The sequence below is a fragment of the Haemorhous mexicanus genome, chromosome 1 (assembly GCF_027477595.1).
Source record: "Haemorhous mexicanus isolate bHaeMex1 chromosome 1, bHaeMex1.pri, whole genome shotgun sequence".
Lineage (NCBI taxonomy): Eukaryota > Metazoa > Chordata > Aves > Passeriformes > Fringillidae > Haemorhous > Haemorhous mexicanus.
The window spans coordinates 118469119-118587184 of NC_082341.1; the positions used below are offsets into that span (position 1 = coordinate 118469119).

Below are 118066 nucleotides of genomic sequence, written 5' to 3' on the forward strand. Positions count from 1 at the left end.
CTCTAAAGGGTCAGCTTCCAAAATAGTTTAGGTGTTTAGGATCATTATAATGAATGCACATTTGTTTAGTCTCAGAACATAATGCCAAGAGATTTTTACATGACTGTTTTATTTTTCCCAAGATAAATTATCATCAGCTTTTTTCCCCTCTTTTTTTTTTTTTTTCCTCCTTCAAAACCTTTCTTCAAGTATCAGATGTGCAGGATAATTTTTAAGAACATATGGAGCAAATTTAAAATTCTTTTTCAGAGAAAAGAATAGATTTTTTTTTTAATTTTTGAAAAACCAAACATTAAATCAGGTAAAACAGATAGACAGCTTTAATAAAATTCCAAAAGGCAGCCCTCCTCACCAAGAGTATTTTTATTTTGGTGCATCTATTTCTTTGTAGGAGGTTGTTGATTCCCTCATTATTTTAAAGATGTTGGAGAAAGGTTGCTGCACCATTTTTCTGACCAAGCTGCATGATCTTGCAACATCTCCCATGCTGTGTTTAATATCCATTATTGCTTGAATTCTTGCAGAACACTCCATATCAGCTAACAGTCAACTTTATCCATGGCATTACAGATGTTAGAGCAGTCAAAGGTTCATCTCAGCAAGACACTAATAGAAACCATTCTTACTGAAGATAAGGCTTCCCATGAATAATGAAAAAAAGAAACCAAAGTCAATTTAATCAGTTGTCTTTTGGCCCATATTTCCTGTCACAGGCAACTTTTTCCTAATTTGGAAAACAGTATTTCAAAGCAACAGCACTTTTTTATTAGTTTTATAACTTCATGGGAATTTCCCACTATTGTGGTTGTGATATTCAGACCTATAAAGCATCAAAAAAACCTAGTTTTTCTCACAGATGCCTGTCCAGTTGTGACTGCTTTCCCAAAGAACAATCTCTACCCCTTTCTCCCACTAATAAAGAAACAGTTGTGTAACCTTACCAATACCTACTATAGGCAAAAAGAGACAAAAAAAGAAAAAAAAAAAAGAAAATAAATCCATGCCTCCTAAAAACTGACAAAAAAACATTCCAAACTCTGGATTGTTAGGATGGTTCTTCTAAATTCAGTTTATAGGTGATGTTTTGCTGTTGCCTAGATTTGTGGGGTTTTCTTTAAATAGCACTGCTCTGCCATCAGGAGACATTGCATTAATTTAATTTGGCATCACTGGGGCTCAAAGCAAGAGAGATGCTTTCCTTCAGCAGGATAGAAAGATCTGGCATTTTTAATTCACTTTCTTGTGTGTCTTGAAGTAATTTAATTCTCTATTTGCCCTTCTCAGAAGATAATCTTGTAAGAAAATGAAGGTAACTTATTTGTAAACACTGTTATCAGAAAGCACCACCTTTCTCTCTGCATCCCTCATGCTACTGCCACAGTAGCATTTTTATTCTGGGTTATTCCTTTAACAAATCAGAAAATGGCAAAAAAAAACCCACTTGAGGGTACAGATCCTACATCTTTGAATGCTACGGAAATTTTCTTCCCTCCCATTGCTGTGGGATGAGGAATCCCAAAGGAATCATGTATCTAAGCCTGAACTTCTCTGCAAAGTCCTGCACTTCATGCTCAAACTGTGACTCACTGCAAACATTAGACTATTCTTCATCTGAAGTCCTTGTGAAGTTTTTCTGTAGTAGGTAACATTGCACCAAAGCCTAAACAAGGGTAATGGTGCAAGAACTCAAGGGTCAAAGCGTAAGGCAAGGGCCTATTTTTCCTCACAAACCAGTCAGCATAACATTGAGCTTTCCTAAGCCACCAGCCTGGGGTTTTCTTGCTTGTCTTGACCTTTATTTTTACCATGTACAGCAGAACCTTGAGCATTTCTTCAGGATTTCTAGCCAAAGCTGTATTTGGAGAGGGCTCCTCAAACCTCTGAAATGGTCGGAGACTTCCACATAGTGTTTTAATGTGTCTTTCTGTAACCTGTGAGGAAATGTCACTCTGCTCTGTAAACACTGCCCCATGCAGGATCAGATGTCTTTATTAACTACTCCACATATTTGTATCTTAGGAACAGGAAGGATTATGGGAACCTTCTTCCATCCCAGAAAACCAGAGACACTGGGAAAATGATAACCTGTTGGAATATAGAGTAAAGCACCTGGGAGCCTTCAGAAAAAACTTCCTTCCTCCTTGGAAGTGGAAAGCTATTTCTGTCACAGAAATATCTAATCTGTGAAATTCCAGGAACATTCTAGAATCTGTATCACATTGCTAATGTTTACCTCAAACCTGAACAGCATCCTTTCCTTTCTGGTATTCCATACAAATACTGCAGCTTTTCCAAGTAACTAATGCCACGAATAATCAATTTTCACTTTTACTCTGAAGACAACAAATTTTTTTCTTGCCTCTTCATAGCTTCAAAACCTTCCTGAAATGCAAGCAGGGCTTTTCTCCTTTAATTTGCCATCAAAGAGTCACTCAAAGTGTGTAGTCTTCAGGTCAGAAGCAAACCATCAGCAAGATGACCTTAGCTGCCTGCCAGGGCACTGCTTGTTTTTCTTCTTTCACAGTTCAGATCTTCAGGGCAGCAAGTGATACAATTCTTCAAGGCAAAAAAAAATCAATATATATTCTCTCACAGAATCAAATAATAGAGATTAGAAATCAGGAGACAAGGGAAACAAATGAAGGCTAAGAAGGTGGAAAAAATCTCAAACTGGAGAATAGGAAAAATATGCCAAGCAGTTGCAGACTTGTAAAGCCTGGTTTATATGAAACAGGGACCTGGAGAAGCAACTCAACTGAGACCCTTATTTCCACCTACCAAAAAGTGATACAGAGAAGTGACTGGAATTATGAGTAACAGCTCTTAAGAAGTGAAACTACAGTATAGTAAACCAGTGTTACTTATCCTTCAGAAAGTATCCTCTAAGTATAGTGAAATATTGTTACTTACTCTTAGGAGAGTATTTTCTAGTCCATAGTCAACAGTTACTATCTCCATTATCTGTAGCTCTCCCCTTGGGATTTGCTCCAAAACTCATATTTCTCAAAAAGCTGTGGGTTTTGCTTCTTACAAAGCACAAAGATTGTGTAGACCCATTCTTACCCTATAATTCTTGTCATGAAACTTTTTAAGTAGAATATATTTTCACTCACAAGTCAAAATTAGAACTTGGTGGAAAGAGAGGAAACAGAGGCTAAGCTAATTCCTTGCAGGAAATTTTTCTTTTTTCATGTCCATCTTCAACACATGCAACTTTTAAAAGCAGGCCTAGAAGAAAGGACTAAACTCAAGTCAGACACAGACAAAGGGAATTATCACTTTACATTAAGCACATTCAAAATATCATGGAGTAACACAGCTGTTCGTCAGTATCACAGAGTAGCAGCAATGCTGTTTTCATGCTGGACAACCTATAGAGAAACATATGTTGGAGGCACAGCTCAGGCATCTTGCCTCAGTCAAAGGATGAAGCACAGAAGGAAGAAGACATTGAATTCCATTGAAGGGGTTTCCACATTTGTTCTCTACTTTAACTGATCAAAAAAAAAAAAAAAACAGAAATTGTCTCCAACCCACAAAATAACTGCTTAACTACCCTGCATACATAATTAAAATAAAAGAGAATTTTATTTTTTAAATCTGGTTTTCAAATAAGAAAGCACCTAATTCTATATATTTTAAAATAAATTTAAACATTACTTCTGTCAAAGAATTGCATGAGGATAATAGTGTGCCTTTTTTTTTTTTTTGCTTTTAATTGAAGTAACCCACAGATTTTGTGTTATAAAAAGACTTCTGGATTCTTGAGACACATTTAAAATAGTAACTTACCACAATTCATTTTATGCATTTAAAAATTTAATAACAGACCATCCCTGAGTTGGAATTTCCTTTTTTTTTTTTTTTTTCCCCACATCTAGAAAGGTTTTCAAAGGAAAATACCTACTAAATCAACTCCTTCCACTTTCATGTGGAAGCATAGTCACATGCTTGTTTAAAAAGGAGTAACTAAGCATGCAGAACTGGAAGTGCTACTATTGCTCCGTCATTTATCTAATAACTGTGCTCATAGACTTAAAAAAAATATTCTCTTGCAAAGAATTCAGAGGTTGTGCAACAGTGACAGACATCATCCTGTTGAAACTAGCCATCTATTTTAGGAAGGTTAAAATGTGGAGACTGAACATTCTGGAGGTATGTTAAGGATGGAAATGCCACAACTACAAGTCATTGGAACTGAATATTTGTGATCAGGAAACGTCAGAGCTTGTAGAGCAGCCAACTGCATTTTTGAGGGAGCTCATAAATCTCTACCTCTTGCACCATCACACTATATAAAAAGGGGATGAGCCTTAAACAGTGTCCTGGGTTTACTTTCTTTCAGAATAACATGTGCAAAACCTCTTTACCAGTGATCCTGCAGAGGACATGCTTCAGGGTTAAACTACAAGAACAGTTTCAGAAATTACTTTTAGTTCCCCTGGCCAAGGCTCCAAAACCTGTGCTAAAATGACTTTTCTATCTTGCTACCAGTTTATGAGATTAATGTTGAGGAATCACAGGAAGGCTCTGGCACAGCTATTTCAACCCCCTCCTCTTCCTGATGTCATCTTCCCCACCCCTACCTCCAGGGTCAGAAAAGCCACAGAAGCCTGGATCAATGCAAGAAAAGACCTGCAGCAAATCAGCCTCCTGCCTGCGACCCTGTGCTCTGAGTATGATCACAGGCCACTGCCAGCATCAGAGCTCTGAACCCACTGAGGCCCACAGCTCCTGAGCACACATCCAACATCCACTCCCTCCACTGTGCCACATTTAATGAACATGCAAAGTGCAGCCATAAAGCAAAACAACATCCCATTGCAAAACAGCTCAAGTTCCTCCAGAAATCTCACAAGGAAAAAAGAAATTAAAATCCCACCAAACCAAGGAAAGAATTTAACAAGTTAAACATAACAAATTTGGAGCAACTGAGAACATGAAGGGCAGGTGAGGAGTATTTATGTGAGATAATCTAAATTCTGTGGCAAGGAGAAGGCAAAATGTCCCCAGTGAAGATGGGTATTTTAAACTCTTAAGAATATTCTTCTCTCACTGGTCAACATGCAAAGTTTGGCAAATGAGAAATGTAGCTATCAGCACAATAACAGCAGATTGACATTTTTCTCACCTAAATCAAGTGTCCAAGAACATCTACTGGGCAATGACTAAACATTATATTTCCTTCTTATTTATATTAATGTATCCTTAGAAGTACAAGACATACTTTGCAGATTTATTTTCCTTACAATAAAAATAATAATTCCTAGTATAATTTGGGTTCTCTATAGCAATATTGAGGATGCTTGAACAAAAATTTCTATATTTAGGAAAAAAGATCAAGTTATGCACTGAACACCTGAATAGGTTTATGACTTCATCCTCTATAGCTCATAAGAAGCAAGAAGGGAATAGACATTGCCATCTTTAAAATGCTGGGTTTTGTCTCAAAATTTGATTGCCAGTGAAATTACAGAATTATCTAAGCTAGGCTGAGAGTCTGTGACATCCCAAGATGTTCCTGCAGAATAAACTGTTATAGCCTGCTGCTTAAAACAGTAGATGAGATAACAGACGTATTGATTTCAGTTGCTTGAGAAACACAAAAACCAATAAATAAGTCACTGCCTGATGGGTAAAGGAACATAACATAACAAAATAAGTTGGTAAAAAAGTTTAAAATACACTTTTTTTTTTAATAGTTACAGAAAATAAAACCATTTTACCATCTCCCCTTCTCATAGTTTATTAACGTATCCATTAGAATACTTGATTTTAAGAATGTTTTGTAGTCAGGAGACTGGTGCTACCAATGCCTACTAAACAGCTATTCCTCTTTAAAGAAAGCATTGCACTTCTGATGCTTAACTCTTGCAATTAAGGAGGAAAAAAACAAAGAAACCCAACCAAAGCCTGAACACTAAGCCTCCTTGGAGAAAGCTGTTTAATCAGTGGCCCAGCAGTCAGAAGTGATGTCACATGGCCTCTTTCATGCCAGACCACACTGTGGCATCTCTGCTCACAGCAGCTTCCATATACATCCATGGAACTTTTCAAGATCCTAAGAGTTCAGATTTTCCAACAAAGAACTTCGTACTACACCCTAACCAACCAGCTCCAGTACATCAAAGCTTCTGCCCAACTTTTTTTTTGTCACCAGTGAGTAGGTTAAATTACCTGTGTGCAATGGAAAATGTGATTCATCTACACAATAAGACAAACACATTTGCTTCAGTCAAACATACAGGGAATGGACTTGAGCTGTCAATGTTAAGTTCCTCAATCTGAACTTACTAAAGAGCTGGGAAGAGGACATGTGACACTAAAAAGGGATAAGAAGAAAGATTAAAATAGACAGTCGAAAGGCACCATGTAAGAATCATGGCTCATCCTGTTTCCTGTGCAGTACTGGGTCATAATTTAAACAAAATTTCTCAAGATGATTTCTAGGTGACTATAGGAATAAAAAGTCTGAAAGTTCAAGATGACACTTGTAGCTTTGACAAAGAAATAATTTGGCAGATGGAGAAGCGCCAAGATTGATTTTTTTCTTTTCCTTCCTTTTTTTGAATACATTAAGGAAGTCTAATGTAAAGCTAAAAAATGCTGAAGATCTAGACAGAAATCAAAACCTATAGAAGTCCACTGAAAATAAATTAACATTTTCAGGTAAAAAATGGTAAAAAACTGATTTTTTTGTGTATTAGGTCTCTGTCAAAGAAAACCACTATGTGATTTAACACACATGCCACATTACAACAGTGCATCTTGTATTATGATGGAAAACTGGTTTACAGAGTAAGAACTGACCAACATGGATACCAACACACAGTTTCCAGAGGTGCCTAAGAATCACCAGTATCAAACAGGGCAGAGAAGCAAGGCTGTAAGTTTTACTTGAAGCATCACATGCCTTTGAACACACTGCTTTACCTTCTTGCTTACATAATGGAGAGAACAAAATGGTGAGAGCACAGGATTTGAAGATATAAAACTGCTATGGTATGAAAGAGAAGCACAAGTATCTCAAATTGGTCACCATGGTTGTCAGGTACCAAAAATAAGTAAATTATCTGGAGAAACTCGGGTCTTACGTAAGAGATACATAGCAAGCATTCTGCTCAGAAATTGCCACCATAAAAAGGACAAGAATGTAATCATATGTTCAAGGCAAGGTTCTTATGCATAACTGAGAACAGATGTGGAAGCACAAGCACAGGAAAAGAGCACCTAATTAGCTAATTGAAAAGTGCATCTTCAGGCATATAAAATCCAAGTTTGACAAGCAGTCATAAGCTGACATTTCTCAATTTTTCAGCGCTTTAAAACTGCCAAAATAGAAGCATACGCCATCACAGTATATAAACACATTCTGTAATCATACACAGAATTGTGGAATATTCTGGATTGGCAGGGCCTTTCTAAAGAATGTCTAGTCCAACTCCCACTAATGTGAATGGACATCTTCAACTAGATCAAGTTGCTCAGAGCCCCATCCAGTGGGACACTGAATTTTTCCAGGGATTAGGCACACACCACCTCCCTGGGCAACCTGTCCCAGTGCTCCACCAACCTCATTCAAAAAAAAAAGTTTTTATCTGGTTTGAATTTACCCTCTTTTTGTTTAAAACCATTACCAGTCACCCTGTCCTATACCTACGTTCAAAAGATCTACTGAAACTCTCGTGTTCCAGAGTAGCAACAACACTGTATACATACTTACATTCTACTGGTAATTTGGAAATTTTTTTCAAACTCTACAATGTACTGTTAGAAGGTCAACAGAAGCATATTTAACTGCATGTATCATATCTGGGGCAAATTATTTGAGCTTCCAAAAATTCACTTATAAGTAAGAGCTACAAACATAAGGAATAGAAATGTTATTAGTATTACATGGTCTAAAATTCAAATAAAATATTTTACTTCTTAGCTGTTTTGTTGATTTTTAAAAAATACAATCTCTGAAAAATTATGGCAGCCTAATTCAAGAAATCTTAGTATATACCAAAAAAGGCTACTTCTAGTTTACAGCCTTTTAAAAGCACATAGTTGGTTTTAGTCAGCTGATTTCAACTGAAAATAAATACCTGGTTTTCTTCTGTATAGTTACATAAAATAAATGCCTCTTCTGAAGCTTAAAAAGCCATCAATTGTCTACAAAATTATCACTTGTTATTTACAGTATTCTGTAGTGCATTCAATATAAGCATAACCTTTTTCTACCATTTCAATCATTGTTAAATCATTGCTAAAAATACACCTCACCATTCACAAGAGACATGGCAGACAATTAATGCTGACCAGAACCCTACAAGAAGCATAGCTTAGCAGTCTCCTTGTGAGCACTTTGATTATATTAGACATTAAGAGCTGACATTTCAACTGCTTAAATTAACTGGCTAAGAGATGGACTGGTACTTAAAACTGACTGCTACTCCTTAAGGATCCAGGATCTTCAGGCCTTTTTTCTGGTCCCTCCTTGATAACCGACATATAAACATTATAATGTCCTTGATAACAACTATACAATGTGTAAACTCATAACTGCAAAATTCCCACACAGCAGAGTGTTTTGGTTATATGAAACTCATAGCTCTGTACCAAATCTTAATTAAAAAAATAAACATGAGGCATTACTTATCAATTTTCTCTGCACCTTTAATGCTCCCAGCACAGGAGCTTGTGTTGTGTGCACAAGCATGCATCCCTGTGTTCAGAACAGGAGGATCTCATGTAGAGATCAGGGGCAGAAACAGGACTATTAATCTGAGCGTGGTGAAAAAAGTTCTTCATTAACATCCTTTTGCAAATAGTACAAATTTTTGACTAGGAGGTAAGAAAACAGCTCTCTCTCTGCAGAAAAAAAATCTGCTACTTACTAAATAATTTTGCCTAAAAAGTCAAACCCTCAGTAAATTTTAGTCCAAAGAAGCAAAACTGAGGAAAAGCAAAGCAAGATGCCAGCCATGATTAATTTCAGAAAATTGAGCCAGAAATAAGGGAGAATTTAAAAATTACTCAAATTACAATAGCAGTTTCAATCCAGGCTTCAAAACAAAGGACTAGATTGAATGTTGAAAACATTAAATTGCCAAATCAGTTGCAAACCGAGGACCTTTATTAAAAACATCACAGGATTCCTGCCCCAGCAGAGTTGGGCAAGACAACCTCAGGAGGTTCCTTTACAACCTCAACTGTTCTCTAAATCTGATGCTGCTTGAGAGCACCAACATTGAACTCAGTTCTTACTCAGTATTTGGAATATTTGGAGTCTGGGGACTAGAATTTCCCATGCTCCTCAGTATTTTACGTGGATGTTGTAAATATGAGTGAGTGTTAATAGAGCGAGTGCTAAAGGAAGTAACTGTTTACCCTTTCTCATTTATCATCACTTCTTCAAGACTGCAGAATGGCTTGTAAAGTGAGATAAAGAAATCAGTGACCTTAAAATGCAGCACTGAGATAGATCACTGAAGTTTAAAAGGCTTGAGAAGGAAAAGGAGTTCTTATATGGAGAATGCTCAATTTCTGAATTATTAATTTGGCACTAAGCAGTAACTGCCTGCACTTATTAATTTTAAAATATTTATTAATATTGTTATATTAATTTATTTTATCAATAAAAATTACCATAATAATTAATTATAATATAATTAAATTGATAATTAAATAACCATTTATTAATTAAAAAATTATAGGAATGAAATAGCACTCCAAACTACTAATCAATTTTTGCTGTAGCTGCTCACAGCCAATCTGCCTTCCAGCTAAACTCCAGAAAATAAGGCTGCAATGCAGGTCACAAAGAAAACTAGCGCTGCAAAAAGGCAGAATAATTCTGCAGAAGGCAGACTTCCAGTTCTACTATACAACACAGGTAACTTAGGGAAAAGTGCATACTTCACTGTAAAAATGGTCCTACTCAGACCATCTTAAGATTCAAATGCAACACAGCTGAATTCTAAACAGCACAAGCTCCTGACAAGAGACTGACTGCAGAGCAGTACAAAAACTATACGCCTTTCAGAGTATTGAAATGGATATAGCTTTCCAAGAACACTGGAAAAAATCCCTTTTAAATTATCACATCCCTTCTGTGTTAAGTCTGCAGGACAGCATTTGCTTTCAATCAACATTTTCTACCATTCATTTTCCTCTCTGCCGTCTGGAAAAATAAATTTCCTCTTTCTCAAGCCAGACTTTGGAATAAACATGCATTAGCAGTAGCATAAGAGGCTTTTATTTTTAGTATTTGCTATGTTTCCAACATGCTGCTCCACAAAAGAATTAGGGAAACTTGAGATCATCAAATTTATCCTCTAACTTCTCCCCCATCCCTCCTGACCATGCTCCTCATCCAAATTATACAGCTACACACTAAGTTTTATTATGGAGCAAGATGAAGCACATAGGTGGTACATAACAAACATACTTTCAAGAACTAGTAAGGCTGTGACATACAAAAAATATGTAAACTACATTTTTCTCAATGACTGTTCAGAATCATTACTGAATACGTTAGAAGTTTGTTTGACAGAATTTCCATTTTAAATATACATAAAGATTATAAAATGAAACACATGACAAATATTCCTAAAACTCAAAGGCACTGCTGTTTATTTATATTTTTAAAATATTATGTCATGTAACAATAACAGATACATCCTGGCATTCTATTAAGTGGCAGATATCAGCAGGGAAGAAGTTTTTCTTCCCTCATAGTTTGCATTACAGCAATTTATTTTAATCAATTTATTTAGGTGCTTCCCAAGTTCACTTTCATATATTGTTCATGTGTTTTTAAGTTATATAAACCTCAGTCATGTCTTTTTATCTTAAACTAGAAATCAAGCCAACTTTCATAGTATCAAATCATCACTGCTACTGTCCATATATAAGCTTAAACGTATGTTATTTTTAATCTAGGCAACAATAAAACGAGACTAGAAAGTTTAGATGCTTTTATAGACAAAGATAAGGAATTTCTGAGGTTTTTTGGATTTTTTGGCAAGGAAGTTAATTCTCAGCACAAGTTCTCACCTCACTTCAGCACTCAGGGCACCATCTCAGAGCCTACAACAAATGAACTTCATGGTATGTCATCAACACAAAGCAGAAAGACACACAAATCTTAGTGATTCATGATTCACAGGGTAAGAAAAATATGTATTTTTGTATGCCCTAAAAGGAGTGCCACTTGTAGGTACTCTGTCATGTAGGGCCATCATCAAATTAGCAGTTTTATCCAACTTGGAAGAACTTGATTGACAACACATCGTTTCCTCCATGGAGAAAATTCTAGGCAACATTTTATTTGTCTTTGAAATAGATTACTCAATAAGAAAAGAGCGGGGTCTTATGTTATAGCACTGGATTGCCCCTTGCTACACAGATTGATTGCTGCTACTCAAGGAGTAACTGCCCTCCCAGAACTGGAAGGAGATTCAGTACCTCGTAGCAAAGCCTGATGGCTTCCAACTAATCCCTGCAAGACTTATAATATTTACAGCAGTAGTATTGGAGGCTGGGAAAATTCTGTCAATGGTTAAAAGACATCAAGGCTTCTAAACATTTGGCATAATAAGAGAAATGAGTTACACTATGTGTGAAACTTCTTAAACCACTTGTGACTAAGGTGACTTAAGGAACAAGACCACCAAATTGCAGACAGAACTGAATTCCCATTTAGCCGAAGGTGAAAAATTCAGTGATCAAAAAAAACATTGCATCATGGGTTGTTTCTCTGCATTTAACCTGTCCTATAGATCTACATTATTTACATGTTTGACACTGGGCAGTACTCAACTATGGTAATACTATTCTTGAAGAGTAAGGCACATTAGAAAACTAATTTTAAAAAGCCAGTACATAAACTAGTAAATTTAACAACTAGGTAAGAATGCAACTTGACGAAATGACATTCTGTTTTCCACAGATCAATTGTCTTAGATTTATTTAAGATATGATACAGTTACAAGCCCATGCATTTCATAAAAATTGAACTTAAATTTTTTATGGAACAAAATTTTAAATAAAGCATATACAGATGTTTCTGGGTATTCAACTGGACTGGTTAGTCTAGAGAAATATAATTTGAAATATATGAGCAGAAGCATTGAGATTTTCATGTGGTCGTTTCTTTATCTCTTCCTCTTCCACTCCACACCTAAAGATAAATCACAGCTGAATAATTTTATGAATTGAATCTTAGGCATAAGCTCATAGCTGAACTCATAAATTCACCTCCCATTGGTTACATATTTATAGTACATCCCTTTTATACTGTTATTGAAAATAAAATAAATAAGACTACATGTTAAAAATGTAGGCAGTATAACTACTAAAAAAAAAGTCTTTTATGCATTTAATATGCTGACAAAATTAAAACTTCTGTCTACTTAAATTCATTTTTATAATTAGAAGGTAATTCTTGTAATTCCCAAATACTTCTGAAAATTACTACCTCTCGCAGAAAATTTGGTTATTTCCATGTAATGAAACTGCTGGTGGAATCCTAAAGATGCAACAGATTAACATGAAATAAATATCAGAGATAGCATTTAAAAGGCACACAAATACTTCAAACACATACAGTTTCAAATCTTTATTGTTTTAAAATTCTACATGTCTTTTACAATTACAATAATTTGTTACTTAAATGACTCTTGTATGGTTAATGTACAATGAGTTTTTTCCTGAAACTCAACCATGAAATACAATTTCATCAATATGATTTTTTCTAAATAGATTAATACAAGACTTCTGTTTTGTTGGGAAGAACAAGTGCTTCATCTTGAATAAACAGCACAGATGTCTTCCCTTCAGAATCTGTGTGATCAATCCATCGAAAGTGCTTTTGAAGATTGCAGATCTAACTGTGACTGATTTTCAAAATCAGTCCATCAAATTACAAGGGTTTTTTAACATTAAAGAGCATTTTCATGTAATGAAACAAGCTGCAGTAGTTATTTTTATTCATCTACTGAGGCAAACTCATGTTGAAGAAAAATTATATGATTATCTGCATGCAATGAACACCCTCTTTAAATAGTTGATGAATTTTACACATATAAAGAATCTGTTAAAGAGTGCAAGTACTTTGATAATGATTTCACAAAAGGACATATGCTGGTAATAATGGTAACTAACATTTAACATCTAAATACAAGCTAATGTATATTTAACAGGCAATTAACATGGCAAACAAACCATGTTTCATGTGGTTGCCCTTAGAGAAAATGAACTCATTTGGTCCACACTCTTAAAGTTATCTGGGTAAAAAAATCGAAGCAGTTAGGGCCAGAGTTTTTGATGAATTTCTAAAATGTCACCTGTTAAAAAGTAAAAGCAGTACATCAATGACGTATCTTGTCACACGACCTCAGTATAAAAAGATGGCCTGGTATTTGGAGCGATGAACGAGCACTGAAGGACAAGTCAAAAAAGAATGGAGACAGAATGAACTAAAACTTTGTTGTGTTATACTTTCTTGTTCCATGGTACTGCTTTCACTCTGTAGAATTTTGTACCCAAAGGAACTTTGAATCTGTTTTGTGCCTACAAAAAAAGAATAAAAAAAAAATAAAGTGTGGAATTATTCTACTGATTTTTGTCCTTTTAAGCTCAAACTGATTCCCACTACTCAATATTCAGGAGACCCTTAGGAGTCTGGCAGGGCTCTAGACAGTGTGGATGAAAATACCCAACCCACTGCTTGCTCAACCCTTCTGGTTCCCCTGCTCTTGCAATTCACTGACTCAAAAGAAAAGCAGGAATAGCAGAACTTAGGATAATTTTCATCTAACTTCTTATGCAGAGAGAATTTGTCATAACTGTTAAAAATACTAAAATAAACTTCTTTCTCTATTAATCACAGATGATTTCTCATTACTATTTTCTTACCTTTTTTGCCTGGCAATACTCCTTTTCCATCACTTTTCCTAGCACCCACGGTCTCCGAGATGCACCTGATGCTAAAGAGAAAAATGTAACATTTTAGATCAGCAACTACACATACCAGGATATTACAGTATATTTTCATTAAAAGCAGGGTTTTTTTTTTTTAACAGTTTAAACTAAACAAACAAACATTAAGTAAGGTCAGATTTAAATGCAATATTTTGGTGGCCCTTAGAACAATAATTTGCAGTACCTAGGTCAACACTAATTTTAACCTATCAAAAATACAACTAATGTTCAGAATTTCACTTTCCCCACTTCCCTGATGCAGGAATAGAATCAAGGCAAGAATAGAATCAAGACATAGTTTCTGAAGCAGTGAGACAGAGACAAATGTGTCCCTCAGGCAGTTGTTAAGTCTTGATATTTGTTTTATCTGCAGTTTTCTTAGACTTGAGAGGAACTCTATTCAGTAATTGGTAAGGACCAGAGCAAGATAAGTTTACTTAAAAACAGGTCAGTGAATTAAGTACTCACAGTAACATACAAACTGACATGGCTTTTACCTCATGTATGTCAAAAATCAGTAAGAAAAGTCTACCATATTTCACACAGCTATGTATGCACTACTAATGCCATAGGTCAGAATATATTACATCTGGAAGTAAGACAGCCATTGTCCCCTCAGATTTCACAGATGACACATGGCACAGATCCTTCAGCAAACCCACAATCCAGTTAGGGCTTAGTGGTCTTCTAGAGAATACACAGTTATTCAAGATCTAACATCTTTCATCATAACTGCAATCTACAGTGAGTCTGCTCAGGGAAATTATTTGACAGCTTGTGACATGCAGTAACACAGAAACTTTCACTGCTAAGTTAGAATTAATATAAATTTTCTTTTGATGCATATTCTTAGATGTTTTTACAAAGTTGGGCATACAGGTGGGTTTGCAAAACACCACGATAATTTAAAGACATTTACATTAATTCACTTCATGAAGAGCCCATGGTTTAGTGCAAAGCATTGTTATTTTTCCTCATTTAAAATATTTCAATTTTGCTAAGTTTAGATAGCTTCCCAAAAAAAGCCAACAAAAAGCCTTGAAAATTATGGGAGGAAAAAAAAGTAAATGTGTCATCAACTTGAACATAAACAAAGAAATACAGGAAGTCTTCTCTGAAAATTTATAATAAATACCATTTTAATTTGGTGGAAAAACTATGAGCAAAAATATTGCTTGCAAACTCCCATATACTGTTGTCAACATTCTTTTATTTATTATTTATGCTGAGTAGTTAAAGCAGCCTGATGGGAATGTTAACATACTCTGTGTGTGTACCAAATAGGCATATTCCCCCTCTTTTTTTTTTTTTTTTTTTTACAGCTTACTTTGAAGATGCAGATATTTTTCCCCAGTTTTCCAAGATACTAAGATCTATATAAATTTTTAATTAAAAATGTTCTGCTGTGAAAAATATTTTGCACTAAAACAAGTAGCAAAAACTACAAAGATAGCTGACAACTATTACGTGCTTCTTGTATTCATCACATACATACTTATAAATAACTTAGTGTTGGAAAGTTAAGACTGTTAGTTGTAAGAGGAGAAAATAATTAGAAAAAAATCTGACACTTACCACACTCACCTGGTTTGAGATCCAGTGCAGCAAGGGACTCTGAGTGCAAGAAATACAAGGTTGGACTAACAGTAAACAACACGTAGTTGTCATGCCTTTCATCCAAGATAATGAGTACCAAATCGCCAACTTGAAAACTAGGGAAAAAAAAATAAAATCACAGAACTTAACTAAAAAAAAAATCACAGAAGCTTAAAGCTACATTAATTACACTACATTTTTCCCCCATGTATTGCATGAGACAGACTAAGTTGAAGAGCAGCAGACATTTCCACATGCTATGCCAACTCATATACATTTCCTATTTTATGAAGGCAACACAAAGCAGGCTACCTCTTTAAAAAGTGGTTTTGAAACGCTCTACACCCACCAGCTCAATTTTTTTTTTCTCAAAAGAACTGTCATTTTTTCTTTAAAACATAATCAGAAATACCTAACTAAATGCTAGTATTTCAATTTTGTATTATTTTTATTCACTGGTACTTAAGGTAACCGTCAATGTAGTGGTGTTTACAAACTTTTTTTGTTGTTTTAAACTGAAGCAAAATTGAACACAAAAATACAGCAAGAACATTTATGCAGCTTCCAATCTTAAAATTTTAAGCGCACAAGACAAAGAAGGGATGAAGTGTTTATCTTTGATCAAATGATGAAAAGCCAAAGAAACACTGTGGCAACTGTACATAAAACATTTTAAAACTCTACTTTTCTGACACCAGAGTAACACAAAAAACCAAGTGCTCATGCAAAGTTTCAACTACAGAATTCAGAGAGCAACTTCAGTCTCCAAACTTGTTGTTCCATGGTGTAAAGTGTTGCGAGTAAATTATTTACCCATTAATGAAATCAAGTCTAAATTAGCTACAAATTAAGCATTAGATCACAGGGGAGCTGCAGCAATAAATATTAATACTCCTCTGGGGACGACGGAGGAAGTGCAAAGAAAGTGAAAAACTTCTCCATAGAAGGAAACTACAGATACACAGACAGTCAATTGAGTATATCTAGAGACATTTAGGTCATCATCTTTAAAGTTCATTTTTGGATTAAATAAACAATACTCCAGACTCTTCTGCCTGGACTTACTATGAAGACAGGCTATATTAACTTAAAAACATCTCTAGCGGACAGATGAATTCTTTCATATCGTTTTCCTCCTCAAAAATTACCAAGACACTTGTGACAATTTTCAGATGCTAGAGGGAAAAAAATTATTCTCCACATCCTGATCTTGTTACAGCAAAAATGAAAACTGGTGTAATTCAGAAAACATTAATAGAAAAACCTGTGCAGGCTTTCTTTCTCCAAAGATTTTTTATATTATTCAAGTAATATATAAGCCTAATACTAATTAAGAAGTTGTCTGTAGCTTTTACATTTTACAAGAATAATTCTTTTTCCAGCAATAATTCTACATGCAGCTGCTAACAGATTGATAATACCTAACAAAATGTTTCAGTTAGTTTTATTTCATTCAGTAAGACTTCTCTTGAAATATAATACAGCACTATGCATATTCAGGATGAATAGATTTCCTTAGACTTCAAGGTTTCAGGCAAATAAAAAAAGTTATCTAAAAAAAGCCTGAAGAATTCTAGAAATCCTATGAAGTATGGAATTCAACAGAGTCACTGACAGAGAATTCAAAAAGGCCATTTCATTGTTTATAAAAAGGTTTTATAAAATTTGATTTATGCTCAGCTGGGACTGTTCAAAGCTGATGGCTAAATTATAGTGATCTATGCATCCTTTCACCACAGAGCAAGAACAGAAGAATTACAACATGAACGATACACTTATTTTATTGCAAGCATATCCATCTGTTTATGTGAAAATTAACATGTACTTACTCTCTAATTGCTATTTTTTCAGAATGTCTCGAGGATACTGATGACATGCTTTGGGACATCTATAAAAAGAGAAAAGCTTTAAAGTACTGGCAAGCCATGATGAAATGTACATTGCAGGCAAGAGTATGGCAAGATGATTTTTCATTGACTTCAAACAGTGCCTAGTCTTGCAGATTTTATACTCAATCAGAAAACCCACCATACTTTTGTGATCCTGTTCTGTAGTGGGTTTGACTGCTTGTGGTTCGGTTTTGGTTTTTATTATTGTACTTTTTTTTTTTTAATAGCTACCTTTGATTATAAAAGTTCCTGCATAACTAACTTCTCCCTCATTATTTAAAACTGGAAAGGGCTTTTCATATCAGTGCCAGTGCAGATTTACTCTGGGCATACACAAGACTCCTGATAAAACTGTTCATTCTAATAGAGAAGTCACTGGCACCAGAAAAGGCTGATGATAGAACACCAGAGATTCAACATGTTTACTACAACTAAACTCTAGATGTTGAGCTCAAGATAGTCTCTCAGTTTTTCTACAGTCACAAAATCTCAAGTTTATTGTAATCAACAGAGCAGCACTCCCTGGAACAAAACTGGAGTCAGATTTACTAAGACCAAACAAAGACTCGATTCTGTAAGGTTTTGGACATAATAATTATATCCTATATGTATATTTGCTTTTAATTCTGTTTAAATTAATAAAATACTGGCACATCTAACAACCTCAATAGGACAAACTAGATCTAAAAATAAACATAAGTTCTCACAAAGTTTCTACAAGAACTGTGATAAGAAATGACAATGGGTAATTAATGCTACTTCTATCTCCAAAGGAACACCTATCCCACGGGCAGGTGACTAGCTGGGGAAGCTGTTTGGATATAAATGCATCAGTTCCGTTACCCTCTGGTAACCTCCTTACAACAGGCTATTCATAATTGCTCCACAGAAACTCTGACTACAAGTCCTGCAGTTTTTCCATCCATTCCTACTTCCTGGACCATTTATACCTGCTATTCAAATCTAGATTACTCACACTTGAAGATCAGCATGTGATTTTTCAGCTGTAACTCAGATATTGTTCCCTAGAGCAAATTTCCTTCCTATTGTCAATCTTGCCCCCTGCCTTCCCCAGAGGCAGTACCAGCCTGTTTTCCTATGAGCCTGAAGCCTATTCACAGCTCATTTTCTTCATTTCTTCAAAGAATGGGTCCAAATTGAATGCAGTGCATCACAGAATGCTCTCAAATTCTGATGACACCTTCAGCAGTTTTCCTTAGAGGATCCAACTTCAGAATTTTGGTTTTTTTATTTTTTATTATTTTAAAAAATTATTTAGAGGCTACCTTTCTTTCTTGAAAGCCACAGCTAGCATGAAATTTGTCAAATTTGTTTAGACTGTTCACAGAAGTGTTTGAGAGTTCTCTTCAGATATAAAGACCAGAGATTTTCTAGCTATTTTTCAAACTGGAATAAGTGTTAAATGAAAACACAAAACAGCTTGATTTCTCTCGCTTTCCTTAACTTCTAACTTCAAGAAAAACAGAACTAGAATGTTGAGAATAATTACATTAAAACCTAGTAAGTAATGTTTTATTAATACAATTGTAATAGCCTTTATACAGAAAAAATTGTTCCCTTTTCCAGTAACTCATTTACTGTAACAAAAATCCTGTAATAAGATTCCAAGTATTAAAAGGAGCTCCTTTTAGCTCCTTGTAGAAGTAACCCACAGGTTCTTCTCCAAAAGCCAACGACCTATGAAGATTTTCTTTTTCACACATAATGCCTTCTGAGCTCCTTATCTGAAGAACCTCAATAGAAATAAACACAGGTATTGAAGTGTTGATATATATCTCAATTTTAAGATTTGAAAGGAAGGGGAGGGAAAGAAAGATGAAGAGACAAATAATACTCATTTTATAAGTAAGGAATTGAAAAGATAAATAATACTCATTTTATAAGTAAGGAATTGAAAAGATATGAAGTTCCATTTAGAAATCAAATTTGAATCGCTTTAGAGACCAAAGAACCACCAATTTCTCCTACATGGCTTTGTATTAATCATAACAAGAATAATCCTCCATTTGCCTCATACACAGTGTTTCTTCCATTTTATTTTACTCCCATATGACAAGAGACCAAGGGTTTGATTCAGGAAATCTACAGAGAGGTTTAGAAAACTGTCTAGGTGTATTCTGAGTTTTATTGTAAAAACTACACTTAAATAAATTCTGTGTATTTCACTGACATTCTCAATTAAAAATAATCCTTGAAAATTATACTTTTAGATGTCTTGCAATCCTTCCTTACACCCCGAAGTCTAAATTCCCACTACAGAGGTATCAGTTCCTACCAAACTTTTAGGTATCACCTGACACTTAAAAAAGTGTGATCTCCATGGCCAGTCCAACCAAAGGATGTGCCTGTTTCCTATACACACAGGAATTTTTTTAAGACTTAAAATTAAGACCTGCTAGCAGGGACAAAGAGGGAATAAATAAAAGGAGAAGAATTTATACTACAGGAATCAAGGGCACTTTGTCACTAAAATATTTTTCCTTCCATAGACATTTACTGTAGCATTTCATATGGTGGCTGCCTGCCTGCATTTCCAGCTACTAGGCAGAATTACAACAGGCAGGCACAGCTCTCTCAAAGCAATCTGTAAGTTATTGTTAAAACTCTCAATTATGCTTAAAGTGCAGGCATATTTATATTCTTTTAAACTGGCCTTCCATCTACTGCTGCTGAAAACTGAGTCACCTGGATGGTCTGTAGTTTTTGGGAAGAAGTCACTCTCCAGTCCTGTGAACCCTTTTCTATGAGAAGACCAAGATCATGTACATCTGGAAGGTTATCAGACTACCTATTCACCACTTCCCTTAACACTTAAATATTTTTTAAATTATTAAAAAAAGCATTCTTAGATTTTAACAAACTTAACATTTTTAAGCTTTTCTTATTTTTTCATGAGGCTGAAAAAATTGATTGCACAAATACTTACCAATCTTTGATTTAATCTCTTATTTTCCTCTTCTTTCAACTGCAAAGTCTAAAAGAAAATCTTAATCTGATTAACTAGATATTATACTTCATACAGTACAAATTTTATTTTTTTAAGTTCTGATATGACTAGAGCCCAACTACTTGTACAATACTACATCCTTAAGTTCTAAAATACTTATCAAAACATCTTTTGAACAAAGACATGCAAAAAACCGCTTGGTGTCTAGGAATTATCCTAGTGCTATAAACCCTCATGCCAAGATTGTACCTGCATAGTCATACTTCTCTTTCAGTTAGAAAAACATGTAAATGATAGAACAGCAAACGAAATGTAATATATACTATGTTATAGCTTCTACCCATGACAAATCCTTTGTAATCAAATGACAGAAAAAAAGCATGTATGTGCTCATAGTCAGAAAGACCCAGGCAGTTGCTTCATACACTATCCATTAACAAAAAGCATTCCTGTTCTTTACTTGGTTCCAGATTTTAGTTCAAGTGATCCTAGCTAATGACACCTTTTTTTTTTTTTAAAAAAAAAAGAGGTCAACTTCAAAAAGACAACTGAGATGAAGTTAGATAAGACTGGCCAGTTAAAAATTACTAGAATATGAAATACTCCAGTGTAACTACTAGAGGTTAATCTCACATTTTACCAAGAATACAGCCTATGAGGAAAAATTACCCATTTTTATGAGAAACTGGCAAATCAATCTTAAATCCTGTCCAGCTGTTTTGTATTTCTTAATTAGAAAAAGAAGTTGTAACCTTTTTCCTATATAAATTCTCTGTATCAATGATCTGTCACTCCTAAAAAGAAGGACAGAATAGTCACTTGTACTAAAGCCCATATAAATATAACAAATATAGGCCAGGAGTAATATTTTAATAGTTATCTTGAATTACTTCAGTGAATTACAGTGATCCAAAAGTACAATGAAAAAGATTCTCTGAAATCATATTTATAATCCCTGTAGACACTTCGTTGGATCAGAGCATATAAGTGACACCAGCACAACTTCACATGTACATACTTTCAAGTACTTAGTCATTAAGTACTTAGCCTCACAAACAAACAATCTACTCACTCTTTCTAGCAACATTATCCTCTGCTTTTCTTCAGACATATGAACATTTTCGCTAAAAGAGAAAGAAAATGAACAGATTGAAAACTAGCATTTTTTTAATAATCAAAAATTGTCTTTTCCACACCCACCTGTTATCTTCACTCAGTGAAGAGTGTTATATATTTGCTAGCACAGAAGAAACAGCACAGAAAGACACTTAGGAATCAGCATTGATATTTCTGACTGGGGTTTTAGATATTTTTTCCTTTTCTTTAAACCAAGGAGGTTCTTTCTTATAACGAGCCAGTGAATTTTCAGCTATTGATTAGTTTATCAAGATACATCAGGGCATTTCTTGATATTTTGCATTGTTTTCAAGACACCAGGATGAAAGATACAGCCCCACATGCTTTCACAGTTAATCCCCGATACTGCAATTCAGCTTTATAATGCCCCATTTTCCTGGTCTGTAGTTCAAAGGCTACTGGGGAGTATTCTGAAGTGCCTTGGTACTCTCTGGTAGAGACACTAATGTGAACTTGCTACTTGTTGCCATTCATCTGTGGGATAAACTGAGTACTGGGGCATGATAAAACAAATGCTACCATCCTGAGTAATTGCTTAAGAACATAAACAGCAATTCCTAAAACAGTTACATAATATACTTTAAAAGCAGTTTAAATAGGGAAGAAATAGTGATTTTCTAGTCCAAACTGATTTGGTTGAAAAAACAGGCAAGTTTTGGGATGAAACATGCTATAAATCCAATCAAAATAATCAGAAAAGCTAACAGATTATAAATAAACCATAATAATCATTACTGCATTTCAGTTAAAAGGCTGTTTAGCTCTCATGTAATAGGAAGCAGTCAACAGAAACCTGTGAAAGTTTCTGTCTTATCATACATTGGGTCATAATTTTTTGTTCAGAAGCTCACCTTATTTTTTTTTTGTACCTCTGTTTTGCGAGTGCAGGATTAGAATGATTACTATAAGAAACAGCTCTTTCTTAAAGATGGGGTACTTCCTTGTTTTATTATCAGTGCAAGTTTAGCTTGGGAAGGACAAACTGTTTTTCATCTTCACCTCCACAAAGCTGTTAAGTACTCTGGGTATGTGATTCTGGGTTAGGCAGCATTGGTTGTGATGTACACCGACTAAAGTCAATGTAAGTACATCTAACAATTTTGCTCTCGTTCTTCTGATAAAAACCTTGCTCCTCTTGTGTGGCTGCCAGTCAGGTTTCTTACTTCTGTGAAAGGTATGGAGAGAAGCCTGAGGTTCATTAAAATGCTAGTGGCATCAAAGTGAGACACTGTTCAAAAGATGTGTCAGTAACATGTAGCCTCCCAGTTCATTCACCATTACAATTTTCCTTCTGTTTGACTTAAGTTTTGTATACTTAGGTATATTCTTTTACATCATGATTGTGGGGCCAAGTTTCACCTTGAAAATCATCAAACCCACACATTCCTAATGATTGTGACACCACAACTGTATGTACATGTATGTTTAAAAGAATATTTTCAGGAAGAGCATCAAAGGCAGGATGAGAGTTAAACACACTCATCTGTACTTCACACTGCCCAAGAGCACACATTTCCAGAACAAGAGCATGCTTTGTTTCTACTCTAATGCTCCATACTTACTGCACAGCCATCATACTGGTTTCCATCGTGGAATCCATTCTCCCCTCAGCCCCAAAGTCAGCAAGCAATCTCTCTGTGTCTGTGGGCACATCAGCTGCACAGGCTCCGCAAGCTTCTGACGCTGCTGCCAAGTACGTTGATGGACAAAAATTACTACTTCTCAGTTTATTAACTTCTTCTTCAAGTTTCTTCTTCTCTTCAAGTAAGCGAGCTCTATCTTCAGAAAGTGTTTCAATCAAATCTATGACATAAACAGAATTTCTTTTAATTACAACAACACTAAGGATCAAAACCCATCTGCAAAGAATGGAATGGACCTCTTAGAAGAGATGAATACTTCTTCAGAACTTTGCTTACCCTTATCTTTTTCTTGCTGTTGTGTAAGCACTTTTAATTTGTCACTAAGATCATTAATTATGTTTTCTTTTTTCATTTTCTCTCTTGCTAGAACAGTGTTAAAGTTCGTCTGAAAACACAAAGGACGTATTACTGAAACAAGGAATGTACTGTAAAAATGTAAAGCAAAACAGTACAAAAGACAGCATGCATTTCAGTTTTCTACAACAAAATTAAAGAAGAAATTATAACATTTTTACTTATTGCTTTGGTGAAGAGATAAAATGCCAGTACACTTTATGTTTGTCTTTAAAATTTTTTTGTAATTAATTTTATTTTTAACCCTCTCATTCCCTCCAGCCTGATATATACAAGTATTACAATAAGAAATAATGTTAAAAAACCTAAAGTTCTTGATATTTCTTTAAAGTTAACGTAAACCAGTTGAACATTCTATATTTAAAACAGTTACTTTAAGGGTTCAAATTATTAAGATAAAGCTGAGCAGCATCCAGACATATTGCATAAAATGAAAACGAAAAATACAATACCACTATAAACTGAATTAAAAATACATTTCAAGTCATGCATTAATTCTTCAGTGAACAATTAATTATTGCAAAAGATACACAGGAATACTGGTTAAGAGCTTGAATAGCTGAACATAAAAAGCAGCCAGCATAGCCTTCAGCACCAGTCTAACAAATCTTTCCACTTCTTTAATCCTTCTACTGATCACTGTGCCCTTTAACTCTTAGGGTGCTGCTGAAGAGATAGACAAAACGTACTAACAACCATCTATTAATGACTTTTAATTTTTCTGTGACTTTGAAGATTGTCTTGATATATGCCTATCAACTCTGAAAATGCAAACTATTTGGTGGGTGACAAAACTTACATAGGGCACAGCAGCCTTTGTTATGTCTGCATAACAAAACTCTGTTATATACATATATATAACATATATACATATATATAACTTTGTTATGTCTGCATAACAAAAGCATAAGTGACACCTCTAAGGAAACTTCACAGAGGAAAAAAAACAAAACCCAAAAAAGACAAAGGCAAGACTAGATAGCCAAAATATTCAGTAATCAGCACAGTCAGTGAAGTAAACTGTCAGCACTGACTGATACACCCTTTTTCTGGGTTTGGGGTATTTGTTTGCTTTGGTTGGGGTATTTTTTTGGGTTGTTCATTGCTGTTTTTTAAAAGAGTTCCAGCTTTCCCTGGAATTTGCCGTCAATGGCTCAGAATCCTCCCTTCTACACTCTGCTGCAGAAATGAAGAATACTATTAGATGATGGAGAAAATGGAATACTAAGGAATATTGAAAAAAAAAATCAAATTATTACCAATCTAGGAAAAAAAATTCCTATTAGATTTACTATGTAAGGCTAACTTCAGTATTAATGCTTCAGCCCAATTGCAGTAATACTCCTTTCTTTATAGGCATCTGCAATTTTGTGTTCTCTACTCCCTGCATCAAGTGATTCACAGCATTCATTCACCAAGCTGGCTGATCACCACCCTTGTCTCTTTGTCCTTATTTGATCCTATGACAGCTACAGTAAGGAGAAGTGCTTAAAACAGAAAATCCTTTCTCAGTGTTTAAATGCAACAAAGCTGCAGATAATAGTTGTTACTAACAGATTTAATTTAAGAACTCGAGACTCATCTATAGAAACTAAGAGGCTCAAGATGTTTTGAAAGGAAAAAAATGTGTGCATATAGACGTGAAATAATAATCCAGTGCAACGTGACTTCTCATTAAGATAAGGACTACACAGTGGCTTTAAGTTTATTATATAAAATACAACATACATTGTTTGAACCTCAAAATACAATATGCTTATGCTTTGAATCTCAAAACACCACCTGTCTGTGGTAATAAACTTTAAAAGCCAGTGAAATACTAATTGATTCCAAATCAATTAGTATTGCAAATAATTAATTTAGTGTCGTCCACAAATTTTTTAATAGCTGATATCTTTCTGCAGTTAAAGAGATGAATGAATATAGATTCCAAGCACTTAAGCAAAAGAAATCACAAAAATTCAATATGGATCACCAATTGTTTGGTAATTGGTTTCGTCTTTTGGGGTTTTTTTCCAGTGGAGATTTTTTATTTGTTTCTTTGTTGTGTTTTTTTCTTAATGCTTAAATGTTTGATTACATTAACACATCATATCCTGACTTCAGATAATCACACAAGTTTAGAATGTGGAAGTGTTACAGAGCAAAAGAGAAAACCATACTCTAACTTTAAAGCAGTGAAAGAACACAATTGTCCTGGGAGCAAAAATAATTTTTTAAAAAATCAGCTTTACCTGCTGCTCTGCAGTGAGCGATGTTCTGATGTTCTGCATTTCTTCATTCTTTCTTTTCTCTTGTTCTTCAAGCTGCTCTAAGAACTTCATTTTTTCTTCCTGAAGCTTCTCCTGAAGTTCAGCAACTAAGTTTGATTCAGCAGATGATTCAGCAGGAGGACTTAAAAGAAAATGTTCAGGCTTTAAATGTGCAGCATATACCAAGCCCCACAATACATGAAATTGTGAAAAGCACACAAAAAGTCAGATGTTCATTTTGAGACATTATTTCTGAAATACTTAATATACTATATTACAATTAAGCCACTACTAACTCCAATTCTACATTTTAATCATGAGCATCTCACCAATTCTTACTCGGGCTTTCTGTGTTTTTGGCATAGCATGCTGGCTCTAATTTTGAAGTTTTGTTGTGGGGGAGGACTTTTGTTTATACTTTTACTAATTGACAGAAAGTAAGGAAAGTGGTAAAAAGAAACTATCAACTTCACAAAGATACTAAGTATGTCAAAATGCAAAGCCTTCAGAAATATCACATACAGAAAATAATTCAGCAGAAATCTGATGCTAAGGAATCCAGATGTGAAATTCAAAACTCCAGATTGCAGAATGTGGAGGACAGCAGTGATGATCATAAAGGAAGGAAACCATCAACAGTCACAAAAGCAGGATGACCTTAAATGGCTTTTGAAACAATGTTACATAAGCCAAGTATTTTTCACCACTGAAGCAAAAACTAACTACAGTCTTGAGTGTTTTGGCTTGAGTTATCAAGAACACACCTGAAGAATGTTAGAATAGAGAAACCCCATTGTTTGGCAACAATTGTGAAAAACTGTATTATTTTAAATTTCTATTATTCGTCTGCACCAGAATCATATTTAAACCATATTGATATTGCAACTAATCATATTTAAACCCAAAGCTCTTAGCTGAACTAAACCAAAGCAGGAATCATCTGCCTCTCAGATGGATTGCCAGGACTACTGCTTGCAAATGACAGCCAAGTAAAGGATATTGCTGCTCTGCAAAGGATGCTAGCACATTACCAGTTTTTATACCTCATCACTGTACTAGGCAATAGATTTAAATATTTAATCTGAAAAGGTATTGTCAACTACAGCAACAGTGACAATGCTTAACTTTATTATTTTCAAGATACCAAAAGCACATATCTTCAGATTGGGGTTTCTTTGCAAGCAAACACTTGCACTGCTCTAAGATGACAAAGGATGTACTTAACAACACTGCTACTGTTCTACCACATGGGCATATACTGAATATACAAACTATTATGCAGCAGCTAAGCACTCAAAAAGCCCATAAGAAGCTCTAAATAAAAGAGCTCTGAAAGCCAGCTGAAGTTGTCAGAGTGGCTAAACAGCCTCTGACATTCTAGAAGTTGGAAGTAAAATAAGGAGAGAAAAGAAAATCATGAAACACTCAGAAAATTTTTTTTGTGCCACCAAGTAAACATTTTCGTGCTTGATTAAATTTCAATTTATTTCTAAATGAAGCCTAGCTAGGAGAGAGAGAGGACATGCACTCTGCAAAGCTCCACTACATGTGGTGGTCTGACAAAAGCGGCTGGGCAATATGAAGATGGCAAGATTCCAAAGCAGTAATTACATCTTTAAAGCAGTTGGGACTCCTATTCTACTTTTAACATTCTTTAGAAGATTATAGATATTTTAACTAAACAGAAAACTGTTTCAAAATGGTTAACAAGTCATTAAAGATATTGTGGTTTTCTCTACTGTTTTACACTACTACATAGTGCAGAAAGAGTAAATGAAACTACAAATGCCTTGCAGTTTTATTATCTTTCCTAATTAAAATGACTTGATTTTCAGACACACCTAACCATGTTAATTTTTATACTGCGGTAATGCATGGATAGCAAACATTTCTTTGTTGCCTCTTAATATTTTTGCTAGTTTTCACAGAAGTTCAAAACCTAAATTCCTGACACTAGTTTAATACTCAGGTCAAATGTAACAATCCCTCTCTCCGTCTGTACCTTCTGGATGGCTTATGTAACATTACTCTTCCAGAAAACAACAAACATATAGTCACATGTTAAACAGAAGTTGTTTTCTACCATTACAACTGCTAAACAATGAGTGAGAATAACAAATCAACCTGAGTTATTGACATAGCTTGGGGCTTTAGGAATTCAAAAACCAAACAAGTAAATTGTGACTTCAAAATCTTAGGACAGATTTACTCAATATATAAGCCCTTTGGAGATAAAAACATAGTATATCTAGATTCCTAGGGGAAAAAAATTAACAGCAGAAAAAAGGCATAAAAAGAAGCCTGAGGAGGCAAAAAATATTTCAATGTCACACTAAAAATTAAATTACTTTACAGAACTTGCTAAAAAATGAACAGCACTTCTTTCGATTGAAGCAGATAATATTTCTTTGAAATACATTGTCTGGTTTATCCAGTTTGGATAAGAATACACACAGCTGTAATCACAAGTTCAAAGTAAAGTGTAGGATTTTTAAAAAGTCTGATGACACAGCTACACCTTTTTCCTGTTGAGTCAAATTTCTACAGTGCATAAATACACAGAAAAGGAAAAGAATGTAGAATTTATCATTTTTCTTCTCATCACACCATATTTCATTAAGAGAATATTTTCTTCAATTAAGAAGGGCTGTTCTTAAATTTCATTATATCCCAATCTTAATTTAAAGAAACAATATTATCTTGATGCATTTCTTTATACACTGACGAGCAAACATAGGCACTAACACAGCATCACATAATGATGGATTTGCTCACATGAGAAAATCCTGAGGTAGCAGACAATTCCAGTGAAGTAGATATTCCCATTTCCCTTGGACTATGCTGTTGGACTGTGCATGACCTCCCCTCTCCTACCTTTTTTTTTAACAGTACATTGATACTAAAAATTTAAAAGCTAACTTAAGTCTGTACTCATTTTTTGCGGTATTCTTGCTTTCATGTCAATTTTGTCAATTTTATTGATCTTTTCCCATTTCACATACTTGGTATAGCCTAATACCTGGGAAAAAATTTCTCTATAAAGATGTTTTACAAACAAGATCTATCTGCTGCATTGATTCACATCAGAAGAACATAAATGATAAATGCTAGAATTTAAAAAAAATTACTGTTGCTAAGCCCAAGTCACATGGAAAAATTCTACTATTTCCATTCTATAACAACATAATGCAGGCTGTAGGCAGGCATTACAACCTCATAAGTATGAAAGATATGATAGAAAGAATAATTCTATGCATTCTTGGCTAGGGAAAAATATTTTTAAAATAGAAAAATCTCAGCAGAAACTAACAAAGAAAAATGGTGATGTTAGGATGTTCTTTAAGATTATGTTGCACCTTAGTGTTTCATTATGAAGCTCAAACTGAAGACCCTGAAATAGGTAAGTGGGGCAGCAAAAGTCAATGGAAGTTCATGTGGCCATGGGACAGCTCTCCTCAATCCTGTATAAATTCCCACACAAGTTTTCATGCCCCATTATCACCAACTTGGCATACAATTAGCCAATAAAGAAAGTTATCAGGCTACCTAAAAGCCAGCCAATGCATGCTCCCACAGCCCTAGCAGAGCAAGGATAGGAAAAGAGAGAGGGGCTAAGACCATCAAAATTGCAATTTGCTACTGTGGAAACACTCCTTCAACATGACTGAAATATAGAATCTTCATCGCTGTCTTGAAATAATCTTGTGTAAAATATTTTACAATTCTTGAGATTAACTACGGAAATGGGAACACCACTACCTATAAACATTTTGAAATGTGAATACAGAAACCAATACAGAAAAACACTATTACAAATACAACAATCTTAGTTACTGCACAGTATGTCAGGAATATACCATATTGATTAAAATACTAGGAAGACACAGTAACTTAATTCTTACAGTACCTCTGATTCACTTGCATCTCAAGTTGCAGTATTTTTTCCAAAAGCCCTTTTTCAGCTGCTTCCCTCTGTAATTCCAACTCTTTACAAGCACTTTGTACTGCATCCTCTTTTTCACAATTGAGCTTCTGAATGAGCAACTGCCTGTCTTGTTCTTGGTTAGATATTAACAGTTCTTTTTCTTCCTTTAGCTTATGGATGATAGCTTCATATTTTTCCTGCTGCTCACAGAGAGACAGTTTTTCTGTTTTTTCCTTCTCTAGGGCAGTCATTTCCAACTCTAACTTACTTTGCAGTTCTGTTATTTGCTCTGAAAGTCTTTTTTCTGCCTCAGCAGTTTTTTGATGAAGAAGTGTTACTTTATTTAATTCAGTTCTAAGCAAATTTGTTTCTTCTTCATACCTATTTACTAGCTCAGAAATACACTGATCTTTCTCAATTGTCATCAGAGTTCTTAGTTCTGATAAGCCCACTTGATGTTCATCACTGCTGACTTGTATTTTATTGTTTAATTTATCTATCTCCTTTCTTAAGCTTTCAGTTTCCTTGTCAACCTGAGATCTTAAGGTCTCTTGTTGCTGGTTTCTGCTTTCTTCCAAAAGAAGCTTCATTTCATCAGTTTCTGCCTCTTTCAGGGCAAGTTCAACTTCTAGTTTGCACCTCAAATCAGACAGATCTGAAACCTTCAGTTGTAACTCTTCTACTTGTTGTTGCTTCTCTTTGATAACTACCTCATGAGATTCCTGCATTTGTTCAAGTCTGTGCTCATTCTCTTTTTTTAATTTATCCAAACAGTCCTTGTGCTCAGCTAGGACCTTCTCAAATTCCTGTAAATGCCTGGCTTGTAAGTTGCTTTCCAGTTCTTTTAAATGGCTTTGCTCTAAACTCTCAAGTTCTGCCCTCAGGAGTTGTAGTTTCTCATTGTTTTCAACATGAAGTTTTTTCAAGTCTTCAAGTACAATTTCACGCGACTGCCTCAGTTCCTTGATTTCAAAATTTTGGGTCTCCATTTGACATTCCAATTCAAGTAATTTCTGGTCTTTTTCATTCTGAAGGCAAACTACAGCTTCTTTCTCATTCTTTACCATTGCAAATTCATCATTCTTATTCTGAAGAACTTCCTCAAGACCTAACAAGTCACCTTTTAACTTTTTGATTTTCTTTTTATTTTCTTCACCATCCTCCAATAATTTATTAATTTTAGTTTCATACTCACTTTTCAAAGACTGTAATTCATTTTGATGTTTATCATTTAGCGTTTTTTCAAGTGAAAGCTTTACCTTTTCAATTGTATTTACTATTTCTAAGGAAGTACATTTTAAGGAATTAGAAAAGTCACACTGTTCTCTTTGTACAAGTGTTCTGAAATGGCAAAGATCTTCTTTTATGCCTCTTAGATGTACCTTTGAGTCTTGAGCAATAACCCTACACTTCTCCACACAAACACTGAGAGAAGCATTTTCTACTGAAACATCCTTTACACAAGAACTTGTATCTTGCATACGCCTACTGTCTATTGCATTGATAACTGAAGAATAAAGTGATTCCACCATCATTTCTGGGCTTTGTGGGTCACTTATGACATTAGGAGACACTGGATTTTCTTCTATTACAAATTCATTAACTGCTGACATAAAGTCAGATTCTGGACTCTCTGCCAATGAATCCAAGTCTAACGATCCTTGCTTAAGAGCTTGCTCCAAGTTTGGATGGGCAATAGTTTCAAAATCAAACGTGTGAGCATCAATGCTGTCTGGAGACAATTCTTCCAATGGAGCTGGGGGACACACAGGAGGACACAGAGGACCCTGAAGACTGAGTGATGGAGGAGTTCTTGAAGAGGTAGCAATTGTGGTTCCTGGAGTACTTTCCATCCTTGGTGTGGTAGCAGATTGTGGCGAAGCTTGACTGTTGGAGGCCTACAAGTTATAAAGCAAGAAATGAACACAAAGTGATAAGCAGCACTGTTAATATTAAAAATTAATTCAAAACCACCAGGCAAAAGAAGAACTTTAAAAAATCAGCCTTATTATTTGTAACAATCCAAAATATGTACTACTAAAACTTAAGCAAAAATTGCAGAAAATCAAGGAGATCTTCCCTTAAGTTTCAGAAAAGCATCATTTGTAAAGAAATAAATACTAAATGCTCACCTAGCCGAAAGTCCTATGTAGAGCATAGCCAACTGTATCTTACCAGTCAAAAATAGGCACTGGTTCTTTACAGCCTACTTATTTCTGTTTTCCTAATAATTTCATTACTAAAATTTTTTATTCTATTATTGCCAATATTGTAATTAAAAACTCCTTTAGTACCTTATGCTATTAACTATCATACACAACAGGGACTATGGAAGCCCTAATGCCAACAATACATCTATAGATTCTTAAGACAAAAATATAAACCTTAAGCTTCAGCAAGTGCAGAACACATTCCAATGTAAGCCAAAAAGCAATGTACAGCCTCAGTATCCACCAAGGACGCATTCCTGAAAAAGTTTGTAATAGGATGGATAGCAAAGCAATTTTTCCTAGGAAAATTACAGTGAAACACATACAGTTAAAATACGTAAGGCAAGTAGCTGTGACACACAATTAAGGGGCTTGCACAGGATCATCAGGATTACAAACTGGAAGAGATGCAAAGTTTTCTGAATATATCAGAGCTCTGAAAGATCCCAGATGCATTCTCTATAACAACATAGCTCACCTATTACCTTGGTCTTCCATCCTTCATCACTAAGAACTTTTTGATTTTATTCATATAAGAAATGTGACCACCTTGAAAAGAAATAGTTCCTGAAGAAAAACTCATTGGAATTTTTCTAGCAGAAAATTCCCATAAAATGTTCAGTCTCAAAGTGCTGGAAATCTGGGGGTGATCTTCAAAAATCTAACACTGCCTCCCAGCTGATAATTCTGTGATCTTGCTCATGCCTCTTTCCCACACCATCCACACTGCCTCAATGCAACTAGAATGCATGTCTGGTTTTCTTTACTATGTTAGCTATTATTGAAGAAACCTCTGCCATCCATTGAATTCAGCTACTTGACTAGCAACAGTTAGTGGAGCTTGGCAATAAATGCTCAGCAACAGCAAAAATCCCAGAAGTGACAGACATTGATCTGCTGTCATATAAATAGCCATTTTTTGCTGTCTCCATCTTGTACAAATGATTGTTACTCAAAAAGGGACCTTACCCTCCTCTGCACCAAGGAAATATTCCTTAAAGGAGATATGGCGTCTTTAACATTTCTCAGCTGTGATTTAAGAAGAATCTATTTCCAGTTCCAACGTTCATCTATTTAGCTAAATACATTGTTAAAAAAATCTTGTGGTCATTGCATACAGAATATTGTATTTACAAAAAGTGAACAGGACACGAGACAAAAAAATGAAAAGGAAATGCTCCTTTTTGAAGGATTCTATTAGCCCAGGTTTAAGCATTTCCCTTGGACTTCATTTCAGCTTGTTGTTTATCTAAGAAAACTTACAAAAATAGATGTTGAAGGGTACTGTGTATGCTGATACATGCCTAAGCTCAAAGCATGCTGTAAGTGACAAACATCTACCATTAATACACCAGAAACAGTAACAAAAACTATCATCACAGATATCAACCGCACACTAAAAAAAGCAATTCAAAGACTTTGAATATGGGAAAGTCCTACAGAAACCCACATGCAAAGGAATGATACTATCTACTTTTGGCAACCCTGCAGAATCATCCTAGAAGATAAAGAGTAAGGATTTAGCATAAAGAAGAAAAAAAAAAAAAATAGTCACTCCGTGGAACAACAATGAACTTTGTTTCCTCATGACCTGGGGCTGTAGCACACTACATGCCTCAGCAGTGGCTTTGGTGAGTTGGGAGTCTAATGAGAGCACCAGATTACTGCTTAGAGGTGAGTTAAACCTCACATTTTGAGTCTTTGAAACTATACGAAGACTTTGTTTACTGAGAAGCCTGTGCCTGCCATCTAGTCTGTTTACAATCTACAGGCAGCAATGCATGCACATATCATACACTGATTTTTGTAATGACAAAGGAAAAGGAGTCAAGAGCAAACAATAAAAAAATAGAGACATAAAACCGGAATTAATTTCCAAGTTCTCAGGTATTGCAAGACTATGTGCCTTGCTCTAATTATGTTACTACAAAAAACAATAATAAATTCTCAGGAAGATTTTAAGCAGTGTTTCAATTCCAAACAAAACTAGAAGAAATGGAAGATTTATGATCTGATTTGAAAAGCCAGCTTCCCTTATAACAAAAACTTTTAATACCAAAGGATTGCATATGGAAATTGCCTACTAACCATGAAGAAGACACCTTAATCATCTTACCCATGGGCACCTTAGCTTTTCCTGGACATCTTTAACCCAATTGCTGACCAGCTTAAACTCTGTATTATGGAAATACAGCAATATCTTTGAGGCTATTAAATTACAAAGAATAAGCAGAAGGTTTTAAAAATGAAAATAGATTTCAAAGTATTAACAAACTAAACAAATATCCACAAAAATGTCCTTGAATCACTCCAATGTAATACTAAAGTAAAAAATTATCATTAATGTTCTATGAACTTGAAAGCTGAAATAATAAGAGTTAAATATAAATACTCTCAACACCTCCAGTAAGTAATTCAATCTCCTCTGACTTGCTCTTTACTCCCTTGTCTGCAGTCACAACTTTTCCCTCCTGCCTAAAGCAACTATCAAAGGCCAGTTGCTGTGGCTGATGCAGTAGGATGAACTTCCACTTGACTCAGACAGAATTCAACTGCTGCACTACCAACAATCCAAGGAAACTATCCCAGTCAAATGTGAAGAACAAAGCTTCTGCTGACACTAGTATGGAAAGGGAAATGCCAGGGTTGAATGTGTCTCTTTTGTAGAGTATGAGAATAATAATATGGGACACACTCAACACCTGCACAGCCAACTCTGCACTAAGCTGGGACAGTTCACCACCAGAAAAAGTGGATGTATGAAGATGTAGGTATCTTCATGACAATTATTAAATGTTTATTCATTCTTCTAATTATTTATTGTGAAATCCCAATATTGAAGATACAAAAAGGAGCATTTTAAAAATTACTTCAGTAATTCAACACAGGCAAAAGTAGTATAATTTATAAAAACACATCTATATTAGCTGCAGAGCAAAACAAGACAGAGAATGACCTTGCAAATAGTAAAAAGAACATTGCCTTTGAAAAATAAAAAATCTGACAAATCTGTTTGCTTCATTTCTAAAAGAGTTCAAATGAATCACTGAAATGACACACAGAGATGGGCATTTTCAAGATGACATCATGAATGGCCCAGCTCTGATTGTGCAATGCAATTTGCTCTAAGGAAAGAGACAATTATCCAAATCTGTCTAAGCACCTGACATTTCTGGGTGAGTGAAGAATCCAAATTAGTCCAACAAAAGCAAAAGAAAAGAGTGTATTTTCCTGACTTGGCAAACATCTTTTTCAGTACAGCCAGATACTTATAAAATATTTTCAGATATAGATGTCTGAAGAAAAGAGGGGAAATTACACACTTCACAAATTCAGGTATATTTCCTGCTTATCTTTCTACTGTTATTATGCATACTTTGAATTAAAACCTAAATTCCATATTCTTCTGACACGGCAAGCCTTCATGAAAAAATTGATTTATTAGAACAACTGTCACAATCTTAATTTCTTACAAGATAAATTTCAGGATTTGGGACTCCATATTGGGAGTGAATATCTATATTTTAGAGCAAGGTCTGTTGTAAGGGCATGTCAGAAAAGACCAAAATTTCACAGAATTTCACTTCCAGCAATTTCAATGGCTGTTACAGTGTTCAGGCCCTAATATTCTTATTCTTAATGGCTGCTCATTTGAAAAACAATCTTCAATCTTCATAAAGAGAGAAAATAGCTGGGAAATAATAGTTAAGTAAGACACCTTTTCTATATTACAGAACAAAGACCAGCCCAGACTTCATATTTAACACAAATTAAAGATTTTCAATAAATCTGTTCAAATCCCAGAGAAATCAAAAGACAGAGAACTTCATGTCATTTGGTTTAAGCAGGAAATTGCCATTCAAAATTAAACATGCCCATAGCTTTATCTGTTATGTAAGATGCTTCCCACTCAGCCAAGTGCGTACAACAATTTACACTGCAGACAATAATACAGTCCCTGAGAAAACCTACTGATTTTCTACAGCAAAAGAAACCCAGTTTGAAGCAGTCAACTTCACAAAAAATCTTAAGCATTGCAAAATTCACCCAGTGTTTCCCCAAGAAAGGCCACAGACAGAAGCTAAAAGGACCCTATTGGGTGTATTATGGAATTTAGAGGCTGCATGCACAGAAGCAAAAGTGATTGGCAGAAACAGTTTCTAGGGGAAAGAATCTGTTTGACAGGCAGAGTGAAACTAGGAAGGGATCTTTTTACCATCTGTTCCTTCTGTACTCAAAGAGAAAAATTGCACAACAGCCAACCAAAGCCCTAAAATCTCCTTAACTGCTTGTGCCAAAAGGACCTAAGAAACAACGCAGAAATCCAGAGAAGTTACAAATTCATTGAATACACACTAAAGCAATGAAGGCAGAATGCATGCGTTCTGAAGACAGAAGATTTGAAAGTGACAGAAAACAAATATAAACAGTGCAACTCTACTTCTACAACTTCTGTGGAATATAAACATCAATTAAATATTCTCAGAATATTTACTAGGTCATGATTAGAAAGAAAATTTTCGCAGTTAATCTTCATATCAGGAAAAACAAATGCATTTCAAGTTTTTGATGAAACAATGTTATGAAAATATTCTACTGTTTTAAATATAATATTCTCTTTTTTTATTGATAAAGAAAAGCAAAAATACCTTTTGCTCATTCAGCAGGTCTGTAATAGTTTGTGACATTTCATCCAAACTCTGTGCTGCCTTGACCAGGTTATGCAGAGCACGTACATGCTGGTGAAGAGGTTCAAAGTCACAAAGTATGGGAACCCTTAAAAACAGTACAGGATTACTTTTTTCCACACTGTTAGTTTAACACTCCAATCTATTAAATTATTATGTATACGTTTCAACAACACTAAGCTTGCCTCTGTATAAGGTCCATATACTCTTAATTTCATCTTTTTTAAATGGGAAAAAAGCCTACAAAGACTCCCTGGTATTTTTGTTTAAAATTAAAAACTTGGGCACTTTTAAGGAGTCCATAACAATTAACACAGTAATGAGCAAGTAATTCCAGCCTTTCCTCCTAAGGAAAGCTTTTGCCAGTAGTACCTAGAGTTCCAATGACAGTAACAGAAGTGATTAGATCTCTAATTGAAGCACTTGTGTTTGCAAATGACTATAATTTTGTCTCCAGTTGGATTCTCTCCAATCCAGCTCTTCCTCTGAAGAAGCAATTAATTCTCTACTGTTTTATTTTCATGATAGGTAACCTAAATTAAACAACTGATTAATGCATCCTGATCACATTTCAAGTGTGGCAAGATAAACTGATAACATGGAGCAAGAGTTCATCTACACTAACAATATAGTAAAAGCAGATGACACTTCAATGTATGCTCCATTCTCTATTCAATATCTAGGGCAAGTGTATTTTTGCAGAATTAAGATTTCAATCATTGCTCAAACATGATTTCAGAAGACGGAAGCACTGTAAGTAAATTAAAACATCATTTTAATTATGCAGCTGAGAGGTTCAGTGTTGACAGAAAAGGACTTTGTGCTGGGTCTCAGTTTTGCTTATTGCTTGCTCTTTACATGTTAAATGAAAACACCAAAGAAAGTACTGCTCTCAAGTTTCTTCTTAAGATCAGCACCTACCCAAGGTGTGTGATGGCTTTTGCCCACACAAGTTGCAAGTTCACCACTATCCTCTGTATTTTTCACCAAATGTAGCCCTGAGCCCAGAATCCAGGAGGTATGACATAATCCCACCTCTATTGCCATCAAGTGGAAAGCTATGTCACTACAATTCAAACTAAATAAAACATCTTAAGTCAGTGATTGGTTTTCTGACAATAGCAGGGCAAAATTCTTCCTGAACTCAGTATAAACTTCCAGGAAGATTGTAAAATTCTCAAATTAAACAAAATAGGCATGCATTAGGAATAAGATCCCATAATTGCACTTTTTTCCCCACAAAATTGATGAGGAGCAACCCAAGGAGCAGAACAAGAGAAATTAAAAAGGTACATCAGCTATAAAATTACCTACGGCAAATCCACTGTGATGCTGACTAAGCTCACTACACTTGTTAACTCCACCAATGCTACCATAAAGATAGCCAGAAATTCTGAATCAAAAAGAATGTCAGTCCAAAACACAGGTTAACAAAAGCAGTGAATCCAGCTCCTGCCTTATGCACCAGTAACAGGTATTAGATTTACTCTGATGGTGGACCTGACAGAAGACAGTAAAGCATCCTAGTCTGGCATTTTCCTTTATAAATGCAATCCCAACTTTGTGGGACTGTGGCCTCGGAGCTAAAAAAAACACCCAAAAAATGAACAAACAAAAAAGAAACCCAAAAAACCAAAAAAGAGGAATCACAGCAAATCTCAAATCTCTAATTGCAGATCTCTTTTAGGAGGAGGATGATGATCTGAATGTGGTCATACTGATAGATCTCCTCCTAGGCAGAACCTTACATACAACTTGCTACTACCCATTTCTGGCCCATTTGGTTGGCATTTTTCCACCTTGACCGCTCTGAGTTTGGAAGCTCACACTAACAGTCATCTTTTTCACTAAGATATCTTCAAGTTCTAGATAAGGAACTAATCCCATAAATTGCTTGTGAGACAAACCAGTAGCTTTCCTGTCTACATATGCATGTCTGCCTTGCTGTTGGGAAGTAAGAAACATAGAAATAGAGCTTCTATTCAAAACGATGGATTTCCATTGACAGCAGAGGCAATAAGAGAATGCACTTTTTAGCAAATTCAGTTTAATAAAATTGGAGAAAAAGTAGTAATTGAATAGAGATCTCTGATCTCATGCTGAGCTAAAGACATTTATTTTATTTCCTACAGAATACCACACAACAAAGAGCAAAAGAAAAAAGTATCAAATCTCATTCTGATCTGACAAAACATAGTTATGGGTTTATTTCAGTTTAAAACTGATGGCAATTTTTTTTTGCTTTTTAGCTCTGAGGCAGATCAAAGGAACACCCTGAAATCCTTTACACCTCAACACAGAATAGGTATGTTCAAACCATCAGAGCTTGATACATATGTATCTGCATTTAGTCAGTGAAAATCATTGCTTAAGAATGGTAATTAGATCAGAAAATATCCTTGCTTGTTTTTTATGGAAACTGACCCAAGAGGGTGAAAAACTGATGGGGATGGGACCCCCTGGGAAGCTATTTCTGTACAACACAAAGTGTAAAGAGGTGCCTTACCTGAGTAATGGCTGTACTTCTGAAGGACAGAAAGACTGCAAAAACTGCAAGTCACTCAACGAGATATCTGGAAGCTCACTGTCAAATCTGCGAGGTTTTCGTGTCTGTAAAGAAGATATTAATTTACATATTGCTGTAAAGCATCAGGTGACTAAAGAAGGATCAAGAAGAGTTTAATAACTAACATGGAAAACTTAGCAGTAAACTGATCTCTTACACAAAAGATTTTTACCTTTTAAGAGACCATGTCTGGTCCTTTGCCCCTAAAAAACACTCCTTACACTTGTAATGATTAACTATCCATAGTACTTGGGCAGCAGTAGAATAGAGTATTCCAGTTGGAAGGGAACTACAATGAGCATATAGTCCAAATTCCTCCATATTACCAAGCTTCATAAACATTATGGATGTGTTTAGAAGTTAAGGGATATGAGATGGCACTGAAGCTTTGATTATTGTGCTGCTACAAATATTAATTCAGTTCAGTATTTGAGACATTGAAGTGAGTAGCATTCTTATTTTCCAAGTATCCTTTAAATAAAAAAAAGGCTGAAAAGGAAAAGCTGAAAAGGTTAAAAAGGCAAAGTGAGATGGTAACATTAGAAGCAGGGAGTTAGCTTACTTCAATTAACCAAGCTGTATGAAATCAAAGCTAACAGGAAATGCTTAATTACAATGCCCTCATGTTATCAGCCAATTAAGAGGCAAAAATGCTTTTCTACTCATCCAGTTATTACACAGAAAACTTTTACTTGCTTTTACCATCCAATTAATTTTATTGCTCTATTATTCACAAGACAATTAGATGATCAAATTATTCCTCCTGGCTTCTTTTTTCTGATCATTAAGATTAATTATTTTTCAATACCACAGACTAAAAAAGGACTGCACTACTAAAAAGGAGAGCTGACATTTCCTCTCCCACCGCACTGTAAGTTACAAACCAATGTTAATATAGGTCACTTGAAATGGCAGAGAACACTAGCTCCCAGCTTCTTCATGTGTCACAGCAATGCAAAGGGCACATAGCTTCAATGAGTAAAGCCCAGGTTTTTAATTTATAAAACTATATAGAAATTAAATAAACCCAAAGATATGAGTACATACACAAAAGGATGGAGGCCAGGAGTCAAGTCCTCTAAACAAACGATTCCTTAGAAAAGACTTCCCTGAAGAAAAAACCCAAACAAACAACTTAAAGGAAGAAATGCAACATCTCAAGAGAAAATCAACTGAAGTTACTGCAGCTTCATAGATGAACTACATTTGGAAGCAATACTACTTATATTCATGTCTACATAAAATTGCAAATGACCACAGACATTACATAAAACCCATAATTCAAGCAGAGCTCCCTCACAGAAGTCTCTCTTGCGTAATGTACACACAGGCAGAAGCCTCAACTTATTCTGAAATTTTCACTGTAATCTTCCTCATCTTTCCAAAAAAATTTGATAAACTTTCACTCAATTTTCTTATTTGACCTGTCCATTCAGAACACAAGTGGCAGACTTTGCAGAAAAAGTAATCAAAATTCTTCTAATAGAATCTTTATTTTTAATTATGTTTTTAAAACTTCTGGTGAAGTTAGACATGGGTCTTAGTTCTTGGATTTTTCTGGAGTAGTACAGAGGAAGTCACAGCAGTACCCAAATATTCAGTAACAGTTTTAGAATTGTTATTTAAAAGAACAATAAAGATTACAAGACATATTTTAAGCACAAACTGCATTTAAGTGTGATAGTGAGAAACCAGATCTTTTACAATCATTCCACAGCTTTCACATTACTTTGGATAATCTATATGAAATAGTTAATTGATTTGATCAATGGAAAAATATTTTCTTTGTAATAGGACCAGTATGCAATTCCTATTTAAGTAAAAGAAAATTTTCAGGTCTTGAAATTAGAATATGATGAAAATTATTGTTCTACTACTAACTACAAAGACAAGAGACATACTTTAACACAATTCAACTTTACAGAAGAGAAAGTACTTACTAAAGAGTTTACCAAAAGATTCCCTTTTTGCCTTTTCAGCTTCATATAGATGTTTCCCATCTTTTATTAAAGCACCTGCCCACTGTGAAAGGGGAAAATACATAGTCACTTGTTTATTTATACACTGAAACAAAGGTTTGGTCTCAAAGTTTTATTTACTTACCTCCCTGTAGTGTTTTATGAACATTTTTCTCCTCACAACTTCAACAACAGCTAAACAGTACATCTGAGGAACAGTGCTGAGAGCCTCTACAACTTTGACCCTTTCTAGGAGCTCTGTTACAAGACGAAGCAGTGCTTGTAGTTTCTCTCCATCTTGGTCAGCATGAAGCATTACAAAACAACACCACCTACAAAAGTAGATTACACTTTAGAAGATCACATCTTGGCAATTTATTTTTTTTTCATTTAAATTAGATTAGCAACATGTCTGGATGAAATGAACAATGACATCATTTCACATGGGACAACAACAGGCTAACTGAAAGTACCGAGCTGTTCAGCATTCAGTAATCACCTTGCAGTTTCCTATTAGTTTCTCACAACAGAATACCCATATCAGTGATCAAAAATGGACCACCATTTGAATTAAGTCATTGGTTTTGAATGTCTTGGTAAGACATTCAAGTTATTAGCATAAATAACCTCAGGAGTAGTACTAATGCAACTTTCTCCAGTAGAATTAAAAAAAGCTGATACATCCTGAGCAAAAAAAACCAAAAAAAACCACAACTACTTTTTGTTTATAGATCTTAAAAATACTTGTTGAAAAGCTTTAGCAAGAGGTATTAAAGGTTAGAATGCTGTTAAAGAAATAAGAACACAACACTGTTTGAGAAGTCCACACTATGTACTCACGAACTACAGGCAACAGCCACTGTAACAAATTCTCTCATCTTGTAACCACATCTTCAATTCCCTTAATCATACAATCAATAGAAAAATTTCAAGCACAGACACCACCATAATTAAACCACAGGATAACTATTGGGATGATCAGCTGGTGTGCTTGAGGAGAAACATTACAGCAACTTCACCACCAGAAAAGACTTAAGGTGGAGGTATATCCCACAAGTAATAAAAAACATACAAAATTTTTACTGACAGAACTGAAGCAAAAGTGAAACAAATACAAACAAGTCAACATCAAACAATCAGGAGTATATACTAACAGAGACACTGCAATATTTACACTCTTGACCTTTTCATAGTAATCATTTCCTTCAGACACACATTCCTTAAATAGCCTTGCTGCAAGGGGAAGTACTATAAAGTTGTGAAGTGTTAACTTACTTCAGTCTGACTTGCAGATTATTTGCAAGCTCCTGTTTGGCAGTGGTACACTTCTGTTTAATATCTAACAGTTTTCTGTGATTAGTTAACATAATCATCAGCTGATTTGCATGACTCAAACACAAATCAGGCAGCACAGAAGGATCTTTCAAGTTCTCAGCTCTCTTCTGATTAGCCAAAAATCCCTAGAGGAAGAGACACATTTGTTACACAAGCTTTGGGACAATCAAAAAGCGTGAAAGTGATACATTTTCTCTAAGAATGTAAGAATTTTAACAAACTTACTGTAACCACTGAGAAGTATAACAGAATGATACATGGAGAAAGCAAGTGTCAGAGTTGCTTTCTTTCAATTCTATAGTCCAGTCCAAATCAATTTTGTTCCATATTTCCCTACCAAATAGCTACCAACACAACCCTAACAGAACTTCACACAACTAACCAACACCAGTGAAAGACCACAAAACTTAATCAGCAGAAACATAGCTACTAGGATGGAGTGGATCAGCCATCATTCTAACTTTTGCTAACAACCTTCTTCCCAACTTCTGGCATTTGAAAGAATAAAGATCACCTAGAGCATGTTCAATACTACTGTGGGCTAAAGAATTTCTATTTCTTGCCTAAAGAAATTTCCACATGAAACTAATTCTTCTTAAGTGGCAAGATGAAGAGCCACACATGTTATTTGCATGCAAACTGTACACTTACATCATAAGCAAAGAAATAGACAATTTATAAAAGGAAATGGTAAGGAAGAAGATTTGAAAGCTGAAGTCTCTGCCAAGTCTTAAAAGGTACAAATTCTAAATTTACAGTAGCATTTAAAAAAGGTGACAAAGTCTCTTTTCAGCTGACTGTAATGCTTCTTACTCCAAAATGGGATTCACAAACTCGAGGTAGGCTCTTCATCCAAGTGAAGAAAGAAAAAATAGCTAAAAGCACTACTCACAATAGAGGGCAACCAAGCATAGGGATGGGAAGACTAGCTCAGCCATCAAGCTAATTCACTTGAGTTTAACACTGGCCTACAATATAAACATCACGAGACTGAGATTTAGCATCTGCTTCTAAACTTATTCATTGAACCTATCTGGAGACAGGCTCCACTTTTAAACAATGCTGCCAAAAGTACTGGTTGTATCCACCTTCACATGTCAAACCAAAGAGCCAACAGGGAGCATTGTCCCACACAACTTTCAGCCCAGCACTGCCCTCCTCAAAAGGGGCCTCTAACTTCCCTCAAAATAGGGAGGCAAGATTGTTCATTTATCCCTACTAATAATATATCAGTGTGTAAGCAGGAGTAAGAAACTCATGCCTTTAGAGTCACAACTCCAAGGTCATGGTGAAAATCTGAACATCATCATGTATTGCCAAATAGACTTTTTTTTCCTTTCAGTAGCAAACAAGACATTAAAGGACAATACTAATTATCAAGTTAACTGAAGCTCTTTACAGAAACTGTATTTAATAAAATACCATTAATATGATACTGAAGTGTTTGTTAAAAATAGGAGCTATATATTTTATACTTAAAATAATCTTTACCTAAATTTCTTATCACTTAAAATGACACTGTCCAGTGAAGGCATACTACTTTTTCTCCTTACTACAATACTGATGATCAACCATTAACCTATTCCCTGACCCTGTATCACTGAGCGATAAATTACCGAAGATTCAGTATCTCCCTTCAAAATTAAAATTGACCTACTTAACTCATATTAACTATCTCTAAAGTTCTGATTTCCTAGCTGCAGCTTTAAACTACATGAAATCATGACAAGATGTAAAAATTGCTAACATTAAAATGTCAAATTATTATGAAATAGCACCATATTGACTAATCCCTGTGTGACACGTTGAAAACTATCGTGCATAAAGACATGCAATTGGTTCATTGTAACTTTAACAGCATACATATAAAAAAAGCCTATCATCTTTCCATGTTGCACACACAACTGTGTATTACCTGAGCAAGTTCTTTTTGTTCATTCACCAGTCTGCTGCAGCTTGCTATCATCTGGTCCAATGCATAGAGTCTATCCTCAAGACCTTTAATAGCCTTCATGTTCTGATTATCTAGTTTGGCGATAGTTTGGCGACATTCTGCCAGAAAGGGTTGGATGATCCTTGGATCAAGCTAAAAAAAATAATTTATTAGTAGTTGACACACTGAAAGGTGGTTTAAGTTAGCTAAATGAGGGTTTTTAACCTTTTTTTTAATCTAGTGTATGACTACATCTATCATCTGTTTCAGAATTCTGAGTAAATGAATATGTGGATTCTATATCACAGCATGAATTTTTCTGAAGTATTCCAACCAAACCATCAGAGAAAGGTGGATCTTTATAAAGAGAAGGAACACTGGGACAAGGTGAGGTGCAGGAGGAAGAAGCACTTTGTAGCTAATGGACAGTCTGACCTGTGACGGAGTCCATACAGTTACAATCAAAACCAATCATGAATGTGGCTCAATGGAAAGTGCAGAAGGGAGGGCATTCAGAAAAAGCTGCAAGAACTGCAAATCTTTTCCCACTAAATGAGTGTCTACCTAAAAAAGTAGATAATTTCTAAGCAACTGGAAAAGACCCCATGAAAAATAGCCTATGTGTCATGCTTTTAGCAAGAGGCTTTTTTCCTAACAGAAACACATTCTTGAAGTTGTTTCATAATATCTGAGAAAAAAAGAAGTATTTGAAATATTAAGAGTCTAAAAATGTCCACAGATATTAAGGGTGACTCTTCACACTTCACTGTAAGAGTAGTGAATTAAAATAACAGTTCTAGAAACAACACAGGCAATTGCTACTTCTTATGAAGGTCAGAGTTTAGTGTAAATGTGAAATGCATTAGTTAAGAACATAGTAAAAATCATTAGGTGATAGCAAAGGATGAACAAATTTGCCCAAATTTATCCAAAATGGATATGGTATGCCATTTCTTACAGGAGAATCCAGTGAAAAGGATGCTATTTGTGAGGTCACACTGGCTGTCACAGCACCGGCTTCTTTCATCAACATGCAGAGTTTATGCCACTTACAGAGCATACAAATCAACTCCACCCTCAAAAAAAAGCAATTATTTGACTCAACAGTAGCATAAGTAAAAGTGTATTTCCCCCTCAATCTACTATTTAACTAAGCTTTCACACACAGCACTTCATCCTGGAAACAACCTTCTGGGGGGCCTAGAGAGGAGAAACATTAAAAATTAAGGAGCAACTATAAAGAAGAGATCTTCCATTCACTTCAAACAAACAAAATCTAAAAAAAAAAACTTCAAAAAAACGTAAAAAACCAACAAAACCAGCCTACCAAGAACTTAATGGGAAAGTACCAAAACCTAGTAATAGCCCAGAACTCCTCAGAATAAACAATGCTGTTATGAATTTGACAAAATACATCCAAACTCTCTGAAAACAAAGGTTAATTTTTCATATGTGATGTCTTCTGAATCTTGGTCTTTTCTCAAGTCACTTGTCCATCTTCAAGAAACAGTAACAGAAGTATTTAACCAAATTGATTTTACAGGATCATCTCCACTGCCATACTATTCAGGATTACTCCCTAAGACATCCTGAATTAGTCCACTGCAGCATCCAGAAGAGTTTATTAAAAAACAAAATACTAAATAACAATATGGTGGGTTTTTTTCCTTTTTATGTTCTTAAACTAATGCTGTTGTATCTCTTTTTCCAAAGAATGGCTATTCCTTTCATTCTTTTCTTACCTATTTCCTCCATCCACTCTTTTTATCCCATCTTTACCCTAACTGCATCTGTAGGATCCATCTCTACTTTCACTGGTAAGTACTGTTCTTTTCATCTTTTAAAAGTAGCTTCCATTTCTAGCCTCTTATTTAAGTGGCTACAACAGCACTTAACAAAAACATCTGGTTAGCTCCTACTTACCTAGTGCTTTTACTGCAGCCAAGAAGTAGAAGTGCCATTTTGTAGGAACATCTAGAGGCTAGAACCATCAGAAACTTAGCACTCTGTGCAACACACCAATTATGTCAAGACTACCAGTAGCAAATGGATAAACCTCTTACTATTGTGCTTAAAGCTTTCAGGAAAATCTTACCTGAATTCAGTTTTTGAAATAAGAATTGCAATCACAAACCATTTGTATCACTCGTATTTCTAAGAAGAAAAGAGCATGGAAAAAATGCAGGCAAAACAATTTTTAAAATTTAGTGCCATTTTATTCTATTGTTCCAATTTGCTTATATTAAAGTGTCACCTCAAATGAATATTAAAAGAAAACTTATGTTGCAAGATATTTATTTAGGATTTTCTTTTCCTTTTCAGCTGCAAGCCACTTCTGTTTTCAACTAATTCTAAACCAATGCTAAGCAAAGATTCAATGCTTTGTCTGCTTTTGCTGCTATCAAAACAGAGTAAAATAATGTTTTCCTATGGAGAATAGGAACACATAATTTCAAAGCTCTGGGAGTTTTCTGTGAACCAAAATGGATCAGGACTGATCAATCACAACTGCTCTGGTGATGGCCAGAATACCCTGACTGAAGTACCTTCCCTACCTGCCAATTTTACTTATGCCATGAATACAAAAAGAAACTGCATTTTTTGCAGGTTCAATCACAACTTTTTCCCCATAAAAACTGTAGTTACAAAACAATTACAATAGTCGAAATAAAGGATTTCTGCCTAATCTTAGATAAGACAAGGACAGAAAAGACAAGTACAAGACAGTGCCTCTAAAACACATTATATGTGTCAGATAAGACTACAAGCTGATCAAAAAAGGTAGAGTATGTACTTAACCAAAGTATTCTTAGCATTTTTGTGTCATTTGGAATGCCATACTTTATTTGGAAGCAATTGCCTAATATCCATCTCTTCAAATACTGATCTTTAAAACTTTTAGAACACATTTGTGTTCTGTTAGTATTATGTAGAAATGGAATTTATTGTCTCACAACCCATCTAGCAGGTTCTGTTACTCTTGTTTCGTAATAGTAGAAAGCACCTTATAGCGCTACTGAACAAAGAGGATGGAGAACCGTCTCAGGCTTCAGCCAATATGAAGTTTTTAGCACACAAAATTAATACTTGTTTTTGCTAAAGAAAAAACCAAACTTGTTATGTCCAATCTTTTCCTTAGCCTTTTCTGCACTACTAAAATCATAGACAGTCCTTAAAATTAAGCCAAATTCTCCAATTAATTTTAAGACAGAATCAAAATATCAATGTACAGAACTGACCATACCATGATGTTCCCTACAACAGTTGGGTTTTAGAACTCACTGATTCAGTCTTCTAATCCTACCTTACAGAGGGAATAAAGTGTCAAAGACAACAGAAATTGTTTTCGTTGTTCAAGGTATGTTGTGTTATAATAGTATATTATACCTATGCAAACAAGGCTAGACAACGTAAGAAATATCAGCTACAGTAAAAGCAAAGAGAGAAGGACAATTATAGGCAAAAGAAATTTAAAAGGTTGTAATGCTCACTGATTAAAATATTAATTTTGAAAGTAAAGTGAGCTGTTGTATTCTTCCAGCAGCAGAAATACAAACTGACTGACTGGGTCCTTCTGAGCACCTCTGCATAATAAAGCTAATAAAGAAGTTTGAAATATAAATTATAAATTTATCCCAATCAACCATATTTTTAAAATATATTTTAATAGAGGTTTAACTATTTTGGACTCAACATTAATTTTCATCCAGGAAAATGTTTTTATTATAAATGTAGCTTCTATGAAAAAGGCAAAGAAATAATAGTAGTGTCACTTTGCTTATACACTACAAGAAGCTTTTGGCTTTCCAAAAGAAATGGCTATTTGAAAAAGCAAGATAATAAGCATTCATAAAATTAGACATCTTCCTAAAGATCAAATTCTTAACATTCAAACTCATAAAACACTTTCCCCACACTTATCCTTCCCCAGTCTCTGCTTTGGCTTTCATTCAGAAAGTTATCCGAGAAACAAGCCACAAAAGAGTTGAGTCAGTCACTTCAAAAGCACCTGCATGTGGAAAAAAAAGCTGCAGCCTTCAATGCAATGCAATTTGATTTAAAAAAAAATCATGAACTTACCCGGCTCATGGAATCAAAACATTTTCTGACCAGGGATTCAACATCATTAGGTCTATCTTGAACATTAATCCAGTCTAACAAAGACACATTGAAGGAAGGCTGATCATCATCTTTCAATTCTACTGACATTTCATTGTCCTGGACAGCAGCACCTTGACCAGACTCCTTATCATCTTTTACATTTCCAGGATCTGTGCCTTCCAAAGCTGAACGTTCAACTGACTTGCAAAATGATGCTAACATTGATTTACTGTTCACTTTAGATACATCAGGATAAAGCACCAATTCAGGAGATTTCCCATCCTCAGTTTCTTCACTTTCTGCTCCTCCATGTTCAGGTGAAGACTCCAGTCTTCCTAAACACTCTCTGTAACTATGTCTTGTTAGGCACTCCAGCAGCGGTATCTTGGCCATGATAGAAACAGCAGAACCCAAGCTTTTTTAAAAAAGTGAAAAGAAAAAACCCATCAGTATCCAGAAGCCAACATGATACGAAATCTTAGATAAAAATCACCCACAATATGAACTGCTATTAATTTTAGAATTGAAGTAGATTTTGAAATTATTTTGCTACTACCCTTTAAAACTTCTGAGCTGAATATCATTATCATGGAAGGACAGCTAAAGAAGTCAAAGGTTTTGCTCTCTTCCACGGCTGAATATGGTATCTTCTGCATATCCAAGCTTATATTGAATGAAAAAAAGTGATAAACAGAGACACCCACTTACTTCTTTGTTTAAATGCACAACTGGGACTTATGTTTCCTGTCTGCATGGATATCAACACTTCTTATTAGAGCTTTGAGTGCCCTCTGTCTGACTACTTCTGCAGAGTTCAAATAGTTTCTATTCGGTAAAAGCTATGAAGCTAAACTTTTCTTTTTTTTTTTTTTAAGACAAAGCATATTTATGGTTTATTTTTTTAAGAATCCAATATCCATTTATATTCTATTAAGCAAAGCACTCATAGAACTACCATAATACTACAGTGGCTACAAAGACAGAAGAGATTTTCTTTGAAGTAACACCCAGAGTTTGCAGGACACAAGTACAGAGACATACACACACACTAGATATATATCTACATACATGCCCCCCATCCCTTCCAAAAGTATACACATTTGCTAAAAGTTTATGTTATCCCTTCATACTTTCAACACAGATTGTAATTCTAAGTATCAGTTCAAGTTGTTAAAAACCAATTAATTCAAAAGTGTAAACAGGTATTTAAAAATGTTAATGTCTAAATTTGTTATCCAGCTTTTTGTAGTGCACATTTGGAATAACTCCAGTTCTTAAGCAGCTGTTCATTAACGAGCTTATCTTCCACATAATTCAATACAGGTTTCTTTGTGCTGACAAATACATGGAAAAATGTCAGTTTAAAAAAGTCACTAGCATAGAACAAAAAGAATGTTCTCCATGACACATAATCAAACAACTACATGCTTGATTAATCAGAATAAGCAGCAGACATAAAACACTTCAAAAAAGTAAGTTTAAACTTGAGTAGATTTGGAGATTGAGAATGAATTTAACAGCAAACCTACTGTGTAAGTTTCAATTTGATATCATCTATGGACTGCAAATAGCTTGAATACACATTTTCAAACTTGTAAAGCAGCTTTTGGTAAGAGTATGTACAATCTTCCAAGTTAGCCATTATAGCAGCCCAGCCTTGATGCTGAAGATGTTCATCATGTACAAGACCTTCACAAAAGGAGCAAAGCTTCTTGGCAACCTCATACATTTCCTGAAAAAATAATCAGCAAAATACTAATCAGGCTGTTGTTGTAACTTTATTTAAGATATTAATATAAAATCATGAAATTTATACAGCTAGAAAATGGTACACTTAAAACTTCATAAAAGTAACATTTAAAAAAAATTAGGAATAAAGGAAGTTAATTAGATGACAAAAAATTATGTACTATTTACTGAGAAGAAAACTCTTCATAACAGAGAGGTGAAAACTGTAGTTCTAAAACCATCTCATAAAATTAATCAAATGCTGATACTGTAAAATATTCAGGGTACACACACATGAATAATAACCCTCATACTAATAATATGATAGAAAAAGCTGGCAATCAAGGTCCAATAAGGAGTACATTTTTGAAGAGCCAAGCAGAAGCTCAGAACAAGACAATAAAATGCACAATCAGTCAGCAAAAAGCACAGGTGGATCAGGTGCAAGAAGGGATGCATGAGGAAACAGCAGGACAAATAATTTAAGTCTTTCATTGATTAATAAACCAGATGCAACATGACAGGCAGAAGCACAGTGTCCACAAAACTCTAAAACATACCCTGAAACTTGGCATCTGCAACCCAATGTGGAAATTAAGTTTTCCGTTAAAGTACTGGATGACAGAGACGTTTTACTGCCATAATAAGGTGAGAATTTACTGCCCCACTTGGCAAAGTTAAAACAGAGGTCTATATATGGCAATTACCAGATCTTAATAAAAGTGTACTAACAGCAATGCCCATTATAATCAATACCAAAGTTTCAACTAGTAAGAAGAGAAACTACTTTAAATTTAGCAACTTTAAAAAAAGGCTGTTCCCCTCAAAGAGCCTATCAAAACATCAAAACGTAATAAAAAAGGCATACAATAAATCCTTCAGCTCAAAACATTACCAGTTGGAGACTCCTCGGAAAATACTTTCTTGTGCACAACTATACTTTAGGTTTTAGTATCTATCTAACCTACAAGAAAAAAGTCTTCTCACTTTTTGCAGTTTGAGCATGCTGTTAAACCAGGACTGAACATAACTCCCTCCCCTGTGCCATCATACATGTGAGAAAATCATGCATGGAAAAACAACTTATACAAAATACAGTGAGAAAGCAGTGTTAAAAACCTAACACATCCATGTATTTCAGAATGCATTTGCTGCTGAACACATGGTTAGCAGCACATATGCACACTCAAAAAAATTTAGGGGCCAACAACACTTCCGTTCTGAAAGCACAAAACTGCATGGCATTTTAAACAAACATTGCACAATACATACTGTAAGTTATGATCATTCTTCCTGTTTCAGAAGTCCAAGCCTTGTTTCATGCAGCATGACAAAATTCTACTGTCCTTCAAATTACTGATAGCTAAGCTATCAGCAGATGAATGATGAATATTCAAAATAGCCATATATGCAACTGCAACAAAATCCTAGGTTGCTAATACGAATTCTTATCACTTTGTTGTAAAGGTGCTATTTCTCTTCTTGTTTTCTGAACTTTAGCAGCTTCCTGCGCATGTGAGAATGATGATTCCCCGTTTGAAGAGAATTGTTATTTTAATTGCTCCAGGAACTCTTGCTTCCTTAGTCAAAAATCAGCCAATAACACAACTGGGATGGTACCCAGACAATGCCAAAATCTGTAAGTAATTTTCTTCAGACTATCCCATGTCTGGCTGTACAATTTAAATGTATATAAGTTGATTAAAGCAATATTGACTTGAACATTTGAATATTGTTTTACTGTCTTAAATTGACTTTGTATACAAGTACAAAGGCAAATTGAACTGCATATAAAAAAAAGCCGAATTACTGCTTCCTTAGTTATTATATTAAGAACCAAAAGAACAGGCTGTTTTAACCTAAGATATACCAAAAAAAGTATACCAATAATATAAAGCTGAAAAGGTAACTGAGTGTCTGCTGCATTCTAATGTACATCCTGGAAATGTACACAAACATTTTACTTTAAACTCACAAAGATTATTCTCTCTCAAAGTCAACCTTCTGCCAAATGACGAGCCATACCACTCCAAACCACTATGAGCCATAGTTCCAGAAGTGAGAGAATATACAAAAACACACATTAGTTTCAAACAGTTTAAAACAACATAAGCCACCTACAAAATCAAATCTAATCATAAAGTCTTTTTATGCAATTCCTCCAAATTAGTATCAACCAGACAAAGTAAAGACTGGACTCTGCTGTTTCTTTAAACACCCTGAGTAGAGGTTTTTGCCAGTTCTAGTTTCCTTTGGACAAGCTCACTTAGCACAGCACAGCTCATGTGTTTAACACATTAAAGTATGTACTAGGCTTCATATGACCCCACTTTCCACCCTGAGTCATATTCTTAACTAGCGGGCAATGTTTGCTCTTTTAGCTAGATCCATTTATTGTGTTCACAATAGAAGTCAAAAGTTACAAGTTAGAGCTGCCCTATGAAGATTTATTATATGTCATTTTTGATACTCGTTTCAGAACCTAAGTGTTGCCAATTTAAGATTTTAGTTTTAACAAGCTTGTTTCCCCAGCAAAACGCTTTCAAACACAAAACAGAAGTTACAAGCAGAAAAAAAAAAAATCCTCACAACTTTGTACGCAACTGAAAACCAGCATTGACACTTTGTATCTAAACCTAACCTGTGGGAGTCCAACTCAAAGTTAACTCAAACAGGAGCTCCTATCCCAGCAGTCTGGTTCCTAAAAAAGGAAGGGTGAAAAGTATTTCCCAGAGTAGAAAATTAATACTTGTTAATTTTTCAGAAACCGTCTAACAGAAGAACATTCTACTAAGGGTCAGAATCTCTCATATAAACAGATTCATGCCAAAAGGCACTATTATATAAAATACCCCAAGGCCATCTAAGTATGCAGCCAGGTATTCATTGTCAGATGAGCTGCAGCTTCTTAATGTATACATAGGAGACGTGGACATTAAAATTAAAATCCTCTTATGAAAGCCATCATTAATATTGCTCATAAATCATCTCAATCATAAGCACTGAGACATAATATGTCTCTCAGAGATAAAAGATTTTTTTTTCTGAGCTAACGGAGATCAAAATCCATCCGCAAAGTTTCTTTCAAGTAACATGTTTTAAAAGTTATCCATATGCTAATAGACTACAAATCAGATTGTACAAATGAACAGACATGTTTCAGGGCACATATGCAAGGTATTACAACAGCATCTCATATTATCATCGTCTCAAAGTTATTTTTACATATGCCAAAGAAATTCTGTCTAGGTGGTAGGAGGCAAACAGGAGAATTATGTCAGCATGGTATGCAATCAGAGTCCACAGAAACACAGTAGTGCTTTTGATGCTGGTTTCTTAACCCATATCATGAAATAAACTCATTAAATAGTAAAGAATATTACTCTCAATTCAGGAGGTTCCAAATAGATGGTTCTAATGAAGGTCAAACCACATGGAGTAACTCTTTGTCCACATGCCAGTACTGTTTCAGACTTAGACTATACTAAGCAGATACTAGTGCATACAAGAACAACACTATGTTAAACTAATATTTCATTTGTCTTGCTTAAGGCATCCTGCTTTCAAAATGTGAAAGCACACAGCAAGAAAACACAGCAGAGAAGTTGCTCTGCATCCTTTGGAGTATCTATCCAACTTAACTTTTAACTATTTTCTTTAAAGTTATGAAATTAAAAGCTACACAAATGTACCTTTCTTATCCTGCCATCACTTCTGAAATAAACCTTCAGGTGATGTGGCTTGTTCTTCCTACATGCTGTATACCTCCATAGACAATATTTTTGTGAGAGATCTCAAGCTACTTTAGAAGGAACAAGACCAATTTATTTTATATAACTGTATGGCTCTACACAAGAAAGAATTAAGCAGCTCTCTGCTAAATGAAGTCTAAAAACTGAATTATATCAAGCACAGAAGCAAAGGCCTGCAATCCAACATATGTTTTAATGCTTCTCAGTAAGGTTGCCAGCTCCAGCACAGAAAAGGAAGCCTGCCTAACAACAGGCTTGCTTTTGTCATTGACTATTCACAGACACACTCAAGTCTTACTGGCAGACACCCAATGATGCACAGAGCACAAAAGTTAACTTCAGTTGCCTTGTAGGGCTACATTCATCCTACAGAGGTACAGCAGCATATCTAGAACAGCAACTGCCTCACTGCGCCACTGGAATGAAGACCTAAAAGAGCACCACTACCACAACATGAACACCAAGACCCAGATTAATCGCCACGTGCCATTATGTTGAATAGTAAATAATGATGTCTTCACAACCCAATTTTTCAAGAAATCCACAGGGCAACCAGAATGCATTTAATCTTTGGCTGGGTGTTGTAACAGACTGTGTAGTTGAATTATTTCCTTTGAGAAGCACAACTTAAATTTAGGTGATTCTTCTGATGAAGAATCTTCTTATAATGAATTCTTTTTTCTTGGTTTCAACCAAAACTCAGTAGAAGCAGCAAAGTATGTTTTATTTAGAGCAGAAATTAACTGGTGAAGTGTTTAGGATTATTTTCAAGACTATCTCTGCATCCTAGTGTCATAGTTTTGCTCATCTGAATGAGCAAAATCTGACAAAGGTCTGTTGATCTTAAGTGGTCTTCGGACTTACCTCTAAAGAACAAAAGTTCTCAGGAAATGCAGGGTTCTTTCCATTCTCTAAAACCCTGTGGTAGAAGGAAATAAGTCAAAGTCCTCTATTGCCGTGTGTCTAAAACCCTGTAAAAGGGACTCCTTACAGGTTTCAATCACCATAAAAATCAACCTCAGACCAATAAAAATGATCCTTGAAAGTAAAATTCCACGAACTTACACACTGCAACAGCAGATAAATGCTTTCACAACAAGGAACTGCTACCTTGTTTACCAAAATTAGTAACCAAGACCATTGTCTCTAATACATACACAGCTATAACATAAACCTACTAAATTGAGATACACTTCATCATTTAAGTTTCTAAAACCTGTAATTGGAGCAGTTAACTTCACTGTGAGGGAGACTGATATTTCATGGCAACTTCTTTCAGTAGACAGCTGTTTATTCCATTCTCCTTTAATATTGGTTATTTTTGGTGACTGTGTCCTTTGGACATTTGTCCACACAGTTCACTAGTTCTCTCTGATATTACGAGCAGGTTTGGAGAAGTCAAGTGACAGAACTTCCCATCAAAAAACAAACTGAGAAATGACAAAAACCACCACATTGGGGAGTCAAACCATGGTATAAGGTAAGTGTTTCCACTAGCTTGATTCCAAGTCACCCAACTTCTTTCGTTCTGGTCAACTTTTTAAAAGCTTGATCTACAGTTTTGATTACAAAGGTTAAAAAAAAAAAAAAAAAAAAAACAAAAAAAACAAAAACAAAAAACTAGAGTAGCATTTAGAAAGATCTACTACCTTGGAGTAAATCTTTCACTATACCTTGGAATAAACTAAAACCCATTTTACCTTACTCTGCTCAATTACTTTAAAAGATTGAGACTGATCTGAGTTACAGAGAAATCCAGACTTCTTAGGAGGAGTCACAAGTGTGCCTATTAGATGAATAATTTAGCCAAAATTAATTTGACCACAATTATTTCAAACACTACACACCACATAGAACACTAATATTTTTAAATAAATCTTTCCAGAGAGTTTCAAAGCAACTTTCTAGTACAAAAGAGCATTTCTCTAAATAGTAGATCCACAGCTTTCAGGAAGCATGACTATACTTCTTGGCTTAAATATCTGAAGTGTTTGAAACTAAACTAAGAATGATCTATGACTATGTACTATGACTACAGTTGCGGTTTTACACAACCAAATGAAATGACCACACAGTTTCTCATCCTCATTTCCACTTCTCAAAGAAGAACTGACAGGAATTGACAGTTTGATGATGACAGCAGCAGGATCCCATGAAGTGTGAAACATACCCGCTCCCAAAAAGTTCAATATCCTTCCCAGACAAAGGACATGGGAACGTCAGTTAGATCACATGGGAAAAAAAAATAAATCCTTTCCTAAAGGCTAAGCTACCAGAAATTATTTTAAGTAGTGGTGTTAAAAGAGCATGAGATTGACACAAGACAGCCTCTTGCACAACATACTGTGTAGAGAACAGCTTGTTTTCTCAGCTGGTGTGCACGTAACTTTTTGCAAACACTGTGTGTGCACTTCATTGTCCACATACTGTAGCTCACTGCATGAACTGCTCAACTGCAAGTAAGGTGGGAGACCAGGCTAGTTGCAAAAAAGGCAACGTGGAACCCTTCAGGCAGGGACATTTCAAATGTAAAGTTCTTACCTAGGAGAAACCAGAATGCCAAGACATAAAATGAAAACAGGCTTAGAGAGTTGACTTAACTGAGCTTTAAAAAAAAAAAAATATATGAACAAAGGCAAATGACAAAATGACAAAACCTGTGGCAAGAATTTCAGTTTAAATGGTAAAGGAATAAGTTAAGGGAACAGATGTAGCTTCTTTAAAGCTACCTAATCTTTATGCTGGGAATTTTACATAATGAGATCATGGGTGGTGAACAGGAACTTAAGAAAATCCGTGAGACGCTAAAATCATGAAAACAGAAAGAAACAGAAAATGGATGTATGACAAACACAGTACCACGGATAACCAAATGCAAGATACGTTCCACACAGGAATAATTGTTGGTTAGGAGTTATGAAATCTAAAAAAAGATTGTAACTTTTTTGATGCAACTTTTTAAACTTTTTATGTAACTCAAAGAAATTAGTGTTTAAAGGCAGGGGGGCGGGTTGGTATGGCTGCTTTTACGTACAGTTATATCCTACAAATATATATGCAACAGGCCATAAGAATGCTAGGACCTCCACTATGAACTAAAATATGACTTCCATACCTGAGTAGTAACAACAGATTATGGAAAAAAAAATAAAAGCAGAAAGCAAAAGCATAATTTAATTCAATAACAGACAAAGAAAAATTACAGACATGGTTAATGACAGACATAGAAAAATGATGGAGAGGCCATAATGCAGAGATTTATAAAAATACTTGTTAAAGGAGATCCTAGAACTACTTTTACTGAGAGGAAAAAAAACTAGAGGCCATACATCACTGTATGTTTGCAACTTCCTATCAAGTCTGATTTTAAAGATCATATCCTATAGTCTCTGAGCAGAGCAGACACCAGATTAAATAGAAACAAGTAGCTATCAAATATTCTTCCCTTCTTTTAATATTTACACATCACTGCTTCTTGTTGACAAGAACAGGTAGGACTTTTTCATGAGCAATAATTTAGAATGCAACCTTTATTTTCCTACTACATATTACATTATCATATAATACCACTTGTATTAGTAGTAAATATTAATTAATCAAATTTAATTAATTAAAATGCTCTAAATAATTACAACAGGCAAAAACCTCTCCATCATCAAGTACTGCCATTCTGCTTTTCTGGTAAAGCAGGTTACCATTTCTCTAGAATTAATAAAAATACAAAGCTTGGACTATTTTGCAGGAACTCTTCCATACAGTATTCTCAGTGCGGCTTTGGGTGCATCAATCACACAACCACAAAGTTTCAGCGCCTTTCTAGCTCTCCCCAGATCTTAATCAATTTTGAGAAGGATAAATAGCCCATGTTCCTTCTTCCTTCCAGGCAAGAGGCTTATGGTGAACCTTGGAGAAGATTAATGCTCTAACCACATTCCCAGTCCTCCCTCAGTTTCTTGTGAATTACTGTTCAATATTCTTCAAGCAGGCATCATGAAAAACTACTTTAGTAAGATACTGCAATACTTCTTTATACAGTTTTCACACCTTGGTACATCTAAAAATCACAACAGACTACTTACTAATCTTCTATTACATATTATGGGTTAATCAGTCCCCTGACATCCCAGAGAAATATTCAATTCATTTTCACAGCCTAACACAGAGCCTATAGCTTTAGAACATTTAAAATCTTGGATAAAATTAAATGTTGATGTAAAGGTGAATCATATTTAAGAATATTACAACCTATTTATACTTTAAATAAAATTCCAAGTTTTTCATAAGAAAACAAATACCATCACTATAACCATTCTATAAGCAGGGAAGAACTGTCAAAAGTGGGGAACAAACAATAATCTTCCTGAAAATAAATCTGCAAGCTAAAAATAACACCTTCATTCTACCTGGATCAATGTTTAAAGACAATTTCTGCCCCTGCTTCCCCCAGTCTTGCAATACTACTAATAGGTGACACTAAGTATGGAAAGATTTATTTTCTCCTTGCAAATCAACTCATGATCACTCTCTCTATATAAAGTTTCCAGTCTGTAGCTAAATATTAATAGTATTATAGACCTGCACCCAGAATGTAGAAACAACTACAAATATGTTATTTAGATCTTTAGAAAGATCTAACTAACATATTTAAAAGGCATAAACACTGAAATGAGCTTGCATGCACTGCCTATTAATACAATCTTCAGACTCAAAGGGGGAAGATTAGGCAGCACCAACAATTCTTTTCAAGTCTAACTAGGAGTATTTTTTATAAAACCTTGGAATAAAAAAAAAGCTTACTCCAGAGGAACTAAATATGTTCCCTGTTGCACAGTAATTTTACCAAACTGAAAGCCAAATTAAGAATCTAAGAGCGGAAAACAGGGCACAGAACAGAGAAACCAGATCAAACAGTGAGAAACATGAGACTGAGTATCATTACCTTTCACTTCCATTATCCTCAACAAAACACAAAGACTGTAGCAATTACTACAGCCCCCCTTCACATCGAATCAGTGTTAAGTGTTTAGAAGCTATCAGACTTCCTTACTTTTACAACCTACTCTTAATACTTCACAAAGAATGGTTTTAAAGCACTTTCAGCTGGTAAAACCAGAACCCTCACTCTTCACAGAGCACAACTGAAAACCTCCTACTCCTTAGCTGAACTCACATTGATATCCACTCTTGCATATGACAGTCATATGACTCACAGACACCTAATAACTCAAGGTCCTATTTACAAAGTCAGCTCTGTCAACAGGTGGGGGAGAGAGAAAGAGAGTCTACTGGACTCAATCCTTGCCTTAAATCAAACAGTATGTCAAGGTCACATTATTTCACATTATTCAGGAGAACCTTCCCTCTGCTGACAGGCCAGGATGCCAAGGGGGAAACCAAAATCCCTGTCCTAGAGCGGATTCTACAACTGTTCTACAACAGTTAACACTTTTCTCTAAATTATGCTGTGTAGTATTAAACCCCAGCCACTTCAAGTGCTACATGTTCTTCTCAACTGCATTAAAATTGTCACTGAAACTAAGAAACTTTATAACCAAGAGAAAAAACATATCACTATTCATTTTGTGTGAAGTGCTCCATACAACTATTCTCCTGCTGCCAACCACTGGAATAATCTTTAAGGATATGAAAAATACTTAATCCTTTTAAATGCAAAATTTGTAAATAAAGTGAAATCAGTTTTTAATACAGAAACATCATTTGTAAAAATAAAACATAACTACTGAAGGCACTGTGTCAGTGTCTTGAGCATGCAGCTGGTTTTCACTGCATGGACACTTGGTATTTAACTGACCACGTTGCAGCAAACAACTTTTCCCTATCAAAGCAACACAGAAACAATCAAATTGGACTTCTGACCAGTTTGCAAGTAAATATATGCAATAATCAAATAAGAGACAGTACTCAATAATAAGCAACCTGAATTTTGGGAAAAAGCTTTATTCATTCCTCACCAGTTGTTTAGACATAAAACATCAGCATAAAACAGAAGCTTGGCAAGACACTTTTAAAAATTAGTGTTAATTTTCTACTTGAGTTAACATTGTTTCCAAAGTTACTTTTCTCATTTCAGGTTGAGGAGGACTGAGGACACTGAAAATAAGGCAGTGCATTAAGGCACGGTCTAAAACAATCTGATTGCTTTTGTTTTGTAAATACTGCAAACGTACACATCCAAAAGGTGCCTTACACTACAGTTTTGAAAGAAACTCTGAACATGCTGAAGAAACAAGCACATCTCTCAAAACTTACCTTGAAACTCCGAGACAAAGACTCTGAAGAGTACATCATCACTAATACAGCATTTTTACTGCCTTTTGAAGAAACTATTTCATATTTTACATCAAGCTTTCCCTCTGACATATTTTCCTTTGGTGTGCAAATCCAGTAACGATCAACTTACCACAGCAAGCTGTGTTCGTGATGCTACTGTATGAAACACTGCAGGCATCATAAGAGATTCTTCTACTTTCAATTCCATCTCATTCTCTGCTGAAAACGTGGTTTTGGGGATAGCTGGTGGACGTTCACACAAGATCATTTCTTTGTTGAATAAAAAAATTGGGTTGGTGTCCTACACTCAAAAAGGAAACAAAACCAAACACTGAGTAAAGGCAACTTCCTGTTGAATTATCAATTATTTCCTTATGTGGGTAACATGTCTTGAGAACAAGTTAAAATCTACACTTAGAAGCTGAATACACAAACACCTGTTTCTCAAACAAAAGAAATCCAGCAAACTATGGGAAAAAAATTAAAATCCCTTACTAATTCATCTTTTTCTTCCCCTATAAATGAAAGTTTAGGCTAAGAATGCAGCATGCACTTACTGTTCCAGCACTGTAACTACACACTCTTCTGTCTGGCGCCATGCACTCTCCTCCATTGACAACCAGTACTTGGTGCTGTATGGCAATCTTATACTTTGTTTGAATTGCATGTTTCAGATCAGCCACACTGAAAAAAAAATGGGAAAAGAAGGTGATACTACCAGATAACTTATGTCTCAAATTTTACGTATTTCTGTAAGAGACACGGGTGACTTGTCTGAGTCTAAGCAGAACATTTTTAAAAGAAGTATTTTTATTTTATACAATTACATGCTTCTAAATTTTGTAAGTGCCGTGATGTGTTGCATTCTGGAGATCTAATTAATACACTATCAGCTAAAAGAAAACAATCTCTGCATTGCTGATAAATCACCAGCAAAATTTTTCCGAAGATCTGTCAGTATGCTGAAATTCTGGATTAAGTCACACCAAGCATTTAGGATACAAATGTAAAAGTCATGTTGTGTTCCTTGAATTTATACTTTGTGACCAAACAGCTGACTTGCTAAGGCCCTAGAATTCAAGACTATCAACACTTCATTATTCACAACATAACCAGAATTCCACCTAATAAACTCTGACTGACTTACTTTACATGAAGTACCATAAAGCACTTAACAATAACAGGAAATTCAACAATAGATACAACAAATTAATATAAACATTATGGAATACAACACAGAAACAGTATATCTATCAATAGACCATTTCTGGTTTTAATTCACCAGCCTCACACATTTAATTCTAGCTGATGGCATCTTAACATTACTGCACATTTTAGTCAGTTCTAGACTTTGTCATTAAGACACTTGTAAACAGCAAAGTAAACAAGAATTCACTAATCTGATACAGTTACTGACCCCAGCTAACATAACACACTGTGGCAGCACCTGTGCAAAGGTATAAAAAAGCTTCAGAAAACAAAGTGAATAATATAAGCATCAATAGTTTTGATATAACTGGCAGGAAACATAACACTGCTACAGTTACTTGAAATAGATCATAAAGATCTTTTATTTAAAACAACCATGATTCAGCATGACATCACAAATTCATTACAAGCCTCTCATGGGTGCAAGCTTGTACTTGCTAGCTGTGTTACAGTAACCATTCACCTATCACCTCCATGGGCTTTAGAAAGATAATTTGGCCTGTCCATGTACAAGGAGACAGGCGAAGAACCCAATAAAGTCAGTCTTACTAGAGAATGCAAGTCTATACATGCAGATATACAGAATAAGCAGTTACACTGCTCAACTGAAGTGTCTTTGATTTAGCATGGTTCAGTTGTTGGAAAGCTTTCTCAAAGAACAATCCAACTGAGCAAAAAGTGGGCCCATTGCAAATTATTGGGAGCCTGGCATGGCAGCTTAGATGCTGCACATCACTTACCTTGATTTAAAAATGTCTAAATGTATCAGACAGCTTACAGGGGCGTGAGCACATGTGTAAATGACCGGGCAGAAACACAATGGCTGAAACACTATTTCATGCTCAGTAATAGCCTGCCTGTCAGTTGGCTTTAGAGAAGAGCACACAAAAACAGTCTAGACAGTCTTTTTTCAGTCATGAAAATTACAAATAGGAATTCAGGAGAATGGAAACAATGAATTATTAAAAAAAAAGACATGGTAGAAATCTTTCTTATCCAATTACTTGCAACACATTCATCACTATCAAACCATGAAGACAGCAGATGAGCTTGGCTCTTGCTACCCCCAAATTGTCTTGCACATGAGAACAATGAAAAATAATGCAATACAAACCTCTCTAAAAAGCATCTATACATTTCCAAGATGCTTTTAGCATGCAGTGAAAAAAATAGAAACACTAAATTTGTTGGGACTTAACTGTGATTCTCTAATACTGATCATGCTTCAGACAGCTGTGCATTCAGAAGTACATGGTTTACACATAAAATCATGTAAAATAGTTTGGAGCCTTACAGCTTAGCACAAAACCAACTTTTACCCATCTAGCTATGAGACAAAAACCTTCATGCCAATTCTTAAACATCCAAAAACATTCCAGAGCACACCTTTTCCTCAGCGTGAGTGTACTGACAAGAGAAAGAACAACCTGCAGAACTCCCTCTATGATGGCAGACAGTAAAAAATAAGCCTTTTCTAGAGAAATCCCAAATAAAAATAGTATTCAAAAAAAGTCACAAAAGATCAGAAGTCATTCTGACAGTTTTTTCAAAAACCACCAAACACAACACCACACTCAGTGAGGAGCCTCTGCCACTGTCCCAGAAAGTAAATAACTTCTCTACCCTTCCATGGAATCACACACACAATCACCTGGCAAGGCAATGAAAATGCTAATCATTAAAAACACATGAAGGAAAAAAGCCACCAAAATTCACTCAAATACCAGAAAACCCAGAGGAAAATGACAATGACATAAAAAAAACCCCTAATCTTCATCTGTCAAATACTTAGTATATAAAAGTATATACACTTTTTAATTTAAAACAAACAATACACAATTAATTTACTCTCTTACTTTTGTACAGCAAGTTCAGTATCAAATGTAAGGGTAGTTCCAGTGTTGACCAAAAATACATATAGCTTCATGATGATTTCTTTAGGTCTCTGAAGTTTGTAACTTCCACTGCTAAAATCATTTAGAAACTGAAACAAAAATGTTAAGTGTTAGTTTCACAGGAGTTATGAAAAAAGATGTATGATTTCCAAAACACTTTTTCAGATATATAGTGTATTAATACATCAGTGATCACATTCCACAGCTCTTTATTCATTACCAAAGCCAGAGATGTTGTTCCTCTACCCAGAAACAGAGGCAAGGTAAGTCTCTGCATATACAGTTAGGAGTACACATAAGAATATACACTAAGAAGAATAAAAGAAATTAAATTAGAAAAGAAAAAAGAAAATATGACTTCCAGTTGCAGAAGCCATAATCCCAGATCACTACCTGGCTTTTCTCAATTATGAAATACCTTCTTAGAGCCCCAGATAGTAATTTCCAGAAATCTTTTTTAGATTTTACAAACAGCAGCACAATCTAAAAATTCCTCTAACTTACAGCAAATAAGTCTATCTGCTCATTGCTATCCCTACCCATACTTTTTCCCTCAGAAATTGAAGCACTGGCAAAAAAAAGGAATGAAAAAGAAAAAAAGGCAAAATTCTTTTTTGTATTTGTCTACAATAAGTAATAGCTTTAAAAAATATTTTCTTCTATTCTCAGCATTAGCTAAATCTGTAGCTTCTTTCTTTGTTACTGATAGCAAACATGAAGTATTCAAGCAAGAAGGTCAACACACATTTTCAGTCCTTTGCCGTACAAGAACCTGGATGAGTAACTCTGTGCATGTGTTTTTCCAGTGTATGTGACAGATGAAAAACTTTAACCTGCCTCATAAAACACTGAACTTCAATTTGAGATTCTATCACTGAAGTAATTCACACTCCTGAGCTTTTTTCTCTTCTCCTTAGGAGCTAGGAAGCTTATAAGTAATTTCCACCACACTTCCAAAGCAAATACAAGCACTGCAGTCACTAATGACCTGAGATTTTTATGTGGAAGGAATTACAGAAAGTTAAGCTGTAAGTTTTAGCCACTAAGCAATATTTTTATATCATTATAAAAATGACTTTTTGAATTAAATTACTACACAGGCAATATAAGTCATCCCTTTTGCCTTGAAATATTGCAGCTAATACTCAAAAATTAGTCTGAATGTGTATTTATCTCTTTGTCAACACATAGAAAAATTGACAAACCATAGAGAAAAATAATAAACGTGCCACTAATACGAGGAGGGGGGAGAGATTTTATGATAATATTTATTCCATAAAGTCGCAAGAGTTTGCTTACAAGAGAGCAGCTATCCTCATGCTTTTCAAACTTTAACTATAGACCTAGTTTAAATATGAATTCTTATAAAAAGGTTTCAGAAACAGAAGCACATCAAATAAAAAAGGACCAGTTATATAATTTGATCTGAAGAGAATTTTGTTGTCCTTACACCTGAACTCTACTGTACTCAGTGGCACCAGCTTCATTTTCAATCAGAAAAACAAGAACATACTCTATAAGCTAAGTTATTAGACAGGTAAAAACTGCTGAACACCAAGAATAAGGTAAAAGTTCTTTATTTTATTAATAAATTCTTTAGACCATGTTTCAGAATTGATCAGTCTCATGCACATACTCTTCTATTCCCAAAGGGTATTCGTGACTGTGATCCAGGTAGAATTAGAAACAAGGATTAGATAATACAATGTTCCAAGCACAGACCACATGACAAAAAAAAAAAAAAAAACACCTCTGAAATTCTTTTCCATCTAAGCACAGTAAAAGGCAAAGGCTTGTAGGCTTGTATAGTACCTAGTTTTCATATGAACACTACTACCCAAGCTAAAGCAATATTTAAGAGAGAATGTGTCCAAGACACACACAAAGCAAAATTTTAATCAAACATTTACCCATCCATACCACAACACTAAACCTAACTAAAACACAGAAAGAAGAAACATTATTAAGATCAACACTATTTATGACAGCCATACATCAGGAATCTCTAACTTTTTAACTTCTGACAAAGAAAGAATTACCTTCAGGCATTAAACAGAGCTACTGCCTTCTTCAAATTCAAGCGCACATTCACTTTACTTGATTTTTGGCAACAGAGTAGCATGGCTGTTCAAAGTCAGAGAAGATCTGCAAAGAAAAGATTCAGAATGCAATTATTACTAAAATGTCAGGATTTTATGATCATAATTGCATTTAATACAGAAATCAGTGTATGTTAATGCCAGAAGAATAATTATGTGGTAGTTGTTTGGGGTTTTGTTAATTAACAATGCTCTCCAGTCCCAAGTCTGCCCAGATCTGCTACATGTCTGAATACTTCTGCTCATCATTTTTGTTTAAAATAACTGTTAATCATACTTTTGAGTATTTACAAGGAGAGAAAATTAGTTCACTACAAAAAACTACTTGCTTCTTCATTAACTGAAATTATTTTTCAGCACTCATGCAGAATGCTGGTACAGTGATGCGTGAGAGCAATAGAGAAAGTCTTAGCAATGCAATTTATCTAAGAAAATCCAGCATTAAAAGGTATACATGCTACTGCTGTTGAATGAACAGTCTTATCCAGCAGCTGCCTCCCACAGATTGCTTCAGGAATCAGTATCACCTTCCTCACATGAAAGGTAATCTATTTTGCTAAGCCATTCACCTACTTTCAAAGCATTTGTTAGATTTATTTAACCTATTTTTTAAAATAAACTGAAGATGCTACCACTCCCAGACTGTCACTACACCTTGGCCAGGGGCTTCCTCTCCCAGAACTGCTTCTTAAACTACAAAATGAGCCTGATCAGCAAAGGTGATGCTTTTTAGGCTACCCTAGTTCATTTTAACTGTGTTCAGTTAAGTAGCAGCGCCAAAGGAGAAGGAGCCTTGGCAAAGAACATGTGGACAACCTGTTGGGCTCAGGGCAGTGAAACAAGTGCACAAATTCCAGACTGCAAACAAACATTTTTTTCTATCATGTTAATGCCCTAGCAAGCTTTCTGAGAAGATGATCAGGCACTATAAAGGGTGATAATCCATTACTAAAAATAGGCTTGCTGAAGCCTGAAAACCATTAGAACATGTAAATGATTTTATACAACCTGTGCTACTATAGATAAATCAAAAAAACTTACCCTACATTCTAAAACCTTAATAAATGAAAAAAAATATTTTATTGTCACAGAACAGAAGAATTATCTTCCTCCCATTTGTCCACTCCCTCATCAAACCCATGTAAAATACACACAGGACATTTTATCAGAAGCAAAGGTACAATAAAAGGGAAACAACCAGTGTGCTTAAGTGCTACCATTTAAAAAAATTGTAATTGAACTGTCCTCCTCCTCTTTAGCTATCAGCATCCAGTAGCTGTACTTGAGCAAAATGAATTTCTGAATACTTGCCTTAGGTCAAAGTAATGCACATTAACACAAAACTGCTGAAATACCTCTACCACAAACCAGGAACAAAATGCAATGATCTCCTGCCTTTATAATTGCTTTGCAACCACTAAGACAAAAAAAAAAAAAAAAAAAGGTGCTGTGCTGTTTCTTCACCCAACATCTCATCAAATGATGCTGGGGGAAAAGAACTACACTAATGCAGGTAGGACAAATTTGTATTAAATTACTCTTAAAATAAATTTTAAAAAAAGATAGAATTCACAAAATTCCAATAAATTTACCTACTCTCAAGGATGTTACAAATTTCAGTGAACACTTCAGGAAGAGGGGAATGATGTAAAGCAAGGTTCCAGGGAATATATGCCTTAAGCAACAACCTCTCCTGCAGATTCACTGATGTCCAACAAACACATGCTGCAGCATGTCCTTCCTCCCTTCAGCAGGAACTATGTCAACTGCCTCTCTCCAGCTGCCTGTCTTCACAGATTTGGAAGAAAAATAATTTTGAGAGCTCTCCCTAGTCTTGCATCTCTGGACAACATCTGCCTGTGTTCAAAGTTACAGGGGGTATGCATGAACCTATCACAGTTGCCTAAGCTTCTTTTCTTTCAAAGGTCAGGTTATTGCTGACTGTTACAGGCAAGGTCAGCTACGTATCACAAATTAGCCTTTAAGTTTGTTCCAAATATTCCATAATATTGTCATCATCCAGCAGTAACACAACTTCTTAACATAATCTTGGAGTGAAAGTCACACCATCAAGATTCAACAGAATATATCCATACACACTTTGTTCTTCTTCTGTTTGTATTACCACAATAGGCCATTAGGAGAGTATCAGGCTTTATTTATTCATTTTTAGCTTTAAACTCTTTAGGCAGCGTTACAAGTTTCAAGGCTTTTATAATGTTACATTGCTGAAACTAATTTCATTTGTTTTAATAGAGGTTCAACAACTACACAATTTGACAGCTACTGAAGACAGACCTGCTACCTATGTAATCAAACAAAACCACTAACAACTAATCCACATAGATTATTTGTTTAAACTGTGTGACTCGCAGCATTAAATTCATGCTATCATATAAACTAGATCCTTCACACTATGGCATAGAAGTCTGTATGACCAACTGTCATGAATTATCAGTAATACCATAAAAAAAAATAGCTGAACATTTGAAATTTTCTTTAACATCTGCCAGATCAGACAGAATATGGCAGGCATAAATAAAAGAAAATAAATGAGATGACAAGAATGTAAGAATGGCACAAAGTATAAAAAGTTTCCATTATTAATTGAAAATATGTATTGTGTCACATTGGGTAATAAAACACCAAAACCAGCCATGAATACATTGTGCTGGTTGTAACATATTTCACTGCTCTACACTCTACATTGCAATGCAATTACTGCAATCTTTTCTTGTATAATATAAACTCTTCCATGACCAACTACTTCTGAAGTCAGTGTTGATCAATACTTTCAACACGTGCTGTTTACAAGTATTCAAATGTATCGCAGTTCGGAACTCGCCCATTGTTACATCTCTAAAAGGAAATTAATGTCTGTTTACAGACTTTTTGCCATTACAGCACAGGCATCACAGTTTCACACCACCCTACATATAATCCTATGACTATATTAACCATCCATTTCTGCCCTTAAATACAGAATCCCTACTTCTAATTTCCTAATGCTGACTGTTCCATTGTTTCATGGTACAATTCTTTCCCACTTCACAAACTCAAACACTGAATCATGGCATTCAGAGCAGGACAAAGACAGAAATCAACATTTATGCTGTTTGGGTTTAATGGGACATTAATCAACTTCACTTTGGTCATTAAATTCCCTGTATTATCTTAATTGTTCACGCTCATGCTTCTGACATCTCATTTCCCATACGTCTTTTATAATCTGGATTACAAATTAAACTTGAGCAAACAGAGATACTGATAAATTTTTCTTTAATGCCATAAAATTTAAACTGAACTATGCCAAAGTAATGGCTTTCCTTTAAACCCAGTGGTGTAAAATTCCATCCACAACAGCAACACACAAGCAGTACATGGCATCTTGCTTTTTGTTCCCAGGGAAGAGCAGGGAAGTGCAGCTCCACATCTGGATGCTAAGTGTTGTACTCATCAATGCTTCTATGCCAGGTCAGATAGAACCAAGAGGCCCAAATTCTTTCCTCCTTGCGTGTATCTCCCGGTCAAAATGGGCTCAAGCCTGAAAGCAGACAGAACTAGCTGAATTACCTGATCAAGGCAAGGCTGTTCACTCAGTGCCTGCATTTCCACACTGCTACTAGACATTCACATATTTCTGTGTGATCACCATCTGTGGGCTGCTGATAAAGAAGTTTCACTTCCCTTACTGCAGAAGCACTGAGACTACACTACAGGTAACAGTGTCTCCTATAAGAGTCATAAATGTTACCTCCCAATTACCAGGGTCAGGAGTCTCACAGGACACAGAATTTCTGCCTGTTGAAAGGGCAATTCATCTGAGGCAAAGGCTGACAAGTCTGTGACATGCTTAAAAAGATTCAAGTGTTATTCATCATTCAGTAAATATCTTATCTGGGTAACATCTCCCCGCAAGGCCCATATACCTTTATTACCTCTCAAGATGGAGTCAACTTAGGAGCACATTAGCACATTATTAAATTGTGTTTCACTTCCATACCTCAAATCTTAAGGTTTGCCTCTCAGATGCTACAGTTCCTGTGATTTCACCTTTCAGAGCAGAATTTCCTGCTTCACCTCAACTTAAGCAACGCTATAATAGACAAAGGTACAAGACCAGTGCAGAATATTCCTTACAATTCATTTTGTGTTCTTCTATAAACCTGCCTTCTACCTCCACTTCCTTTGTTTTTTTCAAGTGTCCTTCTCAAAAAATGCTCTCTTGCTTCAACTTGCAGACCCCAGCAGCACAGTATTTTATAGCACATAAATCCGAGGAAAATGAAACTAGAAACTGAAGCTAAATTTAATGCAGCTAACACCTTTCTTAATGTCAGTTGTAAGATCCTCTCTAAATGTAGGCTTCAAGGACCTTTCTTCAATACTTCAATGCAACCTAAAGCATCTAACAAAAAATATCTTAATTTTACAGAACATTACTACTACCACAAAGAAGAAATAGAAAGAATAGAAAGTATGACCTCATTGTGAGGGCACATATTCTTTAGTAATGCTTTATGCAACAGAAATGGCTATGTTTCTAAAATACAGCGCAAATGCATATAATTTTCTGGATAGCCAACTGTTGAAAGGAAATGTGCTTTAAAAAGCACTAAAAAAACTTAAAAGAAAAATGAAAAAATAAAAAAAAAACCCTAAGATGTGTGATGAATAAGTAGCAGGGCTCCTCCTGACCCAGGTGCAGAGAATAATTTTGTTCTCCTACTCCTTCAAAATAAATTTAATGAGAAGACCACATTTAATCATAAGATACATATTACTGAAGATGGAGATCTTATCTCCCACCGCCACCTTGTATCAAAGCCTATAAACCTCATGTTCAAGGCACACTGTAGTCTTAAAGAAAGGCTGTCAATCCCTGACATCTGTAAGGTTGCAGCCATCTGGAGCTCTATTTATATGTTGAGATGTGCATCAGGCACAGAGGCGGTTACTTAATTACAGCATCTCCAACAGTCTCTGTGTTCTTAACAGCTCTCAAACTCAGCTGCTGGTCAGCAGAGTAAGTCTCTTCCACTCAACCCAAGAGCCAAGCTGCAAACCTGCAGAGCAGCCAAGACACATCCCTAAACCCCTACTTCCCAATTCACTAAAGAGGAATTTCAAAAGTCAGTAATTCAGTATTTCATAGTCTGAGAGGCTTCTTCCTTCCTTCCTTCCCCTCCTTTAAGATGAATCATTTTATATATTACTAACCTATTACTTCAGTTACATATGGGCCATCATATGCAGAGTTGCTCCTAAAACTCCAAATTACATGGAAGCTCCTCATTCAGCCAAGTAGGTGCTGCAGTGCCTTCAGAGGTCTGCAGCAACATCAAGGGTGAAAGAGCAGATCAAAAGCAAATCTGGGCAGGTAAGAAAACACCGTGCATTAAAGAGTGCTTTGAAATCAGCGTGGGCCAAAACAACGCAGCTTCCCACAAGTTCAGACAAAACTTACACTGTGAATTTCAGGAACGCGTTAGTTTCAAACATGTTCATAAAACAACAAGCACATGATCAGGCACTGGGTCATGATTACATATGGATGTGATTATAAAGCTTCAAATATGATGGTTAGCATCTATTCACGCTGCTGTTTTCACTGATCTGAGGAGCTGCCAAAACACAGTCCATATAACAGACCAGACAAAAGCTCTTATTTTCCAATACTAAATACAATTTTACCCCATTTTTCAAAACCTCACATCTCTTACATGATAAAAAGTGAAACTTCTGTGCGTCAGTTAACAGGTACAAGCCAGAAAACAAACCTAGGATTTCTGACAATCTTATTGCTAGGAAATAGCCCACAGCCTGCAGAAGTATCCCTTTTCTTTCTTTCCTTTTTTTCTTTTTAATTGATGGAAACAAGTCTTTCCACAGCTGTCTGCACCTTACTTTTGACAAAGTTAACTGAAGATTTTGTCAGATTTTTCTTTTTTAAATGTATAATTTTGCCATTTCAAAGCACTTGTGGAGTACAAGCCTCCCTTGAATTACAGAGATTAATACATTCTCTTTGCAAAGATTGGTACTCTCAGGTACATGGAGCTTCAGGTGTTTTTATTCAAGTTACTGACTGACTCCATAGTGGTGGGAAGGTTCTTCCTGTAGGTACATACTTTTTAAAATAATTAGCATGTAAAATCTTCCAGTGTTTGCAAACAATTCTGCAAGAAACAGACAACAAAAATTTCATTCTTTCTTATACCTAACTCAGACAAGTAAGCACCAGCACTTCCTCCACTAACACTCTCTCTGATCAACCAAGAACACAAACAAAAAGAGCACCAGACTTATTCCCTTTCCTCAGCCAGTTCTTCTTCTGCTCCTTTCCGTGCATCAACTTTCAGTGGTGCAACTACCTGTATAACTGTGGAATAAACTGGATGACTTTACTCTAGTAAGTTAGAAAAACCATACTTCTCCAGGATACTGATAGGTCAAATTGGTTCCATGATCTGGTTCATTACATAACTCCACAAACTACACTCAACTAAGGCTGGGAAAAAGCCAATGAATACAGAGGTTACTCAACATCAGAACCATCATTCAAGAAGACAAGTGAAAATTTTCAGAAGGCATCATTCATATTTCTAACTGCTCTTGCCATCCTCAGCTACTAATAGATCACTTCTTAGAAACCTAGTAAAAAAGCCCAAACCAGTACCCTCTTAAAAAGCAGGCTAAGATAACTTAAAAATCTGCAATTACTACAGATACAACCAAGGACAGTTTCTCAAAATTTAGTCTAGGAGGCCATTTCCCTGGTTCTTCCCTCTTCAGATACAATATCCTAATGCTACAACTTTTGTTGTTGTTGTTGTTTTCTTTTATATGGAAAAGAGAAAAATCTTGGCCAGAACTATTTATAAGATGAAAATACAGAACATAGGACGGATTAAATGGCATTTACTTCACAGGAATGAAAACACTACAGATGGAAAATTAAGTCAAAGATTGACAATAATGAAATGTAAGGCAAGTAAAGATCCTTGTGATTTAGTCTGACTGCCTACATAAGTCACAGGTTCTTCCTTAACTGCTGTTCATAAGCAATCAGATTTAAAAACAAACATTAAAGTTTTCTAGTAATAAGGAAATCCTCTACCATCTTGGTAAACTGTTTAATTGCTTTGCAACTTTCAAACTTGTTTCAAATTTTTCTTATCCTACATTAATTATAAAATCAGTATCTGGACTTTCAAGAGCTAAAGATAAAAAAGAGAAATTTGATAAATTCTAAGTTACTTATAATTCATATGTCATCTACCAACCTCCTCATATTCAACCTTCTTTTATTTTCAGTGGTATCTGAAAGCAAATGACCATCAGCAAGATGCAGAGCTGATATAAGTCCCAGTCTCCCTAGGTATACATATTCAGAAATGTCTAGATTCTTCTCAGATCAATTTATTAACTCTTTTTGGATATCACACATTTACAAATCACCTTCATATCTCTATTGGCAACAGTGCAAAAGAATATACCAGCAATGTGCTGAGAAATGAGAAAAACTGCAGGATAGCTTGCAGAATGTTAAATTGCCTCTAGTCTCAAGAAGGCGCTTTCTAATCTTCATCTGCCCTTCTTTATCTTCCTGGAATATAAATCTTTGGTAGCTTATAACACCTAACAATGTGCACCACTAAATTACTCTATGTAGTTTTACCAGCATAAGAACTATTCAATCACCAAAGAAACCCCAGAGAAAAACACAATTTACAATGACTGAGGTATTACAACCATATTCCTGCCTTATTGAACCCTGGTTGTGCTGTTTAGAGCTACAACATGCATGTGAAAATGTTGTTACAATACATTCGCTTTTTGAAATCTATAGGTATTTTACCACCAAGCCTTTCATTTAAAAAGGAAAGTTTACACACTACCCCTCCCCCCCTTCATTCAGAAAGAACTGAGAATTTTGAGTCATATTTTCAAACCATTCACTGGGTGAGAATCAAGTTTCTTTCAATCAGTAGACTACACAAGTACTTGTGAAGAATATTTTTAAATAGAGAAGTCATCATGAATTTACTAGTAGAACACTTACAACATAGCATAAGCACAGCGTATTAGAAGACAGCTTCTAGTCCTGTTACACAATATATTCTTATGTAAGAATCTTCCCTTCATCTGAATTTAATAAAAATACACACTCTGGAGGATGGAAGAATAACTGTATAAACAAAAGCACAATTTTTTCAGTATGACCTGTTTATCCTAAGCCAACTACAATAAATAAAGGTCAAATTTTCACACTTTTGATGTACCAAGACAGGTAGTTGGCCTCTACAAACTCAAAGTTCAAGACAAACCACTGACATTGAAAGTCCCTGCAGTATCAGGAAAAAAAAAAAACACTATTCAAATGATAAAGAGCAAAAAGTACTGCAGCTATAGCTACAAGACAAAAGAGCATAGCATGTTCAACCATAGAACTAAATCAAAATATAAGTTGGGAACTTAAAAACAGCTACCTCAAACATTCAAAAATCAGACCTCAGCAAAGTGCAATTCTTACAGAATTTATATTTTTGCTTTGGTAAGGGTGGTATGATTTTTTGAATCTATGATGTAAGTAAAACTCTCCCAATAATTAGTTCTTCAATACTGCATTCTACCTCTAAAATACATATCGTTTTCAATCTGTTCAAAACGAAAACAGCATACTGGTCTGTCAAATACATCTTCAAGAAAAATAATGAAGATTGATGTATCATACAGATACTAATTCCACCTAATCCCTCCAAATGAAAGTAACAGGCAATCAAAATACTGAACACACTATTTCACTATCACCACCACAGCTTTCCTACTCTCCTGAAAAGCAAAAATTCTGTTTCAAAAGAGTCTTAAGAGGAAAGAAAACATGAGTTATTTCATAAAGAGAAAATACATCCATGTTCTGAAGTCCATTAAAAAACCCTTAGAACATGACTTAGGCAGAGCTGCTCTCAAATATTCACACACCATTCTTCTCATTGATCCTACAGCATTACACAGCAAGACAGATGCAGGACACTTGGAACCCAACTAGTCAAGAAAACAGTTTCACATTTTACTTTCTAATTAACACAGGTCAGAAATTCATACAGCACTCAAACAAGCCTCTTTTGTACTTATTTGTACTAACTCATAGAAAACAGTCCACCACATTCTACCACAGCTTATTTTCTAGATGCTCAAACTACAGAGCTTTATATATAGCACAGCCTAAGTGTTTCACCTTGATGCGATAAAGACAGCAGGCCCAGCTAAAAATCTCTTTCCAAAAGAAACTGTCAACATCTTGGATGGACATAAAAAGCCACACTGAGCTGTTGCTCGAGCTCAGAACCCTTCTGAACCATGGACCACAAATCTGAACAACAAAAGGAAAAAACATACTTAGAGACGGACAAAAGACTAGCTAGAACTGCCCTGACAGCCCTGGTGTTTCTCCTGACCAGCCCTGTCTCAATCTAGATACTTCTACTGACAACTTCCAATAACTAGTATTGAAAAATTATTCATGTATTATCAGCAATATAGTTATGCTTGAATCCTATTAAAAAACACAAAGCATACCCACTTCCAACCCTGCTCGCAAATAGAAAAAATAGAAAGAGCTGGTACGTGGCCATGTCGTCTTCCAACCAGTCTTTCAACTGAACTACATTAAAAATACTAAAATTTAAATTAAAACTAAACAAAGAGTGGATCTGCACTACGAATTAACTCATAAATAGAAAAGTGACTGTCTCAGTAACCACAAAATGTTAATTAGCTAACAAAAATAATTGCTAACAATTTCTTTATCACCATTAATCATGCTATAGGCTTTCACAACACACAATTCATGTGAGGATTTTTCAAATTGTTCACCAAAAACATTAGTCTGGCAAATCAGCTAGAAAACAGACACTGTAATTCTTGCAATTGGATTAGTAATTTACATATTAATGATTTTTTTGTGTGTGTGTTTGGTATCACTGCATTTAATCACATCCTGCAGTATAATACAATATTATTATGTAAGCTGGCATCTTGTAATCAAGTGTTTGCTACTCAGTAATACTGATTAGCAACTTTGTACCAGAATGCTACCTATTAATAGGCTACTTGAAAGTAGTAAGGTATTAATTGTTTTTTCCCCTCCTCATCTTCAGAAACCGTTCATATAATGTCATTGAGCTGTGGACCAAAAATCAGGAGCACAACTTTCTTGAGCAATATTGCAAATACAGAAGGAGACACATGACTGCTTGGGCACTATCCAAATGACTGAAGTAGCTCGTGTAACAACTGGGTACACACACTAGAGTTTTTAATTTTAACTTCTTTCCACTTTACTTCAACATGCTAATGAACCCATCCTGTGCAATTTAAGTCTCAAGACCCTCACACCACTCTTTCACAGAAAGTAACTGCTAGATTACAAGCAAATAAAGACTTAAGGACACACTGATAACACACAGAAAAATTCTTTCCAGTGATTCCACTGTAACTGCCACTCTTATCAAAAACAAATCAACTTGTGCTACTCTCTTATCCCCAACATACACTCAGTCCCTTATAAACTAACTGAAGTTCCCTTCAGAAATTGTTTTTCACCTTAGATTCTGCAAGGCTATGTAACAGCTGCGTTCAGACAACATGCAGGGACACACTGTTTTTTAAACAGACACCACAAAAGACCTCAAAATAACCCTTGCCCTCTTCTCCAGGCGGAGCACAAGTATGCTGCATACACTTCTAATTATAAATATAGTAACCTGACATGGGGAGAGAGACAGCCCCTTGGACACGATCTCAGAAACTACTAACCCAAATCTGTGCTGAGCACAAACCTAGAGCAACACAACTGTGGCTAAGACAGATTGCTATTTTACAATCTACAAAAGACGCAGCTACTTGTACAGAGTGGACAACAAAAATGGAATTCCAAAGCACAATTAAGTCTATCTTACAATAATCCACTATCCCAACAGATCCCGTTTGCATTTCCAGCTCTAAAATTGGCATAGCTGAAGTCCCTTACTATGTGTTCTTCAGCAAGTCATTTTCTTTACTACTTTCAACATAATAAAATAAAACCATTTTAAGTTCCAGGCAGCATTTAGAGTAAGTACAAATACATCCTCTGCATACTTTAAGCTAAACTTAACAATGCTAGAATACCTAAATCCTTGCTTATTAATACTTGCTTCTTGGCACAAAAGTTTATCTTAGACCATGAGATAAGAGTAAGGTAATTTCTTTATGTGCTTCATCTTCTAAAAATTTCCCAAGGTACTACATACTAAATATTCTTAAAATTCACAATTTAAATATACCATAATAGTGCACATTTTCATTATCACTGTTATTATGTAGTACTTCCATGATGTATGGAGATGAACTTTTTAGAAGGGTATGTATGGGAGAAGACAAGGAGCAATAGCTTTAAACTGAAAAGAGTATAATTTTAGATTGGATATAAGGAAGAAATTCCTTACTGTGAAGATGGTGAGACACTACAACAGGCTGCCCAGAGAAGCTGTAGATGTCCCATGCCTGGAAGTCTTCAGGGACAGGTTGGATGGGGTTTTGAGCAACCAGGTCTAGCAGAGGGTGTCCCTGCCCGTGGCAGGGAGGCTGGAACTATATGATCTTTAAGGCACCTTCCAACCCAGGCCATTCTATAATTCTGATTCTATTTATAGTGTTATTCCTCACAGTACTTCTCAGCTGTATAAAATTCAACTGTCTGAAACATGTTTTTCTATTCTTGTCATTTTTCCAGCATTGCTGAGGTACCTTTTACAATATAAATAAACACACACCTCCAGAAGTGTAAGTCCTTCTATAAACCCAACAGCACAAACTACTCCTGACACACATATATGTGAATACAAGGAAAAAGAACCAAACCTCAACCTCCTCATTTTTTCCCATAAAGAAGTAAAGGTGAAAGCTTAAAATACAAGCCACAAGAAATGGCTCATGGCTGGGACATGCCATGTAATTACGTAAGATAAAAACAAATGACACAAGAGAAAAAAAAGCTTTGGTAGTATGAGGCCTAAACTAACATTTCTGTGTTTCTCAGGATCAGACATGACTTTTTATTTTATGTCTCAATGATGTTCAGTAAGAAACACGAACATTACAAAGGTCAGCTCATTTAATTCTCCCAGCATTTCTACTAGTATTTCTACCTCTGGATCACTGGCAGCCTGTACTTTTGGGGGTCAGCAAGAAAGAAAAGCAAGCACTGAGCCAAAGAACATCCTGAAAGCCTACTAAAGAGCCGTAAGAAAAAAACGGGGAAGGGAAAATTCATTACAGGACACATGCTTCCTCGGGAGCAGGACCAAGTAAACAACAGAGGGAGAGGCAGAACAAGGTTTGTAAACACTCAACGCTTCTGCACAGTGCTCGCCCGACCGCCGCTGACGGCGAGCACGGAGGCGCTGCCAGGCTGAGTCATTCCTTGTAGTAACTTCACCGCGAATCCCTCGCCCTGGCAGCGGAGCCCTGGGCAGGCAGGGATCACCCCGGCCCGCCCGGTGCTGCTCCCCTCTGACGCCTGGCAGCCACCGCCCCCACCACAGCAGCTGCACTGGGGTCACTCTGCCGCCCCGGGACCGACTCCGGCCGCGGGATCCCGGTCCTCCTCGACCCCCGCTCCGCCGCCTCCCAGTTCTTTGTCGCCCGCCCCACGGGTACAGCCCTGCGCCCAGCGCCGGGACCGCCGCCCCTCGCCAAGGCCGCCCTCCCGGTACCGGAGTCCCCGCCTTCCCCGCGGCTGGGAGGGGCTGAGCGGGGCGGCGGGGGGAGCCCGCACGTCCCCGGGCAGCGGTCGGCACTCACCCCCGGGTCCCGCGCGGGCAGCGCCGCTCATCCTGCGCCGGTGGCGGCGCGTCCCCCCCCGCGCCGCGCGGCCGGGCCCGGCGGCTCCGCGGGGGCGCGCAGAGCCTCGGCGAGGCCCGCGGCCGAGCGGGGAGAGACGGCGAGCGGGGAGAGGAGGCTCAGCGGGGCAGGCTGGGAGCCGCGGGGAGCGAGGGAGCCCTGCCTGGGGCGGCCGCCGCCGCCGGTGTTTGTTGTTGTCGTCAGCCGCTTCCGGCGCGAGGGCTGCCGGGAGGGGGCGGCGCGCGGGAGGGACCGCGCGGCGGAAGCGGCGGCGGCGGAGCGCGGGCCTGGCCGGACGCAATCCGGCAGTGGTCGGGGGTGGAAGGGCCTGGGAGCACTCCGGTTCCAGCGCCTCTACCCACGGCAATCCGGGAGTGGTCGGGGGTGGAAGGGCCTGGGAGCACTCCGGTTCCAGCGCGTCTGCCCGCGGCAGGGACGCCGTCCGCTAGACCAGGTTGCTCAGAGCTCGATCCACCCCGGCCCTGAATACTTCCAGGGATGTGTTCAAGATCTTCCCACCTTACCTCTGAGCAACCAGTTCCATTTCTTCACCAGCGTCACGCTAAAGAATTTTCTCCTAGTGTCTAATCTAAACCTACTCTTTTTTCTATTTAAACACATCCACCCTGTCCCTGTATGGCCTTGTAAACAGTCTTGACCCGTGTTTCCTCCCTTCTTTCCTTTTAGATACTGGGAGTCCACAATCAGGTCACCTCAGAGCCTTCTCTTTTCTAGGCTGAACAATCCCAGTTCTTTCAGCCTTTCCTCACAGGAGCAGAGCTCCATCCCGCTGATCAATTTTGACGGCCTCCTCTGGACTCACAACCAGGTCCATGTCCTTCCTTTGTTGGGACCCTGGAGCTGGATGCAGCACTGCAGGTGGGGTCTCACCAGAGCAGAGCAGAAGGACAGAACCCCCTCCCTTGCCCTGCTGGCTCCACTGCTTTTGGTCGAACCTAGGACATAACTGGCATTTGGAAGTCAGGCCCATGGCCTTACCCGAGTGGGAGGTTTATTCAATTTCATTTTAATCTGAGATGACAAGAGATCAAAAGGAAGTCTACAGAAAGGTTTAAATATCTGTCCTGTATGTTTTGAGTTTTGTTGTAAATAACTGAAATAACTCACGTGCTTCACTGACATTTGGAATTATAAAAAGAAATCTTAAAAAAGAGATGGTTTTAGATGACACTTTCTTATGCTCTGCACAAACAGAAAAATGTCAGCTTGTACTAGAGAAACTTATCAAACAGTTTTGCTATTAAATGTAATCTAAAACTACAGGGATACCAGTTTCTACCAAACTTCTAGGTATCACCTGTCACTTAAAGAAAGTGACATCACCATGGCCAGTCCAACCAAAGGATGTGTCTATTTCCCAAACACACAGGAATTTTTTTAAGACTAGATGTTGAGACCTGCTTGCAAGGATAAGCTGGAAAGAAGTAAAAAGAAGGATTCATAGCATGTGAATCAAGGGCTCTTTGTCACTACATTCTTTTTCCTGCCATAGGCATTGACTATTATTTCAGCATTTAAGATGGTTGCTGCTTGCATTTCCAGATGCTGGGCAGAATTTAGCAAATGTTCAGTTCATCCCTGTGCCAGCAAGTGAGGGTGCCCCCCAGTGTACTCACTGTCCAGGCCAGACTCCCATTCCCCAGGGATGGGCTCTCAGAGAGCTTTTGACATAAAGAAGCCCTGGAGCTGAAGGATGGGAACTGACTCTTATTCCTGTTAAGAAAACAAAAGTAAACCTCACAAACATCACTTTTGATTTCTGTTTTATTACAAGTTTCTTTAGAGGTTTAGCACACAGAACTTTTCTTTGGGATGAAGACATTTCCACATAAATTAAAGAGTGAATTTGAGAGGAATACAAGCAAGAGGCTTCTTTGACTCAGAGATGCAGGAGAGGATCACAATGCTTTCATTAAGGACATCCTCCAGCCAAGATCCCTTGGGAATACCATACAGCTGGATTGTACTTTCTCTTCTGCCTACCTTCACTTCTCCTTCCATAACATACATCACAGGCAGCAGGTCATGGCAAAGCATAATGTTGCCAGGGTATATTCAGATATAGAATATACTCTACACATAAGAGTAGGATTGCAAAAACAAGTGCAAGCATGTCATAGTCCCAAGCACAAGAAGGACATCAACATGCTGGAAAGAGTCCAAGAGGACGCCACCAGGTTTAGTAGAGGGATGGAGGATCTCTCCTATGAGGAAAAGCTGTGAGAATTTGCTTTGTCCATCCCGGAAAAGAAGAGGCTTCGGAGTGACCTAATTGTGGCCTTCCATACCTTAAGGTACTTCTCACAAGCTGGACCAAGCTTATGGTTTTCACAGTTAACTTGTGAGGTAGCCACCTCTATGTTGCAGAGTTTCCTGCCTGTTTGACACATTAAAGACTATGTTGAATAGTCACAGCCTGTCCAAACAGGAATTTCTTGGCCTTTTAAAAAAAGCCCCCAGTTGCCACCTTGTGGCATCCCATAAACAAGTACTCCCCAACTCTGAATCTTGTTGGGAGATGCATCCAAATTCTAAAAGACACCTGTGGCACTTCAGACTAAAACAATAATCGGATCAGGGAAGACAGCAGTACTCAAACAGATGTAGTGTAATGGGAAGCATAATACAGAACAAGTGGCATTCATGCTATTGTCTGAAGTCAAGAAAAAAAAAAAAAACTTTGAGGTCTAGTAAGCCTGAAGCACAAATTGTTAAAATTCTCTTGAGGAGAAACTACTGAGAGTGACCTCCTGAAGTTTGAGAAGCTGAGACATTGGCAAAAGAGGCAGCAGCATCTCTTCAAACACAGAAACAGCAGTGCTGACAGGGCTTGTAGTTTTCTGGCAAAGCAGCTGTGCCAGTCAGGCTTTCAACAATTGCATAAAGTGAGGCTTCAGGCACTTGAGCATGGTTCTGGTTTTTACAGCACGTGCTGGACAACTGTTGATTGATTTGAGAGGCAGCTCAGGCAGGACTGAAGCAGGAACTTCAGTTCTGGGGAGCAAGCAAAGTGCTGCTAGCAGAGCAGGTTGTTCTGGCTTGTTCTTGTAACATTTCATTATGTTGCTTCCTCTCAAAGTGTTCCAGAGCCACTTCATGCCAAACAACTAATTACAGGTTTTTTTCATGAGCCTGTCTGAACAAAACCTAAAATGTAGCATTATATTCTATCCTAAAAAAAAAAGCAGCATTTTATGAAGAAGTCTTTGCTCTAGGATACACGAAAAGAAAGCATTGAATCGGGGTTACTGAGAATTCTTCACATTTTCAAAGTGCTGTATAAAATGTAGGCTATTATTCTTTCAAGATACTCTTTAGTATCTACCTATACTTTTTTTCACATTCATAAAATAGCCAAGAAGGTTGAAGGGGTTTTTCACTATGTGCTTTTAATTTTGGGTGCTAAATTTGGCATACCAAAGAATGTGTCTCTTAAACTACATATTTGTGCAGCTGTAGTCAGAGAGCAAAAAGAACAGGCTGCTCTTTAAGGGTAAGCAAACTGGAAGCCAAGGCTGGCAGCAAGGGGCACTGTCATGGACAAGGGGTGCAGTTTCACAGTATCAGTGAGGTCTGGTGACTGTTTTTCTGTACAATTGTTGTGTGCATGCCGGTAAAGGGACCAATACTGTCAGTATTTATTTAGTTCCAAATGTACTTCAAAACCCACATCTTCCTATTTTCTTTAGCTCTTCTTGCCAGAAATTTGCCCTGTGTACTTCTGCTTTCCGCACTGTTGTGTCTTAGTTTAACCCCAGCCAGCCACCAAGTACCACAAAGCTGCTTGCTCACACAGTTCCCCTCTCTGTGGTGAGATGTGGAGAAGAAGCAGGAAATAATTGTAAAACACGTGAGTTGAGATAGAAACAGTTTAATAATTCAAATAAATATAATAATAATAATTATAGAGACAACAAAAAGAGAAATGAATAAAACCTGAAAGAGACAAGCGATGCCTTGCTCAGTTGCTCACCACCCACTGACCAATGCCCAGCCCTGCCTTGAGCAGTGATCGGCCCCTCCCAGCCTCAACTCCCCTCAGTTTATATTCAGGTCGGCTGTCCCAGCCATTCTCCCTCCTGGCTTCTTGTGCACCTGCTCACTGCCAGAGCATGGGAAATTGCAGAGTCCTTGACTTGGGATAAGCCCTGCTTAGCAACAACTAAACCATCAGTGTGTTATCAACATTTTTCTCACACTGAATTAAAAAACCACAGCACTGTACCAGATACTAAGAGGAAAATTAACTCTGCCTCAGTCAAAACCAAACACATTGCTATCTTCATCAATTTCCCTTTATTTTTGTTTTGTTGGGTTTTTGGGGGTTTTTTTTTGTTTACTTGCTTTTTCTTTTTTCCCCTTTTCAAGTTCTGAAAACAGCTATATTCATTCCTCTGCTAGGTCAGGCTAATGCTTTAACCCCAAGTTCCTTCCTTCTCTGTTGATGCTTTGTAGCATCTTGAAAAGTAATCTTCAGCAAGTGTTTGTCTTCAATTTAAGTCTTCCTCCAACTAAACAACCACTTCAGAAACCAATATTTTTTAAAGGACAAAGTACTGTTCTGACCTGGAATGCGTAAAGTGAACAGCAGTATCCAACAACACCAGTGCTCCTGTGTCTTTTGAGTGACTTCAAGAACTTCTATTATCCTTTCATGTAGCCTGGCAGTCCATGGCAAGCACCAAGTCCTACCTCATTTCTTGTTTCTTTTTGAGAGCACTGACTGGTCTAAAAGCAATCACTAATTTGTTTTTGACTGGTCAGTGACTCAAGAGCAGCTGATGCCATTTTGAAAGCATGCCACTCCCTCTGACCTCGTTATGGATCATTCCTAACCAGTGATTTTAACATTGTGTGGCTTCCCAATGTTTCAGTAGTTCTGACTACACAAGTTTTGAATTCATAAGAGATTTTTTTTCTCATTTGCTGTGAGAGCTCCTTGCAGGAAGGTAATAGTTAGGTTCAATTTAACATCTAGGTCATGAGATCAGTTCTTGGTCAGAAATATTTCTTGTGCAGAAATATGCAAGGGGCATTTAAATCTCAGATTAAAAAGTCAGAAGGAACATACCCTCAGAAGTGGTTAAGGACAAAAGCTCTCAAGGGAGAACATGCAGCCTGAATAGTCCTGTAAAAATTCCTTGTTGTGCATTTTCATTTAAGAGGCTCCATTTGTGTAAGGAACCTTCCAATACCACCACTTCTCCTCAGCACTCAGATGATAATGAGTACAACAAGGTCAAATAAGCATTGCAGTACAGACTACGTAGAACAGTAATATTGTTAGTAATATTTATAGAAAGTTATAGCTGTGCAAGCATTACTGAATATTTAGTGTTACTGAGAATAGAATTCCCATTCTTTACTGTCTATCAGCTTTGTTTTTTATATTAAAGCACTGAAGTCATGTTCATAGAATCATAGAATGATTTGGATTGGAAGGTGTCTACCAACTCCTGTTGTGGGTAGGGACACCTTCAACCTGACCAGGTTACACAGAGCTCCATCCAACCTGGCCTTGAATGTTTTCAGGCATGGGGCGTCCACCACCTCTCAGGAAGGCTCTTCCATCATTTTAAAACCTTTGTTTAAAAAAACTTCTTTCTTATATCTTAGAGCTTTAATAAGGATTGTAGTTGGGGAGACACTAGCTAGCAAATTGATATTAGTCATAGGCCTGTATTCCATTTTTCCTCTTTTCAAGGGATTTGCTCCCTCTTTCTGAGTTAGTGGGAACTTCACTGAACTGCCATAACTTCTCAAATATAATGGAAAGTAGCTCAGCTGCCTTCTGTGCTACTTCCCTCAAGACTCATGGATGCAACTTATCAGGTCCCATGGACTTGTGTACCTTCAGGTCCCTTAAATGGTCTCAGACCTGTTGTTCTGCTACAGCTGGCAGTTCTTCGTTCTTCCAGTCCCTGCCTTTACCTTCTGCAACTCAGGTGGTGTGGCTGGAGCACTTGCCAGTGAAGACTGAGGCAAAAAAAGCCACTCAGCCTTCTCCATATTCTGGGTAACCAGCTCCCCCATTCCCTTCTGGAGAGGACCCACATTTTCCCTAGTCTTCCTTTTACTACTTAGGTACCTATAGAAGCTTTTACTGTTGTCCTTGAGATCCCTAGGCAGGTTTAATTCTTTCAGGGTTTTAATTGTACTAACCTTATCCCTGGTTGCTGGGACATTTTGCCAGTATTCCTCTCAGGTTCCTCACTTCCATCCTCTGTCAGCTTCCCTTTTCTGTTTTTGTCCAGGAACTCCTTGTTAATCCATGCAGGTCTCCTTGTTCACATATAAAATCACACTTTTAAAATTTAAGTTTAATTCCTGCTAACAAAAAATTATTACATATGCAGATATTTCAGTTGAAGAAGCTATACCAGGAATTTGTTTGGCCTGTACTACTAGAAACTTGATGTATTTTTCTTTTTACAATCCTGAAAAAAAAATATACCGTCCCCATTTACAAAATAGCATTCTAATGATCATTCTGTTCACAGAGGACATGCTCTGGTCCTTTCATCATTGACATCACTCACTCTTCTGGTTTGGTAACCATAAAGACAGAATGTCTAAACCAAGGGATAGAAGCTTCAGCTTCTCCCTTAGCCCTGCATTTAGCCCTGCATGCCAGCGGACTTGTCTCTCACTATAACCTCTGGATCAGTAAGGGAATCCAGATCCAAATGGCAGTGCTGGGCCAGGAGCAGGGGTTTTAGGCATCTCCAGCTGAAACCACAGGCCACAAGCCAGCCAGCATCACAGCAGCTGGCCTGGAAATGTACCTCATCAGGCACTTCAGAGAGTTAAACTCAAATGCTTCTAGACTATGTCCACTCCTTCTATATTTGGCTTTTAATGTGCAGTCTATTTTTAGAGGCTAGAAAAGTATGGTTATATTTAATCTGAGTCACTAATTTAGATATTTGGACACTTTTGCATTTTATTAATAAGTACTAATTGCCTTTTTTACATAAGCATCTAAATTCTCCCTCCTTCCCAACCGTTCTAGTAATACAAACTAGAAATTCATGATACCAAAACTTTTTGTTTAATATGTTTTATTAACATATTTAAATAAACTACAAAGAGCCTTAAACCAAATAAATAAAACCCACTGTGTACTTACATAAAGATGAATTGCTAACTGAAAATATAATTGTTAACATGTTGAATACTATTTGTCCTTTGTTCTGCTGACTTGTACTATTCAGTCCTTTTTCTTTCACTTTTATTTCTGAATGGAATAGAAACAAAACCACCTTGCTTTTTTTTGCAGTTCCCAGGGTCTCAATTTACAGCATTAGTCACTGACCTCAATTAACAAAGTAAACTGAAATGATGAACTAAGTACACTGAAATGGTGATTCTTTGCATTCCCAGAAGAGACTATACCTTTCAAATATTCCTAAATACCTAGCTACATTATTTTAAAAGATACTGTAGGAGTAGACTAATTTAAACTAGGTTTTAAATCATTTTCAAAAAAAAAAGAAAAAAGAAAACTGAGTATTCTGAGTGCACTTACATTCATTACTCATTCTTAGGAGCTTTTTTATATTCATTGATGAGCTCAGGCGTGGGTGCTGGTAGAGTCCTCTTTCAGAGCTTTGCAGCTTTGGAATCTGCTCTTCACTTGGGCTTTCCAATACAGCAGCTCAGATGGCTTCTGCTTTGATTGCACCATTTATGTTTCCTATGCATTTTAAAAACATGTATAGATTGTTTAAATCTGTGTAGACAGGGAATTCTTTAGATAGATGGAGATTGTGGTAAGCTCTTTTGCAGTTAGAAATACCAAGGCTCTTAAATTAATGTCTTTCTAAAATAAATTTCTAAAATTATCTCATTTAGTACATTTTTATGCCAGTGTATGAAGGACAACCAAATATAAACTGACACATGCAAATCTCTAGTAATTACAAATTACTCTCTACTACTGAAATAAGCAAGTTAGAGGTAATAGAGATCAATACCTGCCTAATTATTTGAGCACAGGAAAGAAAGAAAGAAAAATTTTTTCAAAACTGTAGAACCAAGTCTGGCTCACTGGAGGGCCTGGTGATGTACATTTCCAGGCTGACTGCTGCAATGTTGGCTGGCTTGTGGCTTGAGGTTTCAGCTAGAGATGCCCAAAATCCCTACTCCTGGCACAATATTCCTCCTTCCTTGAAGACTGGTTTGGAGTTTTGGTTTTTTACTTTTTTTTTACACACTCTAGGTACAAAATTGGATTTGTACATAAAGCTTAGCATTATTACTTATTTAACAAGGAGGAAATTAACTTCAGTAAGCAGTATGTGCTCTACTCAAATACATAATTACAGTCAATTAAAATTTACTGGTTGGAGTCCATTTTCACAAAACCTTTCTGAGCAACGTTTACTGCTCTTAATCCTTCATCTGTAGTGACTGAATTGCACCATTGGCATCATAAAGAAAAAGTGGGTTGTAGACATCAGACTATAGATTAAGCAGTTTAATCTATATGTCCTTTTTGAACATTTCCCTAACATTAATACTTGCAGTTTTCTGAAGTTTCTCTGATTTTCACATTATTATTAATACTAACTTTAGTGGCCACAGCATAAAATCCCAAATTAGCTCAACTGCCTTAAATTCCGTCTCTGTCCAGTCACTTTCTAAATTAGCAGCAGATAATTTTCATGTTATTAATAGTTTCAGTGCTTTTTTGTAGGCTCAATGTTTAGTTCTGGGGCTCTGGGAAAAAAAAAAGAGCAACTGACCCCTGTCTGGGCTGGCTATGGACTGTGTTTCATAGCTTTGAATTCACATTACTTCTATCAGTTTCTCTTTTCTTCTGTTTTGTTACATAATACGGATTAGATTTGTTACTGCTGTTGTTTTATTTGGAACTGTATTTTTGTATAAGTGGTGAATCTGGAAAAGCTCTTAGCAGTAGCTCTGTAGATTGTGAAATTTTTTATCTGCTTATTAAATCCTTTTTAAGATACTCAATTTTTGTCTATATTTTAACTCGTATGTCTGTTTTCAATGAATTTTTCTGAGTACTTTGATCTCTGGAAAGTTAGTCAAAAGTAAATGCCAAGTTTACATATGTCCCTTAATTTTAACAAAATATATCTGTTTTGAGTATAATATAAAAACTGTTGGTGGTCACTGAACAGTCACAGAGACTCAGTTAATCTGAATTTATCTAAAGAAGAAATTTTTGGTGGTTTTTATTCCAGCTTAGTTATGAGGCTATTTTTTAAAGACAGTGCTGGAGAAATTGTCATAAAAATTTTTTATTATTATTTCTTTACATGCTAACTCAATTTATGAGTTTGCTTAGGATGCAGAAGAGGAGAAACTTTGGTCTGTCCCAAATACTTCTGATAATCTGAGCCTGCCTAAATTTGGGGTTGCATTGTGGTCTCCAATGCCATATAGAAATGCAAGGATTTTGTGCAATTATCTGTAATTCAGAAATTCTCCAGACTACCATCTCAAAAAGCCTTTTTTTTCCCCACACAGCCTTAAGGTGCCTATTCACTTTTTTGTGACATATCTTCTAGCAGAAGGGGGATATTTCATTATTTTACTGCAGGCAGCTAGCCTAAGGATGAGCACACATGGCTAATGCTCTATATGGGATTTCAGACCATGAAAGCAGAGGGGAACTTGCTTCACACAAGTGTAGGAAACATCTTGAAAGTGTAGGAAACATCGTGTGGCTCAGGCAAGGCTGCAGAGCCAGTGAACAGGAAATCCACAAAGGGCCAGCCCAGCCTGAGCTCCGTGTTCTTGCAGCTATGGCACAACAGTGCTGCTATCAATTTGCAGCTAGCAGAGTCAAACCTGTGGCAAACCTGAGGTTTTTATGGTGTCTGACTACAGGATTACATTTCTGAAAGTCTGTGATAAAATAATTTCAAATCACAAATAAAGATTGGCTAGAGTATTGAGCAGTTGTACTCTGAAAAAACCAAAATATCCACATTGATACAGAAAGCAGCAGTAAAATGGAGGCATTTAAACAAATCCAAAGTGATAAAGAGCACATGAAAACTCTTACTGTAAGAAACAGCTCAGCAGTGTGTTTAACATTGTTGTTAGAGAGAAAAAAAGAGAGAAATATTAAGAAGGACAAAAATGAGGCGCAAGTGAGAGTAAGCAAGATCCAAAAGTGGAATTAAATGCAGAAACATTACTCTCTTCAGTGCTTGGCAATGAGAGGAAGCCCTGGAAAACCTCAGAAGATCACTTTGTATTTTCAGTTCAGCTGTACCCCTCAACCATCAGGTAACCCACAGAAGGATTTCACAGCAAATGTCATATGATCTTTTTAACCATTCTGCTGGGGCAATTTGTCCCTAAAGACAACTTTTCATATTTCACTGAAGCTGTTGAGTGTTTTGTTCAATATGTAGTAGGGGAAAAAAAATCCTGCTTCTGAAATAAGTGGAAAAAAAAATCTAAAAGCAAGATCTGAGCTGTAAGAGTAAGGCCAATAATTCTGTGATATTAACAAAGACAAGTAGTGCATTTCCTCTCAAGCCTCAGTGGGCAATTGCTTTAGGTCCCAGTACCGTCCTTTTGTCATTTTATAACAACATTTGTGTATCGAGGCTTTTTCTGTTTACTCTCACGGCTAATAAAACCAACACACAGCAGCATGGACATTTGCTTGTGGAGGGGACAGTAATGGCATGAAGGTCATCTTAGAATGCAGCATTGCTTTGTCTCTTCTCTGCAAATGGTCCAAAATATGTGTGCCCTGCAAGAGTATGAAATATAATGCCTTCTTATTTACTCTTCTTATTGAAATTTCATTCACTGTCTCCTGCTCTCTTTTCCTCCTTGCCCTGGGCTTATAATGCCCAGCCAGAGGGGCATTTCACCCAGTACATAATCCTCGTTCTTGAAACAGGTGCAAAGAGTACAGGAAGTTACAGGATGCAAAAACTTTCAACTCAAACAGTAAACTACTTTTTTTTTTAATCTGGAGAAATAGAGAAGTATTTCTGCTGCTGTTAGTGTTAGGTAACAGACAAAAAATTTTCTCTTTTTTAAATGATCTTCTTGTGTGCTGCGCTAGTAACTGAATAATGCAGTCTAAAATTCCCTGGATGCTCCATGAACGCTGTGGTTTATTGCCAGCAAGAGTAATTTGCAGTACTGGAACCACAACGCTAGAGGTCATTGCTAGTCTTTACATTTTTAATCTGTCTGAAAGCAAGTGTTGGGAGCTCTCAGTTTGGTGACAGGAATTGCTTTTTAAAATTCTCTAAACATGCATGCTGTGGAATATGTCTGGTATCAATATCCATTCTTGATATATGGTTTCATAAGTTTTCACACTTCCTTTTGGATTTTTTGAGAAATGTTTTTAAAATAGTTCCCCTGTTTTTTTTTTTTTTTTTTTTTTAGGATTTTTTAGTAGTAAGACAGCCATCCCAGAAGAGACAAGAAAATATATACATTAAAGGGCATAATGGTCTCAGCAACCTATTTCTCTCTAATTCGTTCTTAAGTATTTTTCCAAACTCTCATTTTGCAAGTATGGATTTAGTTTTTAATATTTTTCATTAAAGGACATTAGGAATATCTACTGAATTCCAATGCAGAATATTATATGTAGACTCCTTTGTGAGGCTAGGAGAGTTTTCAGAAAGTTATTTTAACTTTATTCTATTTCTTTTATCTTCAAATGATTGCAAAGTTGTCTGTTTCATTTTGTTTTTTTTTTTACCACTTATAAAAGTTATATCCCTGAATGTTTCTAATGCACTAAAAAAGAGCAAGCAGAAATTTAGAGGCCAAATGCAGTGTGACATCAAATGTTCAAGTACTGATACAGAGATTTTTTACTAGATACATGTACTTAATTTCACAAAGGATTGAAGTTGATTGAACTGTTTAATGGATTTCAAGTTATATTCCAATTGAAAATTACCATGTTCATAATTCAAAGATAACCATAGCAAAAAAAAAAAAAAAGCAAGGAAATGACACTCCAAATTTGAAAAAATTGTTTTCTTTACAGAAAATGAGTTAAAATGCTTTCAGAACGTTGAGCTAATGAAATTTTGTTAGTTACTAAGTAGTGAAATAGGAACAGTGTTTTCTTGTTCACTGAAAACTGGTCAATGTCATTGGTTATTTCTAGATATAGCAAATACAGGAAAAAATTAATTAATCAAAGTAATATAAAGTAGACTTAAGGTTTTATCTTCCTTTCCCTTTTACATTCAATATCTACCTTAATCAAGAATGTTCAGTTTACTTTACTCTTCCATTAACTACAAAATTAGTATTTTAAAATGAAATTTTGTGAGGACTTTTTTTTTTTAATCCTAAATTGTATGGACAGCAATCCAGATTCCTTCAGCTGAACCTGCAATAGTATTTCTGCCACTTTGCAAGGATGAGAAGATGAATATGAATCCATTCTTTGTACAACTTTAAATCAGTGCAACTTTTATCTGTTCTTCAGTAATCATTATTATTACTCAAAGAATAATTGGTGGGGTTTTGTTGTTTTGTGGATTTTTGGATTGAGATTTTTGTTGCAAAGGCAATTTCTTTAGGTATTATTTTTAAAAATCAACCTTTTATTAATGTTTTTCATGTTAATAAATTGTCCTTATATAATTTTGTGTTACTTAGCTTCACTGTATTACCTTTTGCCCTTTGAGTAATATTTATGAAGTGAACAGGTAATGGAGATTTGGCACCAAGCTTACACTTAAGAACAGATATTAATTCTCTGCATTAAGTTTGTTATTTTAAGGATCTGGTGCCATAGTTCCTTGAAGCCAATTTTACCAGGACTAAATAGATTGACGTCATCTCAGGTTATTCACATTTATTTTTTAATCCTGTTTCCTTTTGGATGTCCTCCCTTTACTCAGAATAACTTGTGCAGTCATTGAATGTTGTGAAGTAAAAACTGAATTTGGTCATGGGGCTGTGGCAAGAACATGTATGTAGAAGCAATAGTTTCATAGGATCTTTAATTTTGAAAATTTATAAATAGTTCCTTGAAAACGTGATCAGATACTTTCAGTGCAATATTGCTAAATAAAAATTATAAACATGAGTGTTTGTGAAGGGTAAGGCTCAAACATATAAACTATGAGCATGGCTCTGTTCTTCACTGTGCAAACTGAAACACTCCTCTCTGAAATACCTCACACATGACCCTAAGAGAGCTTGACTCAAACCTGCTGTGTTTGCTTTCTTGATATTTTATGTAAAAAAGATGAAATATTCCTGAGAACATATGAAATATATTTAATGCTTTTTTGGGCAATTAAATTTTCAGTTGTTGGTGGGGAGGATCTTGAAGGTTTTATTTAGCAGTATATTCTAATGGTTTTATTCACTAGGTACTTATTTCTTCTGTTCAAATTGACAGACATATTTTGACTGTACTTTCCTGTAGCCCTTAAAGCCCTGATACAACTGAGACTGAAACCCTGCTCCACTATGTTCTGTAATGGTATTGGTCTTTAAAGCTCTGTATTTCCTCTCCATTTCATATTCCCTTGCTGGCCATGTATGTTCAGTAATACAGACCTTTCAAGACAGAGTAACTAGATGGACAGAAGTAAACCTTAAGAATTACTTTCTGATTAAAAGTTTTTAAATTAAGTTGGGAAAAATTAGTGTTTCATTCTTCTGTGCATTTTTGCATTCTTCTTCTTCACCAAGCACTTGCAGAAAGTATTTTTGTACACTAGATGACAGTGAAAGATAGTAATTGCAAATAAGATTTTGATAACTGATAACTGGAAACACATCCTGTAAAGTTATCTACTATGATCACTGATCATATTTATGGTGTTAGATATTTTGCATATAAAAATGAATATTATTGATGTTGTCAGTTTTGCTTAAATATGGGGTTTTTTCAGTATTTTGAATGCTAATGACCTAATTTTATTTCTTTTCTTAAAAAGTTGTGGCATGTTTAATTCAAAGATAAATGGGATTACTGGTTTTGTGACTCAGCTAAGAGCTGAATTAGTACAACAGAATGACAGGACCCATACTACAGTTTCATTTCATATTAGACTTGAAAGAAGAGGTAGATAACAGAAGAAAAAAATAAAAGTAATTGCATGACAATAAAGAAACATTCTTTTTATTTCGAATTTACCATATCTTGATAAGGCCAAAGATTTTTTTCTTCTACTCCATGACTATTTCTGAAAATCACTGGGTGAAGTGAGCTTGTGCTTTGGCTCACAGTCATTTTAAAACTCAATGTCCACCTCTGAAAATTAATCCAGTATCCAAAATCTTAGATGATGAGTGTCTACATCAACTCTTGTTAAGGTACTATTCCATCATTTCCAATTTCTTTTTTCCTGCCTCCAGCTCACAGCCAGAGTTAAGAAAACCAGATAAATGTAAAGTATACTCTGGTAAAAGGCCTGCTTCTGAATTCTTTATTTGGTCAAAAAAAGTGTTCCATTGTGTACGAAAGGAAAGAAAACAAAATTTTGCATCTCTGGCAGTCTCTTCATTAAGGACTTGGAAAACTAGTTTAAAACAGGTACTTTATCTATGAATTCAAATGCAACAAAACTCTGCAGTCTGAAAAAGGATTTATCAGAATTTTCTTGCCTTGAGCTATTCTTGCTATCAATAATAAATCCAGTGTAATAATAGATGAATAAAAGCATATTTTTTAATAAGCATCTTTGGAAGGAGTGAAATAAAAACAGTCAGAATAGTTAAACATGTGGCAAAGCCAAGAAACTGGCAACATATTTCTGTTTCAAAGGAAAACAAGAAAAAATAATAGGGCAGACATAAAAGAAATATGCTGTTTACAATCAAAATGGAAAAGTTATATAAATCTATGAGAATGGGACACTGCATTTTTGATGGATGAGACAGACAACCAGAACTTAATTTTAAAAATCGTGATACCTTTTGGTAAATGGAGACAGTATGTTTTGGAAAGTTAAATTGAAAATACTAGTTAACAATCTTTGTTACAAACATATAGTTGGCACTGAAAAAAGGAACCTTCTCCAGAGGTTGGATCACAGCCCCTTTCCATGTCTCAGAAGACTTTGGAGTGTTTTGATATGAGAGGCAGATAGAGACCCAGGTCTAGACTGTAGAGGGGAAATTAGAAAAGACTATTTGCGGTCTTATTAAAAAGTGACAAATTTGCACCCAAGATGTATTTCAAGAATATTGAGGTTTTTATGAAACATGGTCTAGAGCAAACAACAAACAGAATTACCTTAGATTTCTTCAGTGAGTCTAAATCAACATGTGAATGAAAGTATATCTTTTTTTTTAGCATACCGCATGATTTAATTGGTTTCAGGATAGTGGAGTAGTATATTGAGTACAATAGAGCAGTATGGGCTGTCTTGATAGTACAAAGAGCTCCTCATATCCAGCAAGCAGTTCTTACTGTAGCACAACAAGTAATCCAAAAGTGATGTGTGAATGGTTTCTTTACTGTCACACTCATGTAAGGTTAATGGTAAATGCTGATAAAAATGCTGATTTTAAAAGGCAGCTAAAAAAAACTGAAAAGAGGAGTGGTTATTTTCAGTCAAGGAAACTTTAAGGCAGAATGAAATATGCTAAACCAGTGTTGCCCCATATTTTTCTCTCTGAAAAGTAAGTGAAACTAAACACAGAGATACCTTTCCAAGCCACATACTATTTTGCAAGTCAGTGAGGAGTCCTTACAGAAGTTCTCTTAAGGAATGTCAAAAGTCTTTCTGTGTTCAGAGGTAACCTGAAAATGGTGAAAAGATGTTACTCCAGGGCTACAGACAGCCACAGTCACTGTCTGGATAGCGAATAGTATGTGTCAGGGATTTTTGCCTGGGAATAATTTTTTTTAAACTTTTTCTCAAGTTTTATTTCACAGACTTAAAAAAAATGAAACTGTTAAACAGAGTCAGGTAGTATTCCTGGGAAATGAAAATACAGTCCAGCTGGTTTGTGTCATCATTTGGAAAAGATTCAAATTGAAGGCATTCCTGACATAATGCTGTTGTAGGTGTAGAAGCAAGTTTGACACAGAAAAAGAAATGGTTCATAGATAATGCATAAAATAATGATAAACTCAAAAATTTTTATGCAGCCTTTTTAAAGCATAAAGTATATTTTGACAGAACAGAAAACTTATTGTGGCATGGACATACAACTTTTCATTTCTATACATTTGAGGTTAATAGCACAGTCTCCTGTGTCATTTTTTATTACATATATTCTCAGAGATACACTCCGAATCTGATTTATACAACTGCTGCAGCTACTGCTATTCAATAAATGACTGGGAAAAGCATTACTCATTCCTTATTTCAGGTGTTGGAAATAATTGTGGGTGTTTCTCTCCAGACTCTTCCCCATACACCATGAAGAGGTCTGCATTCCTTACTGCAATTAGTGGGGATTAATCACTCATTTCAATAAGGTCAAGATTACATTTTTATGAAGACCCATATTCATAAATATGAGTGTAATGCAGTACAGTAGTGCCAGTGTCATAGCTGTAAAAAGATAGAAACACAAACCCCTTCATCTCTGAGGCAAAATAATTCTAAGCATGGTACATGGAGTGTTGATGAGATGATAGAGATGTTCAAGGAAGTTTGACTAAAAGAAGTAAGTTTCATCTCAGCAATTGATACATTTATCTGATAAATCATCACTGCCAAAATGTGTCACTGGACAATGAGTCACAAAGAGTAGACAGATTGTGATAGCTCTAATGTTGGGTTAGCTGAAGGCAGTGTTTAATCCATTTTCAGCTGTTCTAGGGAGGCATTTATTGCTTTCGCTGACCTTATCAGAGTGATTAAATGTAGTCATTTATTACTGTCCTGGGAAAGAGCAGATATCCTCTCTGCTTAACTTGACTTTAGACTCACAGAATGTTTTAGTCCAGAAGGGATTTCTTGCCTTGTCCAGTCATCTTTTTGTTATCTGCAAGGAAGGAGATTTCACATCTTTGGTTAACATATTCCAGTGCTTAACCACTCTCATTTTTATTTTTTGTTTTTCCTTGTACCTGTCAGAATTTCCCCTGCTGCTACTTGAGGGTACTTCCTGTCATTCTATGCACTGTAGAGAAGCTAGAGTCACAGTCTTCTATAGCCTGCATTTATGTAGCTGAAGACCAGTTACATTTTTAGTCTTCTCCAGCCTGAAATGAGCCACCCTCTTTAGTGTCTCCTCATATGTTAAACTACAGCACCCCAGCCATGTGAGAATCTTTCTGCTGGACCTTTTCTGGTGCCTCAGACTGTCTTTTTTTCTGGGAAGGGCCCTTGCAAATAGGGACTAGAAAGGAATAATCACTTCCCTTGACTTCTTGATGCATTCTTGCTAATTCAGCCACACCATCACTGCATGGGAACACTGCAACCTCACCTAAATTCTTGTCTACCATCATCCCAGGCCATTTTCTGCAGTGCTAATCCCCAGTCAGCCAGAGCCAAACCTCTACTCCTGACTTATTTGGGACTGCACATCCTTTATTACATAGAGGTAATAAAGCACTCTAGCTAATTAAGAAATAAGATAATAAAAAAAATATATTTGTTTAAGTAAGTCAGCTCTAGCTGAGATTCTGAAATACTACCTCATTCTTGTACTAAGACTTTATCCAATAATTTCCTGGGTGATAAAAAAACAGAGAGTTTTCCAAGAGCAAATCAAATTTTTCTCCAGATTATAGATATGAAAATCCTCTAATTTTAATTTCAGCGTCTTGACAGATCATGAAGATCAATGATAGTAGGAAGTTTTGTTACAGAACAGTTATATTTTGTTAACTAGATTTTATAAATACAGATTATGTTTCCTAAGAATAGAAATTGCATTACTTAAATGAAAACTTAGAGTTTGATTTCAGCAAATGTGTTAAGGCAGATTTCAGGAGCTGTAGATTGTCTTGTAAAACATTTATTGGAACAAAGCCATGTGTTTGTGGTTTAGCTTGTAAAACCTCAATTTGTATCAAGCCAGCTGCTCAGCAACAAGGCTGTGCCATCATTTGCGTTGGTATAGCAACAAGTGTTTGGGAACCTGAATAATCTTCCTTCAAACAGCAGCACCTTGAAACTGTGTCAGTGAGAAAAAGCTGCTTTTCTGCAGGAGATGAGACCGTGGTAATGGAAAACCAAGTAAGGTAATGTGCATAAAGGAAAGACACTTGCACTGATTAGATCCATAGCTTTGACTTAGCAAAATGTGTGAAAGTTGGAAAATTTGCTTGAGTTACTGAAACACCTAAAATTTTGACAAGGAACAGCAACAGTTTTGGTGCTAGAGTTAATTCACTAGAAATTCTTCCAAGTGGTATCAGGCCAATAAATTCACTCAAGCCCATAGCTAATTCTTTCCAAATTGATGCCTGCCTGGAAGTACCTAAAGCTAACATGCAGGTTCAAAAGCAGCCATGTCATGAGAAATGAAAAAGTTGTACTGTAACTGTGACAACTTGTTATCTTCATCTTTCCATCCTGAGTAGAAAATCTACTTAAAAGTGTGGGTTTTTTCCTCCTCTCCAGAAATTCACCCTGCTGCTTGTAAAGGTGAATGAAGTTCAACTCAATGAAAAATAACTTCTTAGTATGGAAAGTCATGCTCAAGTTGATTTAGAGATGTCAAAATAAGAGATATGTGAGAAATAGTGGTGTAAAAAATTTTGTCTTCCCACATACATAATGTGAATCAGACAGGATACAGACAAAAAAAAAATGAAGGGGGGAAATTAATTTTTGAAAAACCTTTCTTTGATGATTCTAACTAAGAGATAAAATTATTTGCACATCCTCTTCTTCCAAATTTCTTAAGGGATTTATTAGAAGATATACTTAGAGATATTTAAATATCTCTAGTTATTAAAGATAAATGACTGAAAACTGTAATTATACGCAGTGAAATTCCAGGTTTAAAGAAATGCTCTGAAACAGTGCTTTCAAATCCGTTCTTTAAAAACAAAACAAACACTTAAATTGAAGTTGATTTGTGAGAAATAAGGGCAATATACTGTAGCAACATAGAATTTGCAGAAAGGAGCACGAACAGGTATGACAAACGTGGAAGAAACAACACTACTCTCTACAGCTGTGGCTGAAATATAAACTGAGCAGGCACTACGTTCACAAATCATCACTAAATACAGATTTATGGTCACATGCATTTTGTATGAGTAAATCAGGCCTCTTTCCCTCTAAACTAATTAGTCAACCAAAACCAATTCAAGATCTGTGGTCCTACTTCTGCATGCCTTTGATCTAAAAGAGTTAAAAACCTGACCATTTACCTAAATTTAAATTTTACAACAAAAAGTCAGTTGAATGACTTTTTGAGTTACAAAAGACTACTGCAAAGAAAACTTTATTTTATCCATTTACAAATAGAACTAATTTTCACAGTGGAAGTATTTAAGGTTTCCTTTAGGTAACAGCATTACGTTATTTAATAATATACATGTTTTCAGAAACAGAAAGATATGCTACATGATTTTAGTGAGTTATTCACATGCTTTCTCAGTGTCCAGTGAATATGTTCAGTGAATGTTTCATTACTGGCTTGAGAGGACCTTAGAGCTGCGTGTTAATGTGAGCAGAAAGAAACCATCTTAGATTGTTTGTCTGTCTTTTGCTTGGTGCTAGGAAATTGCTGCTATTTCGAGATATTCAGTCTTCAAGACAATTCAATAATCTCATCAAACAGCAGGAAAAATGAAATGTGCTGAAAATCTGAGGAGACTAAATCAAAGAATAAGCAGGAGAAAAGAATGCTGTTAGGAGTTCTGAAAAGAAAAGATGGCACAATATCTACTCAATCTTTGCACAAAAATATGCTCAGAAGACAGCATGAACCACTATTAACATCCATTTCACCATATATGTGGATTTAGGAAAGTTATAGTTCCAGTTGTTCAGTAACAGATATATCCATAAAATCTGGAAAGAAATCGAGTGAGAGAACAGGAACCTAAGAATTTCTTGGTAATTTTGTTGAACGTTTTATGTACATTTGAGTTCCAAATATTTGAAATGGAAATGTAGAATCGGGAGAGGATCCAATTAACTGGCTACTTCTGCTAGGATGAGCAGTGACAAAGCAATGTGCAGTATGAACCTTAACATCTTTAAATTTCAGAGTTGGTACTTCATTAAAATTAGTTCACAGTTCACAGCTCTCAAAGGATAATTTTATAAGAGGAAAGAAGGCTCACAAGCACTTATACCCAGCTCATCATGATGAAGAAAAATAATGAATTTATATTTATATTTCTTTGAACAGTCGTGTCAGCTATTGCTCCAGTTCCATCACTATGTTTGTTGAGCTTTTTGATAGGCAAGGAGCAGGTACAAGTTAAAAATAGCCTGTTTTCACTACTGGTTTAATTTTCAGCCATGAAATTCCCCATCCAGTTGATCACAACATATTAATAAGAAAGTAGGACAGAAGCAGGGCTTGGGGCTGGAAGCAGCCAATTCTTTTATTTTAAGAAATTACTTAAAATTATTTAACTCTACTTGGAGTTAGGCACAATTTGGCATTTGGAATGTACAAGATATGGAAATTGCTGTTCAAATTCAGCTTCAATTCTTCTGCTTGCCAACCTGGTTAAAATGTTTTCAGGTTGCTTATTTTCTCCACTAGTATTTTTCATCCCTTGAGATCTATCAGAGTAACTTAATCACATTATTTACCCTCTCAGAACATGATTAGGGAGAATCATGAAGGAGACAATTACTGGGTTTAAAAGGAACTGAAAAACAGAAATCCCATCCTGCAGAAAATTCCAAAATTAATTACTTTTACTTTTATTCCACATCAAATCCTCCCCTAGCTCACCCAGAAGGAAAAAATCATGGTAGACTGAGAAGCTATGTTAAATACTTGGCAAGCTAAGTTGATCTCTTAGAGACTGAAAGTGTGAATGAACAATAATTTTCCTGAAATACAACAGCAAGTGACCTAGATATATTGATTAATATTGATAAAACACAAAATTCAGACTACATTTTGGGTCAGTACAATGCAACACTTGTGTCATTTCTTAAGAGAAATGACACTGAAACTCTTCTCCCATGATTTTTTTCCATATGAAACCCTATTGCTATTATTGATGAAGAGGAGAGAGTATTAAGTAAAGAAATTACCCAAGATCTTACAGAAGAGAAGTGAAATTCTCTCACTTCTTTTTAGGTGATCAGTATAGAGCAATAAATTAGGGGGTTTTTTGATGCCTTTCCGAATGCCTAAATAAAATTTCACACACAGGCTCTTCCATCTGCTTTAGCTAAAGCATCACAAAGGTGTTTTTGAGTTTGAACTACTTGTCTTATAAATCTTTCAGAATTCTTCAGGAAGAACTGAAACCCTCCAAAGGAAGCTTGAATTTTTACCTATCCTGATTTTATGTCTATAAACCATATGCAAGGCTCTGTTACTTCATGTGGTGCAGCTGAACAGGATGTGCTTTACCAGATCCAAGTAAGTGACTGACAATGTCTTCTTGGGGAAAAGTAGTTCTGCATATCCAGGCAGCAGCACCTCTGTTGTTTCATGTTGGGCCTGTGCTCTCTCATACTCCTCTTGCTCCATTGTGAAGAACCAGTCTCTGTCTTCTTGGGATGGTATCTTAGGTATTATGAGTGAAAGTAAAGAACTTTTTTTTCTCTGTGGTTAGTGTGAAGATATACTCCTCGAACATATTTAATGTAATCACATTTCCTGTGATTTTTGATGCACTTTTTGAAGACTAGGAGTACATAGCAAATAGTAATTCTATTATTTCCAGAAGACTGAAATAGACTTGCCTGCTATTAGATATACAGTGATATTTGTTAATAACTTAAGACTTCAGAGGAAGCTTGGTTAAGTCAATTTTATTTTCAGGAAGGGATGCTGTTGTATCTTTTCTACTTCGTCTTTGATGGGAGGTGATCCAGGAAAATACAAGAGGTGTCACAAGAATGCTCCTACTGAACAAGTGAACATTAAAATTAGGTGTTTTATTGAGGTACCGTTCCTAAATATTACCAAAAAAAAATAAACATCAAATGTTTCACTATATACAATTGAGAATTAAACTACAGCTCCATGCTGGAGAAAGTACAGCTAGGCAAGAACCACAGAATCACAGAATCATCAAGGTTGAAAGAGATCTTCAAGATCATCTAATCCAGCTGTGAACCCGGCATCACCATAATCACCCCAAAACCATATCCCCAAGTGCCACACACAGATGCCTGAAGAGATGTTGGCTCCACCACTGCCCTGGGCAATTTATTCCAATGCCTGATGACTCTTCCTGTGATTTTTTTTTATCCTAATATGTAATCTGAACCTCCCCTGGGACAATTTGATGCCATTTCCTGTCATCCTTTCGCTTGAGACATGGCAGAGTAGACTGACCCCCCACCTCACTGCAATCTCCTGGCAGGTGATTGTAGAGAGAAATGAGGTCACTCCTGAGCCTTTGCTTCTCCAGACTAAAGAACCACAGTTCCCTGAGCTGTTTTCTAGACCCTAAAGAAACTGTCATGATTTCAATCTTAGCTTTACCAGTGGTCAATCATAAGTTTCCAAAGGTTAATAATATACATGCTTTTCCAAATACTCCTGCTGTGATTTCATTCTGCAGATTGAAAATAGCAAGAAAGGTAATGTTGATATTAACTCAAGCTTCTTTGAGCTCTGATCATGTGGTACAACTCAGCCAGTTTGCCTGTGTTCATGAGATGAGTCGAGCACATATCAGCGCGCAGAAGTGTTTAACCAGGCACACCCTCTGTGTGAACCAAGCTGTAACGCCCCTGAGATTGGCAAGAGACTCTCCACTGCAACACTGAATAAAATATTCCTGTTAAGTCAGAATAGCTCTGTAAAATAGTATAAACCCCATTAATTTCAGTGGTGGGCATCTGTGTGCTGGAACAAGGAAATTAGATGAGCCACTTACCATACTGTTTAATTGAGTGTGTATAGAGATATAAATATATGCACTAAACCAAGTCAGAATTGTTGTAAGCTTTGCTTCCCTGTAATTTTTTGTCTGTCACTGAAAATTGTGAGGATCAAAATGCTGATGATTTTTATTTTTTCAACAAGCAGCCGATTAGCAATTTTATTAAGAGTTGTAGACAGGTGGGTTAATCCTTTAGTTTTCCCTCTGATTTATATTTTGCATTTCTAAAAAATTATTTACATTGTCCTAAATATTTTCATGACAAAATTATGACCACTTGCTGTTAGTCCAATACCCAAATGTTGACATGCTGCTGCTGGGTCTGGAAACTGAGAAGTCATTTCTGATATGGTCAGTAAAAAGTGAAAACATGGTTAATTTTTAATTTAGAAAGATAAGACACAAATCAAGGTAAATTTTTTTTTTTAATTTGCCATGGAAGTGTATATATACAAGACTGAAGAGGAGAAAAATAAAATTTTATAAATGTGATTAAAAAAAGGGGAATTATTTTAAAATATTTTAGCATGTTCCAGAGAAGGAATTAAATTAATTAAAACTCGGTACTTGTTGAGTTGAAAAGAAAGCTGTGTTATAACAAAACTCCAATACATAGCCCACAGGAAATAGAGGCAGGAAGTTCAAACTGATAACAATGAAATGCAAATAATATTGATGGTTACAAATAGGAATACATGAAAATTATGCCCAGAAAGGTTAAGAATATGGCATTTTTTTAATATTTTAAAAACACTAGAGTCCAACTCTACTGAACAATGGGTTCAATAGAGTTGGCACCACCACAACTACATTTGCAGAAAGCAGGAGCTTTACGTAGGGTGGCTGGAATAGCTCTTTGTCCTGGTTCCAACCAAGACAGGGTTAATTTTCAAATAAAGCTGTTGTGGTTTAGGAATGGTGCTCCCCAATTTAGTGCTTCTACTTAGACTCTCCAAACCATGTGCCACTCACTTGCACCCCATTCCACCTCCCTCTGTCTCTGAAAAAGGCTGGAGAGGGCAATTGGAGATAAGAACAATTTTCTGGAACCAACAATGAGATAAGAAAACAGAACAGTAACAGCAGCAATACAGAGGGTACAAGAAACAGAGAAAGGATTCTCACAGAAACCTCCATAATACCCAACCACCCCCTCCACCACACTACACGACCCAGAAGGGAGCCCTTCCCTCATCCTGGAAAATAACATGAAGTGGTACAGAATAAAGTTTTTGTCCCAGACATGTTGTCTCCTGGCTGCTGCAAAAATTAATTCTGTTGTGGCTTAAATCTGGACACTCTTAAATGTATTTGAGTCATAGTGTCATCCTCCCAAGTCTCTTCATTAAGACATAGTTGATACCTTGTAAGTTTCTCCAAAGGGAAAAACATAATAAAATGTTGGCAAAGGATTTGTTGTGGGGGGGGCTTTTCTTATTATCATTAAAATATAAAATCCTTGTTCAGCAAGGACTGAGTAGGCTCAGGTTTATTTCAAGCATTTCTAAAATGCTTCTCAGGAGAACTGACCTTCCAGTCAGAGCTTCAGATGATCTGAAACCTCCCTGGAGAGGAACACCACATACCACAGCAAATGTACACTCTTTGCTTCCTCTCAGTGCCTTCTGACACCCAAAAAGAGACAAGATCCTCAGTCTAGAGGTGGAGATTGTCCAGATGTGTCCAGCTGCCTCAGGGAAGGACTGTAACAAAAGCCTGCCAGGTCCAAGCCTTTTTCCCTGTGCTTCTCCCAAAGAGAGCACATTAGAGGTAACAAATGTAGAATTCAAGGTCAGGTTGGACAAGCTTTGAGCAGCCTGATCCAGTTGATGTCCTCACTCGTTGTAGGGAGGTTGGGCTAGATTACATCTCAAGGTCCTTTCCAACCCAGGCCATTCTATGGTTCTATGGTTCTGTAAATCTTCCAAAAGGCTTTGTGTTTTATTACTTGCTGTGGGCTAGGGGATGGAATTTTTCTGTAGCTACAAACCCTTTCTACTTATTCTTTTGCACAACTTTGTTGCTTGTTGCAAACATGCTGCTGCTGAAAGAGAAACAAATCAAAACCAAGAGAAACCAATTTGTGTTTACCTCCAGCCTCCTTCCTAAAAGCTTCTTTTCGTGTGTGTAGTTGTTTCCTTAGGCAGATCTCCCCCGAGGTCACAGGCTCAGCTGTCTTGTTCCACAAGAAGCTGAACTGTATTTTCACACAGAGGCAGAGGCAGCCTGTGGCAGTGACTGCTTTCCCTGCAGCTCTGCCCACATCTTCCCTGTACCAACCACATCACATCAGTTGTCTGGGCTGGCTGGAGCAGGCAATTGGTCATATTTCTCTTTAGAAGATGCTGCTTCCTGTGAAGGGGACAGCAAAAATGTCTGAAAATGTACATAACCTGGTTATCTTTCCACTAGTGCATGAAATGCCTTTGATGAAGGAATTATTGATTTTATTTTCTCTCTGAAGAATAAAATGTGGATCAAGGAAGAATTTCAGAGGCACAAACCTGATTAAAAGGCAACAAAAGTGCTAGATTTCACACAGTTTTGTGCAACACATCCTTTTAAACATACCTTTTTAAGAGGTATGTAAATATACCTTTTTAACAGTATTGTTAAGAGGAATTAATAAAGTTAAGTACTCATTTGAATTTCTTAAATGCATCAGTGATACTATAAGCCATAAGTTTATATAAAAGGTTAATGACAAAAGATTTTGCATTTGAATTGTTTCTCACAGCTCAGTGGAGGAATTGTATTGACTTGTGGATTTTGCATAATTTTTTATGAACATCCTTCTGAATTTTTTTTTAATTTTCAGGCATGAATTGCTAATTATGGCTAAATAATTAATTTCTTAAAGATCCAATTATTTTTTCCCATACAAAAGTAGGAGCAATTTACTAGGTACAAGAAATTTAGAGTTATTTAGAGACTAAAAGGGTGGAAAAAAAAGAAGAAATAAAACCAGCCCATCTGTTTTCATCCATCTGGTTAAGTACAATTATATCTGTGAAAAAGTGCAGTGCTGTCACCATGAGCATGAGGAGAGTCAGCCTCAAAAAACAAGGAATGGCAAGTCAGCTTTTCTGATCTACACAAAAAATAATAAAGGAAACTGAATGTAAATATATTTGTTTTTTCATGAATTAAAATCAAATAAAGATGTAATTTCAAAATGAAATTATGCTTCAATGAAACTGATTTTTTTTTTGTAAAATTACCTTTATGTAGGCATGGAAATGCAGTAGAAGGGTACTGTGACAATTACCTTTGTGTGACTGTTGTCTTCTTTAATGATCCTTGTCCATTAGCAATTTCCAATACTGTGCCAGTGCTTTTTCTTATTTGAGTTAAGCATGGATCCAGTGAACCTAAGTACATGCAGTGTTTCAGGACTGAATCATCTCTTTCTTGCAAAGGCTTTGTAAACTAAATCCCTCTAGAGGGAGCAACTCAGGGATGGACTTCAAGCTAGTTTTCAAAGGCAGTATAAATACACCAACTTTGCTTGTATGTGGGATAGTTACAAAACCATATACAAAGTTTTTTAACACACCCAAAGAAAGCTAGATAAGCCTAAAATGCCAAGGTGAGAGTCCCTAGCCACTGCATGAAACCAGAAGCACCAAATCTACATTTCACAGCAGAAACAGTAATTTTCACAGAGTAAGCAAATGTCCTGTATGCTGTCATTAACTGTCACAAATGGTAGTAAAGACAAAATCTTAATGAAATTCAAGATAGGCTAAGAGATACTGAAAAAATATCAGAGTTACAATGGTAAGAAAGGGAGTGAAAAACACCAAAGATGTCTGAGGGCTCCATGATTCTGTGCACAGGAGTGTCCTACCATCTGCCACAAGGAATGGTCCCACTGGGTCTGAATTGATATTACTGAAGTAGTGTTACTCTATCCTACTGCTCCTGTGAAAATGTTGAAGATGTCCCAGCAGTACCTTCTCACAGACCACTTTTAATTCTGAGCCTTAAAAAGGATATTTATTACTCATCTGCTTCACTCAGATACCATCTTTGGGCAAGCTGGCTGGTAATTTACAGAGAGCATTTAGGCACAACACTTTGTGTGTTCCCTGCCAATGAGAAAGTCATAGGCACCACTTAAATACGCATTTATAGACCTGAGACATTACAGCATTGCTTTAATTTTAAAATTAAGGGTCATTATATGAGGAGTCTCTTAACTAACCCTTCTTTAGCACCTGCTGAAGTCAAAGAAAAAGTCAGAAGTTCTGACTTATCAGGTAAGTCTGATGCTTTGGATGTTGTTTAAGCCAATCCTGCTAAGCTATAGCACTGCCTACCACATTTTTAAAGGTTTGTTACCATATGGTGCACAGTATTGGAAATATAGTAAATGCATAAATGCAACTTTTAAAGCTAGATTTAAACCTACATATCTCAAATCCCCTCCTAAGTTTTTATTAACAGTAGCCTGAAAGCAAAAAACAAAAGTCTCTTGATCCTGAGTGACAAAATCTAAGGAAACAGAAGGAAACAGATATTGCAGGAATTGAAATATTTAGTTTGAATAATTTTTCCCTAGAAAGACCCAGAAAAAAAAGACATAAGGTTTGTCAGGTTTTGTATTTTTTCCTTTTTTTAGTTGTGATATCTCTGAAAACCATGTGGCACAGCATCCCATCTCCACTTTTCTGTGTTAGTCACTGATAGATCAGCCTCAAAACAGTTTTAAAAGCATTCCCACAAACACCAGAGACCTAATAATCTTCAAAAACTTTTAAAAGTATTTTATGTTACACCTCTTTTGGTGATCATCAATTCCAGAAAAGAAATATTTTTCATTTTACTTTTGGAAGTTTTGTTTTTCTCAATCCAGTATAATCACTTGGAGAAAAAAGAAAAAAACAAAGAAATTAAATCAAAACATTTCACTTAATTCTGTAGGATTTAAAGCTTTCTAACTACATTTTGTCAGTGATTTGGCTGTTTCTATAAAAGGCTCTTTTTTCTTTTTTTTTTTTTTTAATTTAAAATATCAGTCCCCTCATGAAGCTAAGCCCTTGGCCAGGTGTCCTACTTTTCATCACGGTAGGCAATGTGTCTTGGATAGTTTTCTAACTCCAAGTTCACTCCACAGATGCAAGTCAGAAGGTTTGTTTCACAGATTCCTGTTTTCTGTCTGCATCCCTGCTACTCCTCAGAGTCCTTCTCTGTTTCTGCCCCAACCAACTTCTTGGTTTTCCACTTGAAGAACTCTTGGTCATCTTCTTGTTCCATTAAAATATATTGGTTTGTGTCATACTGATCTGCAGTGCAATTTGCAGCTGAGGAGGTAATATAGGGAAACACCAAATTAAATACCTGAGAAAAAATTACTACAATAAAATTTATGGTTTATGTAGATTTTCACCTGTAAAGAAAAAGGAAATTAGCTAAGCATGCAAACAACAGTTACAGATTACTGCAGTAATCCAGTACTATAATTTTCTTTGATTTCATTTCATTTGATTTAAACACCTCATTCTATACAACCTGGGAACTTACACTTTCACATTTTAGTGAATATTATGTATCAATATTGGATTAAAGTTTCACCTAAAAATCGACACATTTTAATAGATGCTTAAGGGTCTCTTTTATTTGGAAAAGTGTTCAGATGGGGTAATTTTCCTTCTGGTGAGCTTTTTTTAAATACTCAGAAGAGATTTATGGTGTATGCAGCTTTCAGGCTCCAGGTTAGAACAGGTCTTGTGATGATTAAAAAGACTTTTAATAGCTCCATTTTGGCACAGTACAAATTTAATCAAAATAATCTATGCCCTTACACTGAAAAACCCAGCTGGATTTGTTTCAAAGTCCATGGATATTTTGGTGGGTAACAGCAAGCTTTACTAACTTCTGTTTATTTAATGGACATTCTAGATAGCACAGCAATTACCTTGCTAAAAGTCCATGGATCAATTCAATATATCTGTAATCAATACAAAATTACACAGAGACAAAAAGGAAAATTTTAAAAGTTCATTCCAAGAATTTCTCAAGCAGAATGAAGTAAATGACAAATATGGACATGGTGTTTAAATATGATCCAATCCTATCCAGTTGACCAGATCTTGAAGGATCTTCTTGTGGTGTGAAACAAGTTACTCTGAACACTACCTGAATTTACCAGCAATAGGCTAAAGAGACTAAGCAAAGTCATTGATGTGAATTGAAAGTGCAGACAGTATTTTAGAGACTGTGGTTCTAACCTCCCCGATAGGTTAGAGATTATGGTTGATTTCTGTCTCGTTTTCAGAAATTTAATGCTTCCTGGTGAGGTATTTGATGCTTTGTTTATAGAATTTTCCCTTCTCAAGAAATCCTGCTGTTTTGTTCTAGTATTTTAATTAAAAACCAATAGCACATGAGGCATAATACAATTAATTTAATTTGCACTAATGACAGCCTTTCATATTAACCAGTACCCATCCCTTTTATTTTATGCAGTCCTGCCGTGCTCTCAAATATGTTATGTTTGTGTGTAAGAAATAGGCCAATAAAACAGGAAATTTAGTTCCCATAAATATCTGGTATAATCAGGATTTCCAATAAAACTTATGCTATATTACAGTGGCACTTATTTGATGGATGTATAAGTAATTGAAAAAAATCAAATTTCTAAAAAGACTTTTTATGGAAGTCTATCATTGAAATAATAACAGCAGTGAAAGAAGATGTTTTCTCTGGTTCAGAATACAGAATTTGAAAGCAAGAGATGCTTGGGATCTTAACCTGTGTCTAAATAACAGGCTTTTGGCTGCTTTTGAATAAAGTTTATTCTTGATTTTACTCTTCTTCTTGTGGAAGAAAACCAAGAGTTGGAACATCACTTTTTCATTAAACCAGAATTCTTTTCTTCAGCTTTTCTGAAAAGGCTATTTGAAAGTGGGTTTGGAAGTTGTTTTCCAAATTGAAAAATCTTTTCAAAATTCAAATTCAAATTATCAATTTAAAAGGACAGCAGATTCTATCAAAGATAGAATCTAAACCAAAACAAAATTTATCCAAAATCAATGATTTTCTTTTCCTTCCCCCCTCCTCTCTAATTTTGTTGAAACTTCTTTTCAGCCCAAATCAAAATGTTTCATAAAATCATGGTAATGAATCATGGTTTGGGTTGGAAGGGCCTTGAAGGATCATGCATTCCACCTCCCCTGCTATGGGCAGTGATACCACTTGACCAGGTTGCTTAAAACCCCATCCAAACTGGCCTTGAACACTTCCAGGGCTGGGGCATCCATGACTTCCCTAAGCAAGCTGTGCCAGTGTTTTACCACCCTCACAGTAAAGAACTTCTTCCTGACATCTAATTTAAATCTCTCCTCTTTGTAGTTAAAACCTTTCCATCCTTGTGCTATTTCCATACTTTCTATTTGACTGTTGCTCTACAGTTTCCATTCTTTTCATCCTATAACAGCGGAGGTAGAAAAAGATATATATTCCATTTATATTACCTAGTCTTCTACTTTGAGAAAAGAGGAATATTTTATGTATTTCCTCCCACACACACTGAGATTTTAGGACAATCAGATCAATCAGCTCCTTATCTTACCTCACCTCCAGACCATTGCCTGGTAGGATAGTGCATAACAAAAGGCACCACTCACTGTTAGTGAGATACCACAGTAACCCTGGGGTTTGAACCAATCTAACCCCGATCCTTCACTTGCTTTGACCTCAGCGTGATTGTCACCCATCACTTTGGTCTGCAGGAGTCTGCAGGCCATCACATCCTCTCCCCTAACAAAGGCTCCAAACCCTGTCTAGAAAACAGCAGGAAAGGACTCACACTTCTGAATCTTTCTGTTTCAGACCTGATACACTAACAGGAAGACTCCATTCCTTTCTTCAGTACTTCAGTCCCTTTACTTCTAAGAGAGACAGATAAAATTTTTGCTAGTTGATTCTTGTTCTTATTCTGCACACATATATGTGATTCAAGATATCCTTCAGCAACTCAGAAATTACAACAATTCTCTCTGTCCCATGCCTGAGGAAATACCCTTGCAGTGAGACCCGAAGTGGAAACATATGCTTCTACCTTGCTTCCCTGATCGTGGCTCAGCAGCTTCATCTCACTCACCTTCACCTGTGGCCAATCTAATTGAGCAGGCATCTAAAAGGGGCAGGGAGAGGTAAGATCACGAATCACTCAGGTAACCTGCAGTTTACCCAGGGCAGCAGGCAGGTCAGCTGGGTGCTCAGCCACGCATTCCCCAGGGCCCTTAGAAAATGTCAGGGGATTGGCTCTGAGCAAATCAGTTGGAGTGGCAAGCAGCACTGTGGCAATCAACAGCTCATTCTAATTACTTATGAATTGTTTATCTGCTATTGTCAATGTCCTTAGAAAGGAACAACTTTACAGATTATTATATTGCCATCTACCTACTCTGTTTCAGCAACCAGCTCAAATTAAAAATGCACTGAAAGTGAGAGGGAGTGACTTAACTTTCTCCCTGAATCCAAAATAACCCCAGAAACCTCCATCCAGCTGCTCTCTCACCCTGGGGAATCTCTGATTCCATAAAAATAAACTGGAAGTGGGGGAGGGGTCTGCCTCCTAAGTTCCGCAAATACCTCTTTGCTATATGTGCAGAATTACCCACCAATAACATTACTGAACAAGCAACTAGCATATTTAAACAGGTTGGAAAGCCACAAAGGGATCTTTTCTCTTCCAGAAGGGTTCTGTCTAGAATAGCCTGCCTCAAGCTGTAACATATTTTTTGGAACACTTATCCAAAAATGTCTATTTACCTTCTCTGCTTGACTATAGTTACACCTCCTGGATTCCCAGCATGCACATAAACCAAGTTTTAAACATGATATGTTGCTTCTCTAAAAACACATCACTACTCTTTCTCCAGCTGTGAAGCTTTGAAGAAAGAAATTGAACATTCTTTTTAACCTCTGGATTTAGGGATCCACCTGTAGCACTGAGCATCCTGCCCTGGCTTTGAACTGGGGGCTGGACTGTTGTTTCCAGAACTCCTTCCCAACCTCAGCCATTTGGGGCTTGCAAAATAGAGAAGACCAAGATTCATGCTTCTGGTTTGAGGATTATCTCCATATTTTGAAGTAGGACAATATAGTTTTAACTTCTACATCAAGACCCACCTGCCATGCCATAGTATCAGAAATCATAAGGAGGTTTGCTCATAAATATACCTCTAGATCACCAAATTTTTTAGGGTCAAGGTTAAAATGAATCAAAACTTTTCTTCTTTTTGTAGCAATCTCACCTGTTTGGGTTCATAGGGTTAGCATAAAAATAGATACCTTTCAACTAACCATTTGTGTTTGGCTCTCTAAATGACTTCCTGTTATTTAGTCTACAATTAAGGTATTACATTAATTTTATTTCAGACACATCCACTTTGTCAAGATGCTGACTGATTAGTTTAAGATTAATTTGCATCACCATGCAGATGATAAATTTAGTGTGGGCTACACTAGTCTCTACATTCATGACTCATTTTCCACCAAAGTGGGTCTCAATGTGAATGGAAGATTTTCTCCTGCGTATCTCTTTGCAAGGACACGGTAAGCATTACCTTGTTCTTTTGGATTGCCTCTCCTGTGCAGGGCAGTGAGAGAGAGAGGGGGAACAAAGAGAGTTTTCTAACCCTTATTCTGAAGATGACAGCCAAAAATAAAGGCAGTATTTCAGTATATTCATTAAAACATATTTTTCTAACACAAGAGCTAACATTATGATACTGATGAAATACAATTCAACTATTTCCTTACTACCTCCACGAGCCTTGGCATTTTGTTACAGATATTTTTCCTCTCTATTGCCATTTTCTTTCTATTTCCTCCTTTACTCCCTGCTGCTATATTTCCAAGTGTCATGTCTTCTCTTTGTATAAGGGTGTACACATAGTGTATGCACTTTCCAATGGATTTTAACCTTTCCCACTTTTCTTGACAGGTATCACAAGTAAAATGGAAGTCTTGAGGTCAGCAATTCAGTTTCCCACATCCCTCATGTTTTCTTCCAGATTGTCTCTACAAAAGAGCTTTGGGAAAATTTCCTTCTCTGTTGGTCAATTCCTTCATACAATAATAATTTTTTCAGAATTAGTGACCTTCATCCTCTACCTTCTGGTCACCTCAAGAAAGCTTCTGTAGTCCAACAAAGAAAGAATTGCTGACATATTTTATTCATTTAATTCTATTCTTATTATTTATTCATAATCTATTTTAGTCTACTAAACCTATTTTTTTCCTAGAATTGATCTCAAAGAAAAAAATGCCTTTAAAAATAAAAAAGGCAGTCCTCTAAAGGCTGTTGAGGTGTGGCAAATTCTTTCAATACACAGCATATTTTCTTAAGACAAAATGAAGTTTACAGCTTTTAACTAAATTAATTACCTCTTTCAGATACGTACCTCTAAATGTGGCCTGACATTTACCTTATTCTAATTTTATTATTTAACCTGGTTTGAAATTTGAGAAATGTTCATCTCTATGTCCAGTTTCATTCCTTAATGATTTTGCTTACCAGTATCATGGGCAGTTTATTTTGTCTCAAATGATCAATGTGAGCAGTATTTTCCAAGTATTTTCTACACCTGACCTTTAAAGAGGTATAATTTACCTCCTGTTTATTTAGACTCTCAATATTAATGCATAGTCTTCTTTCTTATTGAGTCATTTATATTCATGGTGGTGCAGTTTCTTCTTTCTAGGATGTACCATCTTGATTCATTTATTGATTTCTTCTGGATGATTTGATTAGTAAATCACTTATTTCATCACTTCATCCTTTCTTAATTTTGTCTCCCCCAATAAATGTTTAATTATAGCTAATATTTCCATTTCCTTGCAATCCATTAAATTATGGTCTTCATTTCCTCCTCCTTATTCTGTGTTCATTTGCTCCCCTAATTTAAATTTTTGACTCCTCTAAGCTATGATATCTGTTTTAGTCTTTGAACTTCCCACCTCTCCCCTCCAGAAAAAACTTCACCATCTGAATACCTGTTGTGCCTGCTACTTTTTTTCACCAAGGTAGTTACTAATATGGTTGAGGGCCATAAAATTATTCTTCCCCTAACTTTGAATGTGCACCACCTGTTCAGCATAGAAACCTTCTCCTAGAACAGAAGAGTTAGTGCCAGGATCTACTATTGTAAACCAGGATTGCCTTCAGTACCTAGCTTTCAGTACCTCTTCTAGGTGCCTCCAGTCTAAAGGTGCAGGAAGCTATCTAGAAACTCACTGTAAACGCTTGAATTTCTGGTGGCTTCTCCCATCATCAGGGAGTCAGGGTAGATTCTTTTCACATGGAAGTATTCCCACCCTAGAGAAGCTGTATTACAAATACAGGATATTTTAGCTCCTCTAAACAAGAACATGCCCCTGTTCTCCCTTAAGATCCTTAGAAGTTTTATTAAGTATTTATCTACATACTTTAGTGTTTGCAAAGCACGTAAGATAAGCAAATATTAGTAATTCATTTCCAAGTCTAGAATTAGACAATAAAGTTACAAAGGTTTAATGAATAGGTTCACAGAAATAAAACAAGCTGCAGGCTTTCATCAGTATCAGTGTCAGATCTCTCCTTTCTTGTCGCCTAGCAGTTATCTCCCTTGTCATCTAACCACAAGCTCAGCTGTGTGTCTGCTCTTACATAAACCTTAGGACTGATGCACTAGAAGGGTTCTACAATCTGAGGACACAGGTAAATTCTAATGCTGAATCTCTCCTTGCATTTTTTTTTCAGACATGTGTCTTTTCATAGCATCAAGATATCTGAGAGCAGAAATCAGTCAAGACTTTGAATTAAGCTTTTTCTTCAGGAAAACTTCCTCACATATTCAAAAATTAAAAAAACATTATTGTCTAAGTAAAGCCATCTATAGCCAGATATAAGCAGTTCATCAGTTTTCTGAGAGAAAAATGTTCTTTCCCTCCTGGAAGAAAGAGATTGAGATCTCAAGACAAAAGCAGGAGATTATCCACCAACCTATTTATAAAATAGAAATTTATGTTACATGCATATATATATATATATATATATACATACACATACATACATACATAACGTACATACATTATGATTATGTGCGTACTTTTTAACTGAGCTATAGACAATAGTAATGCAGTGCATTTTTTGATTACTGAATTCCTGACCCTGGTTTTAAGCCTACTATGACAGACACCTCACATTTTCTTACAAACCAGTTTGTGAGAAGTTTCATTTTATTGTCTATGGCCAGAGAAGCAACACTTATTATCCTCTCATTGGACAATGGGGTGCTGCAGAAGGAGGGTTTCTCTAACCACATTCCTTGCTAGTTAAATCACAGAATATTCGAGATGGAAGGGATCTGCAAGGATCATCATGTCTTATTCTTAAGTGATAGGCCCATACAGGGATGAATCCCATGGTCCTGGTGTTATTTCTGTGCTCTAACCCACTGAGTTAATCTCATGGTGTATTTATTCATACCTGCTGGTTTCTGTCCATTTCCAGGGCCCAAAACCTCTATTGTCTACTCAGAAATCTGCCTTCCTTCTGGTACCAAATACAAGTCATTAATAAGCTGTGAGAAAGGAAAATATTTCTCAGCCTTCTCTAAGAGAATCAGCCCCTGTATATATTTGTGGTGCCATGAAATCCTGCCATCAAGAGATGAATGAAATTATTTATATGTAAAGTAACTGGTTGCTAGAGCCCATGACTACAGGAGAATTTTCTGCTACTCCAGCTGTCATCCCAAATGGGAATTTCATTTATTACCTATCTTCTTTATTTTGTAACTTTCCAATTGCAATAAAAAAACTAAAAGTAGTTACAAGCAATTAACATTTACTTTATTGGTTGTAAAAGTTTGGTTACACTTGCCAGTTTAGTCTGCATATAAACTGATGGCCTGGCAAAACTGGCCTTTGAAAAAAAACCATATGGTAGAATTAATCACTGTGAAATCTTCAGAACTTTGCAAATCATTGGAAAGGCATCCAAGCAATCTGTTCAGCACCATTAAATCTTAGCAGCTATATGATAGGTACCAAGTCATGTTCTAACATTTTATATCACCTAAAGATAAAAATCATCTGTCACTGATATTGAAAAAAAAGTTATTCTGTATTGATCTGTGTTTGAATTACTGCCAAGTCCTTTTATTTGTTATGAATAATAAATCAGCTTGCATGGAATTGTTTCTGCATATTTATTCACCGATAAGTGTGAATCTATATATATAAAATGCTTGCTATGAAATTATTGCTTACTGAATTTCTCAGGGTATTTCTGTGGTGATTAATTTTTCTCTTGATAATTATGGTAAAGATAAAGTATGTATGTAAGGCCTCTTGCACACAAACATGTCTATGTAGATGTAAAAACTTAAGCTGTTGCCAGCTCTATACTAATAACAGTGTCATGTGAAACCTTCTTCTAAGATGCATTTTCTTAGGGTGGTGGCAGATTTCTTATCCCAACTTCTTGTTCTTTTTATTACCATCTAAGAAAGGGATGTTGGATGCTTCCAACTTAAGTACTAATCATAAAAGCAGAAGGTTCAGGTATTACCTGTCTATTTTTTAAGGTGAGGTGAATTGTATTTTGCAGCTTCTTAAGGCTGGACAATGCATGGTTGAACAATTCAGACTCCAGGCCTACAAATTCAGCTTTTTCAGAATCCTTCTCAAGCTTCACTGCATGATCTCACAGAGATGAAATGAAATCCATGCACAATTCACATTTTCTTACTTCTCACAAATCAGATTAATAATTACAGTTTGAAAACACAGCTACAGAGTTAATTCTCTTTTTAAGTAGAGTTCTCTGCTGGAAAATGGAATTGGACTTAAATAAAGGGGGGAAAAATGGTGTGGGTAAGTTTTAGCCACTTTAGTAAACAGCATCCAAAACCAAAGAGGTACACTGGCTAGTAACCAGGTAATTTGCTTTCCTAGTGGTGGGTCTAGAGGCAATGGACACAAACTGAAACTCAGGAGGTTCCTTCTGAGCAAAAAAACCCCACTTTTTGACTGTGAGGATGACCAAGGAGAGTCACAGGTGGATCAGGGAGGTTTTGGAGAGCCCATCCCTGGAGAGAATCAAAAGCTGACTGGACACAGTCCTAGTTCTAGGTCACCCTTTAGAGTCAAAGACTGGACCAGATGCTTTCTAGAGGTGTCTTCCAACCTCAACCATTCTCTGATTGTGGGAACTATTTAAGAATTAAATACAATTTTGTCTAGCCTGTGGTCATTCTCCCATTTCTCAATTCTGCATGAAACATTTCTCCTCAAAGTCCTGAACACCCCTTGTTTTTGTTTTCTAAAGGCAACTGGGACATTTGTATCTGCCACACAACCAGAATTATATTTTGAAAGTTACATGTTTCCCTACACCTGCAACTCAGAATACAAAACCTTTAAGCAGAAAGGAAGCTACTGATCAAACCCACAGCCTGGCTAACAAGATTTTTAGAGAAAATAATTATTCACATATTCTGAAAAGTCACTATTCAGCTCACTACGTCAGAAAGCCTTCCTAGAATACATTTCAGTTCTTTGTCCAGTTCAGTGTAATAACTGAAAATTGCTTCTATTAGTCAGTGAACTTTAATACAGTTTGATAGACCTTACCATTAAGTGTTTTTTCTAGCATTCAGCCTAGATTTCCCTTTGCTTCATTACTTTCCATCAGTTTTAATTATAAGCATTTATAGCCACCAACTGTTTTTCTTCCTTCCTGGTGCACAAAGTCATTAATAACAGCATAATGATTTGGGCTCATTTGCATAATGCTCAGTAAGATTTTGCTCCATCAGAAATCCCACTGACTTCAACAAGCTGTAATTATTGAACCAAATCTTCCATCATGACATTCACTCTTAATACCAAAAGGTTCAGGAACGGCATTTAAATCATGGGAATTAATTCAGAGTGGCTCATTTTGGGAACAAGTCTGCAGGAATTTTATCTTGTATTGAATGAAGGTGAACCAAGCAGGAAAGATGAGGAGAATAAGGTGGACACAGTGCAGAAGAGAGAGCTGAAGTGACACTTTTATCAGCTTCTAAGTAAGCAGCATGAGGTTTGGAAGTCCCTGATGAACTGCTGCTGCATACAGTAGTTTTCCACTTTGGAATCCTGAAGCAGATTTAAGTTTTGTGTCAAATGCTGCTACTTATACTCTATTAGCCTGGTCTGGAAATAATGGTTGCCATCCACAGTTAGGTTTTATGACTTTAACACTCACAATAGCTGGGGAAAAAAAATTTAAGCAATGTAATTAATGTGATTTATTGACATTCCAAATGCTTAGAATCTAAACAATTAAAGATTCAACATCAGTTTAATCAGGCCTCAGACCTGCATTGTACATATCTGTAATTATATTCTGAATTTATTGGATAGTTTTTATATCAGGGGCTACTTAAAACTCATGAAATCTTTGGACTTTTGAGTTGATATGCCTAACTGAAGTGAAAAACTGTAGTATGAAGTGTTATAAAAGACAACAATAACCATTTTATTTGTTGAAATATTCACATTAAGAATGATAAAGGAAATCCCTCAAACATCACGGAATGTTAAATCACTTAAAAAGAAATACAAAGATGTAGGCGAGACTGGGGGTAGCACGGTCGGGACGGATGGAGACGAGAGATCTCTGAAGCTAAGTCGTGGAACTTGCAGTTTATTGCAAAGGGCGTGGGTACAGGGCCCTGCTGGGAGCTGCCAGCTGCAGCTCGGAGCAGGCCCGAGAGAAGAGAAAGGATGAGAGGGTAATAACGTAAAAAGGCAAGAGCTAAGAGTAAGAGTAAAAGCAAGAGAACAAGAGCAAAAGCAAGAGCATAAGAGTAAAAGCAAGAACATCAGAGCGCGAAGTTCTCGTTACAATACAATAAATCATCTTCTGTGTTGAATATTCTGATTCTCACTAACCAATCTAGTACAGCATACAAATCTTATAGCATTTACATACAGCTTATAAGAATCACTACATTACCATATTGTGCTACATTTTAAACTCTAAAACCTACTCTTCGGACCCCTTCTGCCAAGCTGGCAGGGTCTGCTCTGACCCTTGGACCTGTCTGCTTGCAGAGGGTATTGTTTCATCAAAAGGGGATTACTTTCAGCCGGCCACACCATTGTTTTCTTGTTGTTCAGTAACTAAGGGATGTCAAAGCTTGCTTTCATTTCAATCTCGCTTATAGTTTCTATATTCTCAAAATCTTTTGCCAGGCAATCATATTTGTAAGGCTTTCTTCTTTCATCTTCCCCAACACAAAGACAAAAACCATTTTTGAAAAAGGCACCCTTTATACCCTATAGATAGAATTATGAAAAAACTGTACTAGGATTTGCCATATACAAAGGGAAAGCAGAAATTTAATAACACATTTAAAAAACATCACTAAAAGGCAACTCAATAAATTATTTTTTATCTGTTTCCTCAGAGGGAAGAGAAAAGCCTCACAGGGTAATAAATCTCATCTATCTAGAGAGCAGTGAGCCTATAGGCTGAAATCACCTACAGGATTATATGAATTATTTTGCACCAGAAAAATGGTGCTTCCAGCTAATAAGACGGTACTGAGAAATTCATGAAATCAAAACTTCATCATTAGTAACCTTAATGAGTGCTGAATTTTTTTTTCTGAGACGTGGCCAAAATCAAGTTGGATTTCCAGACAAACCATTTCTAGCAA

The 118066-nt window shown here is 36.1% G+C and overlaps 1 protein-coding gene across 3 annotated transcripts; it reads right to left on the reverse strand.

Annotated features, from left to right (window-relative positions):
* Window positions 1-12592: 12592 nt before the first annotated feature.
* On the reverse strand, window positions 12593-78581 carry RB1CC1 (RB1 inducible coiled-coil 1). Of its 3 annotated transcripts, none has more exons than XM_059860528.1 (24): window positions 78350-78581; window positions 65441-65546; window positions 63363-63490; window positions 60855-60981; window positions 60428-60598; window positions 50056-50258; window positions 48506-48941; window positions 44408-44578; window positions 42433-42617; window positions 41303-41489; window positions 41140-41221; window positions 40247-40308; window positions 39140-39243; window positions 36595-36721; window positions 29718-31633; window positions 25793-25952; window positions 23481-23589; window positions 23124-23364; window positions 21497-21548; window positions 20404-20451; window positions 17397-17455; window positions 15556-15683; window positions 13906-13976; window positions 12593-13560 (listed from the first exon to the last, which is right to left on the reverse strand). In XM_059860528.1, exons 3-24 carry the CDS (start codon window positions 63431-63433, stop codon window positions 13483-13485), a joined length of 4788 nt encoding a protein of 1595 aa, XP_059716511.1. In that variant the 5' UTR covers window positions 63434-63490; window positions 65441-65546; window positions 78350-78581; the 3' UTR covers window positions 12593-13482. The 3 variants fall into 3 exon arrangements, with proteins under 3 accessions (XP_059716511.1, XP_059716497.1, XP_059716504.1); XM_059860514.1 differs by having other exon boundaries at window positions 15547-15683; XM_059860521.1 differs by lacking the exon at window positions 78350-78581 and adding an exon at window positions 68881-69044 and having other exon boundaries at window positions 15547-15683.
* Window positions 78582-118066: the final 39485 nt, after the last annotated feature.

What these genes read in the sequence shown, in the direction of transcription:
- RB1CC1 (XM_059860514.1), bottom strand. Translation starts at nt 63,433, where the DNA reads ATGAAGCTATATGTATTTTTGGTCAACACTGGAACTACCCTTACATTT. An exon ending in GAAGTACAGCCATTACTCAG is followed by an intron (nt 36,722 to 39,139) that starts GTAAGGCACCTC and finishes ACTGTTTTTAAG; the next exon opens with GGTTCCCATACTTTGTGACT. An exon ending in GAGATGCAAGTGAATCAGAG is followed by an intron (nt 25,953 to 29,717) that starts GTACTGTAAGAA and finishes TTTTCTTTTAAG; the next exon opens with TCCTCCTGCTGAATCATCTG.